This window comes from Enhydra lutris, unplaced genomic scaffold, assembly GCF_002288905.1.
Source record: "Enhydra lutris kenyoni isolate GAN:26980312 unplaced genomic scaffold, ASM228890v2 scaffoldscaffold2, whole genome shotgun sequence".
NCBI classification, from domain to species: domain Eukaryota; kingdom Metazoa; phylum Chordata; class Mammalia; order Carnivora; family Mustelidae; genus Enhydra; species Enhydra lutris.
This window is the reverse complement of record NW_019154086.1, coordinates 48,146,646-48,290,824: the sequence shown is the minus strand read 5'-3', so window position 1 is coordinate 48,290,824 and position 144,179 is coordinate 48,146,646. Positions and strand designations below refer to the sequence as shown.

Here is a 144,179-nt window from a genome sequence, read left to right as displayed (position 1 = left end):
TCGGGGCTCGATCCCAGGACCCTGGGATTGTGACCTGAGCCGAAGGCAGAGGCTTTAACCCACTGAACCACCCAGGCACCCCAATAGTGTATTATTTTAAAACTCAATGTATATAAAACACAAAAGAACACTATAGAATATTCTAGTATCCTAGAGAATGGTCTGATAAAGACTAATAATTAGAGAATGTTTCCCATTGCATGGAGAATTTCCATAGTGGTGTGTGTGTGTGTGTGTGTGTGTGTGTGTGTGTGTGTGTGTAGTGTGTTCTCATATCATTATTATTCTTAATTTCTGGACTCCAATGCAAAATTACCAGCATGCAAAAAGCCAGGATATCTTAGCCCTTAAATAACCCCCTGTATTTATCAAAAGATAAATAAATCAAAACCAACCCAGAACTGACATAAATTATATAATTATTGGAGAGAAATATTAAAATGGTATTCCAGGGGTGCCTGGGTGGCTCAGGGGGTTAAGCCTCTGCCTTCGGCTCAGGTCATGATCTCAGGGTCCTGGGATCGAGCCCCACATCGGGCTCTCTGCTCAGCGGGGAGCCTGCTTCCTCCTCTCTCTCTGCTTGCCTCTCTGCCTACTTGTGATCTCTGTCAAATAAATACAAATCTTAAAAAAAAAAATTAAATGGTATTCCATAAATTTGAAAATGTAAGCAGACATATGGAAGTTATATTTTAAGAAAGATCAAATCACACTTATTTTTTTATTTTTTAAAGATTTTATTAATTTGGGAGAGTGAGCGAGCACAATTAGGGGGTGGGACAGAGAGAGAGGGAGAAGCAGACTCCCCACTGAGTAGGGATTCCCCACACGGGACTTAATCCCAGGATCCTGAGATCATGACCTGAGTTGAAGGCAGAGGCTTAACCAACTGAGCCCCAAATCAAACTTTTAAAGATCAAGAATATAATGTGTGTGATGAAAAATACAATGGATGTGTTTAAAAGATGATTAGATATCGCAAAAAAAAAAAAAAAGATTAGTGAATTTGAAGGCACAGTGATAGCAACTGCCCAAAATGAAACAGAGAAAAAAGAGAATTCAAAAAATATGATGGAGCATCAGTGAGCTGTGGGACAATTTAACAGTAATTGGAACTTCCTGAAGGAGAGAAGTGGAATGAAGAGAAAAAATATTGGAAGAAATAATGGGTTGCGAATTTGATGAAAACTATAAACTCACTGGTCCAAAAAGCATGGCAAATCCTAAGCACAAGACACATAAAGATACATAATAAATTGTTCAAACCAGTTATTAAGAGAAAAACTTAAAAGACAACAGACATGTTATACAGAAACAAAGACAAGAATTCCAAATTTCGGGCGCCTGGGTGGCTCAGTGGGTTGAGACTCTGCCTTCAGCTCAGGTCATGATCTTAGGGTCCTGGGATCAAGCCCCGCATCGGCTCTCTGCTCAGCAGGGAGCCTGCTTCCCCCTCTCTCTGCCTGCCTCTCTGCCTACTTGTGATTTCCCTCTCTGTCAGATAAATGAATAAAAATCTTAAAAAAAAAATTCCAAATTTATTATTGGACACAATACAACTGAAAAGAAAGTGTAACAATATCTTTAAGGTCCTGAAAGAGGAAAACAATAACCGTCAACCTAGAATTCTCTATCAGGGAAAATATCTCTCAAAGACAAAGGTGGACTTACACTGCTGGTGGGAATGTAAGCTGGTGCAGTCACTCTGGAAAACAGTATGGAGGTTCCTCAAAAAGTTAAAAATAGAGCTGCCCCATGGTCCAGAAATTGCACTACTAAGTATTAACCTAAAGGATACAAAACTACTGATTTGAAGGGATATACATGCACCTTGATATTTATAGCAACATTATCAACAATAGCCAAATTATGGAACGAGCCCAAATGTCCATTGACTAATGAATGAAGTTGTGGTATATATGTACTCAGCCATCAGAAAGAATGTAATCTTGCAATTTGCAATGACATGGATGGAGCTAGACAGTATTATTATGCTAAGCAAAATAAGTCAGTCAGAGAAAGACAAATACCATATGATTTCACTCATATGTGGAATTTACAAAACAAAACAAATGAACATATGAAGGAAAGAGAGGAAACAGACTCATAACTATAGAGAACAATCTGAGGGTTACTGGAGGGGAAGTGGACGGGGTGGAGGGGTGCAGAGAGAGGATGGGTTAAATGGGTGGTAGGTTAAGGAGGACACTTACTGCGATAAGCACTCCATGTTGTATGTAAGTGTTGAATCACTAAATTCTACATCTGAAACTAATATTACACTGTATGTTGACTAACTGGAATTTAAATAAAAACTTGACCACAAAAACAAAAGTGGAATAAGGAATTTTTCAGACATACAAAAGCTGGAGTTGGAAGAATTCATCATAAGATTTCTATTTCCACCTTTCCAATCCAGAAGCCTTTTATTTCTTTTTCTTGTTTTATTGCACTAGGTAGAAGCTCTAGTAGAATGTTGAATACAGAACAGACATCCTTGTCATGTTCCTGATCTTCATAAATCATCTTTTTATCAGATTCTATTTAGTTATCCATTTTGAATATACTGTTTACTATAAGGATCATACCAATTTTTTTCCATAGGTGGAAGGCAAATAAGAATCTGAGGATAGAAATTGCAGAAGACCAAAATGACTTGACATTAAAAAACAAAATAAAAACAAAACAAAAAAAAAACTTTCTAACATGAGAACCGTTAAAAAATGGCAATGTCGAAATGGAGAAAATACCTTTCTCGAAGTTCCAGAGGACCACATCCTCTAAATAGTGTAGTAGCGATTTTCATCCTACATGGGAAAAGAAAACACTTGACTTCTGCAGTTTCTGCTGTTTCCCTACGGTTGTGATGATCCTGTAATAATCTGAGGCCACATGATGTTGTCTCAAAGAAGAGAAATTGTAAATGAAGTATTTAAATGATTATGTACATTATGTACTTATGTATAGTGTTACATATAGGCGATCAATATACCACTATTTTTTCCCGAGCTTTTCTATAGTTTATTAAAGCCAAAAATTTCTGTAGCTTTGTTCTTCAATTTATTAATTAGATTCCATCTTTTTTTTAAAAGACTTTATTTTTTTATAGAGCATTTTAGGTTCACAGTGAAATTAAGAGGAAGATCTAGAAAATTCCATATACTCCCAACCTCCACACGTCTATAGGCTCCCCCCCCCCCATTATCAACATGCCCCAGCAGAGTGGGACATTTCTTATAATTGATGAACTTAAACTGACACCTCATATTCACCCAAAGTCCATAGTTTACATTAGTAAACTCTTGGTATTGTATAATTTATGCATTTGGATATACCACTCTTTTTTTTTTTTACAGAAATATGTTCAAACTGTATTTCAAATGCCCTCTGGAAATTATTTTCAGGGAATCTTTAGCAGCCACTTCATTGTAAATTCTCAGTGTTTCACTGCTCAATAAAGAAGTTCCATTGCACCAAGTATTGTACCTGCGAGGATTCATGAAACTTGCTGGAAGAAATTCTGGTGTTCTGATGGTCCTGGGTGTGTTTGTTTATTTGCTTTGGTGGATGTCTCTCTGACCTCTTTAGGTCAGTGGGAAAAGAACAAAGTCCTCTCCTCTTCCTGATTACACCACGAGGAAGCCCCAGGTAGCTGAAATGAGAATGCTTCAAGATACAGGAATAGATACATTCCCAAAGAGAAAATAGGACAAACAACAAATTAAGTCCTGAACACGGGAGGAAAGACCAACCTAACAGCTCTGGAAACCAAAGCAGTAAATCGAATGAGGCCTGCAAAGAATTTGTAGTGTCAAGCTTAAATCTGGGCTGACATTCCAGATAATCTGGTAATAATTAATAAGGGACGAAATTAGGTAGATAAGGATGAATTAATACATGAAAAGGTATAAAATTCAAAGTTAATCTACCCTTTTACCTAATCACTGTAACCTTAATCAATCAAGTCTGGTACCCAGAGGCAACTATCACCACCAGTTTCGGATGTCTCCTTCCAGAGATAATCTATGAATATACAAGATGGGGTGGTGGAGAGTAGGGTGGGGGCATAATTGCAACACAGTGGACACACTGTTCTCTACCTCACATTTATCTTTTAACAATGTATCTCTGAGAAATGTCCTATTTGTACATAGAGTTCTGCTCCATTTTTTTTTTTAGAACAGCAGCACAGTTTCCATTGTGTGGAAATACAATTATTTATTGACCAGTCTGAAAATGATGGATATTTAGATTGTTTCTAGTCTGTTGCTAGCATTTTTTTGCTTTTCTAAAAAGTGTGAGACTTAATGATGCCTTTTAATGAATGTGCTCAATAAAATGGATCAGCTGGGAAATAATACTTCATACCTATTAAATGAGCTAAAATAGAAGATTAGAATACTTAATTAAAGGGACTGTGGAAAAACAGGCACACTGATTGTTTCTAAGAATATGGATCTGTTGAAGTGTCATTGCATTTATTCTCAAACATTGCCATTCATCAGAATTTCTTTAGTTTTCTCTCAAAACACAGATCCTTGGGTTCCCTGCCAGAAATTCTGATTTGGAAAGACGGAGTTAAGTTCTCTATACCTAGAAGCGGGTTGACAGAACTACTCTTACCATTCTAACCCCAGGCTAAGATGTGCACATATTCGCAGCTACCCGCACTCCAAAATTAGTCCTTAGAAAAAATGGCCTTTATAGACCTTGCCTCATGAATTCAGCCTTTTTAAGGGATGGTATGCCTTCCTTTCTTATTATTACACGTTAAACATTTTTTAAAAAGAATTTATTTATTTGACAGAGAGTGAGAGAAGGAGAGAGAGCACAAGCAGGGGGAGCAGCAGAGGGAAAGGGGGAAGCAGGCTCCCAGCTCAGCAGGGAGCCCAATGTGGGACTCAATCTCAGGATCCTGAGATCATGACCTGAGCCAAAGGCAGAGGCTTAACCCACTGAGCCACCCAGGTGCCCCCACATAAAACATTTTTTTATGGAAAAAATCACAAAGAGTTGATTATGTATTAACACAAATTATTTTTTACAGAAAAAAAACCACAAAAAGTTGATCTATTGACATAAATCTCGATTGTTAATTATCTTTGCAAAAGTATAATATGTAGTTTTAATTCCTATGTACACAATAGCTTCATTCTTGTTCCACTTAGCTTTATTTCAGACGCACATTTAGATACTCAAATAGATCACAAAGTTATTATTTTTTAAAAGATTTCATTTATTTATTTGACAGAGAGAGACACACAGAGAGAGAGAGAGGGAACAGAAGCAGGGGGAATGGGAGAGGGAGAAGCAGGTAGGGAGCCGGATGTGGGGCTCGATCCCAGGAGCCTGGGATCATGACCTGGGCCAAAGGCAGACGCTTAATGACTGAGCCACCTAGACGCCCCACAAAGTTATTATTTTAATAGTTCTGTGCTTACACTGTTTTTCCTTATAGTTCGCAAAAACAGTCCTTGAGACAGGGCATTTGGGTTGTGCACAGTTTTTCCCTATTATAAATGGTACGTATTTAAATATCATTATTCACAAACTTTTTTTCTTTGAATTATTTCCTTATTCATTACTAAAAGAAGCATTTGTACATGAAAGGGATAAAAGTTCTAATACTTTTGCCTGTAGAGATTGCTGTACAGAAGGATTCTAAGTAACTGTGTTCTGCAAAATGGACCAGTCTGCCTGCCTTTGCATAAGTCCCTCCAGCAAGGGCTCTTATTCCTTTCATTTTAATCTAATGAGTGTTGTTTTATTTCATACCTAAAGAATTTATTGAAAATATTTGTCAAAATTATTTTATTTATTTCTTATTAATTAATTAATTTATTATAATGGTTTAAGTAGACTCTGGCACCAGACTGCCTAGGTTCAAATTCTTGCTCTGACATATGATTTTCAGTAAGTTACTTACCTTCTTTGTGCCTCAGTACTCCAAGTTTAAAATGGCAACAATGAAAGGAACCTGGGTGTCTCAGTCGGTTGAGCATCTGCCTTTGGCTCCGGTCATGATCCCGGGGTTCTGGGGTTGAGTCCTGCATTGGGCTGCCTGCTCAGTGGGCAGCCTGTTTCTCCCTCTTCCTCTGTCACTCCCCCTGCTTGTGCTCTCCCTCTCTCTCTGCCAACTAAATAGATAAATTTTTTTTAAAAAATGGCAATAATGAAGGCACCTACCTCGAAACCATTTTGTGAAGATTAAATAAGTTAAATCCTGGGAAGCCTGGGTGGCTCAGGCAGTTGGACATCTGCCTTCGGCTTGGGTCATGATCCCAGAGTTCTGGGATGGAGTCCCACATTGGGTTCCTTGTTCAGGAGGGAGCCCGTTTTTCCTTCTTCCAGCCGCTCCCCCTGCTTGTACTCTCTCTTTCTCTCTCTGACAAATAAATAAACAAAATCTTTAATTATCAATCAATCAATCAATTAATAAGCAAGCAAGTAGGTAAGTTAGCTCCTTAGAACTGTTGCTGGTATTTGGTAAGCACCATTTAACAGCAGACCATTGTGAGTGTCCATAAATGCTAGGAACAGGGCTATGCTCCAGAAAGAAACTTGTAAATGCCCCAGACACAGAAACAGTTTCTACGTTCACAAAGCACACAGACTTGGGGACACAGGCAAGTCCCATATGGATAACAGCCATGTGAGAAGCCAACATGGGAAATTCTTTTACCTGAATATTTGATTTTTGCGTTAGAGAAACTACACAAATATTCTGAAATGTTGGTTTGAGGTTATATTTTTTCTCATGTGAACTGTTTAGTCACTACCATAGTCTAGTCTACTTGCCCATGGAGTCTAAATATTTTTTTTAAGATTTATTTATTTATTTATTTTACAGACAGAGGTCACAAGCAGGCAGAGAGGCAGGCAGAGAGAGGGGCAGGGGGAAGCAGGCTCCCTGCTGAGCAGAGAGCCCGATGCGGGGCTCGATCCCAGGACCCTGGGATCATGACCTGAGCTGAAGACAGAGGCTTAACTCACTGAGCCACCCAGGCACCCCGGAGTCTAAATATTTATTACTGATGTGTAGACCTACGTTTTTCAATTTATAAAACCAGTGCTTCTCCTGTTCTATATACACTGACATCTTCCATCCTCAGAGACACTGATGTGCTGTTCTCTCTGCCTGCAAAGTTCTTCTCCCAGGATCCACATGGCCTGTTCCCTCTCCTCATTTAAGTCTGCTCAAATGCCACCTTCTGTGGCAGGTCTTCCCTATCACCCTACTTAAAATTGCAAACTTCATCTCCCAGGACTCTATTCAGCTTCCCTGATTTATTTTTAGCCTTTGTACATTTCACTTCTGTACTAGAAAACATACTTATTTTATTTTCAGTCTCCACCATCAGAGCGTAAGACCCGCAGAGTTAGGAGCTTTGTCTATTTTATTCTTCACTAGATTCCCAATATTTAAAATAGTGTCCAGCTCTTAGTAGGTGCTCAATACATATTTGTTGAGTAGCTACACTGTCATTTACACAAATGACATTAATATCATAACATATGCATTATTCTGGAACTTATGTTCTCATTGGACTATACATCTTAGTTATCTTTTCATGTTAGTACCTATAGATCTTTCTCATTATTTTTAATGACTGTACAACTGTTCAAAGTAGCACAAACCATAGGGGTTTTTTTGTTTTTCATTAACAGACATTTGAATCGTTTCCAATTTGTTGCTATCAAAGACTGCTGTAATAAATAACATATCTTTCTTTATACAATTGTGGTTTTCTTTAGGAGTTGAATGCTGAGCTTTTGTCCATTGTGTTTATTGCAAATATTCTTCTATTGCTTACATTTTTATGTTCCCCATGTGGTAAAAAATTCAGATGGAAAATGAGAATAAATCTCCCTCCCCACTCCCCATCCCCCCAGTTCTCCTTGTTTCTCGCGTATCTCGCACATAGAGCATATAACAAGCTATGTACCTGAAGCAGAAGTTTCGTGAAAAATATTTTCCTTGCTGTATTCAGTATACTTTGATACCTTCTGTTCTGTTCTATTAATTTCATTAGAAAAATGCTCATAAGGACCCTTTAAATTGATTTTAAATCACAAGTTCACTGACACCCACAGTATGAAAATCTCTGCCCTCTTCTCCCCTAACCTGTGTTGAACTAATCTATGGAAGCAGGCACCTATTTGAGTTTCCTTGTTTGGCAAGCTGGTAGCTTATCAACACAGGAGACCTCCCTTAAACTCTAGTCCAGTTAAGTAGGATCTGGCTTACTTTTCCCTAGAGTTGAGACCCAGCTACCCTACCTGCCAAAAATGAACAAGTGGTCTCAAACGAAGCCACTGCCACAGATGGCAAATACCTGCCTTTGAATGTCACTGTCTGCTGCCATGCCTTGTCCACCAGATTGATATTAGCCCCACGCATACCCCACCTGCCTCGATAAACAGGGATATCATTTTAAGACTGTTGGCTCACTTCCATGTTGATACTTAAGGGAGTTCACTCTGTAGGATGGAACTGCTTCCAGGTATTGCTAATGCTTAGAATCAGGAAGGGACAGAATCACAACTTTCAAAGTTCTGTTTATTCAAATCCCTGCCCAGCCTGAGTTTGGAGGTACAGGGGGAAAATGGAAAAGTGCTACTAGGATCCAAATACAGTTGGGGTTCTGGCAAAATGGACTAGATTCAGGACAGAACTCTGGGAAAGTGGGATGAGGTCAAGTACAGATGGGTACACATGGTACGTTGAAGTAGGCAGTAGCAGAGTGGGGGGTTGCTATGCCCACCTGAGACTCACAAAAGATGACAAGACTGTGTTTCGGCCCCTCCTGCTTGTGGGGCTAGTCTCCGGTCTTGGTCAAGATGAGCTCAAGAACAGGGTGAATCTAAGCCTGCAGATTAGGAGCATCCATAGCTATAGTTGAGAGTCCTAGGGTATGCAGGGCCTCACAGGAAATAATCAAGAAGAAAGACTCCTTAACTTCTACAATCAATCCAGCTGGGAGCACAATTCCTCTCCTTGGCATTTGACTCAGAACCTATGAGGAAATCATATTGGATAAATAATTTAAACGCAAATTGATATGACCAGGACTTGAGCAGATCAGATCAGACAAGCAGATTTTTCTCAATTGGGAAAAGGAAACACTTTTAAAAAGAAACATGTTCTATTCCTGGAAAGGGTTTCCTGAAGCGTGGGCTTATTCACTCACTCACCCAATCATTCATTCTTGTGTTACGTGGCATGCACTTCCTAATGGCTGCCTGTCTTCAGTCACCCTGGCATGGTCAGATATTCCTCTCTTTCTCTGTCTCTTTGGCTATCACAGGCAGAGGGGCAGGGTTAAGGTATTTGTACCACTGAGATATGCAATTTCTTAGGCAGATTGTTTGACTTTAGTGTCAGTGGGGCCCTGATGACCAATGAAAAGTGTTCTAGAAGTCAGTTCTACATGACAAGTTTGTTAATTATGCTTTTGTCTTGAGCAGGTGATTCCTTATATGGCAGCACAATAGAGACAGAGATAATGACAAGCTCCTGAAAAAGGAGATCGTGTAAGAGGTGATAAAATTTAATTCCTAAATCCAGATGCCAGCAAAGATTACTGTCCTTCTAGATTTAAGAAATACTTGTCGTCGTCCCCCTCCCCCACCACTTCCTGCCGACATTCTGTGGAAGCAGCTCTGCCCATCCTGGGGTAGCAGGGACAGGAAGCTCATATTGTCATGGTTCAGTCTGATTTCCAGCATTTCATTTTCATCTCATCTCTGGTAGCTCTCCCTTCCCTATGTTCTGTCAAGTCCAATGTGGAGCTCAGTCCCCTCTCTCTCTTTGTGATTATTTTCCTTCTCTTCCCCACCTCCCCAAATCTCACATAAGACATTTAAGTATGCAGTAGAATCCACTGAAGATTTGGGGTGAAATGAAGGCTTATGTAGACACTGGATATTGCTTATCCTACTCCCTTCTTCTCTCCTTTTGGCTCCCCAATCCAAACTCAAGGACCCTCAGCCTGGGGATAGGGGAGATGTTCATGCTTATTTAGGCTTATTAAAGCTGCCTAAAAGCCAAAGCAAAGGGTCGCTTTCTGCAATTAGCAGCACCCAATAACTGATAGATGTTTTGACCTTTCAATCTTTCTAACCTTCCTTTATGTATTGAAACAGTTCATGCCACCCTGTAATAGGGGAAAAAATGGTAAGTTGGGTATATTTTTATTTTTTATTTTTAAAGATTTTATTATTTATTTGACAGACGGAGATCACAAGTAGGCAGAGAGGCAGGCAGAGAGAGAGGGAGAAGCAGGCTCCCTGCCAAGCAGAGAGCCTGATGCGGGACTCGATCCCAGGACCCTGGGATCATGACCTGAGCCGAAGGCAGAGGCTTTAAACCACTGAGCCACCCAGGTGCCCAAGTTGGGTATATTTTTAAAAACTGTGCTAATATGGATAAACTCTATTTAGTTGTTAATGGATTACATATGGTCATTGTTATTACACTTAAAAAATATAAATTTTTAGTGTAGACAACTGCAAAAAGGAAAATTAAAATTGGCTCATAATTTTCCCAGATTGCCTCTGTTGATATAATACCCAGATTTTGATGATTTTTTTTCCTGCTACTTTCCTTTTCCAGGCTTGCCAGAATTAAAGGGTATTTGTTGGTACAAGGAGAAATGGTACTTTGACCCAATTCTTGGCACCAGATTCAGGGATCACGGTTCCTGAGCTGGATCAGCAGTAGGACCCAAAACACCAAATCACAAATCAGGAGCTGGCTAAAGTAAGGCAATGGAACAATTAAAGGTGGAAATTCTGTGAGGAAATTGTAGAATTAAAGTTCCTGCAAGCTTGAAGCTGACCAAGGCTGATTTAGTTGGAAGAGGTACTTATTGAGAAGATATTTGGAACTCACAAAACCATTCAGCAATCTGTAAAGACAAGTTTGGAAGGAAAGCAGTTTCCAGGGAGCCCCAAACTGCACCTTGTCCTTACCAGAATCATTCTGGTCTGATATAGTCTGATGTTTTTAAGCAGCTGAGTTTCCTATAAGCATGGTTAGTAGAATAACAAGGAGTGCTTCTTCATGTATATATTTTTTGTTATCAAATATAGAATTTTTTAGATTGTCAAGAATAATATGTACTCAATGATGCATTTAATAGCATTAGCAATAACTATATTTAAACAAGCGATTTAAAGCAAGACTCAAAGAAATCCAAAGATTTAGGTACAATTAAATGTATTTGTCTTTATCTCCTTCATATTTTCTCGCCTATGTTTTCTGAATACAAGCACCAGAACAATTTTCTTTAAAATGCCAATTTCATCATGTTATTTACATGCACAAAATATTTCAGTATTTCCCTGTGCCTTCAGCAAAAATCCAGATTCCTGAGCTGGTGTTAAGATTTCTCTTCAGTGTGACAGCCCCAAATCTATCTTTCCAGTAGCATCTACTACTGTTTCCTCACATGAACCTGTAGTTAAAACTAAATGTGTGACTGAGCAAGTCTTGTACTCTTTTGCCTCTGTGCCTATGTTTATACCATCTTCCCCATGTAAAAAACCTTCACCAGCTCTTCTTACCCATAATCAGATTTTCCTATCTCTAATAAGGAGATCTCATGTTCTGTATGAAAAACCTGCTTTCTTAGCCCAGTTGAGTCAATCCTTTGAATTCCTATAACAAAAACCATCCAACTTTCCAGTTCTCAATGGAGAAGTCAGGGTGTGAGTGGTGTCACCATTTATTACCATTAATCATTTAAGCAGGAGATCATAAATTTTAAAATAACCATTTAGAGGAAGCAATTTTAAAATTCTTTCCCACATTAACCCCACCATCCATCACTTGAGCCTTGATAGACTTTCTGGATGGGGAGCTACTTCTATAGCGCTGGTGACACCAACTGAGGGTCTGCCTAAGAGTGTGTCCACTTGTATGACTCTAAGTGCAGAACCTCATCATCCATTCAGCCTGTCTTTTAGCCTAATACTTATGGATCATGTTGGAGAACCAGAGTCTTGTGAGAACATTGAGAGCCTCATGCAGGGATGAAGGGGAGGAGGGGAGGACCGTAGAGAAGACTCTAAATCTGTAACGAGCCAGTAGGGCCCTAGGGGTGGAGATGTTGGAGAATGAATTACAGTTGGGGTGTAGAGGCATGTAGGAGGTTAAAACGGAGTGGGGGAGGGATGGTCGAGATCGCTGTGTAAGTAAAAAAAAAACCTTGTTTGGGAAGACTTAAGAGATCATCCTCATCTACGTTCCTACTTACTTAGGGACTCCCAGAAATAGTTGGGTGGAATGTGAGAGTGGTCAGATTTCCCAAAATTGAAGGTGACAGCAGAGCCATGGAAATGCCATTTTTACCATTACTGACTATTTTATTTCAGACAGGTGTGGCCTGGGACAACATGGGTTATATTCAGATGTGTTTACTTGTCATTTTCAGGCACACAAAAATGATAGGTAAAAATAGTTGTGTTTAGGTGAAGGGATTATGGGTAATTTCTGTGGTAATAGTTTAACGCAAATATTGTTATTATTAAACTGTTACCACAAAGTTCAGAAATATGAAAATGTTATTAAACTGGTATCATAAAATTTATGTATAATAGATATTCATATGTGTGTGTGTGTGTGTGTGTGTGTGTGTGTGTATTTATATATATAAAATCAAAGGTACACCTGTGTTCACATTGGTCCGGGACCAATTTCTGACTGGTCACTTTGTGAGTCAGCAATAGCTTCCATGCTAGGGACTGTTGGCCTCCTTCAGATTCTCTTAGGAAAAACCAATGTGGTTGGAGACAGGGAAAGAAAGGATTCCATTAGGACCTGAGTTGGAAGAAGAGAAGCAAGGAGTCACTGCCTGCACACCAAGGGAAAGATAAACAAGAAACTAAATGATACAAGCTTTCTAGAGACCGAGGTCAACGCGTGATAAGATCGAGCTGCAGATGGAATAGTCTTCAGTCCCAACCCCATCCCATGTTTTCCTCCTTTGACCTCATTTTCTTCCATTTCTACTTTTTATCTTTATTAAAGTTTATGAAAGCAAGTTTCATTTCTTTGCCTTACTTAGCTCTGTTTTTTGGAATTTTCTTTATTATTTTTATTTAAAGATTTTAATTTATTTATTTGACAGAGAGATAGGGTAAGAGCACAAAGTAACCAGAGCGGCAGGCAGAGGAAGAGAGAGAAGCAGGCTCTCTGCTGAGCAGGGAGCCTGATGTGGGACTCGATCCCAGGACCCTGGAATCATGACCTGAGCCAAAGGCAGCTGCTTAGCCAACTGAGCCACCTAGGCGTCCCTGTTTCTTGTTTTTTGTTTTTTAATTTTATTTTTTCAGTGTTCCAAGATTTATTGTTTATGCACCACACCCAATTCTCCATGCAATACGTGCCCTCCTTAATACCCACCACCAGGCTCACCCAACCACCCACCGCCCTCCCCTCCAAAACCCTCAGTTTGTTTCTCAGAGTCCACAGTCTCTTATGGTTTGTCTCCCTCTCCGATTTCCCCCATCACCTTTCTCCTCTCCTTCTCCCAATGTTCTCTGTGTTATTCCTTATGCTCCACAAGTAAGTGAAGCCATATGATAATTGACTCTCTCTGCTTGACTTATTTCACTCAGCATAATCTCTTCCAGTCCATCCATGTTGATACAAAAGTTGGGCATTCATCCTTTCTGATGGAGGCATAATACTCCATTGTATATATGGATCATATCTTCTTTATCCATTCGTCTGTTGAAGGGCATCTTGGCTCTGTCCACAGTTTGGCGACTGTGGCCATTGCTGCTATGAACATTGGGGTACAGATGGCCCTTCTTTTCACTGCACCTGTATCTTTGGGGTAAATACCCAGTAGTGCAATTGCAGGGTCATAGGGTAGCTCTATTTTTAATTTCTTAAGGAATCTCCACACTGTTCTCCAAAGTGGCTGCACCAACTTGCATTCCCACCAACAGTGTAAGAGGGTTCCCCTTTCTCCACATCTTCTCCAACACTTGTTGTTTACTGTCTTGTTAATTTTGGCCGTTCTAACTGCAGGAACCCCTGTTTTTTGGAACTTTCTTAACACAGTTCGTTTTCTGCCTGTTTCCTGAGCACCAGTCCTTGCTTTATTGTCAGGTGCTAACTGGGGGGTCCTGGACCCCACACAATGCCCTATAGGCCCTCGGGAGATTTTCCCACATGAACCTGGCCATGAACATTCTGGCTGCCTGTCCCTCAGGCTGCCTGCTGTCTTGCCTTGTGGTTATTCATCTCTCAGGCAGAAGCTTTGGTACAAACACAGGCTATGTACAGTTTCATGAATGGCATGGTCTCCCTTCCTTGGAAGACTCAATTCCTATCATCTGTGAGAACATGCTCTGCTCTGACCCATCACTCATCGGACCTTAGGAAGCCCTGGGAACAGTGTCCTGCTCCAAACATAGGAGGGAGAGAGTGGCTGAAGTCAGGCCCAGGCAATCCTCCCTGGGCTTACTGCACTGTGGAGGATTTCTGGCATTTACCATCATTTAGTCCCGGGCCTCATCAGACCTCCTGAGTCTGAAGCAAGCCCAGTCACTATCACATGACTCTCTCACTCACACCCCAACTGGCTTGCTAATTCTTAGACTTGTCTGCTGCAGTTACTAAGAAAACCTCATGTGGACCGTAGTGGTTCTTCAGAGCCTATGAGAAAGGCTTCGGGGTCCCTGGGTGGCTCAGTGGGTTAAGCCTCTGCCTTTGGCTCGGGTCATGATCTCAGGGTCCTGGGATCGAGCCCCACGTCGGGCTCTCTGCTCGGTGGGGAGCCTGCTTCCGCCCCTCTCTCTCTGCCTACTTGTAGTCTCTCTCTCTCTCTCTGTGTGTGAAATAAATAAATAAAATCTTAAAGAAAGAAAGAAAGGCTTCATTCTGTCTTTACCTGGTCTATACACTACCCCAGGTGACCACATGTATCATCACCTAATCACTGTTGGGGAATCTTCGAAGAATCTGACAAAGACCTTGGACTGGGGTCCAGTTTCCATCAGTGGGGGCTTTATGTTTAATTCCTAATACCTTGAGGAAGTGTTAGGGCTGTTTAATGCCCCAGCATTGCCAAATAATGGACTTTCTGTTAAACTCTCATGGTGTGAAGAATTTGACTCATCCCACTGTGACCCTGACTTTTTGGGACCAGAGTGTACAAAGATACCACATTCCCATGAAATCCTGTGGCCTCCAGGTATGTTATAGATCGGTCTTCTCACACTTTAATGTGCATGTGAATCACCTGGGGATTTTGTAAAAATGTAGTCTCTGACTCAGCAGAACTGGGTGGGTTCTGAGATTCTGCACTTCTAGCAAGTTCCCAGGTAGTACTTACACTGCTGGTCCCAGGACTACACTTCAGCTGCATGGCTTTGAAGGAAGCAGAGCAGAGGAAAAACATTCCAGGTTATAATTCCAAATTATATCCTTCTGTGGATATAAGTTTCTTGCAGCTGGAAAGGAAGTCACCTTTAAGACAACTGAAAATGGCCTTAATCCACTTGGCCTTTGCAATCTCCTCCCAGACCAATAACATTTCTTTGTGAGCAAGCATAGATAAGGGAACTGGTTAGTGTCCAAGAGGAATCCAGACATCTGTCAGTATTTGTACCCTACTGCACTTATATTCCCTCAAATACTCACCTAAACACACTCATTCCTAGTGATGCCTAGTGATCATCACCTAGTGATGCCAATGGTGAGTCAACTCTTCAGGTCCTAGGACAGGGCAGAAGAGATGTGAAATTGTTCTGGGACTGGATAATGGTTAATTCTGGACAGCTGGAACTTTGAAGGAGGTAACAGGGTTATTTTCTCTTCGATCTGCCTGCTGTCTCAATGATAGTTGGCAGCTTGCTGGGCTGGGCACTGTAGGAATCAGAAATAAATAATAAAACTTTGTCCCTGCTCTCTAGACACTTGCCATCTAGTGAAGAAGACACATGTGGGCAAATAACAATGGAATGATGTATTAACTCTTTAGTAGTTGTATGACAAATGTGGTTTGAACATAGGTGGTAAGGAGGGTAGGGCTAAGATGTAGGAAAGGCTTCACAGAAGAGTGGCATGGGAGTGAGGACTTTTTCAGCTGAAGGAAACATGGCAGGGTAGTCTAACCAGAGTATCCTGACAGGCTTCCTTGAGGGAAAGGCTGGGAAGAAAAAGCGCCTCCAAAGAAAAGTTCCCAGGACCAAGGTTTTCCAAAGCACACAAAACCAGAAAGGTGACTGAAAGTGGGGCAAAGGCTCTTGCTAATATTACATAAATATTTGGTCAGATGGAGCTCCTACTGCAGTATGGGGGAAAACCCTCTTATCACTTTTAATGTTTCTCTCAGTTTTTAATAAGTATCCTTAGTAAAGGTAAAGGTAGATAAGAAACAGTTGTTGCTATAATGAAAGGGTGTATTTATGAGAAAAGATCTCAAAGATCTTTTCACCAGAAAGACACCAAAGTGCTCCAGGGACAGGCCAGTTGTCTAGGCTCAGCTGCAATAATAGGGTAAAGGGGCATAATTGCCATCTAGTGGCCCAGACCCACAAATGTGAGCTCCCTTCTAGGCATCCATTGTTTCTTTCTTTTTTGCACTTTTAGAAAAACTTATTGAGGTATAATTACATACTCAGGTGTACAACATAGTGATTGACCTTTGTATACATTGCAAAATGCTTACCACAAGTCTAGTTACCAACTGTCACTTTACAAAGTTAATCAATATGATTGACTATATTCCTTATGCTGTACATTGCATCCCGATGACTTCATTATTTTATAACTGGAATTTTGTACTTCTCAATTCCCTTTACCCATTTTGCCCAGCCCTCCCCCCCAAGCCCTCTACCCTTCTGGTCACCACCAATCTGTTCTCTGTATCTATGAGTCTGGGTTTTGTTTTGTTTTGTTTGTTTTGTTCTTTAGATGTCACATGTAAGTGAAATAATGCAGTATTTGTCTTTCTCTGACTTATTTTACTTGGCGTAATACCATCAAGTTTCACCCATGTTATTGCAATTGGTAAGATTTCATTCTTCTTTTATGGCGGACTAGTATTCCATTTTGTGTGTGTGTGTGTATGTGTGTGTGTGTGTGTGTGTGTGTGTGTGTGTGTAATATGTATATTCATGCAACTATCAATGGATGAATGGATAAAGAAAATAAAGAAGACTTCTTTATCCATTCATCCATTTATGGACACCTAGGTTGTTTCCATATCTTGGCTATTGTAAATAATGCCTCAGTGAACATAGACATGCATGTATCTTTTCAAATTAATGTTTCCATTTTTTCAGATAGATACCCAGTAGTGGAATTGCTGGATCATGTCGTAAATTTTTTGAGGAAACTTCATATTCTTTTCCACAGTGGCTACTCCAAGTTATATAGTCATAACAGCACACGAGGGTTCCCTTTTCTCCACATCCTTGCCAATACTTGTTATTTCTTGTCTTTTTTATTCTAGCTATTCTGCCTGGGGTGAGATAATACCTCATTGTGGTTCTTATTTGCATTTCCCTGATGATTAGTGATGTTGAACATCTTTTCATGTGCCTGTAGGCCACCTATACATTTTCTTCGGAAAAATGTCTGTTGAGATCCTTTGTCCTTTTTCTCCTCTTTTTTAAAAATTTATTTATTTATTTATTTGAGAGAGAGAGTGCACATGTGAATGGGAGGGAGGGGCACCGGGAGAGGGAGAGAAAGTCTTTTTTTTTTTTGAATACTTGAATTTAATTTTTATCTTCCCAACCTTTATACAAATTAGTATTATTATATTTTATAAAATCAAACCAAGAATTTTTAAATACCATTTTTGAATTTATACATAGTTAACTTATGATTTTTAAATATATCATTTAAAATACAATTGAAAAGACTTCAGGATTTCTAAAAATATAACACGCATGCTCATGCACTTAATCAATTATTTAGTTTTTATGTTGATAAATTTAATTATTTTCCATGTCAGCTCAATATCTTCTACTATCTTCTTTTTTTTAAATTTTATTTTTTATAAACATATAATATATTTTTATCCCCAGGGGTACAGGTCTGTGAATCGCCAGGTTTACACACTTCACAGCACTCACCATAGCACATACCCTCCCCAATGTCCATAATCCCACCCCCCCTCCCAACTCCCCTCCCCCCATTAACCCTCAGTTTGTTTTGTGAGATTAAGAGTCACTTATGGTTTGTCTCCCTCCCAATCCCATCTTGTTTCATTTACTCTTCTCCTATACCCTTAACCCCCCATGTTGCATCTCCTCTCCCTCATATCAGGGAGATCATATGATAGTTGTCTTTCTCCGATTGACTTATTTCGCTAAGCATGATACCCTCTAGTTCCATCCACGTCATCGCAAATGGCAAGATTTCATTTCTTTTGATGGCTGCATAGTATTCCATTGTGTATATATACCACATCTTCTTTATCCATTCGTCTGTTGATGGACATCTAGGTTCTTTCCATAGTTTGGCTATTGTAGACATTGCTGCTATAAACATTCGGGTGCACGTGCCCCTTCGGATCACTACGTTTGTATCTTTAGGGTAAATACCCAGCAGTGCAATTGCTGGGTCATAGGGTAGTTCTATTTTCAACATTTTGAGGAACCTCCATGCTGTTTTCCAGAGTGGTTGCACCAGCTTGCATTCCCACCAACAGTGTAGGAGGGTTCCCCTTTCTCCGGATCCTCGCCAGCATCTGTCATTTCCTGACTTGTTAATTTTAGCCATTCTGACTGGTGTGAAGTGGTCTCTCATTGTGGTTTTGATTTGTATTTCCCTGATGCCGAGTGATGTGGAGCACTTTTTCATGTGTCTGTTGGCCATCTGGATGTCTTCTTTGCAGAAATGTCTGTTCATGTCCTCTGCCCATTTCTTGATTGGATTATTTGTTCTTTGGGTGTTGAGTTTGCTAAGTTCTTTATAGATTTTGGACACTAGCCCTTTATCTGATATGTCATTTGCAAATATCTTCTCCCATTCTGACAGTTGTCTTTTGGTTTTGTTGACTGTTTCCTTTGCTGTGCAAAAGCTTTTGATCTTGATAAAATCCCAATAGCTCATTTTTGCCCTTGCTTCCCTTGCCTTTGGCGATGTTCCTAGGAAGATGTTGCTGCGGCTGAGGTCGAAGAGGTTGCTGCCTGTGTTCTCCTCAAGGATTTTGATGGATTCCTTTCTCACATTGAGGTCCTTCATCCATTTTGAGTCTATTTTCGTGTGTGGTGTAAGGAAATGATCCAATTTCATTTTTCTGCATGTGGCTGTCCAATTTTCCCAACACCATTTGTTGAAGAGGCTGTCTTTTTTCCATTGGACATTCTTTCCTGCTTTGTCAAAGATTAGGTGACCATAGAGTTGAGGGTCTATTTCTGGGCTCTCTATTCTGTTCCATTGATCTATGTGTCTGTTTTTGTGCCAGTACCATGCTGTCTTGATGATGACAGCTTTGTAATAGAGCTTGAAGTCCGGAATTGTGATGCCACCAACTTTGGCTTTCTTTTTCAATATTCCTTTGGCTATTCGAGGTCTTTTCTGGTTCCATATAAATTTTAGGATTATTTGTTCCATTTCTTTGAAAAAAATGGATGGTACTTTGATAGGAATTGCATTAAATGTGTAGATTGCTTTAGGTAGCATAGACATTTTCACAATATTTATTCTTCCAATCCAGGAGCATGGAACATTTTTCCATTTCTTTGTGTCTTCCTCAATTTCTTTCATGAGTACTTTATAGTTTTCTGTGTATAGATTCTTAGTCTCTTTGGTTAGATTTATTCCTAGGTATCTTATAGTTTTGGGTGCAATTGTAAATGGGATGGACTCCTTAATTTCTCTTTCTTCTGTCTTGTTGTTGGTGTAGAGAAATGCAACTGATTTCTGTGCATTGATTTTATATCCTGACACTTTACTGAATTCCTGTACAAGTTCTAGCAGTTTTGGAGTGGATTCTTTTGGGTTTTCCACATATAGTATCATATCATTTGCAAAGAGTGATAGTTTGACTTCTTCTTTGCCGATTTGGATGCCTTTAATTTCCTTTTGTTGTCTGATTGCTGAGGCTAGGACTTCTAGTACTATGTTGAATAGCAGTGGTGATAACGGACATCCCTGCTGTGTTCCTGACCTTAGCGGAAAAGCTTTCAGTTTTTCTCCATTGAGAATGATATTTGCGGTGGGTTTTTCATAGATGGCTTTGATAATATTGAGGTATGTGCCCTCTATCCCTACACTATGAAGAGTTTTGATCAGGAAGGGATGCTGTACTTTGTCAAATGCTTTTTCAGCATCTATGGAGAGTATCATATGGTTCTTGTTCTTTCTTTTATTAATGTGTTGTATCACATTGATTGATTTGCGGATGTTGAACCAACCTTGCAGCCCTGGAATAAATCCCACTTGGTCGTGGTGAATAATCCTTTTAATGTACTGTTGAATCCTATTGGCTAGTATTTTGGTGAGAATTTTTGCATCTGTGTTCATCAAGGATATTGGTCTGTAGTTCTCTTTTTTGATGGGATCCTTGTCTGGTTTTGGGATCAAGGTGATGCTGGCCTCATAAAATGAGTTTGGAAGTTTTCCTTCCATTTCTATTTTTTGGAACAGTTTCAGGAGAATAGGAATTAGTTCTTCTTTAAATGTTTGGTAGAATTCCCCCGGGAAGCCATCTGGCCCTGGGCTTTTGTTTGTTTGGAGATTTTTGATGACTGTTTCAATCTCCTTACTGGTTATGGGTCTGTTCAGGCTTTCTATTTCTTCCTGGTTCAGTTGTGGTAGTTTATACGTCTCTAGGAATGCATCCATTTCTTCCAGATTGTCAAATTTGTTGGCGTAGAGTTGCTCATAGTATGTTCTTATAATTGTATTTCTTTGGTGTTCGTTGTGATTTCTCCTCTTTCATTCATGATTTTATTTGGGTCCTTTCTCTTTTCTTTTTGATAAGTCTGGCCAGGGGTTTATCAACCTTATTAATTCTTTCAAAGAATCAGCTCCTAGTTTCATTGATTTGTTCTATTGTTTTTTTTGGTTTCTATTTCATTGATTTCTGCTCTGATCTTTAGGATTTCTCTTCTCCTGCTGGGTTTAGGGTTTCTTTCTTGTTCTTTCTCCAGCTCCTTTAGGTGTAGGGTTAGTTTGTGTACCTGAGACCTTTCTTGTTTCTTGAGAAAGGTTTGTACCGCTATATATTTTCCTCTCAGGACTGCCTTTGTTGTGTCCCACAGATTCTGAACCGTTGTGTTTTCATTATCATTTGTTTCCATGATTTTTTTCAATTCTTCTTTAATTTCCTGGTTGACCCATTCATTCTTTAGAAGGATGCTGTTTAGTCTCCATGTATTTGGGCTCTTTCCAAATTGCCTCTTGTGATTGAGTTCTAGCTTCAGAGCATTGTGGTCTGAAAATATGCAGGGAATGATCCCAATCTTTTGATACCGGTTGAGACCTGATTTAGGACCGAGAATGTGATCTATTCTGGAGAATGTTCCATGTGCACTAGAGAAGAATGTGTATTCTGTTGCTTTGGGATGAAATGTTCTGAATATATCTGTGATGTCCATCTGGTCCAGTGTGTCATTTAAGGCCTTGATTTCCTTGTTGATCTTTTGCTTGGATGATCTGTCCATTTCAGTGAGGGGAGTGTTAAAGTCCCCTACTATTATTGTATTATTGTCGATGTGTTTCTTTGATTTTGTTATTAATTGGTTCATATAGTTGGCTGCTCCCACGTTAGGGGCATAGATATTTAAAATTGTTAGATCTTCTTGTTGGACAGTTCCTTTGAGTATGATATAGTGTCCTTCCTCATCTCTTATTATAGTCTTTGGCTTAAAATCTAATTGATCTGATATAAGGATTGCCACTCCTGCTTTTTTCTGATGTCCATTAGCATGGTAAATTCTTTTCCACCCCCTCACTTTAAATCTGGAGGTGTCTTCAGGTTTAAGATGAGTTTCTTGTAGGCAACATATAGATGGGTTTTGTTTTTTTATCCATTCTGATACCCTGTGTCTTTTGATTGGGGCATTTAGCCCATTAACATTCAGGGTAAGTATTGAGAGATATGAATTTATTGCCATTGTATTGCCTGTAAGGTGACTGTTATTGTATATTGTCTCTGTTCCTTTCTGATCTAGGACTTTTAGGGTCTCTCTTTGCTTAGAGGACCCCTTTCAATATTTCCTGTAGAGCTGGTTTGGTGTTTGCAAATTCTTTCAGTTTTTGTTTGTCCTGGAAGCTTTTAATCTCTCCTTCTATTTTCAATGATAGCCTAGCTGGATATAGTATTCTTGGCTGCATGTTTTTCTCGTTTAGTACTCTGAATATATCATGCCAGCTCTTTCTGGCCTGCCAGGTCTCTGTGGATAAGTCTGCTGCCAATCTAATATTTTTACCATTGTACGTTACAGACTTCTTTTCCCGGGCTGCTTTCAGGATCTTCTCTTTGTCACTAAGACTTGTAAATTTTACTATTAGGTGACGGGGTGTGGACCTATTCTTATTGATTTTGAGGGGGGTTCTCTGAACCTCCTGGATTTTGATGCTTGTTCCCTTTGCCATATTGGGGAAATTCTCTCCAATAATTCTCTCCAATATACCTTCTGCTCCCCTCTCTGTTTCCTCTTCTTCTGGAATCCCAATTATTCTAATGTTGTTTCGTCTTATGGTGTCACTTATCTCTCGAATTCTCCCCTCGTGGTCCAGTAGCTGTTTGTCCCTCTTTTGCTCAGCTTCTTTATACTCTGTCATTTGGTCTTCTATATCGCTAATTCTTTCTTCTGCCTCATTTATCCTAGCAGTGAGAGCCTCCATTTTTGATTGCACCTCATTAATAGCTTTTTTGATTTCAACTTGGTTAGATTTTAGTTCTTTTATTTCTCCAGAAAGGGCTTTTATATCCCCCGAGAGGGTTTCTCTAATATCCTCCATGCCTTTTTCGAGCCCGGCTAGAACCTTGAGAATCGTCATTCTGAACTCTAGATCTGACATATTACCAATGTCTGTATTGATTAGGTCCCTAGCCTTTGGTATTGCCTCTTGTTCTTTTTTTTGTGGTGAATTTTTCCGCCTTGTCATTTTGTCCAGATAAGAGTAGATGAAGGAGCAAGTAAAATACTAAAAGGGTGGCAACAACCCCAGGAAAATATGCTTAAGCCAAATCAGAAGAGATCCCAAATTGTGAGGGGGGAGAAGGGGGATAAAAAGAGGTTCAGAAAGAAGAAAGAAAAAGAAAGAAAGAAAGAAAGAAAGAAACAATTAAAAAAAGAAAACCAATAAAGAAAAAATATAAAAAGGAAAATATATATATATATATGTATATTAGATAAACTAGTTAAAAAACGTTAAAAAAGAAAAGGGTAAAAGTTAAAAAAATTTAGCAGAAGAAGAAAAATAAATTGAAAAAGAAAAAAAAATTAAATTAACTGCAAGGCTAAAGAATCATGGGGAGAAAGCCATGAGTTCCGTGCTTTGCTTTCTCCTCCTTTGGAATTCCGCTGCTCTCCTTGGTATTGAAACTGCACTCCTTGGTAGGTGAACTTGGTCCTGGCTGGGCTTCTTGTTGATCTTCTGGGGGAGGGGCCTGTTGTAGTGATTCTCAAGTGTCTTTGCCCCGGGCGGAGTTGCACCGCCCTTACCAGGGGCCTGGCTGAGTAATCCGCTCGGGTTTGCTTTCAGGAGCTTTTGTTCCCTGAGCACTTTCCGTAGAGTTCCGGAGGGCGGGAATGAAGATGGCGGCCTCCCGGTCTCCGGCCTGGAGGAGCCGAGAGCCCAGGGCCCCACTCCTCAGTGCGCCCTCAGAGAACAGCGCCGATTTACTCCCGTCACCCTGCCTCCGGCCGCGCTCCGAGCTGACCGAGCCTGCGACCGGTTCAAGGTAACCCCGAGCTTAGCGCTTACTCCTCAGCTCTGTCTCTGTAGCCGGCTTCCCCGTTCTAATACCTGCAAGCTCTGCGACACTCAGACACCCCCGATCCTTCTGTGACCCTGCGGGACCTGAGGCCACTCTGACCCTGCGTGGGCTTCACCCCGGTTAAGCCTCTGGAGCGATGTCCCTCAGCGGAACAGACTTTTAAAAGTCCCGATTTTGTGCTCCGTTGCTCCGCCGCTTGCCGGGAGCCGGCCCCTCCCCCCGCGGTCTATCTTCCCGTCTCTTTGGGTTCACTTCTCCGCCAGTCCTACCTTTCAGAAAGTGGTTGATTTTCTGTTTCTAGAGTTGCTGTTCTTCTTCTCTTCGATCTCCCGTTGGATTTGTAGGTGTTTGCAATCTTTAGATAAGCTAGCTAGCTGATCTCCCGCTACCTGAAGTAGTCTCAGCCTGCTACTTCTCCGCCATCTTGACTCCTCCGAGGGAGAGAAAGTCTTAAGGAGACCCTGTGCTGAGCGTGGAGCTCAATATGGTGCTTGCTGCGGCAGAGCTCAATCTCCTGACCCTGAGATCTTGACCTGAGCTCAAACCAGAAATCAGATGTTTAACTGATCGTGCCACCCAGGTGTCCCTCCTCTGTCCTTTAAAAAATTGGATTATTTGGAGGGGGGGATTTGTGGGGGTTTTTTGTTTTTTGTTTTTTGTTTTTCCTGGTTATTGAGTTGTATGAGTTTATTATATATTTTGGATACAAAAACCTTACCAGATATATGACTTGAAAATATCTTCTCCAGTTAATTATGTTGTCTTTTTGCTTTATTGATGGTTTCCTCCACTGTGCAGCTTTCTAGTCTGATGTAGTCCCATTTTTTATTTTTGCTTTCATTTCCCTTCTCTTTGGAACCAGATCCAAAAAGCATTGCTACGACGGATGTCAATGAGCTTACTGCCTATGTTCCTTCTAGGTGTTTATAGTTTCAGTACAGTTCCTTCAGGTATGGAACCACATGGCCTCCACAAACCATTTAGTATAACCTCTTCCACCCTCTTCCGGGTCCTGGTGCCTCGGTTTGTTTCCTGGGGAACATTTGCCCAACGATAAAAATGGGCAGTATTACACAAAAAAATTAATTCATAAGAAAGTGTAAAGAATTATTAAGAAAATGCCCGTGACCACTGCTGCTCCTGTGTCTAATTTGGTAGAGGAGAGGAACTGATGGAGGACCAGTGGAGAGCAGGAAGAGCAGGGGTGGGGGTCGAGGAGTGGCTTGTCCCTGAGAGACAAGAAACAAATACAGGAAGAGGTGGCCAGGCAGCAGCTGCCTTTGAGTTTACTTGTTTACCTTCTCCTGGGAAGGAGCAAATAGAAACTGCTCAAGATATTATTTTTAGAGCTATTTTCAAACAGCGTGGCTAGAAAGGGCTGCGGTACTAATTGCCTGTAAAGAATGTTTAGCATGCTTAGCTTTCTTATAGAAGGGCTTTGTTTCTAGGTACACCCGCATGTTAAATTAAAGGCTCTCAAGAAAGAAATCCCGAATCAGTGCCCCCGAATGATGTGGGAGGGTGGGGGGGGGCTCTCTGGCGCCGTGAGGGGTCCGACATGGCTTTCTTCTGGTGTCGGTTTTTCTGCTGGATTCCACTTCTCTGGGGTTCTTTGCTATTTGCCAAATTCTTACACTACTCAGAGGGAGTCCGAGGGCTCCTTCAAGGCTGTGAAGAGGTATTTTCAGATGAGGAGGCTGGTGTGTAGTGAGGCAGAACCATTAGAGAGCAGGTGAGAGGGAGGATTAGAAACCGTCCACGGAGGACAAGGAGGAAGAAGGGGCAGGAACCAGGATATTGTAATTAGACAGACCTTGTTCTCATCCTGGCTTCTGAGCTGTGAGACGATGCAGGCAAGTTAGCTCTTGCCTCAGTTTCTTTTTCTATAGAATGGAGACAAAAACAGCTAATGTTATTGTGAAGATTTTTAAAGGTGATAAAGAATGTAAAGCACAGAGTCTGGCACCTCTGAGGGGCCAGTCCTTCCCTCTGAATGCCTACCCCAGAATCTCCCTTCTAATTACCCCGTTTCCTCCACTGGGCCTCCTCACTTCCCTTGGAAGCATTTCTCAGTCTCCAGTGTTGCTCAAAGATCACCCTCTTCTAGAAGGAGGAGTTCCCCTTTGGTGTGGGACAAAACCAGAATGAGAGTGAGACTTTTGAGTGCCTGTGGGTGGATGGCCTTCTTTCAGAGTGCCTGGGCTTCTCTTTGGAATCCTTCTTTCCTCCCCTGCTCAGGGGCTGTAAGGGGCTTGTTACCAAAAGTCCAGGAGTGAGTGTCTCAGGCTGGTGCTGCTTCCAGTCTGAGCAAGACAGGGAGAGATGCTGTTCCCCTGGGCACTAATTCTTTGGTGCCCCTTTAAGAAAGGGCTCTATTCACCCTTGACGGTTAAAACCTCAAAGGTCTAGGTTAAGCATCTAGGCCTGAGGGGAAATAGCCTGGGGAGACTCTCAGCTGCTTTTGGTTTGGGCTGGGATTTGGGTAAGGTACCAGCCTTTCTCTTTTTTTTAATTTGATCAAATATAAATAACATAAAATCTACCATTTTAACCATTTTTAAGTATAAAATTCAGTGGCAGTAAGTGCATTCATATTTTTGTGTAACTGTCACCACCATCCATTTCCAGAAATTTCTCATCATCTCCTACTGAAATTCCATACCCATTAAATAATAGCTCCCCATTTTCTCTTTCCCCAACCCCTGGTGACACAATTCTACTTTCTGTTTCTGTGAATTTGACTATTCTAGGTAACTCATATCAGTGGGAATCATACAGTATTTGTCTTTTTGTGTCTGTACAGGTCTCTTTTAAAGGGAGAAATTATATATTACAGATTTACTCTATCACCTGTTCTGATGTTGCTTCTGTGCATGCACACACACACGCACACACACACACACGCAGAGAGATAAATGTAAATATGAATCCTATGCTCATAGCTCTTGCAGCTTAAACAGGTAGAAAACCAAATTATCAAACTAACCCAAAAAATCCACAAAATCCTATATGATTAAATTTAATGTGAGAGATGATGTTTTGCTAAAACAAAACCCCCTAATTGGTTAATAATTTAAAGACTTCCGGTTCTGGCTGTATATTTAATTTCTCTCCTACATTTTGACTTCAATTGTTTTAATGCAGAGAATAAACCGTTTGCATAGTGTGTTGCAGAAAATGTCACTAGTAACATCAAAGCTTGGTTTGATAACACAAGATAATGAGACCACACACTTACCCATAAGGTGGCAGCAAGCGATTCTTGAAGACCAATTTTAACGAAGTGTTACTAGATAATAATGTAAAATTATCTTTTCTTGGAGATAAGATTAGCATTGTGATGTTATTAAAATCTGAATTACAGGGGGCATCTAATCTAATTCCTATTAGGGTTGGGAATGGAAAAATCCTTCACTGCAATTATCTACTTCTTGCCCCTAATGAACTGCTGCAAGTTGGTAAACACAAAGATACGCTCTAAGCAGTAGAATCTGAATATGGAATTACCTGCTCTGGCCAGGTCCTCTTGAATGCAGCATGCTTATAAAACTGCGCCAGTTATCTATTGCTAGGAAACAAGCAATCCCAAAATTTTGTGGCTTGAAACAACACTTGTACTGCACACAAATCTGTGATTTGGGCAGAGCTTGCTAAGAACGGCTCGTCTCTGCCCCAGCTGAGCAGAGGCCTCTGCTCGGGACTTACCTAAGGTGGCTTGAAGAATGGGACCTAGAATAATCTAATGATTCTAGGCCGTAAAGTTTTTCACCCTTGTAGACCATATCGTTTGTTGTAACTACTAAACACTGTCATTGTAGCAAAAAAAAAAAAAAAAAGCCATAGAAAAATGGATGGGCATGGTAGTGTTCCAATTAAACTATTTATAAAAATAGGCAATAGGTCAGGTTCGGCCAGTTCAGAAACTGCCAACCCTTGATCCGAAAGCTTGCTTGCTGACGTGTCTGGCAATTGACACCATCTGCTCACTGGTACCTTGTCTGGATCTTCTAGCCAGAAGACCTAGATGTGGTTCTTCATGGGTCCTGAGCTTCTTTGCAACATAGAGCTATGTCCCAAGGGCAAGTGTTCAGATAGAAAGGACCAGAAAAAAAGGACCAGAAGAAAGCTCTATCTTTTTTATAACTTAGCCTGGGAAGTCAGGCATCATCACTTCTTCTTCTTCTTCTTCTTCTTTTTTTTAAGATTTTTATTTATTTATTTGACAGACAGAAATCACAGTAGGCAAAGCAGCAGGCAGAGAGAGAGAGAGAGAGGGAGAAGCAGGCTCCCTGCTGAGCAGAGAGCCCGATGCAGGGCTCGATCCCAGGACCCTGAGATAATGACCTGAGCCGAAGGTAGAGGCTTTAACCCACTGAGCCACCCAGGTGCCCCAGGCAGCATCACTTCTATCACATTCTACTTGTTGAAGTGGTCACAAAAGCCCACTGAGGTCAAAGGGGAGGGGTTACAGACTCTACCCTTGATGTGATAGTGACCAGGTTTTGAAGAAGCATGTAGGACTAGGAATATTGCTGAGCCCATTTTTGGACAATACAGTCTTCCACGTTTACCATTTGCCATGTGATGACTTGTTCTCCCACTACTTTTTTACATTCAAACCACTTCAAAATCCTCACTTAAACAGCAGATCTTGATGTCATTTAAGCTTTGCTTGTGCAAACCTTAACAAAGTGCAACCTTAGGTACTGAAATTTCACAGAGCATTCTTAAACAGTCATCCAGATGATCGAGAACAAGCTAAGAATTATTTTTATATTATCATTCAAATAAAAAGCCAAATTAAAAAAAATCTCAGAGAGACCTTGTGATTCTCCGAAGACAATTTCTTCATTTGAGAAGTATGCCAAAGGTTAGAGTGGAAAACCAATTCCTCCTAGCTTTCACATGGTCTAGTCCAACTTCCTGGAATGAAGGTTGAAAGTCCTGTAGTCATAAGCTGTGTGCATTTGCTGCAAGAGTCCTCTCCCCAGAGATCCCTTGGGAAGCTGTAGTTCAAGGATTTGGTCTTGGCCATCTCTGTGTCTTTCCCTTAGAGGCACTGCTGACAGCCCCGATTTAATGGCTTTTAACTGTTTTCAGCTGTGCTGTGGCTTGTCTGTAGCCTCTTCACAGCCGTATGAGCAAAAGATTCTCTTCTTCTCTTCTTCCTTTAGTATTTGGAATTCTGGTTGATCTGTCTTAGCTTTGTGGATCATCTTTCAAAAGTCTTTTTAGAATTTTTTGAAATTTTTAAAAATTTTTTGTTATGTTGTGTTAGTCACCATGTGGTACATCATTAGTTTTTGATGTAGTGTTCCATGATGCATTGTTTGCATATAACACTCAATTCTCCATGCAATATGTGCCCTCCTTAAAACCCATCACTGGGTTAAGCCGTCCTTCCACACCCTCCCCTCTAAAACCCTCAGTTTGTTTCCCAGAGTTCATAGTCTGTCATGGTTCATATCTCCTTCCAATTTCCCCCCTTCATTTTTCCATTCGTTCTCCTAAGATCCTCCATGCTATTCCTTATGTTCCACAAATAAGTGAAACCTATGATAACTGACTGTCTCTGCTTGACCTTCTCTGCTTGACTTGGCATAATCCCCTCTAGTCCCATCCAAAAGTTGGGTATTCCTTTCTGATGGCTGAGTAATATTCAATTGTATATATGGACCACATCTTCTTTATCCATTCGTCTGTTGAAGGGCATCTTGGCTCTTTCCATAGTTTGGCTATTGTGGACATTGCTGCTATGAACACTTGGGTGCATATGGCCCTTCTTTTCACTGCATCTGTATCTTTCGGGGTAAATACCCAATAGTGCAATTGCTGGGTTAGAGGGTAGCTCTATTTTTAATTTTTTAAATGGTTTTAAAGTTGGTACATCCACATGGTTTTCCAAAGTGGATGTACCAACTTGCATTCCCATCAACAGTGTAATGGGCTTCCCCTTTCTCCACAGCCTCTTCAACATTTGCTGTGTCTTGCCTTTCTTAGAGTTTTGTTTGGTGTCCAACCTGGAGAACTGGCTACCTGATGCAGGCTGCTAGTTGGTAGAAGAGAAAGCATGGGAACACTTTCCTGCTTAACCATCTGGTTTCTGTTTCTGGGTTTCTGAATAGATCTTAAGAATGCTGTCCACTCAGGGCACCTGGGTGGCTCAGTCAGTTAAGCGTCTGCCTTCAACTCAGGTCATGATCCCAGAGTCCTGGGATCAAGCCCTGCATTGGGTTCCCTGTTCAGCGGAGAGTCTGCTTCTCTCTCTCCTTCTGCCACCTCCCCTGCTCATGCTTGCACTCTCTCTCTCTCTCTCAAATAAAATCTTTATCAGAATGCTGTCCACTCTGATAAAGCCTTGCTAAGTGAGATCTTCATTCAATGTGTTCAGTGATGGAAGAGGATGTGGGAACCATGTCTTCAGGTAAGGAATACAGGCATTCAGAGAATCTGTGGTGGCTAGACTGAATAACACTATCCGATCTGTAGGGAACAGTGCAAGCACACAGGAGGCTTCAAGGAATCAAAGACTGTGAGGCAGGATGGTGCTAAGAGCTCACACGTCTCATACCCATGTATCTTCTTTCTGGGTTTTGGATGTTGAGCTTTTCACAGTTGGTCCAGGGACTGAGGGCAAGAGCCCAGTTGGTATGAGGCTTTGGAGACCTTTTTGCTGAGCCATTTGTTGAAAGGGAAGCAATAGCATAACTCTGAGGTGGGGAGACACTCAATTAAAACTATTTTGACATTTCTGTTGCATTTGTTACTGAGAGGCTGAGCTGTGGGCCCTCCTTTCCTCCTGTACATCCATAAGGGGTCTCTATCTTAAGATGCTTTCCCTCTCTCCTGCTGTTCATTCCCTCACTGAGAGCCAGACCTTCTCTCTGTGACTCACCCGAGTTGCTGTAGAGATAATTCTGATGGTGGAGGCAGAGGCCATTGACTTGAGAGGAGGGAAGCAAGTCTCCTCTCATGCAAATACCCCTAATTAAGAAATCCAGAAACAGACTCTGTGTCATGGAAACATAATTTCCTTTGACTCAGAGAGTTTCAGGAATTGCTGCGGGCTATCAACCTATTTTGATTTCCTGGGTTAAATGGCTTCACCCTTTGCCCTGAGTTTTCTAGAACAAAAATGAATTCAATCTAACATTTGTAAATTACCTTCTACATGCCAGGCGTGGCCCTAGTAACTTGAGAAATAGTTATGAACAATGGAGTTCCTACCCTCAAGGAGGTTACAACTGACTAAAATAATCTTTAATTGGTAAACCCTAATGGTACGTAGATCTTGATAGAAAGGTAAAAACATTGTTTGGACACTGTTATGAGATGAACTGTGTTCCCCCAAAATTCATATGTTCAAGTCCTTACCCCCAGTACCTCAAATGTACTTTATTTGGAGATAGAGTTTTGTTTTGTTTTATTTTTACAAAGGAAATTAAGTTGTAAAGTCAAGTCATTAGGATACACACTAGAGAGAGACGCCTGGCACAGATCATTCACAACCCGTAGAAGGAATCAGTCCTGCTGACATCTTGAGTTTGGACTTATACCCTCCAGGCTATGAGACAATAAAGTTCCGTTGTTTAAGCTCCCCCAGTCCATAGCACTTTGTTATGATGGCCTTAGCAAAATAGTATAAAAACCCAGTAGCCTCCCCCCACTGTTGTACAATCTGGTGGAAAACCCTGGGTGGATAGAAATTAAGTGTTTGTGGAGTTTGAATTTATTAGACATTTGATAAATTCATTCATTTATTCATTCCCCATCTTTTTACTCTGGTTTATTTTTTATTACACTTTATGTTGGAAATTATTCTAACTCTTGTTTGTTTACTGTCTCTCTACCTGCTTTATGATAGATATGTAATATGTATTTGTTGAGTAAGAATTTTTCCCTCCTCATTCTCTTCACTCTCTCCCTCTCCATTCAATATTCAAGCGGGTTTTATGTCCATTCCATGTTCATCCCTGTCAGAGCAAAAAGAAGTTCAAAGAATGGCTGTTGACTCTGAGGAGCTTGGGATTTCAGGAGAGAGATAAAGGCCCATGTGAGGGGCTGCATTCCAGTGCCACGTGATGAGTAAGTATGTGCTGGACAGGTGTTGGATCATAACTGTTGCAGAGGGAAGGTGCAGTGTGCCAAAGTGTGCAGACAGGAAAAGGCTCATGGAGGAGGAAGAATCTATGCTTGAGATGAAAGAAGAGCCTAGGAGAGAGTATAGCAGGGTCCAGAATATTCATAGTCCATCTGCCTTCCCTAACACCTGGGAGCTGTGTTTAGGGAAGAGTGGGATTGCTCCAGACTGGGGGCTGGGCATCGCATATGGATGGAGATGATGGATAGAAGCTGGAGCTTCCTTCTGGCATTCCAGGAGGCCAGAGCAAAAGTCTAGTGGCTCTCAACTCTGGCTGCACCTGAAAATCACCTTGTGAACTAAAAAAAAAAAGTTAATATAAAGACCCTACCTTGATCTGGGATCCCCTGGAAACTGTAGGCAGAGCTTCAGAGAGAAGAAATCCCTTTAGGATGTGGATTGACAGCAACGGCTTATAGCGCAAGACCCAAGCCACTCTGCCCAGTCATGAGACTCTTGCAGTTCTGGTGTAATACTGGGATAACTGCTGGAAATAAGATATCTGGCTGCATTCCACTGGTATGGCCTCCTTTTCCTGAGTGTCAAAGTGCCTGCTTGTGCCTTCAGAATATGTTGACAGATTCATATCCTGTTTCTGATTCTGTCCTATATTTTATGGTGGGAGTAGTATCAACACAACCAAAATAACCTGGTCTCCCTCTTTTTAGGACCCTTTTGCTTCCTGAGGGTGTTCATAGGAACCATCTAGAGAAGTGGTTTTTTGGTTGCTGGTTTTTATTTGTTTGTTTGTTTGTTTACTTGTTTGTTTTGAAGGTGTTGGGGGAAATTAGGTCCAGAGTTTTAGAGATCTCACAACTTGGGTTCTGTCAGCTTAATCAAGATACTCTTGAGCAAACAGAAAGGAAGGAACAGAAAGAGAGCTGGTCAGTCTTTAAAAACCTAGAAATGTTTGGGATCTACAAGGCAGCAGGCACCTGCAAGATATTGTGGACATGAAATGATAAATCAGTCATTGCTTTTGCCTTCCAGTCTCTGATAATTTAGTTGGAGGGGTAAGAAATGAACATGTGAAAATTTAACAATAAAGGATTTCTATAACAGCTCCAAACAATGGAATTGTTGTCAGGGGCATCACAGAAGTATATAATTTATCACCAGATGAATTCTGAGGCTGGTTGGAACCAGCCAGAAGAAAGTGAGGTCACTTCAGGCCACGGTGGGAGAGATGGGTTGGTGTGAACAAAAGGTGGAGCCTGAGGTAGTGCTGGCATGTTCTGGTAACGCAAAAACCCATTTGGCAGAAGCAAGGAGGAGAGTTTCAGGCAAGTGGAGAATGAGGGAGGGCAGAACTCCATAATGGAGGGCCTTGAACCCCAAACCAAGGTGAGAGTTCATCTTGAGGAAGTGGGCACAATGAAAGTTTTTCAGCGAAATGGACTTGAGTTGAAGAGATTCTACGGCCCTCCCTGAGTCTCAGCAGATCTGTGGTCTGCAGTGTTTCTAGCCATCATGGGGTCTTCTGGAACCCTTGTCCAGCTTCATCATTTTGTGCCCCTTAAAGGGCGCAGTGCTTGAGAAAAAACTTCCAGCTTGGAGGACTGGCCATTCTTTTTCAAACAAGGGAGTTACTTCTTTTCAGAATCAAGTGTCTGTGGCATTGAGCTTCCTTCAGGGGGCGGGAGTGACCAGGTAGCTTTAGAAAGCTCCCTCCAGAACACTGTTCAATGACTCAGCAAGGGAGGTTTTGCAATAGGCTTATAGAACTTGACCAGCTTGCTTTTCCTAAGGAAAACTTGGTGTCCTAAGAAAACCTCAGCCTGGGCCCCTGCCCTGCCGGGTTGAAATTCCTTCTGTCTTCTGCTAGCACGCCTGTAGCACATGCTTTGGAACTTGTGTCAGGGAATCCAAAAACGGCTTTGGAATCAAGTCAAATTTCATTTCAGGCTCTGGTTCTGCCTCTACCCAGTTGTGTGATGTTGGGCTAGTTAACCTGGCCTCTCCTGGTGACAGTTTCCTCATCTGTAAAGCAGAAACAAGAACTACTTCATGGTGTGGTTATAGGTCTTAAGTGAGACAAGTATTAAGTGACACCCAGTAGGTATTTTTTCTATTATAAAAATCCAAAATATTTCTATCAAGGATATTAGTTGTGTCTTTTGGCTCCCCCCAAAACAAAATCAGATTTCCTGACTTTCCAACTACACCTTTTCTTCTAGGCCTACCCTAGTATTTGAGTCCTACAGGTAGCTCTGCTCCCCAAAGTGTACCTGACCTAGAAAGGGTTCAAGGAGAAATTTCTGTTGCCCAAGAAGTGGGCTGAACAAAAGGGTAATCCTTCCTTTTCCAAATCTATTTATAAGATCCTTCCCTCAGGAACAAATTGAACACAAAGAAGGGGGATTGGGGCATAAAGCAAGAAAACAGGATTTCTAGTTGTAAATTTGTGTTTTCCAAATAACTTTCCAAGACACATGCTTCTATAATGCTTACTCTGTGCCAGGCACAGTTCAGCCACTTTATAAGCATTAGTTCATTGAATCCTCATAACAACTCCATGAGGTAGGTGTTATTATCCCAGTTTACAGTTGGGGGAACTGAGCCACAAAGAGGTTATGCAACTTGCTGGAAGTCACACGGACACAAGAGCGACTTTAAGCCCTGGCATTGCCGTGAGGAAAACTATTGTACTAAAATTAGTGGAGAAGAGAGCTCCTCTAAAATGCCTTCTTTTGACAAAGCTTTCAGGTGTTCTAACGAGGGATTTGTTATAACAAGGTGAACCTACAACACAGCCATCCATGATGAAATACCTGAATCTTGCTTCCCGGGTGACCTCAGCTCTTGTGAGTGGTCCCCCTTTCGACCGTTCTGGCTTGGCTGCTCTTCTCTTGATTTATGTCTTTTGACAAACATCTGTTGAGCATCAACCATGCACAGGGCACAGTGCTAGGTGCTGGGGACAGCAAGATAATTACAAACAAGTTGTAGGCTCAAGAAGCTCACAGTCTTATGTAGAAAGTCGAGAAATGAACTGACGGTCACATATGTACCGAAGAAAGGGCTCTACAAGGGTATCCCTGTCTTTCTTCACAGAAGTGAGCTTCACTTTCTCTAACTCAGAACTGGAGCCAGCACATTCATTTACAAGAGAGGCAATTGCCCAGTCCATCCACTGACAAAGCTAAGCAGGATGCCTTTTGCTCTTCGTCTTCCTCCCTCCTTCACCACATCTCCCTGTCTCTCTCTGTTCTTTGAACTTCTTGTCCTCCTTCCCTTCTTTTTTCCTGTGCTTTTGCTTTTCTCTTAGTTACCTCCAGACCTTGCCAGGGCCCCTCCCAAGCACTTATCCTCTGAGCCTGTCTTTTTAGTATATTTAGACATCCAAAGGTAAGTCAAAGAATGAAAAGGGTTGGGAAACACTGACCCAGATCTTGTCAAGCTCATAACCGGTTATTTTGTCTCGTTACACTGGCATTTCCTGCCTCTTTGTGACCTCAATAGTGCACTGAGCATCCCTAGATGCTCCCTTATTCAAATGCAGCTTGGCTGGATTGTTAAAATGAGGAACATTTCAGGGAGAAAGAGATCAGAGTAGGTACCAGAGGTGAGGAAGAGCCAAGTCTGGGTACAAAGAATAACCTTGCTCCTTGCTTTCAGCTCCCAAATGCCATCTCTGCACTAGACCTCCTTTGACAAAGCCCAGATGGTGTTACTGGGGAAAGTGTAGCAGCCAGAGGGTACAGAGAAAGTGCTTTGTTTGGGGCTCTGAGAAAGGGGACTAACTAAGCTGATGGTGAGAAAGATGAACAGACTGTCCTCCTACTAATGCTGCTTGATACTCAGTAACAAGTCTGTGATGAAAACATCTTTAAGAGAGGACCTTAATCACTAACTTTCTTGCTTCTCTTCCATTAACTCTATCATTCTATCCCCTTTCTCCCTAAGAGACTTAAAGCGCTGTCATTTTCAGAATTCAGTTATTCTGGGTCTTTTAGTGATATTGTTTCTCACTTTTAATTCATTGGAAAGCAGTGAAACCAGATGGCTCTGCCTCCCTTTCTGCTGCTTCGCTAACCCCAGAACTGGTTCTCTGCCTTCCTTTGTTTCATCTACTTATCTGTCCAGAAATCCATCTGACAAGCATTTATTGTGCTTCTACTTTGTGTGAAACTCTCTGATGGCTACTCTGGAGGACACAAAGATGGAGGAGACAAACTCAGTGCTTTCAGGAACTTGTAATCTGTGCAGGAGACACATCTAAATATAATAATAAATACAGATACAGAGGAGATTTTGTAGAACTTGCACTGACTTTTCTCTTCACCATTTTAGAAGTGAGATGGTTCTTTAAAAACAAGCCTCCTACATTCCGATGCTTTTTTCTCTGCTATGAGCTCCAGGAAGGCCAAGTTGATCCTTTAAGGAAAGAGTTTGTCACAGGCCAGGAGAAAGGACTAGATTTTGGGATCAGGGTGGGAACCTTCAACTTGGAACCTTAAATCAATATTTTAATCAGCAGGAGAAGAGATGCTTGGGTCAGAATCAGGCCTGGCTCCATGCCAGACCTTAAAACCAAGAAAGACATACATAACCAGAGCACAGGAGTAGATGCAATGTTTCCTTTTCCTTTTCCAGGATTCCTTTGTATAAGGTACTACCCTTTCTCTGAGGACATAACAGTCAAGAGCATCCAAAAGCCATGACACATTCATCCCTTTAAGAATTTCATCACTGGATTAGCTGGTTTGGGGTAAAAGATCTATGAAGGCAGGTGGTGAGGAATGGGGATGAGTACACCGAGTAAACACTAGATCTAGAGGCAGTATTTGAGGCGGGCAGTCATGATATTTGGCACAGAGTTTTTTTTGTTTGTTTGTTTGTTTATTTTTGTTTTTTAAATATGTATTTATTTATTTGAGAGAGAGAACTTGAGTGAGTGTGTTGCGGGGAGGAGCAGAAGGAGAGGGAGAGAAACTTCAAGCAGATTCCCTGCTGATCATGAGCCCAACTTGGGGCTTGATCCCATGACCCATGAGACCATGACCTGAGCTGAACTCAAGAGCCAGATGCTTAACCGACTGAGCCACCCAGACGCTCCATGACACACAGTTTTTGAACCAAATGATAACCAAGGAAAATTCAGGTAGATTCTCCATCTCTTCAATCGAGTCTATCAAAGGTTACAAAGTCATTCTAGGTAAAGTGGGGAGTAGAAGCCTCTATATAACTAAGTTCAAAACATGGGCCCCCAGTTATTCTTCTATATCTAACTAGGGGATCAGTCCATTTTATTTGGGGGGTGTTCAGACTCTACCTGAGTCTTGAAGGATGAGTAATTTACAAGGTGCACAAAGTGGAGAAAGAGATTCTAGATAAAAGAGGGAAGGAGAAGTGGTAGTGCTGAGATGGTGGGACTGAAGGTACAGTTGCAGAGAGAGGAAGAAGCTAGAAGGAGTGCCAGGTTTAGAGCCTCCATAGTCCACATTAATGAATGGGAGGCTGCTAGAAGCTAAAGGAGGTGAAGCCCAACTATAGGACCCACTGCCATGGGTTGGAAGAGTGGAGGGTCTCCAGAGTTTCTTCTATCCACTGGGGCAGGTGGTTCTGGGATAGGAAGCTGCACGAGGAGACCACAGAAGAATCTGTTATAAATGCAAGTTGGGACATCGGGGAGGGTATGTGCTATGGTGAGTACTGTGAATTGTGTAAGACTGATGATTCACAGACCTGTACCCCTGAAACAAGTAATACATTATATGATAATTAAAAAAAAAGAAGATATACTTGGAAGTTGGGGCGAGCCAGTGGCTACTCTGACGGCTGCATAATGTCTGCTCCCTGGGTGGTTCTGTCTTTGTTCCTCTGCGGCACGAGACTACAGTTTCTAGAGAGACTTGATTTGGGAGCCATTTCTGGTTTATTAAGGTGTCACTTGGACAGTGTACAAACAGCACAAGTGGAAACTACAAACCCACACACAGAATAAATTATGACATTTGCATTTAAAAGTAGATGGTAGAGGAATCCGTGCTACCAGAAGGGCTTCCCAGTCCAGTGTCTGGAGATTCACCAAGTGTCAGCAGCCCTGAGAGTTCAGGATCAATCTTCTGTGAGACTTCTGGAGCCAACTGCCCCCCTGCAAGCATATCTAATGAGGCCCAAACTCCTGCACACAAACATGTATACGCAAAGACGAACACACACAGGGCAGGGGTGGGGGACGGCCTGTAAACAACAGTCGCTTAAAGCAAAGTGGACCCAGTTGTGCTTTCCCTGTGGCACTGGGGGCCGTTCTGTTTCCTACCCTTGTTCTTCACCAAATCCCTGGCTCTGGTGGGAGGTGTTGGGGGGGCCCCTGGGGCAGTGAGGTGGTGGGGGTGGGGTGGGGCGACTGCTGCCTGAGGCTAGGAGCCTCTGCTCACACTGCAGAGTGAGCACTCCCTTGCACTCCTGTCTGGCCTGCCCAGCCCTGCTGGCCACTCCCAGGAGAGTGAGGGAAGAGATGTGCCCTCAGGGAAATCTACCAACTTGGGAGTCCCATGAACTGTGGGCAAGTCCTACATGGGCCACTCTCTAGCAGTGTGATGTCTGGGGAAGTTATCTCAGTTCTCTAAGCCTCAAATTCCTCATATTCCCCATCCGTGAAATGGGAACAAAAGTGCCTACTTCACAGGGTTGTCATAAGGAGTTCCTGAAATTTTATATTGCCAAGTACCACGCTAGACTCAAGTTCAATATTCAAAACCTATTCTCTTTTCCTACCTTCTCCCCCATTTCTTCCTTTATATTTCCCCATTTTGTATTCCCAGGTTTATGTAGCTGTCGGTGCTCATGTAATCCCAATGACACCAAAACCACCTCTTGACAAACAGGGCCTCTCCTACCCCATCAGAAATTGCTGGTGTGTGCTTCTCCCACCTCCTGCCCTGACCCAGTACAAAACTATACCACTAGAAAAGTCAAAGGGAGGGGCCACAGGGACCAGGAGATAGTCCGGGCCTCTGGTATCATCTGAGCTCAGGAGCAAGACCTGGGCAGCCTATGGGCCCATGGAGACCTGACAGTCTCAGGAAAGCTGGTGAGATGTCATAATGGCGGAAAGACATGTGCACCAAACAGCGGTGTACAGGTGACTCTGAGCTGAGTCTGGCCGGAAGCTGGAAATGAGGGGTGATCGTGTTCACAAACTTCAGCAGAAATACAACCACCCCCTGCCAAGAGCGGGGCACACCAGAATGTAAGAGACTCATCTTCCTAGCAGGTCTGTCCACCAGAAGGCCAGTTTGATGGGTCACAGTCTACAGCTCTGGTTCTGCAGAAACTTTCCTTGCATCTCTCCATCTGTATGTCTGCATAGTTTTCCACCTGGTATATATTAAGAGTTTCATAGAATACAGACTGACCAGGATAGAAGACCCTCTGTGCTCATTTAGCACCTTTTATCTAAAAGTTATTTTTTAAGGTTGCTCAACCAAGCCTTTCACAGGAATGCTGTGAGGTAGTAACAAGACAGGCAATACCCCTCTTTTGATAGATTGAGAAGAGCTCAAGGTAGCACAGTGCTCACGTGAGCACAGCTGAAACATGGTAAAGGCTTGATCAATTCAGGGGACCGATCTGTTTCCCAAAGACCACAACTGGCCTTCCACCTAGAGGCCCTGGTAAGGCTTGTCCTGAACTGACCTCTATATCCAGACTCACTTTGCTGCTTTTCACACCAGTGTGGGTTTCAAGTCGTCTTTGAAGTTCACAATAGGCTTTGAGCGGGCCCACAGCTTCTCCCAGGAAGCCAGCCCCCCAGCAGGGTCAGGGTCGGTGTCTGATGAGCCACTGTCACTGGAATCAGAGGAGCTCTGGAAGCAGATTTCACAGTAGGGCCGGTGGCAGCGGCAGAAGAGCTCGTCTGAGCTGCTGGACTCAGTGTCAAGGTAGCTGCATGGAGGGGACATGGAGGGACAGCGTGGGAATCCCAGGGGCAGCAGCTGCCGCTGCTCCAGAATGTCTGGTGAGGCTCTGGATAGGTGTGGGGCAGCAGGACACGGTGCCCGGTCAGAGCCAGAAGGCTGGTGGGGAAAGGCTGCATGGCTCCCTCCGGCACCCTGGGGCTCTGTGTGGCTTTGTTTGCTGCCCTCCAGGGTGTCCGGCTTGCCTTGAGGATCTGGGAGTAGTGAAGTCTTCCTGGAAGAGGAATTTGGGACTCTGGAATCAGCCGTTTGGAGATCCAGGCAGACACTGTCCCTACTGCGCACATTTAGCCGCCCACTGTATGCCCCAGAAACAGTCCTATTTGCACGATGCCCCACATATGAAGGTATAGAGCCTGGAAAATGTGAGCGAGCCTGCAGCGCGGCCCGCCTTCTCCTCACCATGTATGGGCTAAAGCCAAGCTCCTTGGTGAGGGGAATCTTCTGGAAGCTGTGGGCAGCACTGCTCTTCCAGGGCTGCTGTGGATAGGACAGGGAAGAGGGGAGGGGAGGTTCAGGGCCCAGGCCCAGATCTTGTAAGATTTCCTGAAGCTTCTCCCTGATCACTGAATTGACCCTTGATAGCCGCTTTCGGGGTTCCTCTGAGTTCTCCAGCTGCCCCTGTCTCTGGGGAACGGGGCCTTCTCCCCCTGGTATGAGATTCTGGGGGGCGTTCATGAGTACTTGGTCTTGTCTTTCTGCTCCTTGGCTTTGCTCAGGCCGTGGCTTCTGGCTGCAGCCCAAATTTAAATGATCAGAAACATCTTTCAAGTTAGACGTTTTCTCCTTCTGCCCTGGGGAGGAGCTGGGGTCCTTCACAGTCCACTCCAGGCTTTGTACACTTGTGCACTGGAATTCCTGGGCAACCACATTGGTATCATTCTGAGAGTCAGAGAGGCATTCTGAAGGCCCCTGACCTACCAGGCTATGGGCAGAGGTTGCAACCAGGATGTTCTTGCTGTGGGAGGAGGCAGGAGGGACAGCCCACTCTGCGGGGTCGAGGGTGCACTCAGCTGACATCAGCCTCACTAGCTTCTCTTTGGCGTTGTTTACTTGTTCCTGCAGGCTTTCAATCATAGCATTTTTCTGCAAAATAAAAGTGAAACCATCAATAAAGAATGCCTCAGAGGGTTTTTACATTGTTTCCCATGGTGGAGAAAGCGTGGCTTCGGAACCTTGCTCTAAATCCCAGCTCCTCTGCGTATTGGCTGGTGATCTCAGGCTCCGAGGATGTGAGTGAAGTGATAAGCACAGTAACAGACACACGGTGCTCAATAAAGGTTAGCCATGATTTATTGTTGGGTGATCTTAATCCCCCCCACCCCGCACCAAAGTCCTCAGGGTGTGTGGCTTTGTCTGTGAGACGGGAGGTCAGATGAGGCATAGCATTAGCTGTTTGCTGGCTGCTACAGGCCCCTCTCCTCTTTCCTCAGAACTTAGAGGGTCAGGTTGCTTCTGTGGGACACCACTCTAGATAATGTTTGAGATGGCCCAACGCAGGGGTTGCCACACTTTGGCAAAAAACAGATGAATTTCCAGCATATCTCAGGGGGCTGAATGAATGAGGAAATACATACTTTGCCTCTTGTTAAACAGACTAGAACATTTGGGAAGAACAAAGAGAAGAGTGGAGATTCCTGCGCCAAAGAGAGAAGACCCGAGCTGGGGCTTGGGAGGGGTGCAACAAGATTCTCAGGTTGATGTCATCGCCTCCCTTGGCTGGACCTTGGGAGCGCGTGCCGAAGCTACCGTGTCACGCCATTAGCTGTCGGTAGCTCCTAGAAAAGGGCAGGCACCAGAATTACTGGAGAAACTTTTTTTCTTTTCCTCCTTTTTATTGGAATAGTTGAGACTAAGTCTCTGATCGCAGGGAGCCAGGAGATGACTAAGCCTGGGGCAGCTCGGCTGTGGAGCGACCTGCGTCCTGCAGGGCTGTGAGCTGACAATACAGGTTGCACCCAGGAGGGCTGGCTGGTGGGGCCCTGCCTGCAAGAATGTGCCTGTCCTAGCCTCAAGATCAGGGGGCATGAAGCAGCAGGAAGGGGGTGGTGGTGGGTGTGCCCTGAGCGTCCTCTGCTTGTACAGTCGGCGACTGGCTAGCTCAGAACTTATGTCCACCTTCTGAGATTTCTGATGTTGAAAAGTAGTGGAGCCCAAAGAAGAAGCGATGATCTTGGGGCAGACAATAACAGGGCCCAAGGTTTGGGGAGTAATAACCCAAACTGCTTCTAGGAAGTGCTTGTCCAAATTCGAAAATGTTGCCTCTTTGGGGTCGTCCTCTCTAAAAGCTGAGGACGAGCATCTGCATATTCATTGATTGTGTCCTAGAAATCAAAGAATGTCTCCCTCCTTGGGCTACCTGAAGCAAGTCACCTGTGGACTGAACCTGCGGGTTTTTTTTCTCAAGTTGATATGGGAGTGTTGCCCAGAAGTGACCTTTATGGGAGCAGTAACTTAAGTAAACTAGTCTAGCAATAGTCCTCTGGCAGCGACTCCAAGCAGATCTCCCATTCCCTCTTTATAAGCAGCAGAGTGACTTTCCGAATATTGGTAGTTCAGGTTCATCCTGGCTGAGTCTTCTTCTTTTATTATCAGGAAAAAGTCCAGGACCAGTGAGTAACTGGTGAATAAGCGGAAGGCCTTTGCAGCTGAGCTCCTGCCTCCCCATCCTCCTTTTGCTCACCTGCAGAGTGGTGAGGCCGGGGCGTTGCCGGGGAAGTATAGATGACTCAAGGACTCACCAGGAGCAGAGTGGATGAGTAACTCGACAACATCCATTCGGGCTCTTCATGATATCTGGGTGGTGCCCGATATCTTTCAGAGAATCTCATGGGCGTGACTGAGCACAAGAGGGACGCCAACCCTCTTCCTCCTCAGCAGCCCTTCCTCCTGAAGCCACCCCCCAACCCCCTGCCGCCCCGCACATTCTCATAGGCTTCAGGAGGTCTCCACTGCACCACAGAGTTAGGAGGAGGCCACCAGCTAATGACAACTACCCCAGCAAGTAAACTCCAAGTGTTGACTTTTTGTGCCTCAAATTCCTTTGAGTGTAGAAAAAGAGGATAAACATTGAGTTGGGAAGAATACTTTCCTCCCAGCAAACCAAATATCTGAAGCTGACTAGTGACAGATTTAGAAACGTCAGCCTAAACAGTAAATTTCCCTTGTTCCAGAAAAGGAAGCAGGACTCTGTCTTCACCGTGGCTGCAGACTAATTAAAGGCGTGGTATGAGGTGTTGCCATTGTGAGACCAAAATCTGACCTACCGGGGCAGCTGCATTTAAATGAGCTTATTAATTACTACTTTTGGCCCATCGGAGAAGCAAAACATCCATCATTGTGTTTTATAAGGGCAGGCCATAAGGAGAAATAGAGTCACCCTCTTGTAGGTGAATATCCTCTGCTGCAGAGTGTACAAGGGAGGGTCTTCAACCCCTGGGGCAGTTCTGTCTGCTGGCCTTCCCACAGCCTGGCAAGTCAGCGATGCATGCTGCCACAGCAGCCTCTGGGGGACCTCTGGCTGTAGGGTCAAGGGGGGCAACAGTGAGAAGATGGACTGCTCATGTCATGAGAAAGTAAGAAGAGGACACAGGAGACAGAGGGTCCTAGGGAGGGGGCTGCACAGAAGGGACCTGCAACCAAGGAGCTGGAGTCAGGGTCTGCGCACATAGGGAAGCAGGAGGGATACTTGTGTTGATCTAGCAGGCAGTGCTGGAACTGGAGACTCAGATACTGGAAGCTCTCAAGGCCTGTGGAGGGGCACTAGGACAAGCTACTTGTTCTCAGGCCTGTTCTGGGGAAGATGTTCCAGGTGTAGTCGCCGGGTGGAAGAGGCCAGGATTTTGCTGCCTATGCATCTGTTCGCTATTAGGGCCCTTCCTCTGCAGACTCCAAGCATGTTTCTGGATGGAGCAGATTCAGTTACTGCGTGGGAAACAGGGTAGCATGGCAGAAATACAAAAAGCATGTCACAAATTACCATAAGGCTAAAGAGTCAGACCACTTGGCTGTTCCAGCGTTAGCTGATTGTGAATAAAAATCATCCTGGCTGTTTTTGCCAAGTTTCCAGCCTTCTGTTTAGCTGGAAAAAAAAAATGCTTCTTTGAAGACTTCACAGAGTATCAAAGGCAATGCTACTTACTCCCTTGCCAGGTAGGAAGAAATGTGGCTTTGAAATAAGGTCCTGGATGCTTCATGAATAGTCAAGAAATGGAGAAGTATTATTCTGGTGGATTAAAGAACTCCAGACGGAGGGTGTGGTGTGAGGGAGTAGAGGAGCACAAGCAGGGGTGCCCCGGGAGGTGAATCCCTTCCCTTGTTGTGTTCCTTAGGTCCCCATCACACCATCTTCTCACGCAGAGACAACAGAGACAACTGACCGTAACTGGTCAGGCCAGTTACGGTCAAGTGTAGTTTCCCACATAGCACCTACTCAGGTGTGTTCTGTACTGAAAAAGTATGAAATATAATTTAGTGAGTGTGAAAAACTGATTCTGCAGAGTCCTAGGCCTCCTTTCTGAGGCAGGGCAGCCTCAAGCTTTTCCAGGTGCTTTCTTCAAGCCCACATCATACTGCCCAGCTCTGGGAGAGGTGCCAAATCTGGCTGAAGAACAGAAGAAAAAGGAGTTGGGGTTGGCCCAGTCCTCCCCTGGTGCTACTATGATATTCAGAGGAGGCCCTATTAAGCCCTCCACCCCATTTTGGAGACTTTCTGGGTTGGCAGGATGACTGAAATCTCTAGTTTAAACCTGGAAAGGATAATAATGGGCCCCATAAGATCTTGGAAATGAGGACACTACTCTAAGAGAATATATCATACTGAAGAAGCTAGGATCCACCACTGCTCAAGACCTTTACAACACTGCTCCCCCTGCTTGGAATGCTTTTCCTTGCGCCTGGTCAATTTGCACTTAACCTTCAGGTCTCGACTCAGAGGATATTTTCTGACCATTCTAAAGTAGGTTCCTCACTACCCATTATTCTATCTTACCACTCTGATTTCTTCCTTCATAATTCTTTTTTTTTTTTTTTAAGATTTTATTTATTTATTTTTGTTAGGGAGAGAGAGCAAGAGAGTGTGCATGAGCAGAAGGGTAGAGGGGGAAGCAGACTCCCCGCTGAGCAGGGAGCCCAACACTGGGCCTCAAGCTCAGGACCCTGGGATCATGACCTGAGCCAAAAGTAGACACTTAAATGACTGAGCCACCCAGGTACCCCTTCCTTCTTAACTGTTAACACAGTTTATAATTAAAATTTACTTGATCAACATCTGTTTCCTTCAATAGACTATGAGCTGTATGAGGGTAAGGACTGTACTTCTTTCATTCATCAGCACTTTGCACAAACCTTGGTACACATCTGGCCAGTGAATGAATTCAGTGGGTGAGGTCAGCGACTGGAGGGTCCCTGAGGAAATGCTGAGCTTTCTGCCTGGGACTGAGGGAAGTGGGAGTGGCTAGGAAGTGGGGGAATGGAAGTATAGGAATGTCAGCAATGAGACATCCAGGGAGGACCTTCGCATGATTGGAGTTCTTGCTGACAGAGAATCCACCAGGCAGGGGTCTAGCTTACTTCTGTGAGGAGTCTGTCCATGGAGTTTCTCTCTCCTTCGGCATGGCAGTTCTGCTCCTCACCATACTGGGTATGGAAGCCTTTGCTGGGAGTGCTGAAATATTTGGCCATGCGTCTGATTGTTTGGTTTTCCTCTTCAAATGCCTTCCACTGCTTCAGCTGTTAGATAAAAGAACACTTGTTATTTATTTAATTACACTCCCAGAAATACATTCTCTCACTCTTTTTCAAGAACATCAGGCATGACCATGTCACAGACACACATGTAATGTATAAACTATTCTCTTCTCAAAACATATTTTACTCTGGAAAGTTCGTAAACAGCAAAGACAGAAGGTATACAGAAGGTCAAGGTCAATTCTCAGTTTAAAAAATGCCAAAGGAAGATGATGACAGGTAGACTGGTCAAGGCAAGCCAGAGTTGAAGTATGCTTCTAGAGCCATATTCTCAAGCCAGAGTTTAGGAGCTATCATGGGGCAAGGCAATCTAAACATTGTATGTTTCAAATGAAACTGCTCTTAGTTGTAAGTAGCTGTTCTTAATTATTCTCATTTGTGGAGTAATTGTGTGCTTACTGCTACTGAAAGCCCAGTTCTTGCCAGAGGACTTCTAACCCAAATCAATAATCAAGTCTCAGACAGAGAGAAAACCACAAATGTCAATAAAAATCAATAGAAATGACAGAACATTAGGTCTGAGAGCTGGCTGTCCTTTTTAAATGACAAATGAGGAAAGACTCAGGAGGAGTATGACCTTTCAAGGCCCCACAGTCAGTCAGCAGCACAACCCCAGCTGTTACCAGAGCCCTGAGCTATACCACATCTCCTTAGCAGGGCTGATGAGACAGAGACTGGTAACTGTGGGGGTCCTATGGAGGGTTTTTCAGGAGAAATTGGTTTTGAGAAACAATCTGTGGAAGCTTGGGACTGGTTTAATTTCATAAGAATGGAAGTGAATATAGAACATTCATGGGGTGCCTCAGTGGTTGAGTCGGTTAAACATCTGTCTTCAGTTCAGGTCATGATCCTAGGGTCCTGGGATCAAGCCCCACAGTAGGTTCCCTGCTTGGTGGGGAGCCTGCTTCTCCTGCTCTCCTGCTTGTGCTCTCTTTTTCTGTCAAATAAATACATAAAATCTTAAAAAAAAAAAAAAAAAGCATTCACAAACAGGGGCATGGTCTTTGGGCCGGGGTAGGGGGAGTGGTAGTGCTGGACATTTCTCTTTCTTCCTTAAGGAATTTTCATCATTAAGGGTCCTAGTGATTTATGCTGGCTCTAGATAGGATGCTGAGGGGTCTGTGGGGAGCCACACAGGGATCCTGGAATTGATTTGCTTATTCATCAAACATTTATTAAGCTCTGACTATGGAGTGTAACCCAAATTTGGTAAAGCAGATAGAATACTAAATTCCCACCATCAACTGCAATACTTTCTCACCTAAGTCCTCCTGGGTCCTCTGTTGACTCAGCATGAGTCCTTTATGGTATCAGGAGTCTGCAAGATCTGTGTTGGGTCAGGCGAGGACCATCTCCTCTGCATGCCTTTCTCAAAATCCGCCTCCCAAGGCCATCAGCTCAGCTGGCGACTCAGGAGTTAGGAGCCTGGCACTGCAGCCTCAGTCTGTGGTCTTCAGTGGATGGAGCAGACCTCTAGTGTTCTCCTGGCACTCACCCTTGCAGTGTTGCAGTATCTCTGTTCTCTCCTAGGACGCCTTGTTTCCTTAGCAGTATAGCTTTTCTTTTTTCTCCCCCAGCAACCCCCGTCTGAATTATCTTAGCAGGCTGCTGGAAGAACTTCTCAACATTGGTGTAAGGGTACCACCAGGGCTTCTGGGCTGTCTCACCCTAAGCTGGAGGGCACAGCCAGGGTGCCCCTTGACTAAATCCTCCTATTCCCCTTTGTAGGGATCCTGGTCCTTAAGACTTGACATTTCTGGTCCATGGCTATAAATGACCCCCAGGTCACAATTTTAAGACCTCTTCATGGCACTTCCTCCAGAAGGCAAGCATTTTCTTGTTTTCTCGGCCTCTGGGCCATGTGGGTGTTGTAGGATGAATAATGTTTCCCCAAATATTTTCTTCCCCTCCTAATCTCTGGAACTTGTGAATCTGTGACCATACACGGTGAAAGGGAATTTGTAAATGTGACTGAGTTAAGGATTTTGAGAAGGGGAGACTGTTCTCGATTTTCAGGGCAAGGCCAATGTCATTGCAAGAGTCCTTATAAGAGGAAGGCAGGAGAGTCCGAAGAAGAGATGTTGCCAGTGGAAGTAGAGGTCAGAGAGAGAGACAGATAAAGATACCACACTCTTGGCTCTGAAGACGGAGGAAGAAGCAATGAGCCAAACAAGCAGCCTCTAGAAGCCGGACAAGGAGTGCAAACACATTCCCCCTAGACCTTCCAGAAGGAACACACACCTACTGACATCTTGACTTTAGTCAAATAAGGCCCATTTCAGATGTCTGACCTCCAGAGCTATCAAATAATAAATGTATTATTTTAAGCTATTGGATCTGTGGTTATTTGTTACAGCAACAATAAAACATTAACACAGTGGGACTGACTCTCAATCTCTACCAGGTAAACCAGGGTCTTTGGAAGCTCACCCCATGTGCCTCTCTCACAACCTGCCAATCTCCCCTTGTTTCAGTTTGTGCTTCAAAATGTGCAAGATGCATAAATGTTATGGTGCTCCAAACATACCCTGTTCTGTCTCCTATGTCTGCCTCTGGTCATAGTGTTCCCCCATCAAAAATGCCACACCCACTGTCCTTCCCCAATCTGCTCAGTGAACTGTTATTCCTCCCTCAAGACTGGGCCCAAATACCCCATGTTCTGAGAAGGTGTCACTGAGCTCCCAGACAGCCTGAGGCACCACTTCCTCAGCATTAGGTAATGTGCCTTCCTCAGACACCTAACAGATGTATTATAATTCCTTTCACATCTGCTCCCTACTAGATTTGGAGGTGGGTCCATGTGTTGACCTACACATTTCCTGCAGTTAGTAAGTGAAGGACAGATATGTGAACAAATGAAGGAAGCTTTCCCCTAGAAAACTAGGGGGCGCTGCGACCTATACAGATAACTATAACTTATAACTATAAGAGTAGAAATTCCTAAACAACTTCATGAGGAGCAGATGGAACACTTGGGGAATGCAGAGGAGGAAAAAAAAAAAAAAAAGCCATATCTTAGAACCCACCTGCCTCTCAGAGAGAGAGGGATGGAGGTGGGGATGTGTATAAGGATGGGTCATGTTCAGGTCACAAAAGCAGAGGCTGGCTCATTGCTGGTGATGACCTCAGTGTTTGGCATAAATACTTAGGCATTTCCTGAGGGCCTGTGTAGAGTGCTACTTGGCCCACTTGCCTCTTGAGTAATGTCATCCAGTTCACTCAGCTTCCTAGCGCCACCTAGCTGCCCTTGACGTATCTACGCTTCTGCTTTCATAAGCCCCTCCCATCAATCCAGTCTGAAGGCTTAGTCACAAGAAGGCAGTCCACCTTCTGCTGCCTCCCCTCCCTATACAGCTCTCCTCACACAACTTTCCAAATTTGTTCAGCTGTCCTATTTTCCTGGAAGACACAGTGCAGGTCTCACGGGGAGAATCTTTCTTCTACCAAAGGCCACTGAGCCAGAGCGGAAAATCAATTCAGGGGCATACAAAAAACTGACAAGCCTCAGTTACTTTCACATTTTGAAAAATCATTTACCCTCCTAAACCTAAACTACGATAAGGTATAATATATTTTTTTTGTTTTAGATCATGTTCTGTTCAAGAGGAGAAAAAGCATGAGACAGAAAATAGAAGAGGAAAGACAGACTAAGAGAATGGAAGCTCAAAACGACTAGGAAGAAAGGGGGGGGTGAGTCAGAGAGAAAGAAAGAGAAAGGCCCACACTGTCCACCCAGTTGCTGTACCCCCTAATATTTCCATTTCCACTCCCACTTTAACAAACCAACTGCTTGTTGCTTAGGTCAAACCTGGAAGTGAGATTCCAAGCTGAACTTTGTCCTGTATGTTTATGTCTGTATGTAGATGGGAGTGTACCTAAATATTACCACTGAGGATTCAAACACCAAGGACAGTGGAAGTCTTGCATCTGAGGCTCAGGATGGGAAAAGGACAGAGGTGGGTGTGGAGGGGGAAGTTACAAGTAGGGCACATCATGGAGGTTGTGGATTCACTCAATTTTCAGATAGAGGTCTTGGTTAGGTCAGGAAGGCTTTCCTCTAATAGTTCCTAGGTGATTACTTCTGCCCCAAATTATCTTGTTGTCTTCCAGAGACTCTTATTAGCTCCAAATTGTATCCTAGATCTGTTCTCTGTGTTTTCTTAACTAGTCTCTCATTTTTTATCTGTCCCCTTATTTTCTGTTACTTTAAATCAATTCACCAATTCAGTATTTTGCCATGTCCAATTGCCTGTTCAATACTTTTATTGGTATTTTAAGTCTCACACAGTATTTTTCATCCTTATTTAGTATTTCATTTTTTAAAAAAGATTTTATTTACTTATTTGTCAGAGAGAGAGAGTATAAGCAGGGAGAGCAGCAAGTAGAGGGACAGGGCAAAGCGTGGGAGAGGGAGAAGATGTGGGGCTTAATCCCAGGACCCTGAGATCATGACCTGAACCGAAGGCAGATGCTCAATCAACTGAGCGACCCAGGTGCCCCTATTCACTATTTCTAAGATTATGTCCTTTTCATGATGGTTCCCTTGAGTTGAAGAGAGGCAATATCCTTTGAATCCCATTGACAAAACAAATCAGATCTATTCCAAAAACTATTTTACTTCAGAGGAAGGCAGCTTCTCCAGATCTTCAGAAGTTTGTGGTCCAGTTCTTGTGAACTGCAGAATTTCTTCATAGGTCCTTTCCTCCTGAATCTATAGTCCTATGTGAGAAGAGCTATAGTTTCCTAGTACAGAAATATGTTTGCTTGCCTTTTCACTTGTAGTCCCAGGATGGCTTCCATAGCTCCAGTTATCACAAACATTCAAGGTAAGAAGAAGGTAGAATAGGTGATGCCAGCCATGCCTTCAGTTTTTGTTGTTGTTGTTGTTGTTAGGAAAGCAAAAGCTTTCTTATAAGTCTGCTAGGAAACCTTTAGTGTTTGAAATGGTATCACTTGGGCACCACTAGCCATGAGGAAATTTGGTAAAGCAAGTCTTGAGCTCTTTCAGTCTATGTAGTGGAGATGAGCAAGGAAGAAAGGGGTTGGCAATGGATGGATGGGTTACCAATCAACATTGGCCACAAAGCCTAAAGGGTGGGTCACGCAAAAGGTCCCTGCCCACTCCCCTTTTCCCACCTCCCAGAGAGGAACAGCCCCTTTTCTGCTATACCCCAGACAAATAAGCCACAGCTCTCATGACTTCCTTCTATCTAGTTCTTATATCATAGAGATTCAGCAAAAATTACTCTAGTTTCTAGCAGAGATGTAATACCCATCCTTGGTTTTTAGTGCGCTGCTACAGATGTTTGCATATCTGTTTATTCTCTAGATTACTTTAATGAGAATTTATGAAAGGGAAGGAGAGTAAAGGTCTTTGCCTGTGTCACACCATCGTGTCCCAAATCGCAGTCGTAACCCTCCCTCAGCCAACACTTTAATTATCGGTTAGCTCCCTCATGAAGACATTCCTAGTCAACTGCAAGCTGCAAAGGGAATCAAGATGGAGTCTAGAGGGAGTAATGGGATAAGGGAGGCCTCCGGGGAAGAGAAAGAGATCTAGAAGGGAAACAGGACAGGTGCCTAATGCCAAGTTCATTAACTCAGATATATGTGGTTCAGTGGTACCCTAGGGCATTACATGAATAATTTAACATCACTTTCAGAACCCATGGAGTCCTTCTTTCCCTCTGACTCCCTTTCTTTCTCTTTGCTCTCTGGATATTTCTGCTTCTATCTTTCTCCCTCATTTGATTTTTTTTTCCTTAATTCCCATAGTGTGAAACACATTTTTATTCAGCTTTTATTTTTCCTTATTATAAAAAGAAATGTTCTATATTGTCTTCTATTAAAAAGAAAAAAAAATTTTAAATTGCAAAAATTTCCAAATGAGTTTTTCTCTGTGAATCTGCAACCTCCAATAGGAAAGAAAGAAAATGTCCTCACTCCCAGGCTAGTGAAAGAAATGACATTATCAAGGAAAAGGGGGGACTGGAGATGAGTGAAGTCGACAGGAGGGTAGGTGGACAAGCTGGTCTGGGAGGCAGCCTGCCAGGGCTAGAAACATGCTGCCATGCTTGCTCAGCCACTCTGGCCTGTCCTTCCTGCTGATGGGAAGCAGAGTCGCCCTCTTCAGGGAAGTGAGGAGGCAAGAACGGAGAGAGCCCGCTCACGAGGAACTTGCCTTCCTTCTGACTCCCCAATAAATGGTATCCAAAAGTCTCAATAGAAAACAAAGTGAGCGGTTTATCATGTCCAGGGAAGCCTCTGGAATGACAAAGAGGACTAGCCTGACAAATTCTCCCTAGAGCATACCTGGGGAATGAAGATGAAGCAGTTGATCGTGGTTGTGCAAACAAAGATACCTCCAGATGTGAGTCCAAAGACCAGGTTGGGCCAGGAGTGCAAGTATCTAGTGACCACGAAGAGAAGCCCAGCAGCCACTACTACGAGGTTGACCCCAACCATGATGGTTAGAGACTGATTCACAGGAGGAGAGCTGACGTGGTCAGTCAGGCCAGCCAGGTAGGCACCGTAGAGCAGCAGCAGGCCCTGGAGATGGAGAAGAGAACCCGGGGCTGAGGGAAGTGTAACAATGGGCTCAGTGTCAAAGAGCAGTAAGGTTGGAACCAGTTTCCTCACCTTTAAAATAGAGATAATCAGACCTACCTTAAAGGGTTGTTATGAAGATGTACTGAGATAGCACATGGGAAAACACTAAGGGCAGCCCCTTATACCTACTAGGTGCTAAATAAATGTGATTTCTTCTCCTTCCCTGGGAATTAGTTTACTGGAGGTCAGCAAGTCAGCCACCAGACAGGACTCTGCTGGGACAGGGCACAGGCAGGACGGTGTAGGTGGGTAGCAGGTCTACAGGATGCGCTGCTGGGCACTTGGAGGGCAGTGGGTGTGCCGTGCTGTCAGTGGTAAGGACTACTGCACCTGCTGTGTGGTTTTGCACTACATGGAGCTGAGGGGCATGTATAAGCGGAAACAGCCCTGTGGTCTGCTTGTCAAGCTGTGTGCCATGGCAGGGGCAGCGCCCTGAGGAATGGGCTTTTTTCCCCCCTAATTTTTCCAAAGATACCATCTGCTTGCCAAGCCCTGCACCTGCAAGATTGCATCTGTCTAGAAGGGATGACTTTTTCTAATTTACACAAAGGATCTCTATAGGCTAGCAGCGGCTCTGTGCCAGTGGGTGTTTATGGGAGATGGAAAAAGAGAACAAAGGCAGGCTGGGACCTAAGCAAGGCTGTGGAGCAGGCACAGGCAGTAAAGGCTTCATCTATACCCTTCATCCTCTGTGTGACATTCCCTGCCCCCATCACCAGGAACCCAGTGCCCTATTCTTTCCTCTTTCCCATGAATATAAAACTGCTCTCAGATTTCTCACTTGTACGACACAGAAAATTACTCACGGCACTTTAAAGTGCTGCCTTTCCTAGAGGGAGCTGTATTGAAACAGAAATCAAAGCTGTGATCAATAATACATAATGTATAGATTCAACATATGTTTGTCTATGTATAAAAGTATGATATTAGGTGCAGGATAGGCAAAGGTGTTACAAAGAGGAATAAGCCATGGTCCTGGCTTTCAAGAAGCTCAGTCTGGTAGGGAGATTTAAGGCAAGCACACAGATGTCCATGTTTTGTCACACAGAATGTGAAGATGCCATGAGGATTGAGGTGTGGGTGGAAAGTACAGATATTCACAGGGAGAACTAATAATGAAAGCAAGGCCGGTATCAGCAGGGTACCTGCCAGTGACCCTGAAATCATACAATCTGACCAACTCCATCTGCCAGGACAGCCCTAAAGATAATTTTTTGGAGGACTGGCTGTGCCCACAGTGAAGGAGTCAACAGTGAAGGGATGCCCTCTGGGCACCCCTAATGCCCAGTATCCCAGGAGAGGCCTAAGGGCCAAAGGTGGCCCCCCTGAGATCTTCAGTGACTAGAAAATACACAAGTCAGGCCAGTGGGGCTTGAGTTTGGGGTAACTGACACCATCAGGTGGCATCTGGCAGACTGGATCCCTAGTAATTTAATTAAAAGTAAATGAAATTAATTCTATGATTTTGAACTATTCACATCTCATTCTTTAAAATGTTTTAACGCCATTAAACCTCTTGCCAAAAGGGAACGAGGTATGAATAAAGCCTCTCTACATCCACAACTTGTGTTTGAGTAAATCATATCTAATACTTGTATGTCATTGACATTCACTTCTGAGAAGTGTGGGGTGGGGGTAGTTGCCAGGTTCAGGTGGGGGTGGGGTCCTGGAACATAATGTGAAGATTTAAGTCATCCTCAGGAAGTGCTCATTGACCAGGGAGCCTGTGAGGGGCTGGCTCAGTCAGTTTCCTGATGCTTAGCACTCTTTTCTTCTTTTCTTTCCTTGTCCTTCAGAAAGATATTACAGTGAAATAAAATGGAAATGCGATTGTATAAAAGGCTATGGAGAAAATAAATCAACTTGAATCACAAAGTGAGCTTCTATGGGGGAAATGTTGAGTTTCTGTCCTGGGGAGGACATGTTTTTCTATAGGGTTCAAGAAATCGAACTGTCTAGGGGGCAGTAGAATATTAATAACCATAATATCTAACACTTATTGAGCTCTTTCCGTGGGCCAGGAGTGGCTGAAAACTCTGACCATGCACTAACTCATTTGAAATTCAGAACAGTTCTGAGAGGATTTTGTCATCTTACATTTTATGTCTTACATTTTATGTAAGAGGGAACCCAGGATCAAAGAGGTTAAATGAGGTTCAGAGTCAGCTAGGAAGGGGCTGTGTCAGAACTGAAACCCTGTTCTGTCATATTCTGAAGTTCGTTTTCTTAACTGTTAGCAAGAAACTAGAGATCAAGAGCTATTTCCTGCCCAGTGTTCTTTTAAAAACATTTCTATCAAAGTAATATATGCACATAGTAAAAAAGCAACATTTCCCAATTCCAGCCCTATTTCTCAGAGGCAACCACTTGAACACTTTCCTAGGGGTAAAGTGACTAAAGTTTACCTTTAAAGACCACCAGGCCTCTCTGTCCCAAGAATCAACAGGTAGTCTCTTAGCACCCAGGGCTTGCCTGAGTGAAATAGGCCTGCCCTATACCCCTCACAGCCAGATTTTCTATTTCTCCATGCTGAAATCAGCTAATAGGATAGTTCGTACTAAGAACCTCCTGCCCTGTACAGGTTTCCCATACCTGCTAGAAATAATATCCTACTTTTGCCAGCTAACAGAGACAAATGAGGCTAACTGTGGGAGATTCAGGGCGGTAGGAGGACACTTTGAGGCAGCTGGAACCACTCAAAGGACACCAGGGATATTGCCATCTGTCTGAGGGCCAGCCCTTCTTCCGATCAGACTGAGAAAGGTTGGTGGAAGGCAGCAGGATACCTTGACCCAAATCTTGAAGAAAAATACAAGGAGGTTAATCAGGGCACTGAACAGAACAAATAAAGCCAGATAAAATGTCTCTACATAATCTCCCTTGCAGGGAGTTGGGGAGAAAACTGGTATTGCCAGATCAATTAGAAAAATCAGACCAAGAAATGAGAGAAATAGTGGGTAAATTTCACATGATTTAGGGGAAAATTAAATAAGAGGGTTCAAAGAATTGGAAAAATGACCCCCAAGACAAATAAAGAGTAGAGAAATAATGAGGGTCATGATTTTGAGATTTATGCATAAACAGAGGTTTCCTCTGATTTCAAGATTCTTTGCAGAAATCACCTCATTAATTCCTTTAATTCCTTTTTTGTGTGGCTATTTTGTTGGTGACAGACAGATTACATCCCAAGAAGATGTGGTTACCAACCTTGCACACCAAAACAAGAGCAATCCAGACATCAGAGTACCGGGAAGCACAGAAGTGTGAGCTGGTCAGAGAGCAGGACACGTCTCTCCCTGTCACCTAGGAGGTACACAGAGTCAGGACGGAGGGAACCCACAATTACCAGGAACACACAGGAGATCTTTGGGGACATCTGGAGCATGAACTCTTCTACAGCATGTGATTTCGCCCTTAATACGTAAAAACTATAACATTTAGGTGACTCGGTTATAATCTAAGTGAATGTGGCTATGGGTGAAAGAAAAGATGATAAAGTCCAGCTGACGTGTGGATGCTTGGTGATGGTGGGGCTTACTCCTCAGTTATTGTTTTGCTACCTCAGTGACTCATATTAGTACATCAGCAAAATTATGAATTATTTCACATCTTGTTTCTGCTATTTTTTAACAGGTGAAACTGTACATATTAAATCTGCAAAGTCAAGATTTCACTGTATACCTCAGCCCCTTGTGAGGCTGGAAACTTATACTTCCCATTATTTTAACCTATGTACTAGGCACAGTTGAGCCCTTTCCCTGCGTTGTTTCCCTTCATCTAAGCCACAGCCCTAGGAAATAAGGAGCACTATCATCATCACTTTACCTATGAGGAAACAGATACTTCAAGAGGTTTAAATGACTTTCCCAAGGTCACATGGCTGGTAAGTGGAATTTGAAGGAGGGCTGACTGACTCCAAAGACCACTTCAAAATACCACTTTTACTTCTCAACAACTAGGGGAAGTCAACTTCCTGTGTTTGAAAGTTCTCATTGTTGATCATGTGAAAGCAAAGATAACTCCTGGGCAGTTCTCATGTTCCAACATCTCAGTGGATGCTGTTGGAAGACACGTGGAGCAGGGGCAGTGGCTGTGGTAGCATACTTTGCAGACAAGGGGCAAGGCACTCACCACAGCCATAGCTCCCGACTCTCCCTGCTTTTTGGGTCATTTATCTTCTTGTTGGGAGAATGAACACAGAGTGAGTACCGCTGGGAGAATGACCTCAGTGTACCCACAGAAGCCTATCTTCCCAGTTCGGAAAGTAGATTATCCAGAGATTGGGCCCCTCACCGTCATACTGACACCGAGAATCTGGAGGCACTGGATGGGATCAGTCAGCACCCACGTCACAAGCAGGATCACATCAGCTATCACCAGGGCTGCTACTAACCCCAGTAGCTGCAGGTCTTTGATTATCTGCAAAAGAGTCAGGGTCATACATTTCCTTGGCTTGCTGGCTAAATGACACAGGGCCTAGAGTACGCTAGGTCCTCTGAGGTTCCAGGGTCAGCCCTCCCAAGGGGCTTCACATCCAGCCATCAAAGATGAAACACACACTACAGGTGTGCAATGGTGTCTATGTCCATGTCATCACCATCACCATTACCACTAAACGTTTTTATTTGTTTATCTGTCCCATATCCTGCCTTTTCTCACAAAGGATTAAGGAGTCTTATAAAATGAACACACTATTATTTCTAGATATGTGCATAATGAGCGTATAGAGATATTAATGCTTTCACATAAAACTGTTAAAAACCATTAACTTGGAGGGTGAGATTGAAAGATGAGGGTGGTGGAAGAGAGATTACTAGCATTTTCTTTATACATATATGAATCATTTGACTTAATAGAAAGAGGCTGTGTTACTTTTGTAACTACAGAAATAAAATTAAAAAATATATACTATGAAAGGATGAAAAGTTGAAAAAAATCAAGGAAAAGAAAGAAATCAGGAGAATTAGGATGAAAGGTCAGAAGAAGAGAGTACACAGCCCTCATGAATTGAGGGAGAAATGTGGATCTGAGTTTTTTGGTGACCATTGAAAAGAAGAGGGCGTAACTAGTTACATGATTCCGGTGTCTGTAAGATAAAAACGCATCAGTCATCAGTTGCTTCACCAAACTGCTTAAAACCAATGATAATAAGAAAATCTTCAAATCAACCAGCAAAAAGGCACATTATCTGTAGAGGAACAAAGACAAGGATGACATCAGATTTCTTATCAGAGAAGGCCACGTGAGAAGACAGCAGAATGAAAACTTCCAGATACTAAAAGAAGAAAAGAAGGCCTCAACCTGTAATTCTATATCCAGCAAAAGGAAAATGATATCAGATGAAAATATGGATCTATACAAGGAATATTACCTTTGTGGAAAAATACATGTTGATTTTAATTATTTAAATATCTTTAAAAGATAACTGTTTATCATAGACCTTACCCCTGGGGCTACTAATACATTATATGTTTATAAAAAAATAAAAAAATTATTTAAAAAAAAGATAACTGTTGGGCGCCTGGGTGGCTCAGTGGGTTAAGCCGCTGCCTTCGGCTCAGGTCATGATCTCAGGGTCCTGGGATCGAGTCCCGCATCGGGCTCTCTGCTCAGCAGGGAGCCTGCTTCCCTCTCTCTCTCTCTGCCTGCCTCTCTGTCTACTTGTGATCTCTCTCTGTCAAATAAACAAATAAAAAAAAATCTTTAAAAAAAGATAACTGTTTAGGGGCGCCTGGGTGGCTCAGTGGGTTAAAGCCTCTGCCTTCGGCTCAGGTCATGATCCCAGGGTCCTGGGATGGAGTCCCGCATCGGGCTCTCTGCTCAGTGGGGAGCCTGCTTCCTCCTCTCTCTCTCTCTGCCTGCCTCTCTGCCTACTTGTGATCTCTCTCTCTGTGTCAAATAAAAAAAAAAAATCTAAAAAATAAAAAGTAAAAAAAAATAAAAAAAGATAACTGTTTAAACAAAAATGAGTAACAATTGTGTTGGGTTTATATGTAGAAGTGAAAACAACACAAAGATCAGGACATGAGGAAATGGAAACATACAATCATGAGAAACTTATACTGTAAGTGAATGCCAATTATAGCAATGTTCACAAACACTTCCAGAAACTGAAGAAGAGGGAATGCTTCCTAATTCACTCTATAATGCTGGCATTATGCTATATGAAAACTAGAAAAAGATTTCATAAGAAAAAGCTATAGAACAATATTCCTTGAGTATACACATGAGTATTCCATGAGCCTACACATTATAAACACAATCTTATGAAAAGGAGTCCAACAATAAAAGAAGAGGATAATACATCCTGACCAAGTGGAGTTTGGAAAACAGTTTTAGTTTGAGATCCTAAAATCATTTAATGTAATTCCATCATATGAACAAACTAAAAAAGAAAAAGAAATATGATCAATAGACACAGAAAAAATATTTGACAGAACCCAACATCAATTCTTTAATAAAACCCTCAGCAAAATGGGAAGAGAGGAGAATTTCCCTAACTAGGTAAAGGATATCTATTATATGACTATAACTAACATACTTTGTTTTGAAATACTGAATGCTCTCCCTATAAGGTCAAGAAAAATTCAAGGATGTCTGTGCTCAGTATTTGTATTAAACATTGTACTAGTGTTTCTAGACAGGGCCGTCATACAGAAAATTGGAAAGAAACTTTTTATCCACAGATAATATGATCATCTATGCAGAAAATCTGCTGGATCTACAAAAAAAGATCTGATGGATCTACAGTAAGTAGTTTAGCAAGGTTACAACATACAAGATCAGCATATGAAAATCAATTATATTTCCATATATAAAACAAAAAATTGGAAAGTGAAATAAAGAACAATAGCATACAATAGCATTAAATACTTGGGAATAAATCTGATAGAAGTTATAAAGGATCTCCACTGAAAACTATACAATTAGAAAAGACCTAAGTAAATGAAGATATATACTGTATTCATGGGTTAAAAGACACAACATTGTTAAGAAGTCAGTTCTCCACAATTTGATCTATAGAGTCAACACATTTCAGAAGAAATTTGCAGAAATTGGCAAGCTGACTCAAAAATTCATAAGCAAATTCAAAGGACTTAGATTAGTCAAAACAATATTGAAAGAGGACAAAGCTGGAGAACTAACACTCCCTGACTCGAGATTTTATATAAAGCAACAGTAATCCAGATAATATGGTATTGGTGTCAAAATAAACAAATACATCACTGGGACAGAACTGGGTCCAAATATAGATCTACATATATATAGACAACTGATTTTCAACAAAGGTAAAAAGTAATTCAGTGAAGAGGACAGACTTCTCAATAAATGGAGCTGGAACAACTGCATATTAACGTGTAAAAAAATTAACTTTGATCCATAAATCATGTCATATTCTAAGATTAACTCAAAATGGATCATATGCCCAAATGTAAAAAATGAAAACTCTAAAACTTCTGCAAGTAAGCACAGGAGAAAACCTTTGAGGCCTTGGATTAAGCAAAAGTTTCTTAGATCTGATACCAAACATGATCCATAAAAGAACAAATTGGTAATTGGAACATCATCAAAATTAGAAATGTCTTCTCTTTTGAAAGATACACTTAAGTGAATGAAAAGAAAGACATAAATTGGAAGAAAGTCTTGGCAAATCATCTATATCTGCTGATGGGCTTATCCAGAATAAAAAAAGAACTCTCAAAACTCAATAGTAAGAAAACAAACAAATAAGTTCGAGAAAAGTGGGTAAAAGATACTTCACCAAAGAAGACATATGGAGAGCAAATAACTGTGAAAAAATTGCACTAAGGAAATGCAAATTAAAACACAATGAGATACTATTATAAACCTCTATTAGAATGACTACAAAGCACAACCAAGTCAAATGTTGGCAAGGATATAGAGGAGAGGGACTCTCATACATTGCCGGGGGGAATGTAATAAGGTACAACCATTTTGGGAGAAAGCCAATTTCTTAAAAAGTTAAACAGACACTTAATCATATGATCCACCCATTCTACTCTTAGGTTTTTATCCAAGAGAAATGAAAGCATATGTCTACTATAAAGACTTATACATCAACTTTCATAGCAATTTTACTTTTAATAGCCCTAAAATGGAAACAAACCCAAACATCCATCAACAGATGAATGGATAACAGACTATATGTCTACACTTTGGAATATTACTCACCGATAACAAAAAAAGAACCACTGATGCATCCAACAACACATATGAATCTTAAAATAATTATGCCAAGTGAAAGAAGACAGGTTAAAAAAAAGAGCACAGGAGTGCATGGGTGGCTCAGTCAGTTGGGCGTCTGCCCTTGGTTTTGGCTCAGGTCATGATCTCAGGGCTGTGGGATTGAGCCCCACATCCTGGCTCTGTTCCCAGTGGGCAGTCTGCTTGAGATTCTCTCTCTCCCTCTCCTTCTGCCCCTTCCCTGGCATGCACGTACTCTCATTCTCTTAAATAAATAAATAAATCTTTTAAAAAAAAAGAGTACATACTATATGATTCCATTTATATAAAATTCTGGAAAATGTAAACAAATCCTTAGTGACAGAAAGCATATCAGTGGTTGTCTGGGAATAGGAATGGATGTAAGGATTGGACAGGAGATGGAGATAACAAAGATTCTTGAAGAAACTTATGCAGATTTATACCATGATTCATGGATTTGTACCTATGTCAGAAGTTGTCAAATCATACACTTTAAAATATGTGCAATTCATTGCATGTCACTTATGCCTCAATAGAACCATTTTTTAATTTTATTTATTTATTTGACAGAGAGAGATCACAAGTAGGTAGAGAGACAGGCAGAAAGAGAGATGCAGGACTCGATCCCAGGACCTTGAGATCATGACCTGAGCCAAAAGCACAGGCTTAATGCACTGAGCTACCCAGGCACCCCAATAAAACAATTTTTTGTAAAGAAATCTGTGTTATAGAAGGATAGATAAACTTTTTGTCCTTTAGTCAATTTTTTTTCATATCATGGTTACTCACAGCTGAGCTTATTATGAATATCCACTGAATAATGACTAATATTTGAAAAAAAATCATTCCAGAGAAGTAAACTCCTATTGAGTGATATATTGGGTCTGGCTAGGACCTATTGCCAAAGAGTTTGATGACTGAACTTTGAGGTTTGGGCAAGGAACCTGATAAAATGGGGAAATGTGGTCAGGATGACATCTGATGTCGGGGATATAGGTGATCTGGCTGCCACAGAGCTTCTAGGGTTGATTCTATATGGTGAACGGATATCCTCTTCTTTGTTCACTGCTTCAGGCCCATCCTTCCTAGTGCACAAAATGGTCTTCCACATGGAAAAGAACTGGGCTCCAGTAAAGGAAATAATTGCTTACTTGCTACAGCTTCTCTGTAATCACTATCCCTCACTCCGCTTTCAGCTCATATTTATGCCAAGAAACAATCTCTCTGGGCATCTTGTTCTCTCTCACACTGGTTCCAGATGCTGGCCAGTTCACATGGTATCAGAAGTACCAGGGCCTGGGGTACATATGAAGCAGAAATACATTCAAAGTCCTATCTCCCAAGAGCACTGGCACATAGCTTTCCAGGCTTGGAGGCTTAGGAGACCACACTACTCCAAGGTTTGAAATGAGGAGTAGGAAATTCAGATTGCCATAAAAGGGCCTACCTAGTAATCCAACACAAACTTCTCCAGCTTATAATCAATAAAGCTGCTGTTTGCAATTAAGCACTGGTATGTAACTGCTGCCTACTCACCACTCTCTTGTCCGGGACCCTCTGGGTAAACACCTTGTAGAGTCGCCAGCTCTTCCCCAGAATAGGGCCAAATACAAGGGAGGTCCCAATGCACAGCATGGATAGTCTTATCTACAGAGGGAAAAGGATAGAAGCAAGAGGCATGAGATATACTTTTGTTGTTCTCCACATTCTGATCTGCAAAGCCTCAGTCTACACAGGGCAAGGGACAGGATGTGGACTGCAGTAAGCATTTCAGTGATCACCTTTGAGAGTGCCCATTCCAAGGATAAAGATAACCACCACCTATAGGAGATGCTGATTTGAAAAAAAAAAAAAAAATCAAAAGTTGGACATTTTGTTCAAAACAAAAACTTAAGATTTAACCTACCTGAATGAGAGTTTCCATTGAGCCTCCCACTAAAGCATCTCGATCTTGAATCCCAAAGAGGTAAACACTACTGTAAGTCAGACAACTGCCAAGTAAGGTCACAATATTCAGATTGGGACTGGACATCTTCACAATCCTAAAGTGAATCAGGAAGAAAGACACTTATAGTCATAACCCTTTGCTGTGGGAGTGAACAGAACTTCCCCACAAGTATAATCTCCAATGTAACCTCAGAGTGAAGGGCCACTGGGAAGAAACCACTTTATAGCCCTGTAAAAAATTGTTAGGATTTAAATTTATTTTAAAAAAGAACTAAATTCTGGCATTTCTTGCTTATATAACTCCAAGCCTTTAAAAAAAAAAAAAAAAAGGCCAACTTCTAAAAAACAGGTGGTATCAGAGAAGAGTGAGGACTTTTCCATGAAATTTGTGGTTGCTAAGAGACAACTATATGCAGCCTAGTGAGTAAATAACTAGCAGGTAGATACCTAAAGAGATACAGTTTGGAGCCCTTAGAAATAAGCTGTAAGGTAAACTGCTATTTGGAAAGTCTTCGTGATTTTTTTTTTCACAATTTACTCTATTTGATATGTAAAATTGTTTTTCCTTTCTCTGCTTGACCAAAAGAGAAAAAGGAAGCAAGCATTGAAAGGGATTTATCAAGTGACTACTAGTAATTATCAAGGGACTATAAACATAAATATTGAATTTATTTAAATTTTAAATTACACTATTTAGACTAAAACTTAAATACAATGACATTCCTTAATTGTTTTTTTTGGGGGGGTCAAATAGTTTTAAATTAGTTTACAGAATAATTTAAAGATGAGAGGGAAGTGTGGACAATCAGGGTGTCAGACAGACCCGGGGCACCAACAGAGGCTCAGGTAAAAATGTATGAGTTGGTTAACTTAAGGGGAAAACCAGGCTTACTCTAGACAGTGACTGATAACAATTAAGGAATGTCATTGTATTTAAGAGTTTTAGTCTAAATAGTGTATTCTACATAAATTCAATGTTTATATTAATAGTCACTTGATAATTATACTTAGTTATATTTTCATTTAAAATAGTAACTGAGGATAAAAGCATTCTTATCTATGTACCTGGATTACCTAGCTGACCACTTAAAGTTGAGAGCCAAGGCAAAACCAGTTACTTAGTGCAGCCTACTCTAATGACAGTCAAAGTACTCAGAGGCATTAAACAGTTCGGCAGAGTTAGACTTGCAAACATGATAACCAACAACGGCCCAGCTTTGATTACTTTGTGGCTGGCAGCATAATTACGTCCACACACACAAAAATACCAAGTCATTGCCCTGGGACTCCGGCCCCAAGTACAGATAAGGTTGGCCAGTAAATCCAGCTGAGCTTTACCTTGTCTTGGAGCAAAAACCTTGATTTTTCCTTTTTTTTCCCCCTCTAAAAATGAGAACAAGTTTTATGGATTCCCCTTATAAAAAGGGGATAACAATAATACCTCCTTCTCCCCCTGACAGAGTTGTAAGGACTTAGGGAGGTAATACAGCAAAGTGGGTGGCACAGTGCCTGGCACAGAGTAAGCATGTAGCCAACATTAGCTAATGATAATGTTAATCTCACCATCTTCAGATTTTAGAAGCCCACAAATCACTTTTTCCTCTCCTGTTTCTTTTCTTTTTTTTTTAAAGATTTTATTTATTTATTTGGCAGAGAGAGATCACAAGCAGGCAGAGAGGCAGGCAGAGAGACAGAGAGAGAGAGAGGAAAGCAGTCTCCCTACTGAGCAGAGAGCCCGATGCAGAACTCGATCCCAGGACCCTGGGATCATGACCTGAGCCGAAGGCAGCAGCTTAAGCCACTGAGCCACCCAGGTGCTGCTCTTTTTTTTTCTTTTTAAAAGATTTATTTGTTTTAGAGAGAGTGCACTCATGTGTGAGCGAGTGGGCATAAGGAGAGAATCCTCAAGCAGACTCCCTGCTGAGTGGAGAGCCTGACCTGGGGCTTGACCTCATGACCCATGAGATCATGATCTGAGCTGAAACCAAGAGTCATCGTTCAACCAACTGTACCACCCAGATGCCCTACCTCTCCTGTTTATCGCCTATACCCAATCAATTGCCAGTTTCTTTCACTTGTTATTTTGAAATCTCTCCGAGTTGTCTCTTACTCTCCATTCCTGCTACTGCATGCATCCAGGATACAATCAAGTTAGGAGCAATGAAAGTGGAGTCAGGTGTGACAGATGAGTAACCTGGCTCTGCCAATCACAAGTGTGGGACTCTGGGCAAGTCACTTAACCACTCTAGGTTCCTGTTTCCTCATCTGTGTAAATAATGTTATCTTTCCTAGCCATCCCACAAATTATTGCAAAGATCAAATGAGGTGTGTGGCAAAATTCTTTGAAAACTAAGGTGATGCAAAACTATGGATTTTTAGATTTTTGATGTAACCTCTAACCCTCTGTAACAGCAGTGTTTTTCCTGTCCTAATACATCTGTATATTACTTTCAGACTTAATTTCTTAAAATACTATCTCATCACTTAGGAAGAGAACTGCATGTATACAGATCAATTTTGTTTACTTAAAGTTTCCTGTATCCAAATTTAAAATCTAGCCCTATCCTCCCTATCCACTCATTCATCCATCTCCACAGTCAGCAAGTTTTCAAATTGTGACTGAGGGAGAGTAATCTTCACTAGTTTGTCTCTTCCCGTAAGAAGGAGAATTATGGGGTGAATACTGATTGCCAAAGTAAGAACAGTGTGAACCAGTAGCTTCACAATACATTTGTTAAGTAAAGTAATACCTTAGATAGACCGGTGCTGACACTGCTTAGAAAAGGGGCACTGCTGACCTGGGACTGGCTACTTGGTGCAGTCAGAAGCTTGCGCAGTGGAAAAACCACTGGGTAGATCTTGCAGGACAAATAACTAAGGCTGTTCTTCCCCATGACTATGCACAAGCATGAGCCATGAATAACTGATGATGACCTCCCTGACAAGCAGCTGCCAGAGTTCACAGCCTCACGTATGTGCTGTCTAGATCACTGATGGGTAAGTTTCTTTCTTAATTCTTCTCTGGGGCCCTTTTATTTGAACACCACTCTACAATCAGATATTCTTTGTGTTATTCAGTACTGCATGGAACCCTGATTTAAACGTTCTCCCTCTCTTGATTTAGTTAGGAGGAATTCAGTTTAGTTATTTTTTAAAAATTTTAATTATTGTTTCTTATTAACATATGATGTATTATTTGTTTCAGGGTCAGCTTAGTTATTTTTGATAAAATATATATTACATGGTCTTCACACCTCAGAAGTTGATGCAAATTCATTTCCTAAATGGACATGTTGTGGACTTACATAAGTTTATTTTTATATTTTTCATAAAAATTTTTACTTAAAACTTGCATCAGAAAAAAATGAATGGAAGATGATTTACCTATTTTGTTTGGTGAAGTTAACACCTGTGAAGTCACTGAAAAGTGAATCATCTCCTATTCAGCAGATGAATTATGTATGTCTGGGGAATGTCTTTCCTAGTTTAATAGGAGTTCAACCACCAATGTCACTTACATTTTTCTGTTGAATTAAAGATGAAATCTACACATGCTGAATATTCTAATCAACCACAAACACATAATTTCCACAAAGCAAGAAGATTTCAATATTATATACTTAATTATAAATATTCGGTCCCAACAAAATTACCTATGTTGCATTTATAAAGAGGTAAGGGCTTGGACTGGGTTACTAGCACTCAGAAACAAGGTTTTTTTTTTTTTTTTTTTTTTTTAAGAATTATATAGCTATGTTGGGGCGCCTGGGTGGCTCAGTGGGTTAAAGCCTCTGCCTTCGGCTCAGGTCGTGATCCCAGGGTCCTGGGATTGAGCCCCGCATCAGGCTCTCTGCTCAGCGGGGAGCCTGCTTCCTCCTCTCTCTCTGCCTGCCTCTCTGCCTACTTGTGATCTCTGTCTGTCAAATAAATAAAATCTTAAAAAAAAAAAAGAATTATATAGCTATCTCATCTTTTTCTCTTTATTCATTGGCAATGTAAGATGAGCTTTCTTGATTTTTCTATTCTCAAGTAAGTCTCAATATAAATAGATAAATATCCATCTATATCTGTAGAACCTGTATAAACCTGAATTATCATTTCAAAAGTCTTTAATGAATTCTGATGCTTATATGACATCCATCAGCTTACAGGTATGATGTTTTAAAAGTTTATCAAACACAGGTTTCTGAACTTCGAAGTTTATTATACTTGCTATGGAGGATTGACTGGTCATCCTATTGTTTCTTCTTAATTCTGGTTATGAACTGAATTTGGAAACATGGCTTGCAAATAGGGTTGAGGGTACTTCTTGTGGCTATTAGAAAAAATTTTTCAAACGTCACAGGATCATGGTTTCTGAAATGCTATATGTGGGTCACTAAGCTTTAAACTTATCTAAAACCAAGTATGAATGTCTTTCTAAAAATATTTTTAATAAAACACTTAAGATTAAATTGTGACAGTCAACTGAATTTATTTTTCAATCCACTGTTTTTGATCCATGCTACAGGGGGATTATAAATCTACCTCAGCTACATATGTTCCAAATAACTTTATCATAAAGTTGTTTCATGTGTTTCAGCACATAGTGATCATTTTGCTACTTTGCTTATTTCTAATGTTTTAGGTTCAATATCTAAACCCAATTCAAATTCTGCACACCTCAAAGCAATATATATCTATATATCTATATATACATCTATGTGACTTCTAACCATATATATTCTAATTCTGTAACATAATGGTGAGAGCAGCTTGGCCCTGTTCCTTCCTCTCCTGTCTGGACCACCACTCTAGGAGACTATCCTGGGAGACTTGATTAACCTTTCCACCTCCAGAGTTCTAAATTCTTTTATCATAATGACTTCACTTTATTCTTCTTCTAGATACACATCCCCAGGGTCCCATCTTGGCTGTTATAATTATTCAGAATGATTTTCTTCATAAATTTTGAAGACCAACATTCCCCTCTTTGATCTCAATGCATCTAAAATTGAACTCTTAGTCTTCTCCCTGGACCTGTTCTTCTCACATTCTTCCCCAGTTCAGACAATGGTAATTCCATCTTTCTGTTGAGTTGGACCAAAAATCTTGAAGTCCTCCTTGACCCTTGCTCACCACCCACATCCAATCTGTCATGAAATACTTTTGACTCTATTCTTGAAATACATCCAAAACCACTACTTAACCACCTCTGTTGCCACCACCCTGATCAAAGTCTGACTTTGCATTTCTCAATTGCATTATTACAATAGCCTCCTAACTGGTCTCCCTGCTTCTATTCTGGACCCTTCCTAAGTCTATTTTCAACATAACAGTCATAGCAATACATTAAGGGTAAATCAGATCATGTCACTTCTCTGTTCAGAAGCCTTCAGTGCCTTTCCGTTTCGCTTAGAGGAAAACTCAGTCTTTATCAGTGGTACAAGGCTTATATATGTGGCCCTTGTTAGCTCTCTCTATTTCCTACTTCTTCCTCTTGCCCACTCCACTCCACACAGGCCTCCTTGCTATTCCTTGAAAACACCAGGCACTCACACACTTCAAGAATTTGAAGTGGCTGTTCTCTCTGTCTAGAATATTCTAAATCATGTATTTGCATGGCTCATTCCCTCAGTCCTTTTATGTTCTTGTTCAAAAGTTACCCTCTCAATCAGGGCTACGACCCCATTTAAAATCACACTCTTTCTCAGAATTCCAAGTCCTTCTCACCCTGTTCTATTCTATCTCCACCCCACCACAGCACTTATAACTTTCTAAGGTATTACACAACTTATAGATTTATTGTTTATTATCTTCTCCCAATCAGAATTGTTCATGATATACTCCCAGCACTAGAACATTACCTAGGATATTGAAAGAACTCAGTAAAGGGGTGCCTGGATGGTTAAGTGTCTGACTTCAGCTCAGGTGGTGATCTCACGGTCCTGGGATCAAGCCCCATAATGGGCTTTGTGCTCAGCAGGGAGTCTGCTTGTCTCTCTCCCTCTGCTGTCTCTGCTGCTTTTGTTCTCTCTCTCTCTCCTTATCTCAAATAACTAAATAAAATCTTAAAAAAAAAAAAAAAAAAAGAAAGCACCCAGCAAACACTTGGTGAATGAATGAATAAGTCCCCTATACTCCAGCCCTCTCATATGCTCACTTCTAACATACTTGTTCATTGACAGCCTGCAGACCTCCAGTTCCCTGGCTCTTCAGCTTCCTCACAGTCTGTCAGTCTCTCTTCCTTTCTGTAGCCAACGTGACACCTCTGGTTGGTCATCTGAACTGTTCTCTCAGCAACACCCACTTCCTTTTCCAAACAAGCTTTTTTGCTGCATCTGCCTGACAAAAATCCCATCAAAATTTCAATCCATTGTCTGCCTTTATATCCAAGCAGCAGAATGCCGGGGGAGAAAATTTTATAACCTTGCAGACTGTTGCCACCAAAATCAACGGATGAGCTAGGGCTTACTGTACCACCAATTAATCTTTTTATTTGTTCTATGAGATATGTTTCACATTTTCTTTGTGGGTGACCCACTTAATCGGCTTCAAAGAAATAAGAGCATGTATCTGTTTGGATGATGCCCTCAGTCTAGGTTTGGTGCCCTCCTCTATGGCTTTATAACACCCCAGGGTATATGTGCATCAGTACAATTGTCATGTTATATTACCAGCTTTTTATGTTTGTCTCACTAGACAGTTTCTACTCCTCAAAAGCCAGGCTGTTTCTTATTCATCTGTATCTCAGCTCCTAGCACAGTCCTTACAAAATGGCATGTGTTCCATGACCATTTGTTGAATGAATGAATGAGTGAATGCATGAATTCATTAAAATATGAAAGACCCATCACTTCTTCTTTTCTTTGTCTTCTTCCCTAATTTCATTTTTCTTTGGCAATGCTCTCCTCTGTTAGGCGGAAGGATGAGGCTCTCACCCTTTCCAAAGGATTCCAAATGGCTCTAAAGCAGTAGAGATCTCTGATAGTGAGAGAGAAAGTCAAAAGTTAGTCAATGTCTGTGTGTTAAGACAAAAAGGGTAATTCTGCATTATGGTAAGAGTTTTAGGAAGCCCCCGCCTGGAATGGCTGAGATCTTCCTGGCATTATTGAACATGAAAGGGCCACGATTATTTTGGATACTGTGGCTTTCCATAGACACTGGTATTTTTTTTTTAAAAGATTTTATTTATTTATTTGACAGAGAGAGAGAGATCACAAGTAGGCAGAGAGGCAGGCAGAAAGAGAGGGAGAAACAGGCTCCTTGCCGAGCAGAGAGCTGGACGCAGGGCTCCACCCCAGGACCCTGAGACCAGGACCCTGAGACCATGACCTGAGCTGAAGGCAGAGGCTTAACCCTCTGAGCCACCCAGACACCCAGACACTGGGTCTTGACAAATCTTCTCCACACCCCAAATTGTCACTGAAAAGCCTTGTCATTCAGATGATCCACTCCTTTGCTTCCCCACTCAGCATGGTGTTGGGGGAGTCTAAAAATAAGTGAGAGAAAGAATCCTAACAGAATGCTGGTGAAGCTTCTCTTTGTTTCTAGGAAACTGCAGCATCTTGGGGATGTGTATATTCATATATGCACACACACATATGTGTTTACTTGTCTCCAATGAAATCAGGCCACTTGAAAGATTCCTTTCCATTGGCTGAATTCTTCCTGGAGAATTCCCCCAGGAAATGCTTTTGTCCAATATGTCTCTTACATCATGTGTCAAGGGCTGTGGAGGCCCAGTGATATGATGACAGCCCTTGTCAAGCAGTTGATGGATGAGTCCTCATCTTCAGGAACACAGATTACAGTCTCAGCCGACATCTGCTCAGAGGTTAACAACAAGCATCCATTCCCTGACTTCAGAAAATCTGCTGATCTTGGACTGATTTGCTGCTTGCAGATAGGCTACAATGCACGCCTATTCTATACATCCTTGCAGCTACTAAATTATGTTCTGTAGCGAGCTAAAACACAGTCCGGCTTTATGTTCAGGGTGGGCTGGGCCTCTCTAAATTTGCCTGCTTTCCTGTAGTTGTAAGTACTTGCATAGCTTTGTTTTACATGGAGAGAGGAGGCTCCTACCGCTGTTTTGTCAGTGCACAACTGCAGCTGCTGGAGCTGGAGATGAACTGGAAGAACAAAGACATTCTGCCTGCAGGATAGCTAGGGGATTAGTGGTGGTTGGACTTGATGACGTCTACTTTCCTTCTCAACTTATGGCAGAGGCAAGTTTTTTCCCCCTACTGCTGGCTTTTAATAAGCCAGTCACACTTTGTATTTCTGCCTCTCTACCATACGCAGGATCCACAGGCTGACCTGGTTATTAGAGATGCTTTATAATTTACATCTTAATCAATCAATCAGTCGATCCATCTATTAATCACCCAAACATTCAGCTATTAAGTGCAAAAGAAAACTTGCTAACGATCCTGGCCCCAAGTTCCCCTTTAGCAGATGAACTCAGTATTTCCATGCTTTATTAGTTACTATCTTTTTAATGATCTTCTTGTGTCAAACATTAATTCAACAATTCCTAAATATCTATTTGTTAAAGTATTAAGAACTGGAGATAGGAAGGCAAATGAGGTATAATTTCTGTCCTCAGCTCATTTGGATACCACCTCCCTGGTTTCTAACTTTTTCACTGCAAAGGCAGTTTTCTTATTCTGCCTTTTTTCTTTTAGAATAGAATAAAATTTTAATTTAATATTAGCAGTAGTTTTCTCAGTATCACAGGGCCATTTAATAAAATCTATGTATATGAATGTATGCTCGTTATAAATATTTATATGTGAATATGCATAGAAATTTCGAGAGTACAAATTTCAGAATATATAGCTTTCCTAGACTATATAAATAGGCCAAAGGATCATTTTAAAAGAATTCATTCCTGCAAATATTTTTAAAGCTGAATTGTGGAAATTTAGATAGAAAACCAAATGACCATTACTTCATTTTATCAGCTCATGTTTAGGACAGTAGTGAAAAAACATACTGATAGAATCAAAATAAGCTGGTGATGAGAGGCGGCGGGGGGGGAAAGCCCCAAAGGGTACCCTTACCAGAAAGGAGCTTGTATGGCTTTAATTAGGAGTATTATGGCCACATTCCACATCAATTTAAAAAGAATTAGTTTCTAAATATATTTTTGTCATGTCTCATGCAATATTTTAAATGTTTTAAATGCCAGGGGGGAAAACCCTAGAAACACAAAAATCCTTTCCTCTCATATAACATCAGACTCTAGAGTGTGTTGTAATTTATGAGGCAATGATTTCAACTTCCTTTCTCCCCTTAGCTGTGGGGGCAGGCCTTGAGCAGTCCCTAGCTACCAGAAGACATGTAGCACTTCCCAAAGGGCACAGCAGATGCCCTGATTTTAAGTAGAGCATAAAGCACAGCACATTTGCCCCCATGAAACATCCGATCCCATGGAGTCAGCTGTAACCAGAATATTATTTATCGTCTACCACGTGACATGTTCATCAAAGTCTCTGAGGCACAGAGGATGTGCCAGCCATGTTGGGAAGGTTTCCTTCCTCTCCTTCCCCTTCTTTCTGGTCCTCAGGATTGTGGGGGGAGGACTTGGGGCCTTGGTGAGTCTGAGAGGAATCCTAGCAACTAGGGCTGCTGGCATCACTCCCTGCTGGGCCGCAATCTGGGAATCCTTGACGCTGGGACTGGATTTTACCTAGCTTTGCTCATTAGCGCCTGACACAGGGCCCTGAATCTAGTGGAAACTGTTATACTGGATAAATCATTAAAGTTAGAAGGCTCTTAGAAGTCTAGTACTTATAAGAGATAGAAAGGAGACTACTAGGAAGGCACAAACTGCTTGTTCTCCCCAACTCTGCCCCAGGAATTGCCAAGGACAGAACTGGAGTCTGAGGGTCATGAGGAACACCACTTAAACCAGGGACTGGGACTGACCTTCTCATTTTATGATGAAGGTACCCTGCATGGCAATTTTATAGCCAGAAAGGGACCACAAAGGGACAGCTAATGAAGATGCCCTGACTCCTGGTTCCCTCCAGTGTGTTTTCATTTCCCCTCTAGGTTAACATGGCCACATGGGACCTGGTGTCCATCCTTCTGATAATGAACTTCTGCTAGAGGCCTTCTTGACCCTGGTTTCTAATGTCCAGGAGTAGCACTGGTGGTAGGCCAAGGGTTGAGGCTCCTCAAAGGCTCTGTTAGCTTGCATTTATTGTCAAGTGGACAGAGAGGAAATCCTGAGCCCTCTGGAGCGCCTTCTGTTGGGCTTTGCTTGCCCTTTCCAATTCTGAGTGCTGGCCTGGATCTTGGACATTGTCAGGGCTCCCTTCATGGTTCCTGACTTTACCTACTGGCTGGAAACCCAGACTGCATTCTTGCCACAACAGGTTTTGGGCTCTTGGTTTCCATCATTGCCTAGAGTCTCCAGGTCTTGGCCCCAGCAGGGCCTGGAAGGGTCTGCCCTAGGCTGTGACAGGAGTTGTGTGTTCTGTCCTGTAATCTGATGTGAAAGGAACAATTGTTAGATAATCTGTGAGTTGAAGCAGCTTTTGTGGATTAACACTGAGGTTAAGATGATGTAGTGGGAAAAGCATGGGCTCTGACATCAGACTGATTAGATTGACTAGCTGTTTATGGTGGGTGATTTGCCCAACCATGCTGAGGTGGTTTCTTTATATAAAAATGGGAAAAATAGGGGTGCCTGGAGGCTTAGTCCATTAAGCATCTGCCTTTGGCTCAGGTCATGATCCCAGGATTCTGGGATCGAGTCCAACATTGGGCTCCTTGCTCAGCCAGGAGCCTGCTTCTCCCTCTGCCTGATGCTCCCCTGCTTGTATGTGCTCTCTCTCTCTCTCTCTCTCTCTGAAAAACAAACAAACAAATAAATAAAATCTTTAAAAAAAATAAAATAAAGATGGGAAAAATAATATTTATTCTCTCCAGTACTATAAAGGTCAGAGAAAATGTATTTAAAATAAAAGCACATAAGAGGCCTATAATAGAAAGTAGCAACTGTTAATTTTAAGTTAAATTGTCTGAATTTACACCTCTAGGGACTAAATGCTGATTTTATGATAAGCTTGAAGTACTGAAGGATCTTGAAGTACCTCTAAATCATAAAAAAATTACACTGCAGTCAGAATCATTTGAATGTATGTTTTTTTCTATTTCTTAGAATATTGACAATAACATGGAATAATATTAAAAAGAGTAGCCAACATCGATTATATATTTAATATTTGCTAAGGGGTTGCTAAGGGCTCCACATACACTATTAATGCAATCTTCACAGCATTCTGAGATACATAGCGTCATTATCCATACTTTCAAATAGGGAGATGAAATTCAGCAAAGTTCAATAAGGCAATTGAGTCACATGCCTAGTAAGAGATGGGGCTGGGATTTGAGGTGGAGTTTGAGCCCAGAGCCTGGATTCTTTCACTGTTGACACACTTAACCTTTTGTAAACATTGTTAAGGAGTAACCCTTATCCCCCCCTCTCTGCTTTCCCACTGAGGCCTACTGAGGAAAGGTTTTCCTCCCTCTCTCCAGATTGTGGGAAACTTCTGAGGAGGAAACTTTTATTTCCCTCTTCACCTCGGGACCCACACTCCCCCAGGTGAGCAGGGGTGAGCATCTGATTGAAGAGAGGTGAACAGACCTAGGTCAAGTTCTACCAGAAGGTCTCCAAAGCAGGAATCTTCCCTCTTCTTTTCTCCTTCCCCACGTCTACCAGGCAATGAGCCCTCCTCCTTTCCCAGGCCCCATTTTAGCTTCACGTCAAGAAGCGCTTTCTAATTTGGCTTTCACTCGCAATCTCTGTGCTTTCTTTTCTTCAAAAAACTTTTTATTTTGAAATTATCTGAGACTCACAAGAAGTTGCAAAACAGCTTGATCTTTAACCCAGCTTCCTCCAAAGACAACATCTTACATAACTAGATTACATTATCCAAACCAGGAAACTGACAGTGGTGTAATAGTATTAACTAAATTATAGACTCTATTTGAATTTCACCAGTTTTTACATGTGCTCTTTGTGTGTGTGTGTCTGTAGCTCTATGAAATTCACCATACATACAGATTAAGGCGCACATAGCACCTTAATCAGTTTTCTTAAGTGTTTCATCGTGCAAATAAAACTACCCTCAGACTATTCTTTTTAGTCACACCCTCCCCCCAGCTACAACCTCTGGCAACCTCTCATCTGTTCTTTATCACTATTAATTCATCTCTTGAGAATACAATGTAAGTAGAATCATACAGTGTGTAACCTCTTGAGACTGCTTTTATTCAGCATAATACCCTTGAGATTCACACAAGTTGTTGCAATGTATTAATAGTTTGTCCCATTTTATTTTTGGGTAGAGTTCCATTATATGAATGCACCACAGTTTGTTGATCCATTCACATGCTAAAAGATGTTTGGGTTGTTTCTATTTTTTGATTATTAAAAATAAAGCTGCTATAAACATTTGTTTTTGTATTTTCAGTTTTCTAGGAGTAAATACTCAGAAGTAATATTCCTGAATTACACAGCAAACATATGTTTGATTTTATACCAATATGCCAAACTGTTTTCCAAAGTAATAGTACTATTTTTTTTTTCTTTCAAGATTTTATTTAAATTGTAGTTAGTGGGCGCCTGGGTGGCTCAGTTGGTTAAGCAACTGCCTTCAGCTCAGGTCATGATCCCAGAGTCCTAGGATGGAGTCCTGCATCAGACTCCCTGCTCCACGGGAGTCTGCTTCTCCCTCTGACCTTCTCCCCTCTCATGCTCTCTCTCACTGTCTCTCTCTCAAATAAATAAATGAAATTTAAAAATAAATAAATAAATAAATTACAGTTAGTTAACATACTTAACTATGTTAACATTAGTTTCAAGGGGTAGAATTTGTGATTCATCAGTTGCATATAACACCCAGTGCTCATCACAAGTGCCCTCCTTAATAGCTAACACCCAGTTACCCCATTCCCCACCCACCTCCCTCCACTAACCCTCAGTTCCCTACAGTTCCAGAGACTCTTATAGTTTGCCTCCCTCTCTGTTTTTCTCTTATTTTATTTTTCCTTCCCTTCCCCTGTGCTCATTTGTTTTGTTTCTTAAATTCCACATATAAGTAAAATCATGGTATTTGTCTTTCTCTGACTGACTTATTTTGCCTAGCATAATACCCTCTAGTTCCATCCATGTCATTGCAAATTGCAAGAATTCATTCTTTTTTGATGGCTGAGGTAATAGTACCATTTTACATAACCACCAGCAATGTATGAGACATCCAGTTTCTCTGCATCCTTGCCAACACTTGGTACTGTCGGTACATGTGCTTTTGGCTTGTGTGACACATGTACGCCTTTAAGAGTAAAAATATCATTTGATTATCCAGTTCTGTGTGTTTGTATGCACTCTAACTGGACCAAATCCTGGAGGGAATGGGTGTGTTTTAGGCTCTGAATTTTTTTTTTTTAAGATTTTATTTATTTATTTGACAGAGATGACAAGTAGGCAGAGAGGCAGGCAGAGATAGAGGGAAGGAAGCAGGCTCCCGGCTGAGCAGGGAGCCTGATTCGGAGCTCGATCTCAGGACCCTGGGACCATGACCTGAGCCAAAGGCAGAGGCTTTAACCCACTGAGCCACCCAGGTGCCCCTAGACTCTGAATTCTTATCAAGCATCTCCTATGTGTCAGACCTTGTGGCAGGTGATGGGAAATACACAAAATATTGTATTTGACTTTGCAGACTCAGTTTGTAGCAGAGGAGATGAGTAAGTGTATAGGTAACTATGATTATGAAATGATGTAGTAAGAAATATAGGTATATATAAAGTACTGTAGGCATTGATAAAGGAATGCCCTTAGAACAGTGGTTTTTAGATTTTAGAATTGCTAAGAACCACCTGAAGAGCTTGTTAAAATACAAATCTGGTCATCATCCTCTAGAGTTTCAGATTCAGTAGGATTGAGGGTAAGGACCCCAAGAATTTGTATTTTTTTTAAAAGATTTTATTAATTTATTTCAGAGAGAAAGTGAGAGAGAGACAGAGAGACAGAGAGACAGAGAGACAGAGAGATGTGCACGAGTGAGCACGGGCAGGGAGGTTCAGAGGGAGAAGCAGACTCCCTGCTGAGCAAGGAGACCAATGTGGGAATCATCCCAGGACCCCTGGATCATGACCTGAGCTGAAGGCAGATGCTTAACCGACTGAACCACCCAGGTGCCCAAGAATTTGTATTTTTAACAAGTTCCCAGATGATATTGATAAGGATGGCCCAGGGCCCCCATTTTGATGGATAAGAATTTGTCTTAAAGGATGAAGAGGAGTTTGTGAAGTGAAAAATGAGTCATGAAACAAGGAAGAGCATAAACGAAGGTGTGGTGATAAAAGCAGTGGGTGTTTGAGAAACAGCTGCTACCTCGTATCATGAAAACACAACCTCCTTTAAAGGAAATAAGCAGAAATTGTGCATTAGGGCCAGATTGCAAAAGATCCTAAATGCTTATCTAAGGAGTTGTATAAGCAGTAGAAGTCTATGTTTGAAAACCAAGTCTGTGTTTGTGGAAAAATGCTGGCAAAAGAGCAGTAGCTAACTTGGAAATGGGCTAGACCAGCAAGGGGGCTACCGCAATAACCCAGATGGAAAGGAGATCAGGGTTACCCCTGGGCAATGGAGATGGGCAGCAGAAGACAGGTTGACATTTGAGAAGATAATATCTAAGACTTGGTGACTAACTGGATGTGTAGGGAGACAAAGGAATCCAGAATGAAGAGTGGATGGATGGTAGTGCTATTAACTGAGATTGGAACTACACAGAGGTAGAGCAAGATCCGTGGTAAGGTTTGAGTCTGGTTTTTGGTAAGGTTTGAATCTGAATTAACTAAGGAACGTCCATCTTAAAGTATCAACTGTAAAGTTAGAAAAACGGAACTTGAAAGAGGCAGGGTTTTGGGGATATGTTGCAAGAGGGATTAAGATCAGGGGAAGGGTATAGCATAAAAAGTGAATGTAGACTGGAGCTCAGGGTGATATCAACATTAAACGGGGAGGCAAGAATGCAGGGGCCAGTCGAAGCAGCTGTCAAGAAGCAGAGAGGTAAGTCAGGACATTCATGTATGTAAAGTTAAGGAAAGAGAAGGTTTCAGAAAGGAGGAACAGAGGAGGTTAAGTGTTATATGGCCTGAGGCTAAATGAAGTCTAGAAAGAGATCAGTTAATTTAATGACCTGAGCAAGGGGTCATTTCAGTGAAATCAGTGCATGGGTTGAGGAATGAAGGGAGATGAGGAAGTGGAGGTGGCCGGATCTCTCTTTTAAGAGGCTTGGTAGTAAGAGAAGGAAGAGGCATGACCAAGGGAATAATTTCTTCTAGAGGACTTCAAAAATCTCAAGAGCAACACCAACAATTTCCAGCAACTTGTCAGTATTCGTTTGTCTACCTGACTTGAAATACGCAAAACACAGAGAACTAGTTGATCAGCTTCTTCTGATCTATTCGTAAGGGGCAATTTCAGTGTGGTCATCACTCTGGTATCTTTCTCAATAAATTCAGAGGCACATAATTAGTTTAGTCTTATTGTCTTTTGGTCTCTGACCACTCCCTGTGCCCTACTATTAGCAGCAGAAAATTCCACTGTTATTCTAGCTTCTCCCTTTTAATCCATTTAAATAATCCCTTTATGTATTTTGGACTGGCTTCAAAGGTGCTTCTCAAAGTCTTTTTTTTCCTATTTCATACCTAACCTGACAAACTCTGTGGGCTCCCTGCTTTCCTCTGGGGAGCTTTATACATTCTTTGAGAGATGTCATTTTCCCTCCACTGTGACTGTCACATTTTTAAGTGCTTGGATTTTTTTTTCTTTTTTATTCTCAGTTACTTTTTCCCTATACTTCTAATAAAGTCTCAAAATAGGTTCCAATCTCCTTCTGACTTTCAAAAGCCTAAATTTCAATTTTCTCCTAGTTAATACCCACATTTTGCCATAGTTTCCTTTTGAACCCTGAATAGTTGAGATAAATTTTCTGGGCTTATGGATTTAATTGTGTCATGATTAGTCACATTTATTGGCTCACCCATGGTTACCTCCTAAGATCTAGTCCTAGTCAGTAGGCAGGAAACACAGCCAGGATATTTTCTCTGTCATTGGTTTTAAACTTCCTGTTATAGGAAAAATCCTATTTTAAAAATCTTATTAAAAGGCTCACCTCTACCTGTTGACCTGATTAGGCTTTTTACAACTCACATTTATTTCAATTTATAATACCTGGCAAAATTTCCAAGCCTTTAACATTTCTTTTTTTTTTTTAAGATTTTTTTATTTATTCATTTGAGACAGAGAGATGCAGAGAGAGAGAGAGCAAGAGAGAGAGAGAGCGAGCATGAGCAGGAGAGAGGCAAACAGAGAGGGAGAAGTGGACTCCCTGCTCAGTCAGGAGCCTGACATGGGGCTCAATCCCAGGACCCAATCCCAGGACCCTGAGATCATGACCTGAGCTGAAGGCAGACACTTAACCTGGCCACCCAGGCACCCAGACATTAACATATCTGTATCGGTATCATCAGCTTGGTCATCCAGTCTATAACACTGATTCCCAAACAGAATCACCTGGAGAATTAAAAAAAAAAAATGCTGCTTATGTTCTACCCATTGATATTTTGATATAACTGGCCTAGGGTGAAGCATAGGTACTAGAATTTTTAAAACCTCCTGAGCAGATTCTATTGTGAACCAGCTTTGAGAAATCACTGGTTTAAGTATATTCTGAAGATAAATAATCTAAGTTTAAAAATCATCAAAGGATTTGAATAACAATTTTTCCAAAGAAGATATACAAATGGCCAATAAGTACATGAAAAGATGCTCAATATTATTAGCCATCAGGGAAACGCAAACCCAAACCACAATGATTTGAGTAAAATCAAAACCACAAAACCACTTTATATCCATTAGGATAGTGACAAAAAAATGGACAGATAATAATAAGTGTTGACAACTATGTGCAGAAATTTAAACCCTCATACATTGTTGGTGAGATTGTAAAAAGATACAGTCATTTTGGAAAACAGTTCAGCACATATATAAATATATTATAACCCAATAATTCCACCTCTAGGTATGTATACCCAAGATAAAGAACAACACATGTACACACAAAAATTTGTTCATGAATGTTCATAGCAATGTATTATCCATAATGGTCAAAAAAGTGAAAACAACCAAATATCTATCAACTGATGAATTAAAAAAACAAAATATGGAATACCCACTTAACAGAACATTATTCAGCCATAAAAATGAAGTACTGCCCCTAAGGATGAACCTCGTAATCATTATGCTAAGATAATGTTAAGGGAAAGAAGTCAGACACCAAGAACCACATGTTGTATAATTCCAATTATATGTATTGTCTAGATTAGGCAAATCTATACAGGCAGAAAGTAGACCAGTAGTTGCCAGAGGCTTGCAGGGAGGAAGGAATGGAGAGAGACTGCTAATGGGTCTGAGATTTCTTTTTTGGAGTAATGAGTGGTCTGGAATTAGGTGGTTCTGATGATTGCCCATCCTTGTGAATATACTAAAAATTACTGAATTATATACTTCAAAAATGTGAACTTCATGGTATGTGAATTGTATCTCAAAAGAAAAAGAGAAAGTGTATATTCCTATAATTATCTTCTGTGTCTAAGAGAGTCTTACCCATAGGTATTTGAATAAGACTCCCTTTGCCAATAACATTTCTATTGTACTATTGTTTGTCATAAGTCTCACATAGAACTAGGCCACCTCCTCCCCTTTATTCTGAGAATTTAAAGTCCAGGGTAAAGTCTCATACTGTACCAGAATGAAACATCTGGCTTTGGTCATATGAGGAATATAAATAAATTCTAGAGAAGGAAAACTGGAATGGCAGGGTCTTTACTGAAGGAGGACAGACCATTCTGCAGCCTGGAAAGGGGAAGGCCAATGGAGATGTGAACAAAACCTACGAAATCAGTAAGAGATGTTGAGTATGATAGAATGAAATCTTGGAATACTTGAAAGAGAGGATATCAAAGATCTAGATATGCAGATCTGGGACATGAAAAATAAAGTAAGTTTTGTTTTAAGCAGGTTGAGTTGAGTTTTAAGCAGGCAATAATTTAAGAATGATCATTATCTCTTAAGATATGGTGCAAGCAATAAAAAACGGCTTTAAGGAAATAGCTCTATAATAGATTATTTGACCCAAATGAGTTATTTCTAATAGGAGTTTTTGTTTCTTTTTCTTTAAAATTAAACAAAATGTTAACTGTGGTAAAATACAGTAAAATTACATATAATAAAATATCATAAAAATGACCATCTTAACCATTTTTAAGTATACATTTCATTAATATTAAATATATTCATGTTATTGTGCAACCAATCTCCAGAACTTTTTCATTTTGTAAAACAGAAACTCTATACCCATTAAACCACAATTAACTGAACATTAACTGAAACTCTGTACCCATTAAACACTAATTCCCCATTTCTCTCTGGCAACCACCCCAGCCCCTGGCAACCACCATTCTATTTTCTATTTCTTTGAGTTTGATATGCCAGATACTTTATATAAGTGGATTCATATGGTATTTGTCATTTGTGATTGGCTTATTTCACCTAGTATAAAGTCCTTAAGGTTCATCCATGCTGTAGCATGTGTTGGAATTTCCTTCCTTTTTAAGGCTGAATAATATTCCATTTTATATATATAGCACGTTTTGTTTATCCATTCAACTGTTGACAGATACACGTGGTTTACTTGTTTCTCTTTTTCTGAGAGGTGGGCCCAATCACTAAGATTGACATCTAGAGGATTAACCTGTCTTCTCTTAATAAGGCACTTGGTATCACTACCAGAAAAAGAAAGCTCGTCAGAATTGATGGCCCAAGTGGTGGCTGAAAGGTTATGCCAGAGGAGTTTGAATTTAGGGATCTATGCAGACTCATAGATTAAGACACATAAGATCAAGATTAAGACACATAAACCAAGATCAAGATTAAGATCAAGATTAAGATACAGGGGCGCCTGGGTGGCTCAGTGGGTTAAGCCTCTGCCTTCGGCTCGGGTCATGATCCCAGGGTCCTGGGATCGAGCCCCGCATTGGGCTCTCTGCTCGGCGGGGAGCCTGCTTCCTCCTCTCTCTCTGCCTGCCTCTCTGCCTACCTGTGATCTCTGTCAAATAAATAAATAAAATCTTTAAAAAAAAAGATTAAGATACATAAACCAGATGCTAAGAGCATACAAGAAAGTACTAGTAATTTAGGGATTGAACATGCAAGGATGTCTAAAACCTGGAGATCATTCTGAGGAAAAGTCAACAAAGGAGTAAATTTTGAGAGAGAACCTAGCAGGGTCAGAGAGTGCAGAAAGTAAACAGAAGTCCCAGGGAGGGAGGGGTTGGCATCAAAGAGGCACAGGCTAAGGTACATATCTAAGGCTGAGGTCTTGGACTCTGGCAGGCAGTGGGCCACCAGAAAGGAAAAGAATCCTAACAGGCACTGGCTTCTCCCTGTAAACCTCCGCCCCGGAGCATGCTGACTTGACAGAGAGAAGGGGGTGAAATGAAAACAGATAGACCAGGCCCTGGACATTTGTACTGGATTTTAGAGGTAATTCCCAATACCCAAAAGGTGGGGCTACTTTGATTTCCATCCCGGCTGGTGTCAATCATGTCAGGGGTTAGATTTGGTGAGGCTGCAGAGATACCTATGTAGCAGGAATGCTTGGGGTGTAGAGAGTATTAATTATGTTCTGAAGGTTGCAATGGAGTCTGCGATAAAATGAATTTAGTATTAATTTTAAACACTTATTTTTGGGAACCTAGGTGGCTCAGTCATTAAGTGTCTGCTTTTGGCTCAGGTCATGATCCCAGAGTCCTGGGATCGAGCCCCAGATCGAATCTCATATCGGGCTCCTTGCTCAGTGGGGAGCCTGCTTTTATCTCTCCAGCTCCCTCTGCTTGTGTTCCCTCTCTCACTATCTTTGTCATAAACAAATAAAGTCTTTTAAAAAAATGAAAAAAAAAGAAAACCACTTATTTTTGTGTGCCTAGAGTCAAAGTATGCCCAGATTCTGAGACTGGTACTAAACTAAGTGTGGGGAGTTAAGGGGTGAGGGTGGTGGTTGCAAAAAGAAGAGTATAAAGGTTAGAAGACAGTTCTTTGAAATCGCAGGACAGAGGTCTAATGTGAAATTTCTCAGAATGGGAAATAATTGTTGGGTGTTCCATAAACAGTATTACCAGTTTGTTTTTCTTTTCTCTTTTTCTTCTTCTTTTAAAGAGTTCAGAGTATATAGGTACAGATGTGTAGGATAAAACATGTTCCTAGAAAATTATATTCACAGATAAGCTTCTCTAATTTGCCAGTTCTTCTGTGCTGAGGCATGTTTTCTAGCAAACAAAATACACTAATAAATCTATCAGAGGCAGAAAAGCAGTGGGGGACAGCTGCAGCCACAGCATCCAGGAATGACAGTGATTAATTCCTACATCTGCTCAGTCAGATAGAAACAAAGGTCAGTGTGCATAGATTAGCATCCTGAGCTCCACCTCCTCCTAATGCACAAACACGAAAGAATAGCATCTTTCACCAGTGAAGTGGCAAAATTCGAAATGCCTGAAAAATGTTACCATCTGACAAACCCCATCCCAAAAAACAAGCTTTTGGTGGGATGGAGATTGAATAAGGCATAGAATAGGATCAAATGGCAATTAATGTCATATTACTATCTAATCTTGTCAGCATCCAAATTGTGTGAAATTTCAATGCTCAGCTACATTTATGAAAATAAAAGAAAACAAAACTTAAGAACAAATCTTGATGAGGTAATTTGGTCAAAGTAAAAAAGGCTATTATGGTGAAGCAGCTGAACACATGTGGACATTTGGTATTATGTAATAAGGTATTTGGAAGTTAACTCTGTCCTCATGTTCAAAAAGCCCCTGAAGACATTGCCACTTCCTATCCATGACTCCTGCAATTACAGATCCTTGACAGTTTGAGTTTGTTTTTTTTTTTTTAAATAATCTTGGACTAGGAAAGGTACTTTTTAAGTGCAAAAGTTGTACTTACTTCAGTTAATTATCACAAAGGATATATCTATGTAACTATCACCAGAGTTAAGAAAGAAAACATTATAACATTTCAAAATCTCCACTTGTAATTATTAATCCTTTCCCCGCTAAAAGCAAACCACCATCTTGACTTTCAACACTATACTTCAGTTATGTCTGATTTTGAGCTTTATATAAGGTGACTCATATAGTACATGCTCTTTTGTGGCTAGCTTTTAAATTTTATGTTTGTGAGATTCTTTTGGAACTTGCCATTTTCACTGCTGTATAGTATTCCACTGCCAGACTATATTACAACTTACTCCTTTAATACTAAAGGACATTTGGGGTGATTACAAATAATGTTGCTGTGAATATCCTTTATACAACTCTTGGTGCAAATGTGCATACACTTCTCCTGTATATAATTTAGAAGTGGATTTGCTGGCTCACAAGACGTATGCGTTGTTAATTTTATAAGACATATCAAATTATTTTCCAAAGTGTTTATAGCAATTTGCACTCTCACCATGAGAAGATGAGAATTTTATAACTTCACACCTTTATTTTAACATTACCTTTAAGTTTTAAGCCATTTGGTGTATGTTTCATAGTTTTAATCTGCTTTTTCCCTGCCATAAGCAACCGCTTGTCTACCTTATGTCTCTGTAGATTTATCTGTTTTGGACATTTCACATAATTGGAACCATACAATTTATAGTCTTTTGAGTCTTTTGTGATTGCCTTCTTTCACTTAACATAATGCTTTGAAGATTCATCCATGTTGTAGCATTAATCAGGGTTTCCCTTTTTTAAATTGTTGAATAATGTTCTATTGTATGGATATACAATTTCATTTATCCATTCATCAGTTGATGGATATTTGGATTGTTTCTGCTTTGGGGATATTATGAATGCTGCTGTGAACATCCATATGCAAGTTTTTGTGTGGACATATATTTTCATTTTCTTGAGTATCTACTTAAACATCCAATTACTGGATAATATGGTAACTCTGCATTTAACATTTAGAGGAACTGCCAAATTATTTTCCACAGCAGCTGCACCATTTTTATTCCCACCAGCAGTATGTGAGGTTCCATTTTCTACATATCCTTGCAAACACTTGTTTTCCTCCGTCTTTTTAAATTCTAGATGCGTTAAGGGGGCATGAAGTAGTATCTCAATGTAGTTTGGTTTGCATTTTTCTCATGGCTAATGCTGTCATACATTTTTTCATGAACATCTTGGCCCTTTACAGATCTTCTTTGGAGAAACGACTATCCAGATTCTTTGCTCATTTTAAAATTGGGTTATTTGTGTTTTTAAAAAAAATTATTGTGAGTTGTAAGCATTCTTTATGTATTCTAGATACAAGTTTCTTATCAAATAGATGATTTGAAAATACTTTCTCCCATTCTGTGAGTTCCTTTAGTTTTCTTGACTGGGGTTTTGAAGCACAAAATTTTTAATTTTGATGACACTGAATGTATTTTTCTTTTCTTGCTTGTGTTTGACATCATTTACTGATGAATATAAATTTTTATTTTTTTACTATTAACAATCGTACCATAAGAAAGTGTTACGGAATTCACCTTCACATTTACAGTAAACCTATCCATTCTAACCATCAATGTTCAGGATATAAAATTGAGAATTTTTTTCAGATACTATTAAAAAATAGTGCTGTCTCTTCTGATAAAATGACATGCATCTTCCTTTTAGATATTTGTTTTTTCTTTTTTTTTAGGAAACCCAAGGATAATTTAAAAAACTTTTATTGAAGATAAATACTTAATATTTTCATATTCAATATATTCAAAAAGATAAATGAAAATACACACTTGTGTAACCAGCATATAGGCCAAGAAACAAACATTGCCAGTGTTCCAGAAGGCTTCCTCTTGCTCCCTTCTGTCACTGTGCTCCCCAACTTCCCCCCCCAACCTAAAGGGTAACTACAATCTGGACTTCAAAGATCATGATTAAATTTGCTTAGTTTTGTGTTTCATATAAGTAGTTCCATATAGGGTCTCACCTTTATGCCTGGTTTCTTTTTTTCTTTTTTTTTTTTTTAAAGATTAATTTTTTAAAAATTTTATTTATTTATTTGACACAGAGAGATCACAAGTAGGCAGAGAGGCAGGCAGAAAGAGGAGGAAACAGGTTCCCCGCTGAGCAGAGAGCCCGATGTGGGGCTTGATCCCAGGACCCTGAGATCATGACCCGAGCCAAAGGCAGAGGCTTTAACCCACTGAGCCACCCAGGCACCCCTGTTTTTTTTTTTTTAAGATTTTATTTATTTATTTGACAGAAGAGATCACAAGTAGGCAGAGAGGCAGGCAGAGAAAAAGGGGGGAAGCAGGCTCCCCGCCGAGCAGAGAGCCCGATGTGGGGCTTGATCCCAAGACCCCGAGATCATGACCTGAGCCAAAGGTAGAGGCTTTAACCCCTTGAGCCACCCAGGCACCCCTATGCTTGGTTTCTTTGGCTTAACATTGTTTTTGTGAGTCATCCATATTGTTGCATGTAGTTGTAGACTGTTAATGTTAAGACTGTATAGTAGGCAATCATTAAATAGACCATGATGTGTTTAGACATTAAACTATTGATGGCAAGTTGAGTAGTTTCTAGTTTGGCCCTATTAGAAATAGTTCTATTCAGAGCTATCTAGTATAGGTATTTCTGTGAATATATGCATGCAGTTTTTGCTAGAATTGTTGTAACATAGGGTATGAATATATTCAGGTTTAGTAGATTCTGCTGAATGGTTTTTTGAAATGATTGTAACACTGTAAACTCTCATAACAATGCATGAGAATTTCAGATGCTCCCCATCCTTCCCAATACTTTTGTCAGTCTTTTTTATTGTAGACATTCCAGTGAGTACATAGTGTTATCTCACTGTGGCTTTTCTTTGCATTTCCCTGATGACTAATGAAGTTGAACACTTTTTCATTTGTTTATTGGCTACCTGGATATATTCTTTTATAAAGCATTTGTTCATATCTTTTGCTCATTTGAAAACGATTGTGTTCTCTGTGCCTTTCTTATCTGTTCATAGTCCTTTATTTTGGATAAAAATCTTTTGATGATACATGCATTGAAAATATATTCTCCCATTTATGACTTGCTTTTTTCCCTCTCTTAGTGGTGTTTTTTAGTGAACATAAGGTCTTCTTAACATTTATGTAGGGCAATTTAACAATATTTTCTTTTATGAATAGTGCTTTTTGTGTTCTATTTAAGATGTTTTTCTGTCCCAAGATTATGAAGATATTCTCCTATTTATCTTCCTGAAGCTTTATTGTTTGACTTTTGTATTTTGATCTATAGTCCATCAGTAGATGATTTTGTTGACGTAAGACTGAAGTTGCATTTTCCCCCCATGTGGATAGCAAACTGACCCAGGACCATTAATTAAAATGTGTCCATACATGCTTGGCTCTGTTTCTGCTTCATTGGTTTATTTGTCTATCCTTGCCGCAAAGGCATACTTAGCATGTATGAATCACTAGCTTTTTAATAAATCTGAATATACTGAAATAGAAATCCTCCCACTTTGTCCATCTTTTTTCCAGGCTACTTTTGGCCCTTTGAAGCTCCATATAAATTTGAGAATCAGCTTGTTGAGTTTCACCAGAAAAGAAAAAAGTTGGATTTTTATTGCAATTACACTGAATCCATATATCAATCTGGGGAGAAATTATATATATCTTTATAAAATTGAGTCTTCTAATCTATAAACATAATAATCCTTCGTTTATTTAGAACTTTTTTTTTTAAGATTTTTATTTATTCATTTGACAGAGTAAGAGATCACAAGTAGGCAGAGAGAGGCAGAGAGAGAGGAAAGGAAGCAGGCTCCCTGCTGAGCAGAGAGCCCGATGTGGGGCATGATCCCAGGACCCTGGGACCATGACCTGAGCTGAAGGCAGAGGCTTAACCCACTGAGCCACCCAGGCACCCCTATTTAGAACTTTTTAAACTTCTCTCAAAAATGTTTTATGACTTTCTATGTAGAGATACTGCATATCTTTTCCTAGCATATTAGTTGGGTTCAATCAGAGAACAGAACCAGTTGGAGATACAGGGATTTGTGGCAGGCAATTGGCTTATGCCATTTTGAGGGCTGGTTAAGCTGTCTTAAATTCCACTTTTAGCCATTTGTATTCTTGAATGAAGGCACTCAAGGAACATGACTTTAAGGGAGTGCTATAGGTGCCTCTTTCAAATGCTAAAGGTCTATTCTCAAAAAGCAGCCAGTTTTCCTGTTAAATGTAAGTCAGGTCATGTTATTCCTCAGTTCCAAACCCTATAATGGCTCCCCATAATACTTGGAGTAATGCTAAATTCATTACAGTGACGTACAAGACCTTACATATTCTGCCCCCCTCCTCTATTACCTCTCTGACCTTATCTTTTCCTCTCTCTGTGTCATTTACCCAGTTCCAGCCACATTGGTCATCTTTCCTTCTTCATGGTCTTTGTATTTTCTGTTCCCTCTGCCTGGAATTGTTTTCACTTCATGACTTGTTTCTTATGCCTTTCAAGTCCATACTCAAATGTTACCTTCTCAGTGCGTTCTTTCCTGACTGAGCTCTAAAATAGCACCACCACCTGATGTTCCCCATTCACTTTCCCTGTTTTACTTTTCTTTCCTGCACTTATCATTAACATTCCATATATTAATATTCCATATATTTGACAGTTGTATTATTTGTTTATTGCCTGCTCACCTCTGTAGGAAAGCAAAGTCCACAAGGGAAAGGATTTTTTGGCTACTTTGTTCTTTGATGCAATCCTAACACCAAGAATAGTACCTGATAGATTGTTGACTAATTCAATAAATATTTATTAAAATAATAGGCATATTTGTAAGAACCTAATTATGAGAAGGCCTTTTAAAAATACAGCATTCAGTGGCCAACAGGGCATCAAAAGTGAACAGATTTTTTTTTTAAAAGATTTTATTTATTTATTTGACAGAGATCACAAGTAGGCAGAGAGGCAGGCGGAGAGAGAGGAGGAAGCAGGCTCCCCGCTGAGCAGAGAGCCCCATGTGGGGCTCGATGTGGGGCTCGATCCCAGGACCCTGGGATCATGACCTGAGCTGAAGGCAGAGGCTTAACCCACTGAGCCACCCAAGTGTCCCCAAAGCAAACAGATTTTAATGGTATGATAAGACTGAAAGGATAGTTTAGAATGAAAGGCCACAACCAGAAGAAATGGGAAACTGAGGCTCTGGATGTCATTCCCTGGGCTCCTGCAGGGACAAGCACCATGAGGGAAAGAAAAGAACAATGGAAAGCAATTGCTTACCTGTGGCATAATTTTAAGTAGAATTGCTACCATATTAAAGTTAAAGGATGAAAATATCCATCTCGTAAGAACTTAACCTTTATTGTCATAGTCTATATTCTAGTCCATTTAATTTGTTCAGTCAGTTCATACCTGGAGTATAGTCCAGGCACAATGGAGATACAGAAATGAGTAAAATGTAGTCCTAAGTTCAAGGAGCTCATTATCTGCCAGAGGAGACGGTGCTCTCCTCCTTCCAATCCAATCAGTTGTGATGAATCAATGACGTGCTTAACTATAACGGTGGGTATGCAATGGGGGTGTGTGTCAACTTCATCTAGAGGTCATAGTGATTTAGGTCTGAATACAGGATGGGCAAACAGCATCAGAGGACTGTGTAGAAAACACTCCTATCCATTAAACCTGATCCTGCTTCATTAACTTCTTGCTGAATCATCCCTATTCCATCTCCCAGCCAGTACCCAAGAAAACCTCATGTCTGTTCATAATACTAGATCTTGTCACCTTATTTCTGCTTCTCACCTCTTTTCCAGCACCATTTCTGAATGCCAATGGCTTTGACCTCACGATACACCACTTACTTTTGGCTCTATGCTCAAACCTTTGGAAGTGATAACGGTTATGATTTTTTTCCAACCATGAAACTTAGTTTTCTTGTTGGATAAGTTCTTGCAAGAGCTGCTCCTGTCTCTGCCTCAATTCAGTCCTAGGCTCTGCATACCTATCCCCAAATCAGCTATATGGATGGTATTTATTCTAGGTCTGACTGGCTCCTTCTCCTTCTTTTTTTTTTTTTTTTTAAGATTTTATTTATTTATTTGACAGAGAGAGAGACAGACAGAGAGAAAGAGAAGGAATACAAGCAGGGGGAGTTGAAGAGGGACAAGCAGGCATCCTATGAAGCAGGGAGCCTGATGTGGGTCTCAATCCTGGGACCATGACCTGCGCCGAAGGCAGATGCTTAATGAGTGAGTCACCCAGGTGCCCTGGCTCTTCCTTCTTGGCCAATGACCATCAAACTAAGGATTATAGAGAAGATACCAGAAACCTTTGTAGGGTACAATATTAGTGCAAAATTTCTCATAGCCAACAAGATGCCAACTGCTTTCCTTTCTTCCCCATCACCATCCCTTCAGCTCCAATTATTTAAGTCACAAAGAGGGCAGACCTGAAACAATCAATATGGAAAAAAAATGCTATCCCTGCAGCAAGGCATTATTTTTTGAAAAGCTATTTTTAAAAAACCAGAATGTATTTTTTGGATCTGCTCATGTTTTTCCACCTCAGTGATGCATTTGAAGCTCCCGGGAACACTTAAATTATGTTTTACACAAAATCCTGAGCCAGTAGGTGTTTAGCTCAGCAAATATTTACTGAGGTAACATCTCTCCCCAGAAAAAGACCAGGCTTGTTATGACTCACTATAAAAATGGGGAATTTCTGAGGTTCAGATTCCCCTCCTTTAATGACAGTTCCCCATGTGTTCAAGCCTCCTCTTGAGGTCCGGTATCCTCATGGGACTTGAGGGTATGGTAACCAGCACAAATGCAACATGAAGCTCTGACTACTGCTTTTGCCATGAATAATGAAGGACTTTGTCTCTGAGCCCGAGTCTCATGTCTTTTGTTAGCATCTATAAGATAGTAACAGGTTAACTTGTTAACCTGCAAGCAGGGCAAAAGCTCATCCCTACACAATTCTTATTATTCAAATTTCTTGATTTCCCAGGCAGTAAAATACAAGATACTGGGGATGAGTGTACAAATGCCACTTTCATTCTGATAAATAACATGTAAATTTATACTCATTATCACAAGTGACAGTGAGATAAGTTCTTGGAATAAAAGTTCTTTAATTGAACAAGTTTAGCTTCATACAGAACTTAGGACACTGCCCTTATTTTATGAATTACATAAGATATTGGAAGATAACGTCTGTGCTGCCCAGAGCAATCTATACTTTCAATGCCACCCTGATCTAAATACCAAAAGCGTTCTTCAAAGTGCTGGAACAAACAATCCTAAAACTTGTATGGAACCAGAAAAGACCCCAAATCACCAAGAAAATGTTGAAAAAGAAAAACAAAGCTGGGGGCATCATGTTGGCTGATTCAAGTTATATTAGAAAACTGTGATCACCAAGACAGCATGGTACTGGCACAAAAACAGACACACAGACCAAGGGAACAGAACAGAGAGCCCAGATATGGACCCTCAACTCTATGGTCAAATAATCTTCAACAAAGCAGGCAAAAATATCCAAAGGAAGAAAGACAGTCTCTTCAATAAATGGTGCTGGGAAAATTGGACAGCTATATACAGAAAAATGAAACTTGACCATTCTCTTACACCATATACAAAGTTAAACTCAAAATGGTTGAAAGACCTCAATGTGAGACAGGAATCCATCAAAATCCTAGAGTCAAACATAGGCAGTAACCTTTTTGACATTGGCCACAGCAACTTCTTTCAAGAAACATCTCCAAAGGCAAGGGAAACAAAAGCAAAAGTGAACTTTTGGGACTTCATCAAAATAAAAAGCTTCTGGGCACCTGGGTGGCTCAGTTGGTTAAGCAACTGCCTTCGGCTCAGGTCATGATCCTGGAGTCCCAGGATCAAGTCCCGCATCGGGCAATGTCCACAATAGCCAAACTATGGAAGAAGCCAAGATGCCCTTAAACAGATGAATGGATAAAGAAGATGTGGTCCATATATACAATCAAATATTATTCAGCCATCAGAAAGGATGAATACCCAACTTTTGCATCAACATGGCCAGGACTGGAGGAGATTATGCTAAGTGAAATAAGTCAAACACAGAAAGTCAATTATCATATGGTTTCACTTATTTGTGGAACGTAAGGAATCACATGGAGAACATTAGGAGAAGGAAGGGAAAAATGAAGGGGGGGTGGGAAATCAGAGGGGGTGAAGAACCATGAGAGACTATGGACACCAAAAAACAAACTGAGGATTTTAGAGGGGAGGGAGGTAGGAGGGTGGGTTAACCCAGTGATGGGTATTAAGGAGGGCATGTTTGCATGGAGAACTGGGTGTTATATGCAAACAATGCATCACGGAACACTATATCAAAAACTAATGATGTACTGTATGGTGACAAACATAACATAATAAAAAAAGTAAAAATTGTAGCCATTGTTAAAAGAATGTAGCGGCATTTAATTGTGGTTTGAATTTGCATTTCTCTAGGGGCACCTGAGTGGCTTGGATGGTTAAGCATCTGCCTTTGGCTCAGGTCATGATCTCAGGGTCCTGGGATAGTGGCCCACTTTGGGGGGAGGCTCAGAGGAGAGCCTCTTTTTCCTTCTCCCTCTGCTGCTCCCCCAGCTTGTGTTCTCTCTCTGTGAAATAAAGAAATAAAATCTCTTTAAACAATGTCAGCTAGGATTGTGATGGTAATTGGGCTTAGTCTATAGATCAATTAAGAGAGAATTAACAATATTGAGTCTTCACCCCATGAGCACAGTATTTTCCCATTTATTTAGGATTTAATTTCTCTCAGCAGTTTTACGGTTTTCAGCATATAAGTATTTCACAGTATTTGTTAGATTAGCAATGTTATATAGCTTTTAGTGTACAGATATTTCATATTGTTATAGTTATCCTGAAATATTTCATATTTTTGATGCTATTGTAAATGGCAATGCATTTAAGTTCACTTTTTCAGTTGTCTGTTTTTGGTATTTAGAAACACAGTTGAGTTTTGTACCTTAATCTCATTTACTTCAACCTTTCTAAACTCATTTATTAGTTCTAGTAGTTCTTTAAAAAATAGATTCTATTGAATTTTCTACATACACAATCAGGTCACCAGAAGGTAAAGCCATTTTAATTCTTCCTTCCTAAACCAGTTCCTTCCATTCCTTTTTCTTTTCTTATTGCACTGGCTAAAATCTCCATCACTGAGTAAAACTGGTGAGAGTGGAGATCTTGTCTTGTTTCTGATCTTAATGGGAAAGCAATCAGTCTTTTACCATTAAAAACTGGGGTTGGCTATAGTTTTTTCTTTTTTTTCCATAGATGAACCTTGTTATGTTGAAGTAGTTCTCTTCTATTGCTAGTTTGTTGAGACTTTATCAGGAATGGATGTTGAATCTTGTCAAAATGCTTTTTCTCTGTCTAGAAAGATGATCATTATTTTAAGTTTGTAAATAGGGTGAATTATATGATTAATCTTCAGATGTTAACTTGAATCTTTCATTTCTGGCATAAATCTCATTTTGTCATGATGTATTATCCTTTTGGTATTTGGTTGGACTCACCTTATTAAATTCTTATTTAGAATTTTGGATCTATGTCATGAAGGGTATTAACTTAAAGGTTTTTTTTCCTTCTAATGTCTTCATTAGGTTTTGATACCAGGGTAATGCAGACCTCATAGAATGATTTAGGGAATGCTCCATGATTTTCAGTGTTTCAGAAGATATTCTGTAAAACTGGTAACATTTCTTCAACAATAAAGGCACAGATTAACTGGGAGCCTCTAGCTCAGGATCTCACACAAGGATGCTGTCAAGGGGCCAGCCATTGCTGCAGTCCTCCAAGGCTCAACTGGGTTAAAATCTGCTTCCAACCTCATTGCTATTAGGCATTAGAAGATGTGTTTTCAAGTTCACTGACATGGCTGTTAGTAAGCCTCAGTCCTTGCTGGATGCAGACTAGAAATCGGTTGCTTGCCATGTGGGCCTCCCCACAGGGCAGCTCACAACAAGAAGGTGGCCTCCCTTACCGTGAGCAAGTGAAAGAGTGAGAGAGATCTAAGGAAGGAAGCCAGTCTTTTTGTAACCTTATCCTAAAACTGATACCATATTAATAAGCAAGTCAGTAATTTTAGCCCATATTCAAAGACAGGGAATTTCCCAAGAGTGTGACTATCAAGAGGTTGGGATTAATGCAGAACATTTTAAAGACTGCCTGCTACAGTTGTTCTTTTTTTTTTTTTTTTAAGATTTTATTTATTTATTTGACAGAGATCATAAGTAGGCAGAGAAACAGGCAGAGAGAGAGGGAAGCAGGCTCCCTGCTGAGCAGAGAGCCCCATGTGGGGCTTGACCCCAGGACCCTGGGATCATGACCTGAGCAAAAGGCAGAGACTTTAACCCACTGAGCCACCCAGGCACCCCTGCTATAGTTGTTCTTAACATTACCTTATTATCCTTCTAATATCTGTAGAATGTTGGGTGATGTCACCTCTCTTCCCTTATTTAGGTAGTTATATATTCTACTTTTTTCCCTCCTGATCATTTGAAGTAGAGGTTGGTCAATTTTATTGAACTTAGCAAAGAACTTTGGTTTCATGGTTTGTTTCTGATTTTGTTTTTGTTGTTCTATTTCCTCAATTTCCACTTTCATCTTTATTATTTCTTTTCTTCTGCTTATTTTGGGACTCAATTTGCTCTTTTTTGTTTGTTTGTTTGTTTCATAAAGTAGATATTTCCCCTATTCTAATATGGAGCTTAGTGCTATCATTTCCCTAAAAGTATTGATTTAATGATATTTAACAAATTTTGATATGTTATAGTTTCATTTTCATTCAGTTTAAAATACTTCTTGGTTTCTCTTTGATTTCTTCTTTGACCATGAGTTATTTTAAAGTGTTCTATTTAGTTTCCAAATATTTCAAAACTTTCTAGAGTTCTTTCTGTTATGGATTTCTAATTTAATTCTATTGTAGTCAGGGAACATACTCTGTATGAATTGAACCCTTTTAAATTTAATGAGACTTTTTCTATGACCTAGAATATGATCTATCTTGGTAAATGTTCCATGTGTACTTGAAGAGAATGTGTATTCTGCTGATGTTGGGTGTAGGATTATATAAATGTCAATTAGGAGGGGCGCCTGGGTGGCTCAGTGGGTTAAAGCCTCTGCCTTCGGCTCAGGTCATGATCCCAGAGTCCTGGGATCGAGCCCCACTATCAGGCTCTCTGCTCCGTGGGGAGCCTGCTTCCTCCTCTCTCTGCCTGCCTCTCTGCCTACTTGTGATCTTTGTCTGTCAAATAAATAAATAAATAAATCTTTTAAAAAAAATGTCAATTAGGTCAAGTTGGTTGATAGTGCTGTTCAAGTCTTCTTTATCTTTACTGATTTTCTTTCATAGACTACATTTTTAAAACTTTATCAAAAATGTATCTGCATCTGAACTTGAACATCACTATAATATTTAATTTTATTAGAATATTTTTCTTCCTCTGGTGCTACACAGACACAGACACACACACACACACAAAATCACAAATTTAGAGAGCAAAGAACTGAAATGAAATGATCTGTGATGCTGCACCTTTGAATAAATTTTATCATTTAAGAAAGCACTTTGAAACTAGGTTATTTTATCTTTCCTTGCCTGAACTTGTAAGCTACTTAATTACAAAATATGTTTCTATTCACGGTGCCTCTTATTATTTTATTTTTTATGTCAAGTCATGCTCCTACTGCAAGCAAAACAGGCAGCAAAATCTTTACTGGAATGAAAGATATATAGGTGTTTCTACTACAACACTCTATAAGTGTTCTTATTTTAACAGGATATATAAATGTTTTAAAACGTTGCATTCTACAAAATTGTGTATAAAAATAATGGGTTATGGGAAAATGCTATAGGGCCAAAACAGCTGAAACATATTTAACTTTGTAACCAAAATACTAATAAAAATAATGATCATCCAATTAAAAAGTAGCACTCAGCAAATGTCAATTACCACTATTTGTACTCAAGTCACAGTTGATTTTTGCAGCCTTAAATCTGCAAGATGGAGGTACTAGAGGACATTCTCTTCCAGTAGATAACATTGTCATCCAAATTAAAAATCTGCTCTGGATCTGTGCTTCTTCAACAATTAACTGTTTTTAAACACATGGGAAATACCTTCCCTACTTCTCCATCTACTCCTAGGTAGCTTCACAGCATAGGAGGTACACCATTTCTTTAAGCCATTAAACCAGCTACTACTTGCACTGCAACGGTAGTGAAATATTCTTAGCTTAAGGCTTTCTTCTTTATTTGTAGGAAGGCTTGGCCCTGAATGCTTTAAACCATTGATGTGCTGGGGGAAAATTACATATGAACCAATGATATTATTTTCTTATTTGCCAGGTGGGTATTAATTTGCACTACAGAAACCTGTTGCAGCTGAAGAGACCGTACTCCATAGTTCCCTAACTTTGAAATGCATGATTTTCCCAGTCGTTCTCTTGGCAGTAGTCACCATTGGGATGTAAATATCCTTCCTCCCAGGGTCATTGAAAATATATTTACTGAGCACCTATTATGTTCCAGAGTTTGTTCTAAATGCTGAAGACAGTGGTGAGCATGACAGATGAAGTCCCTGTGCTCACAGACTGTATATTTTAATGGGGGATACAGACAATAGACAGGCAAATAAATAAATATGGTGATATCAGAGAGTTATAATTGCTATGAAGAAAATAAAACAGGGTGATAATTTATGGAATGAAATACTGGGGTTGGGTGGTCATTCTGTAGATAGGCTACTCTGGATAGAATGATCAGAGAAGGCTTCTCCAAAGAGATGACTTTTGAACCAAGACCTATAAGATGAGAAGGAAACAGTCATGGGAAGACCTGGAGAAGACTATTAGGCAGTGGGAACATAAGGGGACTGTAAGTAAAAGGACTTGAGGTGGGAGCAGACTTAGTGAATTTGAGGAACAGAATGAAAAGTGGCTGGGCAGCATCAGAGGTATACTAAGGTTTGATTGCCATGAGTCACAACCACACTGAGGTTAACAGAGGCATTCAAGTCACTGCTATTTAATAATTCCATGTCCCCCATGCCTCAAATGGCCAATGGTGCCCCAAAATGCTTGCTAGACAAATACAACTGATAGACCCTCATCTGAGTTCCAAACCCAGGCAATGGAGCACAGGTGATCATCTCAAAATATAAGGTTGGAGTGGGACCAGACAAGTTTCACCTCTCTGAGACAGTTGTTGGAATCTGATGTGGACTCCATCTAGAATTTAGCTGTGGGCAAAGAAGAGAGAGCTAGAGCAGGGCTTCTCAGGTGACAGGCTGGGACAGTAGGAACAGGATGATGGTAAAGAGTGTTGGTGTGGGAGAGATGGGGTGGGCCCTGAAGGAAGAATCCAATAGCAGTGAAGGCAGAATTCTGCAAGCCCCTTCAGAAAAAAAGTCTTCACTTAGTTTCTTTTGCCAGCCCTGGAAGCCACGGATACCTACCCTGATAAGCCACTGACTGCCTTGCTCTTTTCTTTTCTTTCTTTCTCTCTCTCTCTCTCTCTCCCTCCCTTCCTTCATCCCTCCCTCCCTCCCTTCCTTTCCTTCCCCCTTCTTTTTTTTTCTCCCCTTCTCTCCTTCTTCCTTCCCTCCTTTCCTTTAAAGATTTTATATGTTTATTTGAAAGAGAGAGTTCATGTATGAGATAGAATGAGCTGAGGGAAAGGCAGATGGAGAGGGAGAAGCAGACTCCACACTGAGCAGGGAGCCTGATGTGATTCGATCCCAGGACTCTGGGATCATGACCTGAGCCAAAGGCAGATGCTTAACTGACTGAGCCCTTCAGGTACCTGAGCCAGTCACTTTTCTAACCAACCAGAAATTATCTAACAGGTCAGCAGGACAGTAGGGCTTTACCATTTTCTTCAGAAACCTTAGCCCACCTATTCTGGTTCCAAACTATATTGGCCATGGACTTTAATATTGCTTTGGATTATTTCTCTACATGCTCTATGTTTTTAAGACAAATACCTCATTTTCTATGATGAAAACAGAGAAAAAGGGAGGGAAAACCTAAGAGACTCTTAACTCTAGGAAACAAACTGAGGGTTGCTGGAGGGGAGGTGAATGGGGGGATGGGGTAAGAGGGTGATGGGCATTAAGGAGGGCACTTGTTGTGATGAGCACTGGGTGTTGTAGGCAACTGATGAGTCACTAAATTCGACCCTTAAAACTATTTAAAAATAAACAAACAACCCCCCCGCCGCAAATACCTCATTTTCTCAGAAGGATCATACCTCTCCTTTATGAGGAGAGACTCTTCATTCTCCTCTTTGGATATCCTTGTGGTAGTTACCACAATACTGGGCTAGATTGTTTTTCCTCAAGAGGAAACTGTACTGCAAGGCCAGGATGATTTCAGGGGAACTTCTCATATAGCTTAATGCCACAATAGGAGATAAGCTTTACTGATACCTCCTAACAGCTCATGATGTCAAAATGATACTAACACTGTGGGTTTCATGATTTAGGCTATAGGGGGTGAGAAACTACTTATGGCGCTACTTACCTGTTATTCCTGCAGCGAATTGTGAAGCCAAGAAAGAAGACTATCAGAAGAAGTCCACAGCTGAGAAAGGTCCAAACAATACCCAAGAGGACAGGAGATAATGAAGAAATGGTCTTACTGCTATAGTGGGAAGAGGTCTGAGAACAGAATAAAGAGAAACTGTTAGGAATGAAGGCTCTTTTATAGCTCAAACACGAACTGCCCCATCATTCCCAAAGCTGGGGAATATGTGTCCTGCATGAGCATTTCCTCTCCCTCTTCCTCCTCACTTCCTCCTCCTCCTCCCCCCCCATTTCCTCCTTTTCCTCCTCCTACTCCTCACCCCTACCACTGCACCACCACCACTAACAAGAGCAGCAACAACAACAAGGTGTATATCTGAGCAGCCCTGACAATTCATGGCTGTCAACTCACAATTGTCCTGCAGAGATCATGAAGAGGACTCCAACTCAGCTCCTCGCCAGGAATACTGTCACACAATTCAGAACAGTTTATTTCAGGCTCCATGTCATCACGTGCCCCTTTCTGTATGTACTTATTCACAGTCTTGGTTACCTGCTGGTTGTTAGCCAGCAGATCTTAGACTAAAACGCAAGAACAATTCAAATCTTTTCTTCAGAGGCACCATTTTGGAGCTGGTTCTTGGCTCAGAATCTGGGATGAACAACTGGTTCAGGTGGAAGTGAAGGGTTATTTCACCAGGATCCTTCATCAGACACCCTCCAGGCTCTCCGTGTGTCCCGCTGGCAGTGCATACCACAGGAGTCAAGAGCGGGCATCTTTGTAACCATTAGATCACACAAAGTGATGATTCTGGCTTGCCACCAGATGGCAGTCACTGCTCCAAGTACTCACACGGGTCCAGAAGGAAAGGAAGGCAATTAAACCTGTTAACAAACAAATTATGTGGTGTGTGTGTGTGTGTGTGTGTATATTACACACACACACACACACACACACACACACACACACATGCACACACATTACATATATAAAAACATATATAACATAAATTATATATATTATAATATATAATATATACAAGGTTTATTACAGAGGTTTAAGAATATTATTTTATACATTTTAATTATACGTAGTTATATTTTTATTTTATATATGTACTTTATTACATATAACAATGGCTTAACATATATTTAAATAAATATATTTTTAAGCCTCTATAATAAAAATATTTTAAAAATAAAGACAAAGCTCACTTAACAATTTATAGATATAAAGTTTAACAGTCTCTTTTCAGATCCTTTTTTTGGCCCAGCCTATAAGACCTTTAGTTTAATCATGTGAGGCCCATCTTCCTTTTTTTTCTCTTCTGGGAAATCTCCTGTCCTTCCAAGATCTTTCCATGCAACTTATGGCTTAAGCCCTGTCTGATCCTGAGTGGCAGTGGCCTTGGGTGACCCATGCTGTCTGCATGAAATGTCTTTCAGTCACTGGAGTTCTTGTTTACTCAGTAAGTAGAGGAACATCCCATGGCCAGGGAGCGGGGGTATCAGAATGATACAGAAACCCTTTGACAAAAGGATTTTGTTTGTTTTCAAACTTGTAGACTCCTAGAAGTGGGATTGCCTACTCAGGTAATAGGGAGAGAAACTGAGGAGCTCTAGGAATTCCTACAGTGTGAATGAGTGGTATTTCTCTTGGAAGATGCTTGCAATATGAATAGTGTGATCTAAAAAGAAGCTCAATTTACAGAACAAAAGTAGAAATGCAGAAAGGCTCAGATTACCCTCAACAGAAAAGGTAGACATGTTCTTAATTCTTCAAAGCAATCTATCCTTAAAAGACAAGACAGATTAGAAATTTTACCAATGGGAACTTTAAAGAGGGTGACACTTCTGTTTTGTGTTTCTGAAACGACTTAGCACAGTTTTCTTGTATTGTGGAGGGAAATTGGAACAGGAAAAAATATCAATTATTATTATCTCAATAGCCACTGAACATAGAACTTGTGTTTAAGCCAGAACAATAGTGACAGGTGTTGAATGCCATCTTTGGATTCTGCATGCTTAGGCATGAACAATATAGCACCAGGTGTTGCCCATTCATTGGCGTCTCATATGTTCCTGAATTATTTACCAGGTTCATTACAATGAAATCTCAAGAGAACTAAAAGCCACTATCTTCCATCAAGACATTTAAATTCTTGTACAGACTGTCCAATTACTGAATGCAAAATTAAGAACTAAATATACAAACGTGGCTATTTGCATCCTACTTCGGTTGAAATTTTTTTGCTGCAAAAACGATTTTTTTTTCCTTTTCCTCTTTGTAAGCTTGGATCTCCCTATTGTGTCCAATATTGTAAGCCCCAGGGAAGCTATTCTACATGAAGGACTGAAAGATTTATTTTTCCTACATTGCCCTTTTAATCATACTGACAAATAAATATACTTATATTTGAAGCATTATTAAAACCATGCTAGTTTATCCTTACATTATACATATAGAAGTACACATCAGTGTGTGTGAGTGTGTGTGTGTGTGTGTGTGTGTGTAAAACCCCATTCATTCTTACTACAACAATGTCATGTGAAGTAAACAACATCATTCCTCATTTTTAAATAAGAAAATTGAAGAGCAGAGTAGAGAACCTGGTTCCACATCTGCATAGGCAGCACTTGAACACAAGAATTTACATTCCAAGGTCAATATTCACCCACTGTCCACCGTACAGGGGACAAACTCTAAGCTGGCCTCTCCAAAGAAGACACCAAATGGCCTGCTGGGGGTTCTTCAGTTCCCTAAGTTTAACTTCTAGGAGTTCCCTGGAGTATGGCACATAATAGGGTCTCTATACCAGTAATTCTCAACCGAAGCAATTTTGTACCTCCAGAGGATATTTGGCAAAGTCTAGAGATATTATGGTTGTTGAAACTGAGATGGGTGCTACTGACATCTAGTAGGTAGAGGCCAGGGATGCTGCTAAGCATATCACAATTCGTAGAATAGTCCAAACAACAAAGAATTATCCAGCTCCAAATGCGAATAATGCTAAAGTTGAGAAACCTTGGTCAACACTCTGGATCTGGGAAGTACTAACAATCTCAAGCTCACATTATCTTTGGGAGATTCTGTGAATATGATGGGGTAGTACATATGAACATAAATTTCCTGGAGGATAAATTCCAATGGTTCCCTTGGACAGACTGAAATCATTGGCATGGAACTTTGAATGCTAAGCCCCCATTTGGTCCATGGATATCTAGTGCAGGAACTTACATACCATGATACTGGGTTCTGCCATGGAGCAGGTATTCAACTCCAACATTAGCACATATTCAGAGATTCATACATGAGGAGCTGGTGAAACAGTGAATGACTTAGTCATTGAGAGGAGAGTTGAATGATTTCAAAAAGTGTTGATTGGGAAATTGAGTAGGGAGTAGTGTGTCAGATAGCATAATGGTGAGGGATTTGACAACAAGATAGATACAGAATCCAAGGCACAAGGAGAAAGATCTGCTAGGCTCCCCAAGAGCAACCCTTTCCACACCCACCCACCCCCAATCTCTAGACGTAAACCATCTAGGCCACAGACATTAGGAGACCCAACACTCTACACACGGTGGGGCTTACAATTTATTTGACAGATTACAAAGTCCTGCCCAGTGATTAGGATCAGGAAAACAGGCAGTGTGTTAGCTATACTGTTGTCAAGTGTAGGATAGTCTATTACAACTTTGAATGGCACCATGTCTTTCCATAAAATCCCTCCCTTTTCTTCTATATATTATTTATGGCTATTGAAAAACTAGTCCTGCAACTACTGTCTGAAAAAGTTGTACAGTTGGTAGGACTTCTGCTTCATGAAGAATCAACTACTATAAGAATTGCCTTCCTACTGTAAACTATTTGAAAACTAGACAATAGACAGGAAATTGTTCTTTTCAGACACTGGATAGCAGTTATAGAACTGGAAAACAAGTGAGGTGAATCTTACAATGATGGACATATATATAAAAAAATATAAAAAATATTCTTTCAGTGATGATAATTGACCTGAAGTTATTGCCTGGAGGCAGTTTCCAGGCCACATCCCAGGAAGGAAACCCAAACATAATCTACAGCTTGCTGAGGGAAGGAGAATAGATTAGAGTTTGGGGAGGTCAAAGCAATTAGAATTTATAAGGTAGAGGAATGAAGAAGAGGAAGATACAAAGAGAGAGAGGGCTTTGGAAACCTGAAAGGTAGCTCCTTAGTCTTTGTCTGAGTACTGAACTAGGCATGAATGAGAAGAACCTACTTGAGGTGGAAGACAACCACTAGGAAGTAACTGAACAATTCCTGGATCTCACACAGGGCTAGGAATGCTTTGTGTTCCTACCAGCCAGAATGGAGAAGCCTCACATTATATGACATTCAAAAGAATCTTCAGAAAGGTCATATCTTAGTAGTGGAAGTAAATACTAGAAGCTACTCTAGTCTAGGTACTACTGGACTCTAGTCTAGTCTTTTGGGAAGACCTGTCCTAATAATGCTTAAAAGAAAGCCCCAAAAGGATGAAATTCATCCACAAAAAACTGAACTGTTTTCCAGAACACAACCCAATGCCCTTTAAAGGAATACAAGATGCAGTACTCAAAAACATAAAACTCAAAACCTCCATCATCAAACAAAAAATTACCAGGCATGCAAAGAAGTAATAAGTATAACTTATAACCATACATAAAAAAAAAAAAAAAAAAAATCAATTGGGACACCTGGTGGCTCAGTTGGTAAAGTGCCTGACTCCTGATTTCAGCTCAGGTCATGATCTCAGAGTTATGAGATTGAGCCCTGAAGTGGGCTCTTTGCTCAGTGGGGAGTCTGCTTGAGATTCTCCCACTGCTCTTCCTCCCCGTCCACTCTCTCTAAAATAAATATACTTAAAATATATTATAAATATATTTAAAAAAATAAAAGTCAATAAAAACAAATATAGAAATGATATAATCAGTACAGAGGGAACTTTAAACAACTATTATAAGTATGATCAAAGATATGAAACAGAACATGAACAAAATGAGGGGAGAAGTGAACAATATAAAAAAGACCCAAATAGAATTCTAGAGATAAAAATATAATCCTGAAATTAAAAATACAATAGATTAGATGCTACAAAGATAAAATAATGGTTAGAGACAAAGCATTAGAAATTATCCAAAATGAAGCACAGAGAGAAAAACAATTGATAAGAATGGACATAGCCTCAGTGACTTAATGGAACAACAGCAAGTGCTCTAATGTACACATAAATGGATCCCAGGGGATAAAAGTGGGGGAGGGAGGAAATAGAAGAAAATATTTGAAAGAAATCATCAAAATTTTTTCACATTTGATAAAACGTATATACGTCCAGATCAAGAAGCTCAACCAAACCCAAGCAGAATAAATGTTAAAACACACATGCATACATTAATATACATTATAAGGAAATTACTGAAAATGTGCAATAAAGTCTTAGATGCAGCTAGATTATGTACAGATGAATAACAGTAAGACTCACAATAGGTTTCTCATTCGAAATTATTTAAGCCATAAGAGAACTGAATGACACCTTAAAGTAATGAAAGAAAAATAAAGTCAACCCAGAATATAATACCCAGTGAAAATGTGAAAATGTGTTTCAGTGAAAAGGTTAAAAAAAAAAAAAGGTATTTTGAGATAAAGAAAATTTGAGAGATATGCGCTACCAGAAATGTTAGAGGAAGTTCTTCAGGCAGAAGAAAAATGATATCAGATGCAAATCTGGATCTTTATAAAGGAATGAAGGGTGCTGGAAGTGGTAAATTTGTTGGTAAATGCAAAAAAGTGTTTTTGTTACTTTTTAAAGCAATGCTTATAAGCATGTACTTACTGCAAAGACAGACATATACTGAATTCTCCTTCACACCCATATCCTCTATATCCTCTCATTTTTCAAACACAACTGCCTTGGTTTATATTCGCATTGCTAGCCGAGTTGGTGCCTGCATTACCAACAATAAAGCTGAATCAAAAAAGGCTTCCAGGGCCATGAAGCTATGAGATGAATGTGAAAAGGAAGACTGCATATACATTTATGCAGAACTCCATGGTTACACATTCCTTTTCCCCCAGAATTCTGTTGCTGATATTCATTCAGTTAAATTTTTTTTTTGAAACTAACAGTGTGACAGACACGTTCTAGGCATCTAGAACCAGTGGAATACTTGGTGAACAAAAGAAAGATCCCTATCTTTACAGAATTCATATAACAACAGGGAGATACCAAACAATAACCAGTGTGCATAATAGCTAAATAAATTAAATATTATTTTGAAGGTGTTAAAGACAATGGAGAGAAAGGTAGATCAAGGCAAGAACATTTGGAAATGTCACGGGGGAATGAAGCAATTTTAAACGAGGTTGCTAGGTTTGGTCACATAAATAAAAATATCAAAGGTTAATTCTGTAGTGAAAATTACAACAGCTCTCTACATTAATCTCTTTCCTGTTCTTGTAGGGAATATTCTGAACCATCTAACAATGATCAGATAAGCAAACAAAGTTTTGGGAGGATTTACTTCTTCCCTTTTCACCAGCAATTTCTAACATGTCGGGTAACCCTCATAGAGTATTTACAGTTCTCTGTTTAGGCCCAGTTCCACCATCTACGGAAACTTCTCATGCACATCCTCTACTGGACTTTCCCTCTTTGATCTAATTCCATTAGATGTTCATATTTCAGTGATTCCTGAGAGTTTTCCTTTGCTGTTCTTGTTTGCAGTTATATTTAAATTGCCTTTAAATTCATAGATATTTCTTAAACTCAGAAAAGTACAAGGAAGAAAATATCAAACACCGAATTTTTTTAAAAAGGTTTTATTTACTTGAGAAAGAGAGAGAGAGGGGAAGGGAGAAGCAGACTCCCCACTGAGCAGGGAGCCCCATATGGGGCTCGATGTGGAGCTCAATCCCAGGACCCTGAGATCTTGACTCAAGCTGAAGGCAGACATTCCACCTACTGAGCAACCCAGTCACCCCAAACACCCAGAATTAAGTACTAACACCTTGGCATATTCTTTCCAGACCACTCCTCCCACCTACCAGTACCCTCAACTCCTGAGAAAAATCAATCCATTGCTTTTATATAATAATTAGTTTTTAAAAATGAGGACCATCTTAATTTTTAAAAAAGAATGAGAAAATATCTATATACTGCTATGAATTCCAGGACAGATTATCTTTTAAAAAGCAAGATGCAACACAACATACATAGTGTGCTACCTTTTGTATAATAAAAGACATGAAATCCAGATAGGTCATTGGATTATTTTCAAAAAGAAACAATAAGAGAATAAAATCATTACCAATAAGAGGAGGAAAATAAAAAGGGGGAGGGGACAGGGAGGTAAAATAGATCTCTCAATGTTTATAGTTTTGACTCTGAAACAATGTAAATATTTTACTTAATTTAAAAGCAAAATTAAATAAGAAAATCAATATCTAAAAATTTAAAACAAATTAAATTATCTAACTGTACTGAGTTGATAGTATAACTTAATCAAACTATATCAAGTTGATGGTATAACCACATAAAGGATTTAAGTAACTGTAATTTGATTATACTTACAAAGGACAAAAAATACCCACAAAGAAATCTTAAACTGCATTAAATGGGTAATATTCCTATTTTATATATATGGGTACTCACACATATACACATATACCCACATATAAGTATCTATCAGGTAAAGTAAATAAGTAATTATGATTATGTTACTAGGAACTAAGACTTTCAAAGTGAGAGAAAAGAGATTTACATATAACAATAAGTTAAATAAATACCTTTCTATTGTTAATTTAAATTAGAAATACCATGAAATGACGTGGATGGAACTAGAGTTTATTATGCTAAGTGAAATAACTCAGAGAAAGAAAAATATCATATGATTTCAACCATATGTGGAACTTAAGGAAGAAAACTGATGAACATACAGGAAGGAAAGGAAAAAATAAAATAAAATAAAAACAGAGAGGAAGGAGAAACTATAAGAGATTCTTAACTATAGGGAACAAACTGAGGGTTGCTGGAGGGAAGGTAGGTGGGGGGATGGGGTAATTGGGTGATGCACATTAAGGAGGGCACTTGATTTAATGAGCACTGGGTGTTATATAAAACTTATGAATCACTAAATTCTACTCCTGAAACTAATAATACACTCTATGTTAATTAAATATAAATAGAATCTAAAAATAGTGAAAAAAGATATAAAGATTGTTAAAAAGCCAAAAAAAAAATTAGAAATACAATCTTAGAATTATTTTCCTCCTTTTAAAACAGTCATATTTTCTGATCTGTTAACTGAGTCTTGGGAGTAATCACAACCCAATAACAATAAACACTCTGAGTGCTCAGATTATGGTCTCTAAATCACTCACTAAAAGGAATCAGGTTTCTTTAGTGAGAGAGCCAATTTAAGTTATGGAGATGGAAATATACAAGACCAATCTGGGCTATCTTCTCATACTAGAAAATAAAAAATACCAGAGACTACAGAATCATGTTGAAAGGACACGGGAATCAATTGGCTTCCCCTAGCCAATGACAGGATAATTTGAGCACCAAAAAGAATTGCAACTGTAATGCCCTGAAACATACATGACACACATAGGCACTCAAAAAATGCTTATTTAATGGATGAATTAATTTAGCATTGTATTAATAAGAAATTGTTGATGGTGTAGTCTACAACATTGACTTAGTGATTCCTCCATAAAGATACGTGGTATAAACTTTTCCTCTTGAATACTAGGAAAAATTAACTTTTTTTCTGGAATATTTTTATGTCATGCATAGTATGTTCCTCTTTCTCTTGAAGTGCGGAACCAAATGTGTGGCTCAGTTACAGCAACTGTGCAGTGTTAGGTATCTCTGGCTTATTTTATCACCCTCTATTTTCTCTTTGTCCTGATTTCCTTACCTCAAATTTTTCATCCCACTACATTTTTTTTTTAAGATTTTATTTATTTATTTGACAGAGAGAGACAGCAAGAGAGAGAACACAGGCAGGAGGGAGTGGGACAGGGAGAGGCAGGCTTTCCGGCGAACAGGGAGCGGGATCATGACCCCAGCCAAAGGCAAACCCTTAACAACTGAGGCACCCAGGTGCCCTCCATTACACGTTTTTTTTTTTTTTAAGATTTTTATGTATTTCTTTGACAGACAGAGATCACACGTAGGCAGAGAGGCAGGCAGAGAGAGAGGAAGGGAAGCAGGCTCCCCGCTGAGCAGAGAGCTCTATGTGGGGCTCGATTCCAGGACCCTGGGATCATGACCTGAGCTGAAGGCAGAGGCTTTAACCCACTGAGCCACCGAGGTGCCCCCCACTACATGTTTTCAATTAAAAGAAGGGGAAGAGACAGCGTAATAGGGATGTTTCTACCCAATGTGAGCAAATAGATGTATTATTCAAAGTACCTCAGCCTCAGGTTACCTGCTAAAAGAGACAAGACAGAGCCACATACAAATGCATAAAAAATGTATTAATCAAACCACCACCACCAACAGCATTGTACTAGACATTCACTAAGATTCCTTCTGGCTCCAAAGCTGTCTGAAGTATCAGCTCTCCATTAACTATGTTAATACAGGCAGCAGATACACAGATAATTATAAACAGCAGGGAATATAAAATGCATTTTTAATTGCCTTTGAATGCATCATGTTATGTTCCAGTAGCAGATTCACAAACATCCCGAATATGGGTCACTCACCCTAAGCGTAAAACTCACTTCTATTCCTGAGCACGCACTACTTTTCAAAGGGACAGCAGCCAGGTGCAGGCAGGGCAGAGGGTATTCAACCTCCTGCAAGGAACACCTGCCACACAGATCCTCATATAAGAGATGGCTCACAGTTGTAAATACTTTCTAAGAGAGCATGAATATGAGATTAGGGTGGGAAGGTATTGCATCTGTAGGAACAGATGTTTGGTCAGGCTTAAGTCACAGAATGGTGGAGCAAGAAGCAGCTGCGGATATCACCAAGTCCAATCTCTTCGTTTTATGCGTGAGGAAATAGCCCTCAGAGGTTGAGAGCCTCAGGATCATCTGGTGTAGGAAGAGAATCTAGGTCTCTCAAGTTCAGTACTCTTTCTATGCTACTTTAAAGACATTTAAATGAAGTTGCGGTTGGGACATTTGGGACAACTGGGTGAGACCTGTACTTGGGGAAGCAGACAGGGTCATAGGGGTAAGAACTCAAGAGCTGTTGTTAGAAGGCTGTGGAGGAGGGCCAAGAGAGAAAAGGGACACAGTAGAAAGAGAAAGAATATTCTCTTGGGAGAGTATAAGTTTTGGAAGAACTTGTATGTTTTCTCCCCAACAATGTAAAGAAGATTGAAGGAATCTTCTCAGAACCTCAGATTTGTCTTATAAAAGAGGGAGATGATAAGTTTCTTTTTGAAGTCTTTGAAGTTTCTCCAATTAATTTTTCCACATACTTGGTTTCTGAGTGATCATTCCAAAGGACCCTGGGGCAGGGCTTGTATAGGGAATCCTGATTCACTGGAGGAAAGGCTGGGGAGAGATGGCTGCTATAAACACATCTATCTTAGGGGATTTTAAAAGCAGAATGGAATCCCTGGGTGTCCCTTGGCAAGGATGGAAGGTGGGCAGGAGTGAGGAAGGGGATTGGACTTGATTCACTTCCTTAGTCTGGTGTGGATCTCAGAGAAAGAAGAACTTTGGAATCCTTAGGATTGTATACATTCTTGACTAAACCACCATTCTTTCCTAATTCCTATGTATCAAAGTCTCTGTCTTCCTGTGTTTCCCAGCCCACACTTAGGGATCTTTCCAAAATATGGAGAACATTTTTGCTCAACATTATAGAAGATAATACCGAACCCTTAGTTTCATATTACTTATAACTTTTCTTCTGCTAAATCTGATTTCTCCCTTTACTGTATAGTGTTTAAACTTAACTGGTTACTTGATAGAATTATACTGAATCAGACTGGCTATTGGATTGGGTCCCCCACAGCATATAGGAAACAGTATTGTGAGTAGTAAGTTTCCTATAAACATAGGTCAACTGAATACTGGGCACATCCCAGGGCCCCTGGGCCAATTCAATCCTCCCTCCCAGTACTTGGGAGTTTGGTTTCACTTCACATATCCTAGGACCATTGACGGTAATAAGTGGCACTGAAATAGACAAAGTTGAGGAAGAATTTAAGTCTCAGATACATCATTTTCTATCTGTGGTGCTTTAGGTTAGTCACTTCTCCAATTATTAGCTGCCTCATCAATGAAATAAAGATAATACTATCCACACCTCATAGGTTTTGCTGATGACTAAATCATATGCTGTATAGGATATATGCAAATATAACTTATATGTACTAGATCATCAATAAATAGTGGTTTAGTTCATTTCCATGATACAGAAGGGTCATTTATACAGAAGACTTGAAGGTGCATAAATGAAGTTATTCATCTTGTTTCTCTAAATATCCTAACAGAATTCCAAGTTCTGAATCATTAATGTATCTTCTAACATTATGAGTAATGATCTTTATACTATATTTATAATCAGATTTTATTAAAAAATAATTAATTACATATCCCCAGTGGTAGAGGATATGTGCCTTAATTCAACAAATACTGATTGATCAATTATTATGCAGTAGTCCCTGTGCTAAGAGCTAAGGATGCAGCAGGGAACAAGCCAAAGTGTTCTTGCTCTAGCACCTAGCACAGTGCCCGGTACATAGTAGGTGATCAATACATACTTGTTGAAGTGGACCCAGAGACATAAAACATCACAGACAGGGGCGCCTGGGTGGCTCAGTGGGTTAAGCCTCTGTCTTCGGCTCAGATCATGATCTTAGGGTCCTGGGATCGAGCCCTGCATCGGGCTCTCTGCTCAGCCGGGAGTCTGCTTTCCTCTCTCTGCTTGTCTCTCTGCCTACTTGTGATCTCTATCAAATAAATAAATAAATAAAATTCAAAACAAAAACATCACAGATAGGAGTCCTTAATTTCTAGGAACAATCCTCAGGACCATGTAGATACTCCTGTAACTCAGTAGAAGCAGGAGGTTTCATTCATGGAGGACTTGAACATCCCTCTCTGACTAGTGGGAACATCTCCTGCTTTTAGAACCCTGCATTGATGTGTTTTTCTGACTCTTTCTATGCTCTCAGTATAAGCCAGCACCACAGAAACTGAGCATTACTGCCTTATAGAGAGATCCTAGAGACCCCTTACAGACAGATCCCAGAGACCTGTTAATATTCCAACACTACTGCCAAGGAGTGGAGCTGGGAATTAAACCAAAAACCAAAAAACAACGTGCTAAAGCCCTTCTCAGAGTTGCATTGTTACCTAAAAGCACTTAGGTACTATTATGCAAATTACACATGCACAATTTCCATAAAAACCAGTCACAAATGTCAATTGGTGCTCATTAATATGCAATAAAATTTTCATTTGAAAACTATTAAGAGCCAAGAATGACTTCCACTTGGCTGCCCTCCTTTAATGAGAACTGCTGTGAAGTGCTCTATGCTATTATTCATCAACAAAACAATAAGGTATCACAACAAATCAAGCTTCAGAAGGTAACAGAAGGACCTGAGAATGATCATTTGATATTTCAGAGGCTAGTTTTGGGCAGCTCAAGTTTTATACTGCTACAGCTCAGACCTCTCCATTTGGCTACTCAGAACATCAGCGAACTGCACTCTTTAACCTACCTTACAAACAGAGCCATGGTGATACTGAGCACTCCTTTAACATTTGTGAGGGTGCAACACAGCTGGAAAAAGGTAAACAAAACTTTGGTCCTGAGGTTCAGTCAGCTTGGGAGACTGAACGTTCTTTTTCTCAAAAGAAGTGGAGATCCAAGGCCTTTGGAATTACCGGGGCTCTTCTCTGAAAAGCCTCCTGGTCAGAATTTTTATGAGTGAACTTCCATGCTGTGTCTCTGAATTCCTTCAGTTAGACACTGATTTTCTCTAAATTGTTGTTCAGAGTTGCTGTGCAACCCAATATATTTGTGTGAGAGCCATTCTGGCTCAGTGAGGATGAAGAGATGGAAAACATAAGCCATCAAACTAGACTGTCCCTTCTACAGTCACTTCCTTAACAAATTATCCTAATCTTGGCCTGGAAGCTGAGGAAAGGAAGCTTTTCTAGGTATAGTTTAACACAGTGATTATCAAACTTCAGTTTACATCACAATCACCTAGAGAGAGCCTTAAAAAACAGATTGCTAGTCCCCACCTCCAGAGTTTCTGATTCAGTAGGTTCTAAGAATATGCATTTCTAGTAAATTTGCAGGCGATACTGTAGCTGCTGGTGTGGGGATCATACCATGAGAACTGCAGTCCCACTAAAGGAAAGGCTTTTATCAAAGTTTAAAGCACACAAACACTTGAAATAGCCTGTAATTTGATACTTCAAGCTGCAGTGAGGAAGCTCATGTACACATTTATAGATCAAGTCATTCGACTTGTTCACTAGAAATTAATTTCAGAGAAGTACTATTAAGAAATTAGACACTTAAAATAGCACTCAATGTTTTCATTCTTTGAACCATGATTCTTAAGTATTTTTATGGACTCGAGATACTGATGAAAGCTATAGACCCTCTCCTGAGAAACGTACAAATATGTAATATTTTATATGTAAAATCAAGGCCACCCATCACCCCTACCCCCCCAATAAACCTCAATCATCCCAAGGGCAGAGGCTCATTTCAAACTACAACTCAGCTGAACCCAAGGATAAAAGAAAGGTTTTGGTTGTTTTTATTGAAGTATGGTTGATACAAAGTTATGTAACTTGAGGCATACAACATAGTGATTCTACAACTATATATTCTATGCTCACCACAAGTGTGGCTACCATACAACATTATTACAATACTATTGACTATATATACTCTCTACATAGTACCTTTCATTCCCATGATTTCCATAACTGGAAACCTGTAGCTCCTACTCTCCTTCACCCATTTTGCCTGTCTTCCTTCCTACCTACCACCCTTTAGCATCCCCTCAGGTGGTTCTCTGTTTATGGGTCTCTTTCTGTCTTTTTTGTTGTTGTTGTTATTTGTTCATTTGTTTTGCTTTTTAGATTCCACATATACGTGAAATCATATGGTATTTGTCTTTCTCTGACTTATTTCACTTAACATAATGCTCTCTAGCTCCCTCCATGTTATCACAAATAGCAAGAGAATGTTCCTTTTATGACTGAGTAATATTCCATTGTGTAAATATATACATATACATCTTTGTAATCCATTTATCTATCGATGGACATTTAGGTTGTTTCCATATCTTGGCTATTGTAAATAATTCTGCAATAAACACAGGGTGCATATATCTTTCCAAATGAGTGTTTTCATTTTCTTTGTTTCAGTACCTACTAGAGAAATTACTGGATCATATGGTATGCCTATTTTTAATTTTTTGAGGAAATCCTGTACTGTTTTCCACAGTAGTTTCACCAATTTATATTCTCACCAACAGGTCACAAGAGTTCCCTTTTCTCCATGTCTTCACCAATACATGTTATTTCTTGTCTTTTTGATACTAGACATTTTGACTGGTGTGAGGCCATATCTAATTGTAGTTTTGATTTGCACTTCTTTCATGATGAGTGATGCTGAGCACCTTTTCATGTGTCTGTTGTTTCTCTACCTGTCTTCTTTGGAAAAATGTCCAATAAGGTCCTCTGCCCATTTAAAAAAATTTTTTTTTGGTGTTGAGAAAATTTTTTAAATTTTTTCCTTATATTATGCTCATGAATCAACTATTTCTTTGTGGCTACCCACAAATAAAGTGTGGTACACTAAGATAATGAAGTCTATGACAAATTCTTTCAGCAATTAAAATATTTTAATAATCATTTTTATTGTTTATTCTTTAATAATCTTTCTCATTAATTAGAATAGTATTTTTATTAGGATAATTACTGACATAAATGAGTTAAATATCTATTATGTTACTATTTTTTTTATTTTTCTAGCTTGTTCTATGTTCCTTATATTGTACTTCTTTACTCTCATTTTCCCATCCATTACCTTTTTTAAAAAACAGCTCTATTGAGGTACAAAGTCCATATAATAAACTGTCAATATTTAAAAATGTCAATTTGATAAATTTTGACATGTGTATATATCTGCAAAACCATTTTTGCATTCAAAATAATGAACAGGTAATAACAGTTCCAATTTTGTTCCTTAAAAAAAAAAGTTGTATTGGCTATTCTAAATACTTCACATTTTCACATGAATTTTAGAATCAGGTTATCAATTTCTATAAGAAAAGCACCTGGGATTTTGATTAAGATTGCATTACATCTCTAGATGAATTCAGGGAATATCAACATCTAAACAATACTGAGCCATCTACCCCTTGTCTTAGCTCAACTAGTACAACAAAATACCATACACTGGTTGGCTTATAAACAACAGAAATTTGTTTCTCATGATCTTGGCAGAAGTCCAAGACAGATGGCTGACTTGTATCCTCACATGATGGAAAGAGAGTTACCTGGCTTTCTGGTCTCTTCTTATAAGGGCACTAATCCCATTTATATGGGCTTTATCCTCATGACCTAATTATCTCCCAAAGGCCCCATCTCTAAATACCATCACATTGAGGACTAGATTTCAACAAATGAATTTCAGGGGGACACAAACATTCAATTCATACCATCCATGAACAAGATCTATCTCTCCATTTATTTAGGTCCTCTTTCTCTCAGAAAGGTTTTGTAGCTTTCAGTGTGTAGTTCTTGCATAAATTTTATCAGATATATCCCTAAGTATTTCATATTTTTATGCTATTATGATTTTTTACTTTCAGTTGTGATTGCTTAACACTATATATCTCCACAATTGATGTCTGTATATTGATATATTTTGCAACCATGCTAAACTTACTTAATAGTTCTAGTGGTTCTTTTATAGATTCCATTGAATTTTCTATATAGACGATCAGGTCACATGCAAATAAAGGCATTTTAACTTTTTTTCTAAACTGGATGCTTTTCATTTATTATTATTTCTTTCTACCTTATTGTACTGGTTATGACCTCCAAGACAATGTTGAATAGAATGAGTAAGAGTAGTCATCTTTGTCTTGTTCTTGATCTTAGGGAGAAAGTATTTGGTCTTTTATCACTAAATATAATGTGAGATGCAGGTTTTCCATAGAATCCCTTTATGAGGTTAAGAAGTTTGTTTGTTTATTGAGATAGAAGTTTATTGAATACACTGCAAGGGAGCAGAGGCAGGACAGTAAAGAAGGCTGCCTGCCATGAGGCAGTGGGGGTGGGGGCTGTAGTAAAGAGGGAGACTGAAGAGGTATGGGAATACATGGACTCTTCCTGTGCCCAGTTTTAAGTATCCCATTGGTTAGCTAGGGCTTATGGATATTTTGAGGTAGGTTGCCTAATGAGCCTGTTTACATTCAGCCAGGAGGTCACTGTGGGCCTTTTTACCTTACTCAGATTTCCATTGCTTAAACCTGTTGCCTAAACGTGGCCTCTACATTCTCCCTCGACAGATAAACAACAACAAATCTTTGGCATTTGGGCGAAGGTCTCATCTTCAGCTGCTTCATGCTGGATGGGGGGGGCACACTATCCCTACTTTAACTCGTCAGTCCATCAGGGGTTCTGCGCAGTTATAGACCAGAGCATGGTATTATATTAACATGCTGAGAGGAATGTGAGTGAAATTCCCTGGTGGCCAGGTCCATGGGATTTAGGGGAGGGGACCCTCTGATAGTATGGGCTGGGATCCTTGTTGAATCATAATTTGTATATGGAATTGTTGGATTCACTAAGATGGGTAGGAATGTAGATCAAGATGGTGGCTAGATCTGCAGGAACAAAGGAAAAAAGTGGGTGGGGGAAGGCTGAAAGAAGCAAGATGGCTGAGAGTCAGCCAGTGTCAGAAAAGGGTCCCAACTAAGTCCATAATGTGCGTGGATTCACCCTGGACAAAGCTTCCACTGGCAACTGCTGCACGCTTTGGGAACGGAAGACCTCAGGACGTTTGAGTGGGAGATGAGAAGAAAGGGGTCCTTTGCTTTCGCAGGCATGGGCAGTCTAACCTGTTGGCCACACGGGGAGCTGCCTTGGCTAGAGATCCTCAGTTGTCTAAGGAGTACTAGGGTTAGACCTCTGAAGGGCTGAAAAGAAAAAGGAGAGGGAGGGAAGGTTTCTTTCAAAGGACAAGAGGGGAAATCCCTTACTCTTTCCGGCAAGGGCAGTCCCATTGGATCCCCCTAAGGTTTTGTAACCTCACTGAGGAGTAACCTCTGCTGGAGGTTTTCAGTTCCCCAAGGAGTACTAGTCAGTCTACCAAGGGAAAGTACCAAGAAATTCCCAGAGAATCCAAGGACAGTTCTAGGCTGACAAAGGGTTCTTGTATGGGATCCATCAAATGTGGGGGGACCCAATGGGGTGGAGGCTGGTGGTGTAGGTGATGAAAGAATTCACCAAAGACAGAACAAAGAAGACAGAAGTTTACTGAAAGCACTGCAAAGGAGCAGCAGGCAGGACAGCAAAGGGGAGACTGCGAAGAAGTTCTCTTCCATTCCTAGTTTGCTGAGACTTTCTTTAATAGATGTGGGCTTTCACAATATTTCTTGAATAAACTTTGGTAATTTGTCTTTTTCAAGGAATCTTTTTACCTTATCAATGTTGATAGGATTATTGGGATAAAGTTTTTATAATATCTGTAGAATTTATAGTGGTATCACCTCTTTAATTCATAACATTAGTAAATTGTGCTTGCTCTCTTTTTATCCTATCAATCTGGCTAAAGGCTTATTGAGTTTATTGATAGTCACAATTAATCACATTTGCTTTCACTGATCTCTACTGTTGTTTTGTTATCTATTGTATTGATTTCTGCTCTGATAGTTATTACTTTCTTGTGCTTACTTTGGGTCTCATTTGCTCTTTTTGTGTAGTTTCTTAGGATGGAAGCTGAAACATTAATTTGAGACTTTTCTTCTTACAAACCTCAAGCACTATACATTTTCACATAAGTACTGCTTTTGAAACATACTTCTCATTTTCCTTCAGTCCCCAAATAATTTCTAATTTCCCTTTTGATTTCTTCTTTGACTTATGAGCAATTTTGAAGTGTATTATTTAGTTTCCCAAAGTTATTGATTTCTTAACTAATTCTATTGTGGTTAAGAACATACTTTATATTACTTGAATCCTTTAAAATGTACTGAGGATTGTTCTATGACCTAGAATATGGTCTATCTAAATGTTCCACTTGAAAGGAATTAATATTTTGCTGTTGATAGGTATAGTGCTCCATAAAGATCAATGAGGTCCAGATGATTCTGTTGGCTCCTTCTTCCATATCTTTAATTATTTTCTGTCTTCTTGTTATATCCATTACTGAGAAAAAACCAATGAAATTTTGGACTACAGAGGTGCCTGGGTGGCTTAGTAGGATGAGCATCCAGCTTGTGGTTTTGGCTCAGGTCATGATTTCAGGGTGGTAAGATGGAGCCCCAATTCCTGCTGAGTGTGGAGCCTGTCAGAGATTCTCTCTCTTCCTCTCCCTCTGCCCTCCCCCTGCTCTTGCTCTAAATAAAAGAAGAAATAAACTCTTTCAAAAAAATTCTAGACTACAATTATGAATTTGTCAATTGCTCTTTGAAGTCATATCATTTCTACTTCATGTATTTTGAGGCTCTGTTGTTAGATGCATAAAAGTTTAATATTGTTATGTCTTCTTGATGACTACTTTATCATTCAATAAATGATTTTCTTTATTTATAGTAATATTCTTTGCTCTGCAATCTATATTTTGATTAGTGTGTTAGCATGGTAAATCTTTCCCATCCTTTAATCTATTTGTATCATAATATATGAAGTGTGTTTCTTGTACCTAGTATATTGCTGGCTTTACTTTTTAAAAAAATCCTACAATTTTTTAAAATCCTCAACGTTAGTTGAGGTGTTGAGAGCACTTACATCTAAAGTAGTTACTGATATATTTAAGTTTAAATGTATTATGTTGCTATTGTTTTTATTTATCTCATCTCTTCCTTGTTCCTTTTTTTTTTTTTCTGACTTCTCATAGGGAAATTGTTTCCATTTTATCTCTTTGTTGGCTTATTAACTACACTTCTTTATTTTGTGATTGTTCTTGTGTTTACAGATATGTCTTAATTTGTCATAGCCTATTTTCAGATGATACCTTATCACTTCACATGTAGTATAACAATATACTTCCATATCTCCATTCTTAGCCTTTGTGCTCATTGTCGTACATTTCCTTTTACATATGCTATAAACCCCATAGTTTTTTATTTTTCTTTAAGCTGTCAATTATATTTTAAAGGAGGTTTAATTCATAAGACAAATCATTATGTAGTTACATCTGTGTTTTCTTTTTTTTTTTTAATAGATCCATATTTCCCGATACCATTTCCTTCTTCTGGATGAACTTCCTTTATCATTTCTTGTAGTGCACATTTGTGAGGGATGAATTCTTTCAGCTTTTATATATGTGAAAAAGTCTTTATTTTGCCTTTGTTTTGAAAGGTACTTTCACTGGGCATAGAATTCTATGTTGAAAGGTTTGAGTTTTTTCCCAGTACTTTAAAGATGTTGTTCTACTGATTTTTTTTTGTTTACATTGTTTCTGAGGAGAAATCACTGCTATCCTTATCTTGGTTGAAAATGTTTTACTCGTTATCTCTTCAAATATTTTTCTGTGCCTTCTAGGGTCATTATAACTACACATAATACTCGTTTCTTCCTCTAAATATTCTTGAACATTGTTCTGGGATGTGGTTTAATTGGGAATAGTTTTGCCCTTTTTGTCTTCTTTTAAGATGTTAGACAAGATCAGAGCAGTGGTCAAAGTAGGATTAATTATTCCCCACTGCTAAGGCACTCCAAGCACACTACCCAATACCCTCAGAGTTATTAGCTTTTCTCATGACTATTGGGAACAGGTGCTATTCCCAGCCCTGTATGAGCAGAAAGTCACTGTTCCTTCTAATCCTTTTGAGTGGTTCTTTTTCCATCTCTAGGTAGTTTCCTTATAGGTCTGTGTTGACCAGGATTCAGTTTCATACTTGGTGTACTCAGTGAGGATCTCTGAAATTCTCTGTGTACTCTCCACTTTGATACTCTGTCCTGTAAACTCCAGCTGCCTTCATTCCCTGGACTTGAAACTGTCTTCTCAACTCAAGGAGTCTGCCTTCTCTCTTTTTGCACCATAATTTGGAAACTGTATCTTGATATGCCTGATTTTGTTTTGTTTTATCTCACTGAATATCAGAAACCCTTTAATAAAAATATAGTAGTTCTGGATCATTTCCTTTTCTCCAATGAATATGTTATTTTGCTTCTGTTAGGGTGCTAGAATAAAAACAGATTACTTTAATCTAATCAGTGAAATTAATCAGTGACTGATCTGATTGGGAATTAGATATCAATTTCAATATGACCAGGTCTATTTCTGGGCTAATTCCTAGACATAGTTTTTTAGAAGTCCCAACTGAAAGCTTAGGATATTTGTATTAATCAGGTCCTCCAGAGAAACAGAACCAGTAATTTATGTATCAATAAAAGAGATTTATTATAAGATTCTGTGGCTCATGGAATTAAGGAGGCTGAGAAATTCTGTGATCAGCTGTCTGCAAGCTGGAGACCCAGGAAAGCTGGCAGTATAGTTTGAAGGCCTGTGAGCCAGAAAGTTGACAGTGTAGGTGTCAGCCCAAGTGTGAAGGCCTGAGAACCAAGAGCACCAAGGACAGTAGAAAATCAATGTCCCAGCTCAAACTGTGAGGGAGAGAAATTTCAACCTTCCTCTGCCATTTTGCTCTGTGCTACTTATAAACTGGTGAACAACTTGGAAGGAAATTTGCTCAGATCGTTGGGCTAATTCTCTATCTCTCTTCTTTCCATAATCAGGTCTCTCATCAGACTGTAGAATGTAATGCACAGCTTTTCTGGATCTTAGCAGCTGCTTTTGGTTTAGGGTTAGCTCCTCCTCACCTGCTACTTAGTAAATAGTAAATGTCTCAAGGGAAAAACAACCTAGTATGTGGGGGCACTCAATGAGTTTCTCTTCTTTATGAGCTCTTAGCTCTCAAGTTCTAGTTGCCTTAGTAGGTCTTTTATGAACTCAACTCAATTTTTAAAATCTAGCTTTTCAGGACACCTGGGTGACTCAGTCAGTTAAGCATCTGACTTCTCATTTTGGCTCAGGTCATGATCTCAAGGACATGAGACTGAGCCCCATGTTGGGCTCCACATTCAGCAGAAGTTTGTTTATTTGTTTCTAAAACAAATAAATAAGATATCTTTTAAAAAAATATATATATAAATTAAATTTAGCTTTTCCAGATGTCCTCTATGGGAGCAGAAGTCTACTACATGCACATGCTTAATGCCTTACTTTTTTTTTTTTTTTACTGACAGGCCCAAACTGTTTAAAGATAATCTTTATAGACACAAATGACAGTGAAAACAGTATAAGATATAACTACCCTTACTATTAACTATGAGACCAATTAAGATACATTATAGAATTCCCAAGTTATAAAAGACAAACCTATTATAGGGACTGGTTTTACTATCATTATTACTGGTCAGTGTGTATTTGAAAATTAAAAGTTTCTATAAAAGTATGTATTAACACAAAGGCTAATGTTTATTCTACAGTTGTATACATGTTCAAACTAAAATTAAAATTTCTCCTTAGAAATTCATTGCAATAACTTCTATGCTGGTATTCTTTTCCTCCTTTAGTTTTCAGTCTAGAAATCCATTTCAAAGCTATTGAGTAAAAGTTAGCATGTGTTATGGGTGCCAATAGCAAAATGTCTGCTACAGAACTTCATCATTTCTTTCCCTCTATTAGCTAACGTTTGCATTCTGAACATAGACTCACAACTGGGCTTCTAATAAGAATTAGAGATCACAGATTTCTATAAAGTGTCTATGAGCTCATAGGTCCCTGGTCACAGGGATAAAGCAGCCTTTATCTGAGGATTTTAAGATCTCATTTACTTCTTACTATTTTATTAGTTTGCATTTTGTATTTCACTTATTTGTACTCACTAGCTTCCCTTCATGCTTCTCTGCTATTTTTCCCTAGCCCTGGTGTAGTGGGAATCCCACTCCTCTCTAGTTTGGTGGACCAGATTACAGTTTTACATCCAAACAAGAGCAAAAATAAATATGAGAACCACGAAGTGCTGGGAAATTCACTCCTAATACCACATTTGTTAAAATCATTTGTTTAAAAATGTTCGCATCTGTTGCTTGGCACTGATCCTTAAGCTTCAAGACCCCTACCTTCTTAACTAATTATCCTCATGTCAAGTAATCAGTTGTAGTTGATTGACTATATACTCATAAAACTCCCCAAATCTAAGTCCCTCAAAATAGAGGGAAACAACTGGGATTGAATTAAAGAACTTTTCTCAATTCCACTATTAAAGAATAGGCATTTAAAAAATAAAGAAAAGGCACAAAAGGTAACATAGCAGATATGGTGTTGCGAGAAAGCACTGTAAGAGCTTATTTTCTCCGAAACCCTGCCCCCCGCCCCCCGCAACTGATCACGCTGCTCCTGCCACAGATGAAGACCATGTATAATTCCACAGCACAGAATAAATGAGCAAGGGGAACTGTAAACAGTCTGTCCAACCAGAAGCAATAGAGACACAATGCAACCAAGACACTGCAGACCCCGTTTCCCACTGAGCTAATATAATCCACACTTGGCAAGGAGGAATTCTCACTGCAGGGCTTTCCTGCCTAAAGACACAAGTTCCCCTGGAGAAAGGCGGTGGGAAAGGGGAGAGGAGGACAAAAGAAGGGAGGGAAACTATTGCTGTAGGAGAGACCCACAGTGAGAAGTAAAATTGTGTGTATTCCCTCTGCCCCAGAAAAGCCAGTTTGGGAGCTCTTTCTATGGAAATGGAAACCAAAGTTTAAGGATAGATGTAAGATGTTCACTGTGGCATAATTCATTGTATTAAAAAAAAGCTGGAGGGAAAACTGGAATATCTATCAATACAGAAATAATGGGAAAAATTATGGAATTTCTACAAAGAAATATTAAGTGGCTATTAAAAATAAGAAATTGGATCAATTAGACTTATATGTAGAATAACGTACATAACAAATAAAATGAAACAAATAACAGTGAATGGTATTATATGATCTCATTTACATAGGAAATAGAAAATAACTCTACATATTTGAACATAAAAAAGGAGCGAAGGAATTCACACTTAAATTTTAATAGTGGATCTGTCAGGAAAATGGAGGGGGAGAGGAAGTGGAGATTAATAACATTTTCTTTATAGACGACTGTTTTACTAGACTTGTTACAATGAATGTGTACTGCTTTTATAATTTAAAAATGTAATAAGTTAAAAATATAAAAAGGATTTATTGACTTTATAATTACAAGCAATGCCAGACCCCAGAGTTTAGTGGGATGTGTAGTTCTCTGGCATTTGCTTTAAATTGATCCTGTTGGGCAGAGGTAAATAGTAACTTCTGCTCTTGAAGACAGGCCTCTCCTTGTGTCCCCCAACAACACCCAATTAAAGCATAGACTTGATAGTGTCCCTGGAAAGGGCTGGTGGCTGTGAAATGAAAACTATAGGTACCCCTCCAAAGCCTCAGCCACGGAGCTTCCCAAGGCGCTGCCTGAGCCAGTGAGCAGCCGGCAGACGCACAGATAATAGAACAGGCTTTTGTCTGGAAAAACCCCGCTACTCCAACTCCTGACAGCCTTCGTTGGCTCCTGTTCCAAACTTCAGAGAATAGATGCACAAGGCTGGCCCAGCGTCTGCAGGGATAAACATTACACTCTGTGGGAAAGAGGCTGCCGCCCAGTTTTGAAGCATCTTGTGTTAGCACTTTGGGGAATGTTTCTTTGAGGACCACTGGAAGTTAGTTGTGGGCTTTCCAATTGTTACCCACAGGATAGAATTAAGGCCCTGGAGGAGTGACACTGGCTCAGTATTTGCATTTGGTTTCATGCTGATAGAAGCTTCCAGAGCTTTTGAGGGGTAATAGATATATGATATTCAATAATAAAGAAAATAATGTGCAGAAGCTAGCAGCCTTTGAAGAATTAACTTTTTTGATTACTCATTCATCTTTCAACATCTTTTCTCTTCTTGTACAATCCTACTGTCCTCCACCAGGCCTCTTCTTCTTCCTAGTTAACCTCTTTAATAGATTTTTTAAAAAGATTTTATTTATTTATTTATTTGACAGATAGAGATCACAAATAGGCAGAGAGGCAGCAGAGAGAGAGGAAGGGAAGCAGGCTTCCTGCCTAGCAGAGAGCCTGATGTGGGGCTTGATCCCAGGACTCTGGGATCATGACCTGAGCCGAAGACAGAGGCTTTAACCCACTGAGCCACCCAGGCACCCCTTTAATAGATTTTTTTATTCAATGTTTTCCTGATTATCATAGAAATGCTAGAGAGTTCATGGAAAATATGGTTACATTTTTTTAAGAAAAGTAATCACTTAGAATCCTACTGCTGACAATATTTTAGAATACTTTCTTTTTGTCTTTATACTTACTTCTCTTTTTAATTCTTTATTTAAATTGAATTTAGTTAACATATACTGTATTATTAGTTTCAGGGGTAGAATTTAGTGATTCATTAGTTGCACTGTTATTAGTTGCCACTATTCTCTTCCCTTCCCTGTCTCTTGATATTACCATTTCTGCTCCCTCTTTATTGGATCTTCTGGGTTTATCCTAATAGCATCCAAAAACAGGCAGCCATCACCAGCCTGGACACAATCAGAGAATCATCAAAATGCCCATTTGGAAAAGACACTCAATTAAGCATGCATTCTGTTCACATGTTCAGAGAAAATACTATAGCTAATGTGGCCTTTGGGAGACTCCACTTCATGGGGAAAAAAACAGGAATGTATCAGATTAGAGGCAAGAAGGACCTTGTTGGTCTAGAGTCTTGCTTGTCCAATACTTTAGACACTTACCACACCGTCAGTCCAGGCCACATCTTCGGGCCCTTACCATTTCCCTAGTTAAGACACCTGCTTCTGTCTTCTCTCTCCAGGTCTCCCCAGTTACCCTTGGAGAATCAGGATGAATAGGTGGCAGTGCCAACTGACTGTCTGACATTCCAACACAGACAGATGGCAGTGGGAAAGCCCAGAGCACTATTCCCTGGGTGTTCCCATTGTCCCTCTGGAACAGGTACCCATGAGAGCAAGAGAACAATTCCAAGCAACAAAACCCTGGGCAGAATCTTGGAGTTTATCTACGAGGCCCTCCCATGCTCTTCCTTGTCCTCCTACCAAGAAATCACTTCTCTCCATAAGAACTCCAGAGCTTCCTGCTAATCTATATCTATGCAAAGCTCCCCACTGCAGAACTGAAAACTGAATTCCTCTGAGGAATTCTTCTTCTATCACTTCTACAATGAGCTCTTCCTTATCACAAACATCATAAAGTACAGATGCTGATAGGCTTAACACCCCTATCTCCTTCCCTATTTTCATGACAAACTAAAAAGGCAACATCTTAGGGACACTTTTAAATAGGAACTTACAATATGAAGGGAGAACACAGGTGGAAAGGGGCCAGGCAGTTCAGCCTATAGGTTATCAATCTGCATGACCTCCAACCTTCTACTGTCAGTTGCCCCTCTGGTCACTGCTCAGTAGCCCGGTCAAAGCAAGCCTGAGTTCTGCAGCGATGGTCTGACAGCCTCACTGCTATGTCCTCTGTTGCCTGGCAACCCACATCTTCAGTACACCAACCCAGATTTGGGTTCAGGTATTAAAGGGGTACTCAGACCCTCTCACCTGGCCCTATGAGGCAAAGTGGTCATGGGGAAGAGCAAGGATGCAGCACACAGTCTACAAATTTAATTTGAGTTGGCACATTCTGAGTATATGTGAGGCAAGAAGGTAGTTGGTGAGAACTGTTTCTGGTCAATCCTAGGAGTATATTGAATGCATCTATTCTACCTCCTTTAGAATAAAATGCACATCTCTAGGCTGAACTGGACACAGCCAGATATTCTGGAAGTGCCTTGGACATAAACAGACCTCAAGGCCTTGCTTGGGTTGGATGCACTTCCCAGGAATTGCTTAAATTTTGACCCAGTCTCTGGTCAAAAGTTACATGGTTCCCTACAACAAACAGACTGAAGTCCACACTCTTGTGTTCTCCACAAGCTGGCCTATAGCTCTCATGCTTTATCTCTTACTGCAAACCTGCCCTGACCTGACCCTCCTCACCTCTTCACCTCACTCAAGCCACACCAGCACTCTGGCCCTGACTCGAACACCCAATACTGAATACCAGCTCGAGTTACTCTCTTTGAGGGAATGTTCTTCCACACTACAGCTGCCAGTCAAAGCACCACACCTCCTCCCGAGCTCTACTCAAAAGACACTTCTTCCTTGGAGGAAAATAACAATCACTCCTGAAATAGCTAGTTCTCTGCTCTCCACCAGGAAATCCTGGCTAGCCTCCACGCCTTCCCCACAGTTTCATAACAGGTGTGATAATTGTAGCACGCAGTATAGTTGTCATGTATAAGGCCTGTCTACATCAGTGTCAAAGGGACTATGTCTTTTATAGGCCGGTTCCTTCATGTTTCCATCTGGAATGAATCCCACCTTCATTAATTATTCCTCACCTCTAACAGGTTCTTTGCACAACCCCTTCTGGGTTCACACCTTTTGCAGTGCTCTATTAACAGGTCTTTCTTTTTTGCAATCCATTTTCTTCAACACACACCCTCTTTCTCTTGTTCCAGACATTACTAATACCCATTTTGCTGTTTGCTCATCCTCCCCATCCCTGCAAAGCAGGGTACACTGCAAGGTGGGGTTCAACAACATGGGATATTCTCTGGCTATATCATCTATCTCTGAGTACCTCATGATTATGACAAGTGCCTCAGAAAAACACTTTGAGAAATCTAGATGGAAACCAATGCCCCATGGAAACACATAAATATTTTATCAGGCTCTGAACAAGACTCTTGCTCATAAATATTTAAATTCCTTGATAGCATAATGTTCAGTGGCTGATTAGAGTCAACTTGTACTGAGGTGGGGAGCTGAGAGGAAGAAGCAATACAACAGCAATGATAGCAGGCATTCTACAGAGTTCCTTTTAAGGATCTAAAAACACTGAAAATCCTCCTGAGGTCTCCCCAATTTGCACAGACATTCATTTTCCAAGTGCTCTCCCTCTGAAGTGGAAGGTTGGTCAGTGCCCATTGGAGTGGTCTTAGAGAAGGCACTCACTGGGCTGCAGGCAGGCTGCTACTGCATCACAGCCCCAGTAACCTTGTCATACTTCTCTCAGCACTGGTGGCACAAAGAAGATTTTCAAATTACGTACACAGGACTCAAAATGAGGCAGACCCTATAAGAATCTTCATGGCAGCTTTATTTAAAATGGCCCCAAACTGGAAATAACCCAAGTGCCCATCAGTAAGAGAATGGGTAAGCACATGGTAGATAGTCGTATGAAGGAATATGATTTTGGAATAAAAAGAAATGAACAACAGATACACTAAACAGCATGGATGAATCTCGGACATCATATTGAGCAAAATGAAGTCAAATGCAAAAGTATGTCAGAGTGAATGCTTTTATATGGATGTTTAAGAATGCAAAACAAATCTATGAAGATAGGAGTCATGACAAAGTCTGCTTCTGGATGGTAGGGATGACCAGAAAGAGACACTGGGGAAATTTCTGGTGTTACTTTTTTTTTTTTAAATCTTGTTTGGAATGTGCATTTGTCAAAACTGGCAGAACTTTTAGCACAGGATTCAGCTTCAAAACACCGTGGGTGGGGGGCACCTGGGTGGCTCAGTGGGTTAAGTGTTTGCCTTCAGCTCAGGTCATGATCCCTGGGTCCTAGGATCGAGCCCCAAATCCGTTGGGCTCCCTGCTCAGTGGGGTGCCTGGCTCTTCCTCTCTTTTCCACTTGTGTTCTCTCTCACTATCTCTGTCTTTCTCTCAAATAAATAAGTAAAATCTTTAAAAAATAAGTGCTGTGAGGATAAAAGAAGCCACTTATCTCCAGGATCATCATTAACCTATAAATTATTGATTGATCCAAATTACCTGAAAAGACTTCTAGTATTTTACCAAGGGTTCTGAACCTTTATGGGAGTTAGTGCCTTGTTGTGTCACTTAATTATCTAATTAATTCAATAATTATTTATTAATCACTTCTAATATACCAAACAGGAGCACAGCGATGAACACAACAAAAAATTTCTTGTCCTTATGGAGCTGACATTTGAGTGGGGGTATATTGGACAATTAACAAAGAAACAGCTATATTATATAACGCCAGATAATGATAAAGCAATGAAGAAATAAAGCAGGGTCAGAGGACAGGGAGTGAGTGACAAAGGCACGTTTTGGATCAGGTGGTCAGGGAAGGCCTGATCAAGGAGGTCCCATCTGAAAAAAGATCTGAATGAATTAAGGACAGAAGCAGTGCAAGTATCTGAAGGAAGAGTGTTCAGGCAGAAGGAAGAACAAGAGAGGGAAGAGTGACAGACTATGAGGTCAAACAGGTCAGATTGCATAAGGCTTTGAAAGGTAAACCTTGGAAGAAAGTGGATTTTATTCAGAGTGTAAAGAGAACCATTAGCGAGTGTTAAGCAGGGGAATAATATAATCCAACTGATGTATTAAGAATGGGAAAAAGAAGGAAATTAAGACATCTGCCCGATTCCTAGGGAAGGGTCAGAATAAGATCCAGATTTTTCCCCTTCGAAATCTTAATAACCTTTACACATCTATTTCTTAAAAAAAAAAAAAGCTTTTATTTATTTATTTTAGAGAGAGAGAGCACAAGTGGGGCAGGACAGGGGGAAAGGGAGAGAGACTCTCAAGCAGACTTCCTGCTGAGGGCAGAGCACGACTTGGGGCTCGATCTCATGACCCTGAGATCATGACCTGAGCTGAAACCAAAAGTCAGACACTTACCAGACTGCACCACCCAGGTGCCCCCATGCATCTATTTCTTTTTTTTTTTTTTTTTTTAAGATTTTTTATTTATTTGACAGATGGAGATCACAAGTAGGTAGAGGGGCAGGCAGAGAGAGAGGGGGAAGCAGGCTCCCTGCTGAGCAGAGAGCCCGACGCGGGGCTCGATCCCAGGACCTCGGGATCATGACCTGAGCTGAAGGCAGAGGCTAAACCCACTGAGCCACCCAGGTGCCCCCATGCATCTATTTCTTAACCACCTTCTGATTCAAGCTCTGTCTGGGGCCAGATCACATATTTCTGGATTTCAAACTCTGATTTTCATTAACAAGTTTATACCTCAAGATAAAAATTGAGGTAGGTAACTTCTCTGTATGTTGGAAATTTTTTCATAATAAACTGTTCTAGTTAAAGAAAGGAGAAGTAGGGGTTTGCATCCTTTATCAGGCAAAATTAATCAGCAACTAAATATGAATGTTGTAATTCTCAACAACTTTCTGTAAAATAAAGGTTCTGACTTTTAACTAAATGTGGGACGTTCCTTCCAATCATTTCAAATCCAACTTCTCTGCCCAAGTGAGTCCATGTTCCACTGTCTCTGGCAAGTCAGACCCTTGGTGCTTCTTTCTTCTCTTCCCACTGCCTCCAATGACTTTCTGAAAACCTACAAGCAAGTGCCATTAAATGTGAATTTGTGGGGGTGGGAGGGCAAACTCCTTCAACCCCATCTGGAAATGCCCTTATGTTCAGACAACACAAAAGGAAACATTAAAATCCTCAGCAGGAAACAAACTGTAAGCATCTATTGTCCTCCTGAGAGAATCTCCTTCCCTTAATCATTATTTTCCCTTTTTTGAGAGCCTTCTAGTCTGGAAGTCTGTGGCCTCATCCCTTTCACCCCTAAGATTCCCCTAGGCCACAATTCTTCTTTCACTAGACTTGACTTTCTCTATCCCCAGGCTACCATAATTCAGCCTCTGACCAGGTTCAACTTTATTGACTTTATTGAGGGAGAGGGGAAAGCTAAAAGCTGGTGGTAGAAGAGGAGGTGAAACGAGCACTCCAGAGACAATGGTGGCCCTGAAGTGGAATTAGGCTGCCAAAATGGAGACCAGAGAGCCCCCACCCCCACACTTCCAGAACCACAACTCAAGTAAAGCCTGCCAACGCATTTTATTCTCCAGACTCAAATGGACTTGCTGCTACCCAAGCCCACAAGAAGGCCTTCTGTGCTGAATATCGCCATTGATGGAGAAAAATTAATTTTCCTTTGCAGGCCTTGCTACCTAATACGACTACTCAACAATTTTTCCAGCTTTTAATCTATACCCGAAAATGTTTTGCTTTTACTTAGGGATGCCATAATTTAAGTCCTCTACCAAGAAAGACATTTCATTACAGGCTAGGATATAATTTGCCTGCTATTCATGCATGCTTGTACCAAGAAAACCAACAAAGGGAAGAGTAAGCGCATGCCATGACCTCTCTCCCCACAGATTTCTATTCTGCAATGTTAACAAAACTCAACTTTCAAAACAAGGTTCATCTTCGGCAGCAGCATGAGTATACTTAGTTATACACCATTCAAACATCTAAGAGGTGGCCTCTAGGTAAGTTGGAAACGGGCGCTTGCTGGGGTACAAGGATGCTGCAGTTCCCGGGCGATTCATCTCTGCCCAGAACAAGGCATTTTGACAGGCAATGAAACCTCTGTTCGGGACCTCACACTCGCGGTGAGGGAGCCCATCCCCCCGGCCAGCCACCCTGCACCCTGGGGTGAACACAGGGAGACAAGCTCCGTGGGGGAGGCTGTGGGAAACTGTTTCAGGGTCTCTCAATTTCAGCAGCGTGTCGCTCACTGAACAAAACTGAACAGCCGCAGCCCCCCTGCCCACCAAAGACCAGTACCCTCCCCACTCCTCTCAGGAAGTTGCCGCCGGCACTCCCGGTGAGCGACGTCGGGCTCGCCTCCAGTTCCGAAGACAGCTTCTTAACCGTTTCCAAAGAAACCGCACAGATTCTGCAAAGGAGAGCAAGCCCTTCCCCTTTCCACTTCTCGCATGTAAGTGTTTGATGTTTTGTGGATACATAGTGTCCACAGAGAGGTCCTACAAAATCCCGAATTTGGGATCTTCGAGGGCGCGCGGCTCACCTCACCAGGTCTCCGACCGCCGAGAAGCGCCAAACCCGCGTCTGGCGGCGGGATGCCCGCGGTCCTCGGGTCTCTCGCGGGTTCGCCGGGCTGGAAAGGACCTGGAGGGACGGGGGGCAGGGCAAGGGCCAGGGCCAGGGCGGGCGGCCGCGCCCATCGCCGCGCCGGGGGCCGGGCGTGGAGGCGGCGGGACGGCGGCGCCTGCCTCTGCGGTCTGCGCGGGGCGCGCGCGCTGCCCTCCCCGGCCGCCTCCGGCCGGGGCGCTGCTGGGGCCGCGCCTCCCGCTCCTCCCCTGGCGCCGCCCCGCGTGGCGCGCCGGCCCCCTGCTCAGCCAGGGAGGCCCGCACCGCCAGGGAGCGCGAACCCGCACACCCCATGCGCCGCGCTCTCCGTCGACCCGCGGCTGCAAGGGCAGCCCCGCCTCCGCCCACCCGGCTCCTAGACCCTCCGCCCGCCGGAGACTTGCCCTCTGCGCCCCGGCCCAGCGGGCGGGGTCCACACTGGCCAGGAACAGGCTGGAAGGTTTCCACGGGAAAGTTCCTTTTTTATTTCTGGGGTGGAGTCACCAAGTAGTGTGTTTATTTTATGCTCTCTAGGTTTTCCAAAGTCTTTACATTTAGTTCGTACTTATTTTATAATCAGAAAGACAAGGGCGTTACTTTTTCCAGGAAAGCTAAAAGTAAACCACAAACGAGATGTCCATCCATTCAAAGATGTGTGAGCCTCCGTGCTCAAGACACCCCGAAGAAGTCATTGGTTGGGAGATCTGGAAAGGGTCTTGGGAATCTGTTTAGATTTTTCATATTTCCATATATTCTATTTTAAAAATCTCAGACGTATTTATGCTGGTTGGGAAATGCCACACATTTACGAGTGCCTTGAGGAAACCCTTGGCTGGCCAGGGAACAAGGGAGGAAAGCCAGGTGGGGCCGCTCCCACCCCAACCAGACGGTGGTGACATTCCTAGATGTCTCATACATGAAGTTAATTACCCAGAAGAATCCTTTTCACAGGAAGGGTTCTACCCAGGAGGAAAATAAGAGTAAACACAGATAGCCAAGGATTATCTCAATGCAGCTGAGCAAAAAGCCGGATTGTCTAAGAACAAGAACTATGTCTGAGATTTTATTCAGGGTTCTTTCTGGAGTTCTCATTCCACAGCTCTTGATGCTTTCATTTGGAACATGAAGAAACTGAGGAGGACACATTTGATCCTCTTCCTTGGGTGTTGCTATAGGTAAGAAGGCTTTTGGGTTCATCATTTCCTTAGGACAGAGGACTTCAGAGAGCAGAACTAGATCTTTGGTTCTATAGTTCTACATTGAGGATGTCTTTCTGATCTCTGTGGGGCTTTAATTTTACCTCATAATTTCTCTATGCTTTTAACTCATCATTCTCGCCATTCCCTCTACATTCTGCAAGATACTGCAATCTTTCTTTGAATGTGGCTCCCACCTCCAATCCCAGCGTTCTCTTTCTCAGAATGTAGTATTCCCAACCCCTCACTTCCAGGCCCAGAAGGTCTTCCATCTTCCACCAAGGTACCCTATTTACCTCAGATACGTTTCTGGAATCTTTCCCTTCCCCTGCGTCCCCACATTGGTGCTCTTGTCAGACTTTTATTACCTTGGGCTGAATCATTTAAATAGTTTCTTAACTGGTTTTCTTGCCTCCTTTCTCTCCTCACTCCCAACAAAGACCTAAGAATGTCACTCTCCTGACAGAACTTTCCTCCTACCTTTACCCCACCCCCAACACACAAACTTGCAGTAACTCCCCTCTGCAACTGGAATATAAACTACTTTCGCAATCCCTTCTGTCCACTCAACACCTGTGTTTGTTATACTAAACTAGGTCAATTGCTATTCTTTGAATGCCCCTTGGGTTTTTAATACCCCTATTTATTTTGCTCAGTCTCCCCTTATTCCGGATTTCCCTTTATCCTCATCTTTGCCAGTTGAATTTCTCCCAAGCGTTCCCGATCCAACTCAACTGCCTACTGCTTTAAGGAAGTCCTTCCAGATCTTCCCTGTCAGGTATGTGTGATCAATTAATGTCTTTTCCATGCTCTGTGTTTCTGTTACGCACTAAGTTCACCTGTATGTTACAGCTGGTTGTGTCCTCTGGTCTCCTCACCGTCAGGACCTGCAAGGCAAGGTATATTTCTGACTCATCTTCATCCCCCATAGCAATTGGCCACACACACATTTTAAAATAAATAACTATTCTTTGGTTGTATAAAAACTTTGTACTTATTGTAAAAGTTCAAGTGCATAAAAGTATAAGGAAGGAAATAAACTCCCACACCCTGAAATAACCACTGTCAGTATTTCAGTGATCATATATTCATGCATCTCTTTATGCACATGTCCATCTATATATGTCCATGTGGGATCATTTCATGTGTGCTGAATTTTCTTTCAGACCCACTCTTTTTAAATCTTTTCTTACCTGACTCTCCCCCTCACTACTCTCCCTCACTCTCAACTATTTAAAAAGTTAAGCATGTGAACACAACTTCATATATATACAGTTGTTTTTGTTTTTTATTTATTTTACAAAATGAGGTATCACAGTATATATACACTTCTCTGCTTCTTGTTTTTCTCATGAAGTCATACGTCTTAAAAATCTTTTCAACTCAGCTAGTATTGCTTTCATTCATTTATTTTAGAGAATGCATAATGTTTTAGATATACCAAAATTTATTTACAGGTTCCTCTATTCATGGCAAAATCTTTTTTTTTTTAATTGCCACTGCCATGAGTATTTCGATAAGCATCTTTATATGTATATCCAAATGCCTTGGTATTTTACTTTCTGAAGGATTAATTCCTAGGTATGGGATTGATCTATTTATAATGTCAACAAGTTGTCTTCTAAAAGGTTGTAACGATTGGCTCTGTATAACTTCAGCCGTTTTGAAAGGTGAATAGAGATAGTTTGTTGTTCTGTTACTTGTATTTCTCTGACTAGTGGTGAAGCTATTCTTTTTCCCCTTTAGACTTTCTATTTTGTAATTGCTTATTCATATAGTTCATTCATTTTCCTTCTTGAGTTACTGGTCTTTTCAAAGTGTAAGAATTTCTTATACATTACAGATAGTAACTCTTTAATATGTTGTATGTGTTGCACATACTTTCCCCAGGCTCTTCCCTTTTAACTTTATTTGGCATTTTAACAATCAGCTACAACTTATTCAAGTTGACATCAAGTTAATTTCATATGCCTTATGATTAGAGACAATACAGTGCTTAGGAAACTATACTGGATTTTGCAACATCTTCAGAATCTAATTTTCTACTTCAGTATTTCACAGTTTATTCAAGAATTTGACATGTCATCCTACTCCTTAATGCCATACTTAGTCACTATTAATCCATTTTCCCCATTCACAAATGTACTTGTGTTTATATTATAGCACAAATTTTCTATATATTATTATCTGGCAGAATCACATTAAATTAGATAATCAAATTTCTAGTTTACAAAGTGTTAAGACATTTGTAGTTGTCATTTATCTTTTTTTCTACCCCAAATTCACTCCTTTGGGAAAATGCTTCCTGTTGTCCCTCCCATGCAATTCTAGAGGTCTGCCAATCTTAGAACCCCACGCTTTGACCACAGTAGTGGTAATAACCTCTACTAGAACAAATGGACTCCCTGTTGCAGGAATTTGAATCTTGAATTTTAGGCTGACATGTCTTAAAATGATTGTCCTTAATTCCAGGCACTAAAATCCTCAGATCTACTCTGTTGCTTTTAATTTTATCTATTTTATTATTTTCTTAGTGGTTGTTCTGGGCATTGTAATTAATATCTGAACTTAAAATAATCTATTTGGAGTAATACCGACTTAATTTTCATAGCATACAAAAATTTTGTTCCAGTATAGTTGCATTCCTTCGTCTCTCCTTGGTGCTATTATTTTTGCAAAATATTATTTATTTCTATACATTATAAGCCATCAACACAGTTTTTTAACTAATTACTGTTTTAAGCAGTTATCTTTTAAAGAGTTACAAATGTTTTTAAAAGAGTTATGTTTAAGAACAACTGGGTGGCTCAGTTCATTAAGCATCTGCCTTCAGCTCAGGTAATGATCTCAGGGTCCTGAGCTCAAGCCCCACATCTGGCTCCCTGCTTAGTGAGGTGTCTGTTTCTCCCTCTCCCCCTTCTCATACTCTCCCTCTCTCTCTCTCTCAAATAAATGAAATCTTTTAAAGAAAAGAGTTACGTTTATAATGTTTTACACATTTGCCTATGAAGTTATGTTTACCAGTGCTCTTTACTCCATGTGGATTCCAGTCACTGTCTAGTATCCTTTTATTTTAGCCTTCGGGACTCCCGTTAGCTGTGTAAAACCCTCAGAGTAGGAGAAACCTGCATGGCCCCTGAGGGGCAGGTCTGCAAGCCACAAAATCTTTGGTTTTGTTTTCTTGTAATGACTGAATTTCTCCTTCACTTTTGAAGGTCATGATTGCTAGATGCAGAATTCTTGAAGTATTTCCTTTCAGCACTTTGGATGTGTCATCCCACTGCCTTCTAACTGCCATAGTTTTCGATGGAAAGTCATCTGTTAATCTTGTTGAGGCATCCTTGTATTTGAAGAACCATTTTTCTCTTTCTGCTTTAAAGAATCTGTCTACTTTTCTACAATTTGACTATAATGTGTTCAGGTATGGACTGCTTTACCATTATTGTACTTAGAGGGTATTGAGCTTCTTGAATGTGTAGATTAATGCTTTTCATCAAATTTGGGAATTCCAAACCATTAGTCCTTCAAATATTATTTTTACCCTTCCCTTCTCTTCTTCTGAGATTCCCATTATGCTTACATTGGTAAACTTGATGGTGTCACACAAAGTCTTTGAAGTTTTGTTCATTTTTCTTCTTCTTTTTGTCCTTCAGACTGGATTATCTCAATTGGTCTATATTCAAGTTTGCAGATTCTTTCTTGTACCTGTTAAACCTGTTCAGCTCCTCCAGGGAATTTGTCATTTCAATTATTGTAATTTTCAACTCTGAAATGTCTACATGACTCTTTTTTATAATTTATTCATTCAAATTATTTAATGAGACATTGTTCTCATTCTTTTAATTCTTTACATACAATTTCTTTTTATTCTTTGAACATAGTTACGATAACTGACTTAAAAACTTTGTCTAGTAAGTTCAAAATCTGAGCTTCCTCAGGAACAGTTTCTATTGATTGCTTTCTCTCCCTTTGTGTATGGACCATACTTTCCTATTTCTGTGTGTGTTTCATAATTTCTTTGTTGAAAAATAGGGCACTTTAAATTATATACTGTGACAACTTTGTAATCTGATTTCCTTCACCAGCTTCAAGATTTATTGTTGTATTTCTTATTATTTTGTTGTTGAAGCTATTGCTGTTGTTTGTTTGCCTGTTTAGTGACTTTCTTGGACTTATTTTGTGAAGTCTGTGTTTTTGTCTTTGTCCTGTGCTGCACTGAAGTTTCTACTCAGTTAGCTTACTCGTCAGCTAATGATTGAACAGAGCTTTCCTTAAATGCTTTGAAACAATAAGTTCCCCATCCTTTGCCAAAGAGCTACATGTGTGTGTATGTGTGTGTGGCAAGACTTTAATGCTCCAGCAGTTTACAGCTCTGATTTAGCCTTCACTGCCTGCTTTTCAGAGCCTCCAGGCCATCCAGATGTGAAGATTAGGTTTTTTTCTGGGTGTGCACACAGCTTTTCACTTATATTTGACCTTCTACATCACCAGAAACATGTCTTTATATCTCATTTTCCAGATTTTTCTTGTAAGTGTTTTTTTTGGCTGGCCTCTTGTTTTCCCTAACTCATACTGCTGTCAGGAGGCTGTGATATTAAAAAATTGTCACTGATTGTTTTTGACAAACATCCTGGGGATAGAGCTTCTCTCAGTGATCAAGGTCTGAGTCAGGTCAGATAAAGATAAGCCCTGTGAATTAGGTTTTCCTGGGAGCTACCAGATAGTCACATAATAACAATTCTGTTTGAATGGAACTTTTGGGAGAGCCTCAACTCCACTCTGCTCCCTCCAGTGACTGCTAGACTGCTGGTTTCCACAGCTACTATAGTTGTAAGGCTGTTGGTTTTCCAGTCTATGGCATAACTATGGTGAGGCAAATAGGAATAGGGCAGGTTAAAATGCCAGAAAACTTATTGTTCTTATTAAGATTCAGCCATTTTATTTGAATAAATATTCTTCAGATTGATACAGGCTTTTGATTAACTTCCACAGTTCTGAAAAGGTTGATTTTGATCGTTTTTTGTTGTTTTATAAAGATGTGTTGTGTGTGACAAGACTTTTGTTCTTGCTTTATAAAGTGTGGATTTTGGAAGGTCCTTTTCTACTATTCTGGGAGTGTTTCTCCCATTCTCATTAAATTTTTACTAAATATTTTATAGTTTTGTCACTGTTCTGAGGGTAATATTTTCCACATTTACATATTGGCTTATATGGAGAAAAAATTGGTTTAAAAAATTTGTTTGATATTTAGTCATCTGACCCAACTGTGTTTTAACCCCTTCATGTATTTTAATAGAGTCTTTTGAAAATTCTAGATAAACAATCATATCAAAAACAAATAATTTAATATCCTCACAGCATTTATAGTGACAACATTTTTATCTCATCTTATCACATTTTCCAGGACCTACAAAACAATAGTGAACAACAATGATGGAAAATGTCTTGTATCATGACTGATTTTAACAGAAATGTCTTAATAGTTTCCATCTCTAGAATAATTGATGTTGCCTTTTATTGAATAATTTTATCATATTTAATACTTTTCTTCTCCAACAATGAATGTTGAACTAAATTGAACTTTCAGTCCACAAGGTTTGGGGGAACTTTTTAATCTAAGTCTTAACAATACTCTGGGCTATTACTTAAAGGTAACTTGTGAAATATCTCCTTATCTGGAATTACTTAGGCATCCAGCTAAATTATAAATTGAGGTATTACTACAGGTACCTTGAAGAGAGCTAGAGAACACATCCATGCATGTTTTCATGGATGCTTTCTGAAGATAAAATTTCTGCCAGAACTGTTGTGACATTAATGACTCTACTTAATTGGAGTGGGGGAATTCAAGGTAGATCAGAAGGAAGGGCACCCCTGTATCAGACTGGCAAGTGTGTTTGGGATAGGCAGAGCCATTATTCTTGCTGTAGACTCTCCCATGGTATTAGCTGAACACTGAATCAATGAAGTGGAATTAACAATAGAACTCTGCCCAGGTTAAGCGCTAATGAACCCTTCCTCCTGTCACCCATGCTAACCCTTCTCATAAAAAGACCCTCCTTTCTTCACCTTCCTGGTTCTTCATCTTAACTCTCTTTTCATTTGCTTCATTTAGAATTTAAAATAAGACTCCAGAATTTTTACCTTGAAATTGACCTGAAAGTCACTAGTATCCCCAGGTCTCATCCTCTTTAACCAACTTGTAGCATCAGGCATTGAGACTCAGCACACAGCTTAGTTTCTTGAGATGCTCCCTGCCTGGCCTCAAACTGACTTTCAAAAGCTGGCTGCAACTTGCACTCATACCTAGAAGGCTGTGGGTGGTTAGCAAATGCTACATTCTAAGAATGGACTGTTGTCAGAATGACATTTATTATTTTGTTATTATTTTTTCAACAAATATTTATCCAGTGTAAGAGATACCAAATTCTCCCTTTCCATGTTTTCTTACCTTGGCCCAAAACATAGCCTTCTGCTTTCTTGGAAGTGTTAGGGAGAAGGCTGCAATCCTTCTTACTATTGCCTCTCACCTGTTGTCTTTCATGGGAGGTAGAATGGTTTGTATGATTATTGTTTTTGAAAAAGGATCATTGCATTCACATGGCCAAGTCCCTACTTGGCTTTCTTTTGGAATGATGCTGCCCACAGGAGAGATGCACTCATCTTTTCTTTGTATGATAGACAAGCTGAAGCAGAACCCATTTCTGTAGAAAGCCTGTGGTTGTACAAGTTTTACTTATGCTTGTGTGGTTAGGTTCAATTTGGGAAGGAGTCTGAATTTTGGCTTCTAATCCAGGCTGTGTTCTTTAATCTATAATTGCCATAAAAACAAAAACAAACAAACAAACAAACAAAAAACCCCCCAAAAAACCAAAAACCTCAAGCAGACTAATAGAGCCTAATGGTTACATGTTTGTGACCCTGGGTAGGAAAAAAAAGGTCCCAACAGAGGCTAAAGTCCTTAAGAGAAGAAAAATGTCCCCCAAATAAATACTTTCCTCTAGGGGCTCCTGGGTGGCACAGTCAATTAAGCATCCCACTCTTGGTTTCAGCTCAGGTAGTGATCTCAGGTCATGAGATTGAGCCCCATGTCAGGCTCTGTGCTTAATGTGGAGTCTGCTTGAGTTCCTCTCTCCCTCTGCCTCTCCCCCCATGTGCTCCCTTCCTCCCTCCCTCTCTCTCTTTCTCTAAAATAAATAAATCTTTAAAAAATATTTTCCTCTATAATTTACTTGCTATATAATCACATAATATCAAAACTGACAAAGTTTTTTTATCTTAAAAATGGAGAAAGAAGTTCAGAGAGATGAACTGAGTATTCATATGAACACTGGAAGCATACCTAAAAAACTTAAAGATGGTGTCAATGTGAGAAATCCATCCTAAGAAATAAAAACAACAGCAGCAGCATCTTTGACCAAGAAAGGCAAAAGAATTCCAATAACACAATGGGTACGAACTATCTCAGGAACACAAATAAATAATTTCCTATAAAATGAGTGGAAAGATTTCTGGTCCTTACATGTGTGGATTCTGGTCTCATATGAACCAGAGGGACTGAGTCACAGTAATTAGTAGATTATTGTAAAGTTTTTTTTTTTCTTGTTACAGTCATGCACCTAAATGACTCTTAGGTTAACTTTTCAACCCCAGCCAGCCTTTAAAAGCTAAGAGACATCTTTTGTTGGTGCTTGCTGGGATGATGGGAGACCAATGGAAAGGGTTGCCATTGCGAGTCTTAGCAGGGAACCTGTCTCCTAGGCCTCACTTGTCAGACAATGAGTACCATGGGACAGGCAGGAACAAGATATAGAGGGGAACACCTGTGGGAAACAAAAGTAAACATCGTATTAAGAATAATTAAATTAATAAAATGGATATTATCCAACCCACTTTAGTCACCCAATGTTTAATGCACTATGGCCCCATGCAGCCAGAGGGAGAGTTTTAATAAGCACCAGACTCCCCGAAACTAGATGTCCAGAATCCAACACAGTTGACGTAAACTGCCAGTCCTTTGAGGTTGAGAAGCTTGCTGGTTATCCAGCCCTTTTTGGGGATGAAAGTTGAAATGGGCTCAGCCTTAGCATTCTTAAGCAAATACTTTTTTTGCCTTAAAAAACCCACCAGATTTATTTATTTATTCAAATAATGTATAATTAACCCATTGAAACTTCGTAATTCAGTAATTTTTAGCATATTCACAGAGTTGTGCAGCCATCATCAATTTTTGGTGATTTTATTACTTCAGAAAGAAACCCCATCTGGTGAGAATGAAATGTAGAATTACTGTATGATTCTAGTTCTGTGTTTATGCCCCAAAGCATCAAAATTGGGAGCTTGAACAGATATTTGTGTACTTGTGTTCATAGCAGCATTACTCACAGCAGGCAAAAGGTGGAAGCAGCTCAGGTGTCCATCACCAGATGAATGGATAAACAAAACGTGGTGTGTACATACAATGGAATATTTATCAGCTTTATAAAGGGATGAAAGTCGGACTCATGGTACAACATGGATGAACCTTGAAGACATTATGCTAAATGAAATAAGCCAGTCATGAAATGTTGAATATTATATGATTCCACTTATATGACAGATCTAGAGTGGTCAGATTCATAGAGACAGAAGTAGAATGGTAGCTGCCTGGGGTTGTGGGGAAGGGGAGAGAAGAATGAGGAGTTATTGTTTAAGGGGAATTAAGTTTCAATTGGGGAAGACTAAGAAGTTCTGGAGAGGGATGGTGGTGATGGTTGCACAAAAATGTGAGTGTGCTTAATGCTATAGAACACTATAACTTAAAAACAGTTAAAGTGGCGGGTGCCTGGGTGACTCAGTTGGTTAAGCAACAGACTCTTGATTTCAGTTGGAGTCATGATCTCAGGGTGGAGGGATGGAGCCCTACATTAGGCTCCAGGCTCAGTGTGGAGTTGCTTAAGATTCTCTCCCTCTCCCTCTGTTCCTCTCCCTTACCACCCACCCCCACCACTCTCTCTAAAAAAAAAATGGTTAAATTGGTAAATTTTGTTTTGTATATTTTACCACATTTTTTTAAATAAGGGGGGGCATCATAAAGAGGCCCTCGAGAGGAAAAGGTTCCAACCCATCTCCAACACAACTAAAGGTCATGTGCAGAGAAGGGGTGGGTTGTGGTGACAGACAGGCATCTCGCCTCTACTTGTGAGCCACGTGACCAACGCTACTTGCTCTCTAGCATGTTTCTTTATCAGGAAAATGGGAGTAATGAAGAAGCATGGCTCTGATAGTTGTTGAGCTTTCTTAAAATCTAAAATTCTCTTAAACCACTGTAGCATATATTCCCCAATATAAGTGGCATAAAACATACAAGAAAATATTTGAGTACCAAATACCCCATACCCCATACCCTTTAGCTATCACCTCCTAGACCTCATTTCACCTCCCCACCATCCCTCAGCCCTAAGTAACCACTAATCTACTTTATACATACATTTCCCTATTCTGGGATTCCTTATGAATGGAAACATAAAATGTGTGGTCTTTTGTGAATGGGCTTCTTTGTCTTTTTTGCCTCTAACTAAGCTGCCTCTGTTTGTAAGATACTACATTTCCACAAGGGGAAGCTAGGAGCTGTTGGCAAGCCCTGGGCAGGGCATTTAGGATCATTAAGAATGAAAATGAAGGTGCTAAAATTTAAAACAATTTTAATTTTTTATTATAAAATCACATATTTATTGTAAAAATCTCAAATAATATTGAACAGCAAGAATAGCAAAATAAAAATCAGCTTTAATCTCATCACCCAGAAATAACAATTGTCAACATTTTGATATTCATTCAGACTTTTTGTTATGCATATTATACTCTCACATACTCATATAATTCATCATATTGAATATGTTTTTACATCATTTTTTCTGGTTATAAAACTTATGGATGTTTATTGTGAAACTATTGGAATAGTATAGAAATATAAATTTAGAAGTACTTTATAATCCCTCTATAGAGGTATGTCTTCACTTAAGAATATATCATGATGGGGCACCTGGGTGGCTCAGTGGGTTAAGCCTCTGCCTTGGGCCCGGGTCATGATCTCAGGGTCCTGAGACTGAGCCCCACATCAGACTTTCTGCTCAATGGGGAGCCTGCTTCCCCCCGCCCCATCTACTTACGATCTCTGTCACATAAATAAAATCTTTAAAAAAAGAAGAAGGAATATATCATGATGTTTTTCATGTTAGGTCATAGGATTTTATTTCGTGTTAGCAGTTGCTTTAATAGTCCATTAGATGAACGTGTCATTTGTTTTAGATTCTCCATTGATAAAACTTGTGTAGCTCCTAGTTTTTCATTGAAATGACATAATCAAGATATTTATACTTGTTTCTTTGTGCTAATATTTCCTAGAAGTGGAATTTCTGGATCAAAAGATATGGAAATACACTGTTCTGTAAGCTGTTTTTTTAAAAACATATTACATATTATGAACCTCTTTTCATAAAATATTTAACTTAGCTGCCTAATATTATAACCTATGGATGTACTAATATTTATTTTCCCAATCTCCTAGCCCTAGAAATTGAGTTATTTCTAGGTTTTCACTATTATAAACAACTTTGCAATAAATATTACTTAGCTAAGTCTTTGCATGCACACTTAAAATTATACTCTTAAGATGAATTCCTGATTCTTAATTGTTCTTTCAAGGTGCATGCACACTAAGAAAAATAGCTTTGTCATTTTTTATTAAAGAAATGATATATTGTTGTCCTAGACAAGAAAATACAGATAGGCAAGGAAATCAAACATGCATAACCACACCACCCAGAGGTAATTATTAGTAATGTAGTGGAGGTGAACATTGGTAACTATTCTGACTCTATACTTTCTTTTAAATAAATACAAATATAGACTATATGCTGCTTTGAACACTCACAATAAGCCTCTTTTCATTTATTTCCATTATCATTTTTAACATATACATAGTGTTATAGATACACTAACATTTATTTGCATAATTCTTATTGCTGGGTATTTAGCTTGTTAAGGTACAGATTTAAAAGATTTTTCAGGTGAATGCAGTACATGTGAGGGGAATCATCTCAATGTCAAGAAGACCTGAACAGAAGGCTCATGCCTCTTTATGGACCTTTGGGCCTGGAGGAAGTAGTGAGAGGAAAGGAACAGTAATGGAAAGGTACTGAGTCAAAGTGGAGAAAGTTATCTTAGCTAAGCCCAATAACGAGGGCTCTAAGTGGAAGCATTTGGGTTAGGAATATAGATACATGTATGAGCATTGCTCGTTGCAGTGGGGGAGAAGGAAGGCTAAGTCCTTGACTAAAACTCCCGCCAGAATATTGCAATGCTTTGGCAGAGCTTCAAGTGTGGTGTGAGGAGGCCAGCTTCTCCCCATGAAGCCAGCCAGGGAAAACTTTGCAATTTCCTATGATCAGGTTGGAAATATCACATATAGGATTTTGACCTGGAGCTGGATTCCTCAGTAAATAATGACAAATTACCAAAATTTGACCAGTATCCCTTCCCACCAGAGTATGTGAGAATGCCAGTTGAAATGGAAGTTTGTCAGGGATTCAGTAGGGAGGACTGAAATGATTTCTTTTAGGGTATACAAACTGACATCTGAGGGCAGGACAGAGAGTTCAGCATGACAACTGGATGAGCCCCAAAGAATCCTAAGCAGGCTAAGCCAGGATCTGATGTAATGGGTCCCCCCCGCTTTTGGGAGATGAGACTGAGTCATTTCCATTATCCACTCAGCTGAGGGCTCTACTTTTGGAGTGAATCCTAAGCACATATCGTGTGAAGACTTGACTCTGGTCCATGACCTCACAAAGTTATGATAAATCTTCTAAATTTTTATTTTTTCTTAGGAAATACTCTATTTTGGTTGGTCACTCGAGTTTCCTCTAAATGCTTTTGAGATTTTCGGCTTGCGCTATTTCTCTGAGTAATGGATTTTCTTAGTCCATTACCCACTGTGCGTAATTCTTATATTAAATTTTCCTGCTTCAAGATTTAAATACTCTGAAATTTAACAGAGAGTAAGAACTCTCTGGTTACCTCATCCACGCCCTTTATTATTTCATAAACTTTTATCACAACTCCTTTTAGTCTTTATTGTTTTGGCCTGGTCTATTCTTTTTTAACCCATAAATTGGATGATTCTCAAGCCGTTTGGCCAATATATGTGGAACTTCCTGAGTTTCATTAAATTATTATTACTATTATTATTTTGAGTAACTATCATAAAGAAGAACTGTTGTGTGTTCTCAATGAGGGACACAAAATTGAATAACTTATGGTCCCTGGTGAATCTATTGTTCTCTTCCCTTGGCTTATAGAAGTAGCCCATTGGGCTAAGTTTCTGGAGCAGAGATAGGATAGGACATTGCAGGTGCACTATCTATTTGCTTAGCCACAGGGCTGTTTGACTCTTCATTAATGAGCAGAGGAACTGATGGAAATTAATTTTCTTAATTATTTTTTTAAAAAAGATTTTATCTATTTGTTTGAGAGAGTGTATAAGAGAGAGCACAAGTAGGGGGAAGAGCAGAGGGAGGGGTAGACTCCCCACTGAGCAGGGAGCCCTATGTGGGGCTTGATCCCAGGATCCTGGGATTATGACTTGAGCCAAAGACAGATGCTTTACCAACTGAGCCACCTAGATCCCCCTAATTTTCTTAATCCTTTGTGTCATGGAAATATTTTCTCCACAAGAGTAAAAGTGTCTGAACCTCATGGCTCCAACTTTTGTCTTGAGATTCTGTCTCCTGGTAAAGAGTTCTGGCACCAACTAGCCAGAGTTAGGCCAAACTCCACAGGTTAAGGGTACAGTTGTCCACAAGACTGCCCTCACTTTAGATACTGGCTGCAAGTTCAGAGGTCCCAAAGTCAACTTCTAATCTGCTGGCTGCAAATTTAGGAGTTCCCACTCTTCTCTCAGGTTTGATAATATTTTTAGGATGACTTAGAGAAGTCAAGAAAATGCTATAGTTACAATTACAGTTTTATTATAGGAAAAGGATACAAAGAACATCAGCCAAAGAAGGAGGCAGGTCAGGTCAGGAGGGTCTCAAGAGCAAAGCTTTCATCTTCCTCAAGGACACATTGCACATATATGTGTACAATACACAAAGCAGAGGAAAGGTTACCTGAGCTTTGGTGTCTAGAGTTTTTACTGGGATTTCATTATATAGGCATGACTGAATCATCGCCCATGTAGCTGAACTCAGTCTCCAGCCCTTCCGCTTCCTGGAAGTTGAACTGGTATCAGGTCACTTAAAACCCCAACTGTCTAATCACATGGTTAGTCTTTCCGGCATGGCTAAACTCCATCCTGAGCCATCTCATAAGCATAAAACTATCTAGGGGCCCACCATGAGTCACTTGTTAACATAAACTATCAGGTATGGTCTGAGGGGCTGACCACAAATAACAAAGACTCTCCTATCACTCCAAAAATTCCAAGGCCAGCCAAATTTTTTATTACACACTCCCTCTGGGGTCTCTCCCTAAGCACCTTAATATTGGCCTCATGGACAGATGATTTCTCCTCTACTCTG

General features: G+C 40.4%; 1 protein-coding gene across 2 annotated transcripts; it reads right to left on the bottom strand.

Moving 5' to 3' along the window:
* Positions 1-39,740: 39,740 nt before the first annotated feature.
* On the bottom strand, positions 39,741-98,695 carry LOC111152163 (G protein-coupled receptor 156). Of its 2 annotated transcripts, none has more exons than XM_022510523.1 (9): positions 98,603-98,695; positions 98,189-98,325; positions 62,482-62,617; positions 62,112-62,222; positions 56,643-56,768; positions 55,557-55,652; positions 52,053-52,289; positions 45,564-45,722; positions 39,741-41,078 (listed from the first exon to the last, which is right to left on the bottom strand). In XM_022510523.1, the coding sequence occupies exons 1-9, from the start codon at positions 98,693-98,695 to the stop codon at positions 39,741-39,743; spliced, it is 2,433 nt and encodes an 810-aa protein (XP_022366231.1). The 2 variants fall into 2 exon arrangements, with proteins under 2 accessions (XP_022366231.1, XP_022366239.1); XM_022510531.1 differs by having other exon boundaries at positions 56,655-56,768.
* Positions 98,696-144,179: the final 45,484 nt, after the last annotated feature.

Excerpts from the sequence above, each read along its gene's own strand:
- LOC111152163 (XM_022510523.1), bottom strand. The coding sequence starts at position 98,695 with ATGGAGCCTGAAATAAACTGTTCTGAATTGTGTGACAGTATTCCTGGC. Across the intron at positions 62,618-98,188 it reads ATTCGCTGCAGGAATAACAG|GATTGTGAAGATGTCCAGTC; the intron begins GTAAGTAGCGCC and ends GATTCACTTTAG. Across the intron at positions 45,723-52,052 it reads GCTTCATCTTCATTCCCCAG|CTGAAGCAGTGGAAGGCATT; the intron begins GTATGCTCTAGG and ends TTTATCTAACAG.